We start from the raw sequence: 130701 nt of genomic DNA, 5'->3' as shown, positions 1-130701 counted from the left end.
CTCCCTTTCCCTCTGCTGCTCCTTTCTCTCTTTCCCCTTTCTCCCCCTCCCCTCCATCCTGCCTTCAAACCTAAATCAGGTTTGGCTCTCAGCTCTCGGAGCTGAAGATAAAGGGATTGTGTGACTTGAAGAACATGGGTAACAGCTAAGTGGTTTTTAGAAGACCGCGGGAAGAACCGAGTCCCCATTTGAGATAAGGAACTAGGGTAAATAAGAACAGACTGGAGCCTGGCTCTGCCACTTGCCTGCTGTGTGACTTCGGGCAAGCCACTTCACTTCTCTGTGCCAAGCATTGTTCTGAGTGCTGGGGTAGATACAAGGTCAACAGGGTGTCCCCCGTTGGCTCACAGCCTTCATCCCCATTTCCCAGACGAGGTCACCGAGGCCCAGAGAAGTGAAGTGAATTGCCCAAAGTCACACAGCTGACAAGTGGCGGGGCCCGGAATTAGAACCGACGACCTCTGACTCCCAGATCCATGCTCTTTCCACTAAGTGCTTGGGAGAGTACAATATAGCAATAAACAGACACATTGCCTGCCCACAACAAGCTCACAGTCTAAAGGGGGACATCAATATAATAATGAAAATAATAATTAATAATATAGTACAATGCACTGCGTGAGTGCTCAATAAATGCTATCACTTCTATTACTATTACACTACTACTATAACTATCATTACAATTACAATTTTTAGTAAATAATAATGTTGGTATTTGTTAAGCGCTTACTAGGTGCAGAGCACTGTTCTAAACGCTGAGGTAGACACAGGGGAATCAGGTTGTCCCACGTGGGGCTCACAGTCTTAATCCCCATTTTACAGATGAGGGAACTGAGGCACAGAGAAGTTAAGTGACTTGCCCACAGTCACACAGCTGACAAATGGCAGAGCTGGGATTCAAACTCATGACCCGACTCCAAAGCCCATGCTCTTTCCACTGAGCCACGCTGCTTCTCAATAAAAAAGATGATAAGAATAATGAGAAGAAGAAAGGCAGTACAGGTGTTGTTTAAGTCAAAGATTTTTTTTATGGTATTTATTAAGTGCTTACTATATGGCAGGCACTGTACTAAGCGTTGAGGTACGCACAGATTAGTCACGTTGGACACAGTCTCTGTCCCATACAGGGGGCTTAGCCTTAAACTCCATTTTGTAGATGAGGTACCCGAGGCTCACGGAAGTAAAGCGACTTGCCCAAGGTCGGCCAGCAGACGAGGGGCAGAGCCAGGATTAGAACATCCTTCTGACTGCAAGGCCTGTGCTCTCCCCACTAGGCCACGCTCCTTCTCATTTCCACGGCTGGTGGTGATATAGTATCCGTGATTGCGTGGTGGAGAGCAAAAGTCTTGCAGACTTGCACCCTGTGTCCATAACAACTCAGACACGCACCTTTTCTGGCTCTTTGTCATTCTGATGAGCACTGGTCAGACCCCAGTCGTGGCGAGGTACGCCCCACCTCCAGCAAGACACGTGCATGAATTTGTGTTTCCACTGAGCTATTCACACCCCCATGCAAAGAAAAGCCATGCATCATAGGAATGCTGGCAGACCCTGACGGACCTCAACTTATCGCCAGCCCCGTTGGTCCCTTCGCCAAACCAACGACTGTGAGAATTCTCAGGGATTGGTTAGTGCCACGAGCCATGGGGAAACTTGGAGCGGGGCAGTTCTGCTTCCGTGTCACAAACACATATGGAGGGGGAAGCCAGCTAAGTGGAGATGGGGTACTAGGCTTCTGGGAATCCGGGAGAACGGATGAGAAGCAGCGCGGCCCAGTGGAAAGAGCACGGGATTGGGAGTCGGAGGTCATGGGTTCGAATCCCAGCTCTGCCACTTGTCAGCTGTGTGACTGTGGGCGAGTCACTTCACTTCTCTGGGCCTCAGTTACCTCATCTGTAAAATGGGGATTAAGCCTGCGAGCCCCACGTGGGACAACCCGATGACCCTGTATTTACCCCAGCGCTTAGAACAGTGCTCTGCACATAGTAAGCGCTTGATAAATACCAACATTAATTAATTAATTAACGGGACTTCTAGGACAGGTTATCTCTAACACCTCAAGCCTAGCTCCGAGACCCTGCTTCTTACGCAGATCCCTGGATCCCCCGCTTCCCATCAGACATGCACCATTTCCCGAAACCCTAAGAGGGATCCCGGGTGGGAAGATGAGAATCCCTTTTCCAGAACATCTTCACCCTCCTGTCGCTGAAAATCATCAGGAATGGACTGACAGTTGAGAAAGTGAAGGATATAATGATGTTCCTATTAAGAACCAGAGGTGAATTTTCTTTCATATTTATTAAAAAACTTAGGGTGATTGTATCCCGTCCATAGAGGAGGATGTAAAGAGTGACCAGAGCAATGACTGTCTTGGCCGCTCTGACCTCAAGCATCACCCTGGAGGGAGCTGCCGGACCCGTGGAGGGGTCGGACCTGTCGGTGGCGCCTTTGCAGAATGAAAACCATGTAGCCACTGGCCACGCTCAAGAGCCCCCCGAAGAACAGATCACGGAAAGAGAACACGACCACATTAACCAGGGTTGAGACCGCTCTGATGCAGGCGGAGGCGCAGTATTTCAGGATGATGACGCTGTTTATGCTGGCGCCGTTCTGGGGCCCCGTAATAAATATCGGTGTAGAAATCTCAACCAGCAGATTGAGGGTCCAGGAGAAGAGGCAGGAGGGGAGGATGCACTTGGGTAATTGGGTTCTGACTCCTGCCCACCAGGAGGTTCCAGGGCTGATGACGACTGCCTGGAAGACGCTCAGGAGGCAGGTGGTGCAGATGGCCAAGCCCGGGACACTCAGATGTATAAGAGGGTTTTACATCCAATGTCATCCAGGAAATTATTCATCCCCCAAGCTGACAGGAGGTCGGGGACCCCCCTGCTTAAAAGGGCCATGGTATTGGCCAGGGCCAGGTGGGCGAGGATCAGGTCTGGGAGAATCACTTGGTGGTTGGTGAAGGCCATGTGTATATAAACTAGGAGGAGGAACACATTCCCCAAGACCCCAGTGATAATCTGTAACAGAAAGAAGATCCCATAGGCCAGTTCACTAGCATCCAGTCTCTCCACTCCTCAGAATCAGAAGTGACTTCCAGTAGCACAGTCTGGAGAATGAGAGAACCAGAAAGAAAGACAGACACCTAGATTGAATCAGAGAGTTACAGAGAGACAGAGGCAGAGACAGAAAGACAGAAAGACACAGAGAGAGCCAGAGAGATGGGGGCTGAGACAGAAAGATATGGAGAGATATGGAGAGAAAGAAGGAGGCATAGACAGAGAAGAAGAAGAAAGAAGAAGAGATGGAAAGACACTGAAAGAGACAGGGGGCAGAGACAGAGAGAGGGAGATGGAGAGATTGATTGATTTATAATAATGTCTATCTCCCCCTCTGGACTTCAAGCTCGTCGTGGGCAGGGAATGTGTCTGTTATATTTTTATATTGTACTCTCCCAAAAGATTTAGTACAGTGCTCTGCACATACTAAGTGCTCAATAAGTACCAGTGACGGCTTGAAAGGAAGCAGAAGAGGCAGAGAGAGATAAAGAGGGATCAACGGAGGAGATGGAAAGGCAGAGAGACATGTGAAGTCAGAGGGAGGTGGACAGAGGCAGAGGAGAGAGGGACAGAAGAAGATGATGTAGCGATAGAAAATCAGAGAGTCAGAGAAGCAGCATGGCCTAGTGGATGAAGCATGGCAAGGGAGTCAGAAAGCCCTGGGCTCTAATTCTGGCTCTGCCAGTCATCTGCCGTGTGACCTTGGGCAAGTCACTTAACTTCTCTGTGCCTCAGTTCCCTCATCTGTAAAATGAGGATTAGACTGTGAGCCCCAGGTGGATCATCAACTGCATTCACATTTATTAGCTCGTATCTAACCCAGTGCTTAGAAGGGTGCCTGGCACATAGTAAATGCTTAATAAATACCATAGAAATAAAAAAAATAAAAAGGAGAGTCAGAGCAAGAGAAGTAAAATGGAAGCAGTGTTGGAAAGACAAAAGAGATGGAGAAGCAGAGAGACAGGGTCAGAAAGAGACAGAGTGAGTTAGAGAGAGACAGGGTCATAGAAAGAGAAAGTGGCAAAGTCAGAGAGGTAGAGACAGAGAGAGATGGAGAGGTAGAGCGAGAGAGTGAGTCAGATAAAGTAGTCAGAGAAACACAGAGATAAAGAGACAAACAAGTGAAGAGGCAGTTTCAGAAATGATAGAAGAACAAAGTAGAGAGAGGAGAGTGAGAGAGGTAAAGAGAGAATGAGAGAGGCAGAGAGAGACCGAAAAACTGACTGACTCACTTACATGCCAAGTTAATTTCAGGACTGCTTTCCACGAAGGCCCCAGACAAACATATTTCCCCGTGGGCAGGTTAAACGAGCCACTCAGAAGGTTCCCAGATCCCACTTTGTCCCAATTCGTCTCCCAGGAAATGCGGGGAAACTTGCCTCTACTTCAGCAAGGAAGGGTTGGAATTCTCCAGGTTGGTCTCAGCAGACCAGGCAGGAATGCCAAGGGGTCCCGGGGAAAATTTAAAGAAGACGCGAGAACAGGTCTGGCAGGGCTCTCGGGATGTTGGATTCCGTGAAACCCAAAGTGACCACTGTGTGTACGAGTCGAGACAGAACTATTCTTCACTCCCCCTCTCGGGTCCCACGGTGGAGGAGAGGGAGGTGATGAGCTCTGGACACCAGGCAGAGAAACCAGATCAGAGAGAGCTAACTGCAAGGAGAACTGGACTATGTGTGAAAATTACAAATATACATTTCTTCTCATAGATACCTCAAAGGACATTTCAGATCACTATGTTTTCGCGTTAACATAAATGAGAACACAATGGTCAGAGGAAGTGCTGTACTAGGCGCTTGGGAGCATAAAGTTATTTAGAAGACATGATCTCTTCCCTCAAAGAGTTTATAGTTAAGCAGGAGGAACCTCAATTCCAAGTCTAGGTATATTTTGGATCAAAGTTTCATTTTGGGAAGCAGCATAGTCTGATGGAAAGAGCACAGCCTGGGAGTTAAAGGATGTGGGTTCTAATCCCAGCTTCACCATTTCCTTGCTGGGTGACCTTAGTCAAGTCGTTTAACTTCTCTGGACCTCAGTTTCCTCAGCTGTAAAATGGGGATTCAGTATCTGTTCTCTCCCCTAGTTAAACTGTAAGCCCCGTGCCAGACGGGGATGTGTCTGACCTAATTAACTTGTGCCTAACCCAGCACTTAGAACAGGGTTTGACACATAATAAGTGCTTAACCAATGCCATAAAAAAGATTATTTGGTTTATACTCTAGAGGCTGGGGCATAGTAACCAGAGAGCAAATATCATCATCATTATCTCTGTGATCCAAAGGGCCCAGGTTTGGGAGTCAGGAGACCCAGGTTCTAGTCCCAGCTTTGCCACATGTCTGCTGGGTGATCTTAGGCAAGTCACTCCACCTCCTTGGACCTCAACTTCCTCATCCCTAAAATGGGGGTAAAATATACTTATTCTTCCACCTGCTTACAAGCCATGTGGGCAAGGGCTGTGCCCAATCAGATTAACTTGCATTTACCCCAGAGCTTAGAACAGTGTGCTTAGCAAATATAACCAGAAAAATAATACCTAGAAATAGATAATAATCCCTTCCCATAATGAGAGACTGGAATCTAACCCAGTTGAAGCTAATCCTTTGCCTCAGGATCTGGTGGAGTCCGATGCCTCCCTAAAATTGGACTTTCCACAAGGATTTCTTCCAATCCCATCTTCTCTCTCTCCTCCTCCTCTGCAATTTCACATTTCCCCTTCCCTCCCTTTCCACATGCATATCCCACTGACAACTCAAGTTCACCAGGTCCAAAACGGAACTCCTCATCTCCCTTCCCATTGTCTCTGCTCTTAATTTTCCCATCACTCTTGGCAACACCATCCCATCCCACCCAAAACCTTGACATTGTCCTCGATTCCTTGCTCCCTTGGATTTTTCATATTCCTTCACATACCAGTGGCTGAACATCACCATCAGTGACATCTTCTTCGATACCAGTAACAGATTTGTGTGTGTGTATCAGAGATAGGCAGGGAGACCCGTGAAGGAACTGAAACAGTATCCTCCTCCTCACTGGCCTTCCTTCTTCCACCCTCTCCCCACTCCAGTCCATACTTAACTCTGTTGCTTGGGTCCTTTCTAAAATGTCATCTTGTCTTACCCGCAACCATTGTGCGTTCTGGCTGGAAGGGCCGCTCTGTAGACAGTGAGACTGTTAGGACAAGACTGAGGTAGCATTTATCAGCAGCTTTTCTCATCTCCTATTCCCTCTGGGAGTCATTAGTGTGTTTGTGTCACTGAGTGAATCGCTGAGAACTAATCCACTCTGGCACTGGGAAAGGGACATATCTGAAAATCGTCAAACTCCCCTCCCTACTGCCCACCATTCTGGGACAAAATGAGCCCAAATCTCTCCTCTTCATTACCTGATGCTAATTGACCATGGGAAACGTCAACATCCTTGCCGCATCTTGCAGCCCTTTCTCCCCCAACTCCTGTCTTTCTCTCTTCCTCTTTCTTCCACTCCCACCGCCCCACCCTCTCCCTGAATTAAGTTTCATCCTCAGCTCCCGGGGAGGGGATTGTGAATCTTGAGGAATATGGTTAATAGGTAAGTGATTTTTAGTAGATCTCTGGAGGAACTGGGGTTCCAGTTGAGAAAAGGAACTAGAGTAAATTAGGATATGCTGCATTTGGTGCCAGAATTTGGTTGATTTCCCTTTGAGCAGGTAATAAGTGAACTATACTTTATCTGCTTTCTTGAATGGCACTTTGATACTCATTCCAGGCCCACAGCACTTACTAAATTGCCTCATTCTATTTCACCAATCCATAATGGTTTTATTGTCTCCTGCTGTAGGGTGTAAATTCCTTGGGGAAAGGGATCATGTCTGCCCCCTCATAAGCGTTTAATACAGTGCTCTACATGCAGTAATCACTCAGTAAATACTATTAATTAAATTAATTCATTCAATAGTATTTATTGAGCGCTTACTATGTGCAGAGCACTGTACTAAGCGCTTGGGATAAACAAGTCGGCAACAGATAGAGACGGTCCCTGCCGTTTGACGGGCTTACGGTCTAATCGGGGGAGACGGACAGATAAGAACGATGGCAATGAATAGAGTCAAGAGGAAGAACATCTCGTAAAAACCGATGGCAACTAAATAGAATCGAGGCGATGTACAATTCATTAACAAAATAAATAGGGTAACGAAAATATATACAGTTGAGCGGACGAGTACGGTGCCGTGTGGATGGGAAGGGAGAGGTGGAGGAGCAGGGGGAAAAGGGGAAAATGAGGGTTTAGCCACGGAGAGGTAAAGGGGGGATGGCAGAGGGAGTAGAGGGAGAAGAGGAGCTCGGTCTGGGAAGGCCTCTCGGAGGAGGTGAGTTTTAAGTAGGGTTTTGAAGAGGGAAAGAGAATCAGTTTGGCGGAGGTGAGGAGGGAGGGCGTTCCGGGACCGCGGGAGGACGTGACCCGGGGGTCGATGGCAGGATGGGCGAGACCGAGTGCCGGTGAGGAGGCGGGCGGCGGAGGAGCGGAGCGTGCGGGGTGGGCGGTAGAAAGAGAGAAGGGAGGAGAGGTAGGAAGGGGCGAGGTGACGGAGAGCCTCGAAGCCTAGAGTGAGGAGTTTTTGTTTGGAGCGGAGGTCGATGGGCAACCACTGGAGTCGTTTAAGAAGGGGAGTGACACGCCCAGATCGTTTCTGCGGGAAGATGAGCCGGGCGGCGGAGTGAAGAATAGACCGGAGCGGGGCGAGAGAGGAGGAAGGGAGGTCAGAGAGAAGGCTGACACGGTAGTCTAGCCGGGATATAACGAGAGCCCGTAACAGTATCATGGGGGGCAGTGGGCTGGGAGGGCAGAAGCTCCTTATCTTTTATGACTGAGCTTAGTCTGAAAGCAAGACAGGAAAGATAGAAACTTTATTAAAGACGTTTATTTTCATTTCCTTCGGAATAAAACACTTGCAACTTTTCAATAGTAGTAATAATACTAGTGTTTGTCAAACATGCCAAGCACTGTACTAAGGACCGGGGCAGACGAAAGAAAATCAGGTCACACACTGTCCCTGTCCTGAACGAGGCTCACGATCTGAAGGAAAACAGGTGTCGATTCCCCATTTTACAGATGAAGAAACTGAGACACAGAAAAATTAAGTGATTTGCCCAAAATCACACAGCACTAAAATGGCAGAGTTGGGATTAGAACCAGGTCTCCTGCTGCCCAGGCTCTCTCCCCTAGGCCACACTGCTTCTCTAATTCATTCTTTCAATAGTATTTATTGAGTGCTTACTATGTGCAGAGCACTGTACTAAGAGCTTGCAGTGTACAATTCGGCAACATAATAGCAGTGGTAACAGCATAGCACTTAAGCACCCATGTGGTGCAGGGTATTGCAGTAGGCAAGTGGAAAGTACAAAATATAAAATGGACACATTCTCTGCCTCAACGACCTTCCTTTCTAATAGGAAAGATAATGAAATATTTACAGTTGGAGTGGAGTTCAGAGGAGGGTGCAAATGAGTTCATAGACCGTAAGCCCGTCAAAGGGCAAGGGACTGTCTCTGTCACCGATTTGTACATTCCAAACGCTTAGTACAGTGCTCTGCACATAGTAAGCGCTCAATAAATACTATTGAATAAGTACTACAGTTAGTTGAAAAGGTGTTAGGTGAAATGCTTCCACACTCTTCCCTCCCTCTTCAGTGATTTCTGGTGCATTTGCTCTACTACCTAGTTTATGTACATTTTCAGTTTATAGTGGAAGTCCCTTGTGGGCAAGGAATATGCCTCCTGTATCTGTTCTCCTTTCCCCAGCTACTTAGTACAGTGCATTTCACCCCGTGGGTGTTCAAAAAACACCATTGCTTCTATTACTGTTTCCTGCTCTCTCCCTAAATAGAATGAGGCAATTTAGTAAGTGCTGTGGGCCTGGAATGAGTATCAAAGTGCCATTCAGGAAAGCAGATAAAGAAAGAATAGTTCACTTATTACCTGCTCAAAGGGAAATAGCATTGAATTAGGAACTCCTTATGAGAAGGTAACATGTGTTTGGGCTCTGTGTACTCTCCAGAGTGCTTTAGTACAGTGTTTTGTGTTAAAAAAGGGTCACTGATTTTTCCCTATTTGATTCAGGATCTGCTGAACCAGGGCCTATTTCACCATACAACATCAATAAAGCCAAGAGGAGCCTTATGGAGTCTCATGCTCTCTTCATAATGTGTGAGGGTTATTCATTCAATCGTATTTATTGGGCGCTTACTGTGTGTAGAGCACTGTACTAAGTGCTTGGGAGAGGACAATATAATCAACAGACACATTCCCTGCCCACCAGGCTAACTTGCACACTGTAGCCCTCCTTTCAAAAATGACGTTTTAAATATTTCAGCCAAATTTTCCTTCCCTCGTCAATCACTGGAATGTACTGAGCATCTCCTGTATTCACAACACTGTACTAGGCACTTGGAAAAAATATGATAGAGTTTGTAAATCCTGATCCCTGCTCTCTAGTAGTTTATAATCTAATACTATTGATTGACCACCAACTATGTGCACAGCACAGTAGACTTAGTAGAACCAATCCTTACAACTAGGACTTTAAGTCTAGATGAGGATGACAGGAACAGAAATATTTTTACAGATAGGAGGAAAAGGGGAAAGGACATTTTTATGTGATCAAATGTTTTCATTTATCCATTCAATCATATTTATTAAGCACAGAGTAATAATAATAATAATAATGGTGTTTGTTAAGCACTTATGGGCCAAGCACTGTTCTAAGCACTGAGATAGATAAAAGGTAATCACGTTGTCCCACGTCGGGGGTCACAGTCTTAATCCCCATTTTACACACCAGGATCAGAACCCAGGTCCTTCTGACTCCCAGGCCCTTTTTCTATCCACTAGACCACGTGCTCAGAAGCTGGGGAATTGAGAAATTAATGAGTGGCTTTTTAGATGAGCTTTCTGATGGGGGAGAGAGTCCACAGAACAGAGGAGATAGGGCGTAGAACTAGAGGGAGAGTCAGTGTTTATCTCCAGAACCCTCCTGCGGCTGGGTCTTTGGTCTCGGCCCCAAGAGATTACTTGACTCTGATCCCAAGGCAGCTCTGTCTCCTAAACTCTCCCGTCAGGCTTCGCTGAGGTCACAGGAAGAGAGCTAGAAGCTTCCCGGCAAACCAGAGAGGCATCCAAGTTGGAAATGGGCTTCCTTTTCCCACAAAGTCTCACCCTCTGGTTACTATGAATCATCAGGAATGGGCTGATGACTGAGAAAGTGAGTGATAGATCGAGGATGCTATTCTCTTGCAGAGATTTATTTGTCACATTTAGGAAGATACGCACCACGATTATTTCTAGCCCATAAAGAAGAAGGTACAGAGCCATCAGGGAGATGATTCTCTTGGCTGCCTGGACCTCGGGCATCGCCTTGGGGGAGTGACCAGGTCCGTGGAGGTGTCGGACCTGCCGGTGGTGTCTGTGCAGGACAAACACCATGTAGCCACTTGCCACGCTCATGAGCCACATGAAGAACAGATCTCGGAGAGAGATTATGGCAGTGTTAAGGAGCGTGGTTTCTTCACTGATGCTGACTGAGGAACAGTATGTCAGCATAAAAGAATACTCAATCACCGTGATGTTCTGGGGGCCGATAATGTATATCAGGGCAGAAACGTCTATGAGGAGACTGAGGACCCAGAAGGAGAGGAAACAGGGGATGACGCACTTGGGTAATTTGGCTTTTACTCTGGACCACCGGGAGGTGCCAGGGCTGATGGTGATTGCCTGGAAGATACTAAGGAAGCAGGTGGTGCAGATGGAAAGACCCCTAGCCACTCGGTGGAAGTAGATGAGGATTTTACATCCAACATCATCTAAGAAATTCCTCAGCCCCCAAAGAGACAAGATGTCCGGGACGCCCCTGGTGAGGAGATTTATGACATTGGCCAAGGCCAGGTGGGTGAGGATCAGGTCGGAGGAACTGAGCCTGTGTTTAATGGAGACCAAGCAGATATAAAACAGGAGGAGGTGGATGTTCACTGCGAGCCCAATGCTGATCTGTAACAGGATCACCATCCCAAAGGAGATTTCAGTGGCATCCATTGTCTTGAAATTGCACCTAATATTAACGGAGACCTCCTGTGGGGAGAGAGAATCGGCAAAAGAGAGAGAGAGAGAGAGTGAAAAAGAGAGAAAGAGCAAGGGAAAGAGTGAGAGACAAGGAACAAATGAGAAAAAAAATGTGAGAAAAAGCAACAGAGAGGGAGAGACAGAAAGGGGGAGAGAGGGAGAAAAAGAGGGAGAGAGCATGAGATAGAACAGGAGAGAGCAAGAGAAAGAGAGAATGAGTATAAGAGAAAGGCAGAGCGAAAAAGAGGAGAGGGAAGAGAGAAAAAGAGAAGGGGAGTGAGAGTAGGCATTAAGTGTCTACTGAATTTCTAAGTGCCTGAGAAATATAACAGAAAGACACATTCCCTCTCCACAAAGAGCTTGCACGCTCATTCGCAACTGCGTGTAATACTCTCATATGAATGAAATACTCTCATATGTTTAATTACCGGTTCTGCTCCTCTTACAGAAAATGTTCTTCCATAATTCCATGAAAGCGGAGTGTTAAGTGAAAGAATACTAAATGAAGCCTAGTTTTCCATTTTAAATGAGAAGTGTGTTAATGCATTCCCAAGGCCAAAAATATTCAATCAACTATATTGTCAGGAGGGATAAGAGCCTCAACCTATTTAGTTACTGGATCCAACTGGTAATTAGTGCCTGGTTAGGGTGGTCTAATGAAAAGAGATATGGAGTCAGGAGATCCTTTTTTTAATGGTATTCATTAAGCCTTTATTATGTGCCAGGCACTGCAATAAAACTTCTGGGGTACTAAGCAGGCTGGACATAAGTCCCTGTACCACATGGAGCTCCCAGTCTCAGTCTCCATTTTACAGATGAGGTAACTGAGGCACAAAGAAAGTGACTGGCCCAAGGTCACAGAGCAGACAAGAGACACATTAGAATCCAGGTCCTTCTGAATCCCAGACCCATACTCTATCCACTTGGCCATGCAGCTTCCCAAGTGGAAAATTCTAGTCCCAGCTCTGCCACTTGCTTGATGGGTGACCTTGAGCAAGTTGCTTCCTTTTCTGTGCCTCAGTTTCCTCATCTGTAAAATAGAAATGAGTTCCCTGCTCTCCTTACCTCAGACTAGAAACTCTGGTTGGACAAGGATTGTATCCAGTCTCATTACATTCTGTCTCCCTGACACTCAGCACAGTACTTGGAGTACAGAAAGCACTCATTAAATTACATCAATTACCAACTAGCCATGTAAATTCATAGCAATAATAAATGGGCTTGGATTTTTTCTTAAAATGTATCCCCATGTAAATACCTAATTTTCACAAAGTTCCCTTTCACTTTCTACTCACCAAAAACAGCCTCTTGTACTAAGAACTTAAGACTATCATGGCGTAATGCCAAACAGAAAAAAACAAACAGCTGTCGATATAGATTTTTAATATCTTTATTCAGGTAGCACTGTCAATTAATCAGGATGAAATGACTAACTTATTGAATATATAAATAGAAATGTACACCTGTAATGATAATCATAGTAATGTTGGTATTTAAGCGCTTACTATGTGCAGAGCACCGTTCTAAGCGCTGGGGGAAACACGGGGGAATCAGGTTGTCCCACATGGGGCTCACAATCTTCATCCCCATTTTACAGATGAGGTAACTGAGGCCCAGAGAAGTTAAGTGACTTGCCCACAGTCACACAACTGACAAGTGGCAGAGCTGGGATTCGAATTCATGACCTCTGACTCCAAAGCCCATGCTCTTTCCACTGAGCCACGCTGCTTCTCTGTAAACATGCAGGGGATGCACTTCTTCACCTGGAATGATGATGGATTTATGAAGCACTTCGCGTAGGGCAGGGGTGTCACAGACATTAATATAAACTACAGATATGTACCTAAGTGCTGTGGTGCTGGGAAGGGGATTGAGGAAAGAGAGCCAGTCAGGGTGATGCAGAAGGGAGCGGGGGAGGATAAAAGGGGAGCGCTTCAGTTGGGGGCCGAATCAGGGAGGCGGTAATAGGTGGGTAGCCTGGGTGTCCGTGGATGTTTTAGCTGATATTGGATTCCTGAAAATCAGGAAAATACATCTTCCTCTTCTATTGTGCTCCCTTAAATGTTAAGCACGGTGCTCAGGACACAGTAGGTGCTCAATTATTACTATTAGGTTGCAAGCTCCTTGAGAGCAGAAATCATGTCTCCTATCATATTCTCTCAAGTACAGTGCTCTGCACATATTAGGCACTCAACAAATACTACTTATGGTTGACTGAATATAAATACCTTAGGCAGAGAGTGTGTCTTCTACCTCCATCTTCTCCCAAGCACTTAGCATCGTATTCTGCACGGAGCAGGCACTCTATAAATAATACTGATTAACTGAAATAGGAGGCTGAGGAGTTGGCGAGGAGCAGAAAATGTGAGGCCAAGGATTTAGATTTGATGAGTCTCAAGATCATCTACATTGCCGATCCTTAGGGAAACATCCCGATCCACTAATCGATCTATCAGTGGCGTAACAGTAATGATGGTACTTGTTAAGCTCTTATTACATGCCAGACACTGTACTAAGCACTGGGTGGGTACAAGCAAATTGGGTTGGACACAGTCGCTGTCCCACATGGGGCTCGCACTTTCAATCCCCATTTTATAGATAATAGAGGCCCAGAGAAGTGAAGTGACTAACCCGAGGTCACACAGCAGACAAGTGGCAGAATCAGAATTAGAACCCAAGACCTTCTGACTCCCAGGCCCACGCTCTTACCACTATGTCTACTGAACTTCTACCAAGTACACTGAAAAACTCAAAGGAAGAAATAGAGCCTGGACCATCAGCTTCAAGACAAACCATACACCCGCTTGTTTACTCTTGTTTCACCATTCTCCTTCTCCACCATCACCCACCTGACACCCTTTGCTCTTACCAAACACCCTAACCGTTCTTCTCTTTCTTACGTCTGTCCAACCGATCACTCCATTCCTCCTGCTTGGACCTCCACCTCCGCATCCCTCTCTTCTTCCAAAGCCTCCTTCAGCTACCTAGCCCCGGCTCCTACCCCAAAGCTCTAATCCAAAACCGCTCAATCCCTATGGAAAGCCGTGAAATCCTACTCACCGGTCTCCATCGTTCCTGCCGGCTGGGAGGGCAGCTCGCCGGCAAACACACTCTGACAGGATATAGGTGAGGCTACATTTATCAGCTTCCTGCCTGATCTAGCCCCTCCCTTAGGGAGTGATTAGTGCACGTGTGTGTTTGTGTTTGAATGAGTGACTTGCTGAGCACAAATCCAGTGTGATACTTGGACTGGGACGTATCTAGAAATATTCACACGTTAATCACCCTCCAATCTAAAAATCAACCGAAAGCTCTCCCTTCAATTACCTACTGCTAATTAGCTTGCTAGAGGGACCTTTAAGTATCTTCAACTGTCTTCACCTGTTTACTCCCCACTTTTCCCTTGGCTCTTCCCAAGCTAACCTTCTATCTAACCTTCTAGCTATACCTGATTCATTCAATCATATTTATTGAGTACTTACTGTGTGCAAAGCATTGTACTAAGCGCCGGTATCCCACCTCCTCCTTCTTGATTAATTCCCAAAGTCCTAAATCCTATGAACCCATTAGCCAACTCTAGCACTTATGAATTTATTTAAACTCAATTCTCACACATATATGTTTACAGTGCGTACTTAATTATTCATTTAGGTTATTCCTCTTACAATTCTAGTTCTGTTTGCTTCTCCTGGAAGAGTGTGAGCTTGTTGCGGGCAGAGATTGTGTCTCTTTATTATGTTGTACTTTCCTCAGGGCTTAGTACAGTTCCTTACACCCAGGGGGAGAGCAAACAATCCCAGTGCTACAGTAGTATTTTCCCAAGCACTTAGTACAATTTCTGGCACCTAATGGGAGCTCAACTGATGCCATTTTTACTGTACTCCTTTCCTAAGCACTTAATTCAGTGCAGAGCACCCAGTGGGAGCTCAATAAATACCATTACTAGTATTGTACTTTTCCTAAGCATTTGATACGGAAGAGAAGCAGCGTGGCTTAGTGGAAAGAGCATGGGCTTGGGAGTCAGAGGTCATGGGTTCTCTTCCCGGCTCCACCGCTTGTCACCTGTGTGATGTCGGGCAAGTCACTTAACTTCTCTGTGCCTCAGTTACCTCATCTGGAAAATGGGGATTAAGAATGTGAGCCCCACGTGGGACAACCTGATAACTACCCCAGGATTTAGAGCAGTGCTTGGCACATAGTAAACACTTAACAAATACTATTATTATTAATAAAGTGCACTGCTCAATAAATACCATTACTGTTGAACTTTCCCAAGTGTTTAGTACAGCACACTGCACGCAGTGAGTGTTCAAGAACTATAAATATACTAGCATTAGGTCTGGGTCTTATCCTCATCCTAGACAACCAGAAGTACAGGTGACCCGTCTAGAATTGTCTGAAGTCCCCTGACCAGGCTTGGCTTTGGTATCTCCATCTGTAAAATGGGGATAGGCTACCTGAAGAATCCATGACCTCTCACACCCAAAGAGAAAAACATGCCACGCAGACCCACGAGACGGTGGGAAAATCAGCCAACGGGATTTTCTGTCCCTCTGTCTCAGGGTTCAGACAGCAACAACCCTTTACAAGGCCAATAAATACGACTGAGTGAATAAATGATGGAGTGAAAAGGCCACCAGAGGAGAGAGGAAGTCTTAGGATGGTCTAGAGGAACGCACGTGGGCATGGGCATCAGGAGTTGTGAGTTCTCAACCCAGCTCTGCTGTGTGACCCCAGAGAAGTCGTTGGACCTGTCTGTGCCTCAGGATCCTCACCTGTTAAATGGCATCTGATCCTTGCTTTCCCTCTTTGTTCCACACTGAGACCCGTGAGGGACAGGGACTGTTTCCAAAATGAGCATCTTATATTGACCTCAGTGAATCGTGAATACTTAAATAGCAGGAAAAAAAATTATTTCAGACCATGAAGCAGGAGACCAGACAAAGTTTGCTGATCACTGAACTGGGTTTTGGGGTTGGAGGGCAGCACTTCCTCTGTCCAAAGGATTGGGGGATACTTCAGCATAGCAGGAGTAATGGCAAACGCCTAATCAACAAGACCGAATGTGTGTGTTCCACCCCCTCGAAGGGGCGAAAGTCACAGAGGCAACTATTTAATAATAATAATGATAATATAATAATAATAATGTTGGTATTTGTTAAGTGTTTACTGTGTGCCAAGCACTGTTCTAAGAGCTGGGGTAGATATAGGGTAATCAGGTTGGCCCACGTGAGGCTCTCAGTCTTAATCCCCATTTTTGCAGATGAGGTAACTGAGGCACTGAGAAGTTAAGTGACTTGCCCAAAGTCACACAGCTGACAGGTGGCAGAGCCAGGATTAGAACCCATGACCCCTGATTGCCAAGCCCGTGCTCTTTCCACTGAGTCACGCTCAGTGGTGAAAAGTTTTTAACGTGAAAAGTTTCAGTGGTGAGCGATCGAGAACAGTTCAGGCCTGGATTCCTCCTTTACTCCCTGTAATAAGAACACTGCTGACATTTGTTAAGCACTTATTCATTCAATCGTATTTACTGAGCACTTATTGTGTGCAGAGCACTGGACTAAGCGGGCTTGGGAGTCAGAGGTCGAGGGTTCTTAGAGAAGCAGCGTGGCTCAGTGGAAAGAGCACGGGCCCTGGAATCAGGACTCATGAGTTCGAATCCCAGCTCTGCCACTTGTCGGCTGTGTGACTGTGGGCAAGTCACTTAACTTCTCTGGGCCTCAGTTCCCTCATCTGTAAAATGGGGATTAAGACCGTGAGCCCCAGGTGGGACAACCTGATTCCCCTATGTCTACCCCAGCGCTTAGAACAGTGCTCGGCACATAGTAAGCGCTTAACAAATACCAACATTATCATTATTATTATTAATCCTGGCTCCGCCGCTTGTCAGCTGTATGACCTTGGGTAAGTCACTTCTCTGTGCCTCAGTTACCTCATCTGTAAAATGAGGGTGAAGACTGTGAGCCCTACGTGGGACAACCTAATGACCTTGTTTCTACCCCAACACTCAGAACAGTGCTCGGCACATAGTAAGCGCTTAACAACATTATTATTATTATTAGTCTGTAAACTCTTTCAGGACCAGTATCACGTCTCCTACTACTATTGAACTCTCCCAGGGGCTTGGTAGGTGTTCAATAAACATTTTTAAAATGAGTCTAATAACTCTATTGTACTCTCCTACTATAGTGCTCTGCACATGGTCTGCAATAATCTCCTTGAGGGCAGAGATTGTGTCTACTAAATCTTTTGTACGCTCCCAGGTGCTTAGTATAGAGTTCCGCACAGAGTGTGCACTCTATTAATGCCTGTTCTGCCTCTTAGACTGTGAAACCTATGTGGTTCAGGGACCGTGTTTGATGTAATTATTCATTCAATTCATTCAGTTGTATTTACTGAGCGCTTACGGTGCAGAGAACAGTGTACTGTGTATACTTAATGTTTACAGAGTACTGTTTCGTATCGATCTCAGTATCTGACACATAGAGAAGCAGCGTGGTACAGTGGAAAGAGCGCGGGCTTGGGAGTCAGAGTTCATGGGTTCGAATCCCGGCTCTGCCAGCAGTGTGACTTTGGGCAAATCACTTAACTTCTCTGTGCCTCAGTTACCTCATCTGTAAAATGGGGATTAAAACTGTGAGCCCCACGTGGGACAACCTGATTACCTTGTATCCCCCGGCGCTTAGAACAGTGCTTTGCACATAGTAAGCGCTTAACAAATACCACTATTTATTTCATTTATTTATAGTAAACGCTTAACAAGTAATGACTCCATCATCATCATCATCATTATTATCATTATTAGAGAAGCAACATGGCCTAGTGAATGGGAAGCAGCATGGCTCAGTGGAAAGAGCCTGGGCTTCCGAGTCGGAGGTCATGGGTTCGACTCCCGGCTCTGCCACCTGTCAGCTGTGTGACTGTGGGCAAGTCACTTACCTTCTCGGTGCCTCAATTACCTCATCTGTAAAACGGGAATTAACTGTGAGCCTCACGGGGGACAACCTGATTACCCTGTATCTCCCCCAGCGCTTAGAACAGTGCTCTGCACATAGTAAGTGCTTCACAAATACCAACATGATTATTATTATTCGTGAATAGAGCACGGGCCTGGAAGCCAGAAGGACCTGTGTTCTAATCCCAGCTCTGCCAACTGTCTGCCGTGTGACCTCGGGCAAGTCACTTCCCTTGGCCTCGGTCACCTCATCTGTAAAATAGGGATTAAGACTGTGACCCCTAAGTGGGACAGGGACTGCGTCCAACCTGATGAACTTGTATCTACCCCGGTGCTTAGTACAGTACCAGGCACACGGTAAGCACTTGACAGATACCAAATATTATTATTATTAGGAGCCAGAGGGAAGAGGACTGAAGTCAGACTGCACACGTGAGAAAGAAGAGGAGAGGAATCAGAGGGACGAGGAGAGGAGAATGAAAGTCAAGCCTCTGGCTTCTCTTGATTCCCAGCTGGGGAGTTACAGTAAGCTAAGGACAAGCCCCCAAATTTTGGAGGGACGGGAGCTCGGTTCCCGATCCTGGTCGGGACAGGGAGCGTTCTGGAAACTCAGCTGGGAGCTTGAAGCAGGCAGGACCGGGCTGATACTGAGGCCAGTGGGGGAGTAGCCCAAAGGGCCCGTTAGCCGAGGGACTGTCATAGCTTCCGCAAACTTGATTCTCGAGGGAGAAGAGCCCAGGAAGATGCCCAGTGAGGGGCAGTGAGGGGATCTGTTCCTGTCAGGGTCAGCAGGAGGAAGAGTAGTGTTATTTATTGAGCGGCCACTGTCCGCGGCGCAACGTGCTGAGCGTTTGGAAAGTGCAACCCAAAGAAGGGGCGTGTCCTCCGCCCATATGGAACTTGTATTCTAACGAAAGAGACGGACATGAAAATAACTTCGATTGTCTTGTCTTTTTGCTGTGGAGTCATCTCTGGCCCATAGTGACGCCATGGACGCATCTCTCCCAGACGAGTTCAATAATCAATAATCAGATGTACAGTCGAATGAACAAATGGGACTGTTGGACACTGTGACCGTAAGCTCGTCTCTAGACTGTGAGCTTACTGTGGGCAGGGAAAGTGTCTGCTTACTATTATATCGTACTTTCCCAAGAGTTTAGGACGGTGATCTGCACACAGCAAGCGCTCAGCGAATACAGTCGAATGACCTGATGGAATGAATATGCACAAGTACTGAGGATAGGTAGCAGTAAATAGAGAAAGTCCTTCTTTGAAGCCGCTGCTGACAGGAGGGGGGCAGGGGGTGGTGAAGAACAACCTGCCTTTCCGAGCTCCCTGTACCAGATTCTACGCCCTCTCGCTAAGCGGAGAGATGAGGATGAGACACGCAGACAGGGAGGAGGCTGATAATAATAATAATGTTGGTATTTGTTAAGCGCTTACTATGTGCAGAGCACGGTTCTAAGCGCTGGGGTAGACATAGGGGAATCAGGGGGGCTCACAGTCTTAACCCCCATTTTACAGATGAGGTAACTGAGGCCCAGAGAAGTTAAGCGACTTGCCCACAGTCACACAGCTGACAGGTGGCGGAGCTGGGATTGGAACCCATGACCTCTGACTCCAGAGCCCGTGCTCTTTCCACTGAGCCATGCTGCTTCCCTAGAGCATCTGTGGCCTCGCGTGGCCTTGGTGGTGAGATGCTAGACGCGCACTAGAGGCCCAGGCTGGGCAGCCAACAGTGCTGGGCTGTGAGTGGGAGCCGGGGTGTCACCGGGGCTGCGGGATACAGCACTGAGGCTGCCCTGTCCCTCCATGGGCATCTCTGAGGGTCAATTAGCAGCGAGGGGAGAAACTGAGGCTCCTCTTGGTATATCTAGCGATGTCCCAATCCGAGTGTCTGAGTGGATTAGTGCCCGGTGATTCGCTCATTCACAAATACACTCACACACTAATCACTCCCTAAGGGAGGGGAGAGATGAGGAAAGCGGCCTATAAACGCCGCTTCAACCTTGTCCTGCCAGAGTCTTATTATCCACGAGCTGCCCTCCCAGCCAGCACGAGCGATGGAGACAGGTGAGTAGGATAACCCCGGGCTTGGGAGTCAGAGGACGAGGGTTCTAATCCCGGCTCGGTGACCTGGCAGCTGTGTGACTTCGGACGAGTCACTTCACTTCTCTGTGTCTCAGTGACCTCATCTGTAAAATGGGATGAAGACGGTGAGCCCTACGTGGGACAACCCGATGACCTTGTATCTACCCCGGTGTTTAGAACAGTGCTTGGCACATAGTAAGTGCTTAAGAAATACCATGATTATTATTATTATCGTTTCGGGGGTCCCTTGCACTGAGGTAGGGATTTCGCACTCTTTCGACACGGACTCAAGTCCTTAGTCAGGGAAGAGGTTCACTGGCCGCAGGGATTCGCCGCTCTCCATCTGAGCACTCAGTGCATTCTCCTCCCTGCACGGCGGAGTTAGGCGGATGAATTAGTGCTATGGATGATTTACTTACTGGATGGTGAGATTGAATCGTGGTTCGCGATCCAATAATAATTATTATAGCTGATTATATTTATGGCATTTGTTAAGTGCTTACTATGTACCAGGCACTGACTGTAGAGAAGCAGTGTGCCTTAGTGAAAAGATCACGGGCTTGGGAGTCAGAGGACGTGGGTTCTAATCCCAGCTCTGCCACTTGTCTGCTGCCTTGGGCAAGCCACTAAGCTTCTCTGTGCCTCAGTTACCTCATCTGTAAAATGGGGATTAAGACTGTGAGCTCCACATGGACTACCTGACTACCTTGTACCTACCCCAATGCTTAGAACAGTGCTTGGCACATAGTAAGCACTTAATACCATAAAAATAATTATTATTGTTCCTAAGTGCTGGGGAGGATGCAAGCAAATTGAGTTGGACACAGTCCCTGTCCCACGTAAGGCTCACAGTCTCAATCCCCATTTTATCGATGAGGTCACTGAGACCCAGAGAAGTGAAGTGGCTTGCCCCAGGTCACACAGCAGACAAGTGGCAGAGCCGGGATTAGAGCCCATGACCTTCTGACTCCCGGCACCGTAATCTATCCACCACGCCACCTGCCATAAATGACCCCAAGGCTGTTCCATCTCCCTTTCTGAGCCCCAAGCCAATGGTTCCCAGAACTTCTAGGTAGAGCTGGAGGACAGTGATGGTGGTTTTGGAAGGACCGATCAAAAAGAGGAGAAATGTGTAAACCGTTAGTCTTTCTCCTTAAACATAACATCAAATCTCCGGTACAGTGAGTTTTCACTCTCTCTCCCTCTCTTTATCTCTCTCTTTCTCTCATTATCTCCATCCCAGGTTGATCTGCAGAATGTCCCCTGTGATTCCGAGCATTCAAGAGGAATGGACGCCACCGAGCTCTCCTTCGGAATCGTGATTCTGGTACAGATCACCACAGGGGTCTCGGTGAATGTCTTCCTCCTCCTGTTTTACACCCGTGTGGTCTGCACCACCCATAAGCCCAGCAATACTGACCTGATCCTCACCCAACTGGCCTTAGCCAACACCATCATCCTCCTCACCAGTGGAATCCCGGAGGCCATGTCAGCTTGGGGACAGAGAAATTTCCTGGACGACGTCGGATGTAAAATCCTCATGTACCTCTGTCGAGTGGGCCGGGGTCTTTCCATCTGCACCACCTGCCTCCTGAGCGTCTACCAGGCCGTCACCATCAGCCCCGGCACCTCCCGGTGGGCGGGGACCAAAGCCAAATTACCCAAGTGCGTCCTCTCCTTGTGTGTCCTCTCCTGGGTCCTTAACATGTTAGTAGATTTTAACACACTGAGGTATGTGACTGGTCCCCAGAACTCCAGCAGTGTTCGAATGATATTGGATCTCAAATATTGCTCAAAAGTCATTCTCAGTGCAGAAACTACCCTGGTGATTACAGTTATGCTGTCCTTATGGGAACTTTTCTTCGTGGGGCTTATGTGTTCGGCCAGCGGCTACATGGTGTTTGTCCTGCACAGACACAACCGGCGGGTCCGCTACCTCCATGGGCCTGGTCACTCACCCAAAGAGACACCCGAAGTCAAAGCCACCAAGAAAGTCGTGGTCCTGGCCACCCTTTACGTCCTCCTCTACGGGCGTCAGACGGTCATGCTGAGCGTCTTGTTAAACATGAAGGAGAAGTCTCCCCTGCTGGTGAACAGTCACATGGTCTTATCATTCACCTTTTCGGCCTTCGGTCCCTTCTTGATGATCCACAGCGACAAGAGGATCAGAACGTTCTGGAAAAGAGAATCTGATTTCCACATGGATCCCCTGTAGGGTCAGGGAAGCTGCCTGCTTTCCAACGGAATCCCTCTGGGATGAGGCGATGGGGTGATTCGGTCCTGATCTGGACCCACTTGGGGATTTCATAAGGGTGTGCCCAGTGACCAGTGGAAGGACCAATGATAGAGGCGGTGGATATACTGCACCTTCCAGAGACAACAACGATAAAAGCCCGGGCTTGGGAGTCAGAGGACGTGGGTTCTAATCCCAGCTCTGCCACTTATCTGCTGTGTGCCCTTGGGCAAGGCGCTTCACTTCTCTGTGCCTCAGTTACCTCATCTGTAAATTGGGGATTAAGACTGTGAGCCCCGCGTGGAACAACCTGATTACCTTGTATCCACCCTAGCGCTTAGAACGGTGCTCGGCACTTAGTAACCGCTTAACAAATACCATAATAATTATTATTAAATGCCACAATTGTCATTGCTATTATTATTACTGTTATTATTCATGAGCAAGCATGTGGACAGGGATGCCACTCATCAGAGTAAGCTCCTTGTGGGCAGGGTATGTCAATTCTTTATTCTGTAATTCCCGAATGTCTAGTCCAGTTCATCGCACCATGTGGATGCTCAATAAATGTAACTATTACTTTCATGAAGCAGACACAGGAATTTCACCTATAAGACCTATTTGGGCCAAGGTGACCACTGTGTAATGCCAACACCGTCAGCGAGTCAGTGAATCGTATTTATTGGGCACTTACTGCGTGCCGAGCACAGTACCAAGTGCTTGGGAAAGTACAACGATAAATTGGCACATTCCCTGCCCGCGGTGAGTTTACAAGCCTAGAGGGACAGACAGATATTAACATAAATAAGTAAATAAATTACAGATATGGACACAAGTGCTGTGGGGCTCGAAGAGGGGATGAATAAAGGGAGCAAGTCAGGGCATCGCAGAAGGGAGTGGGAGAAGAGGAAAGGAAGGCTTAGTCAGGGAAGAGGCCTTGAAGGGCTTTGAAGGGCAAGGAGAGTAATTGCCTGTCAGATAAAGATGATTCCCTCACTGGGAATCAAACTCGGGCTGCGGTGCTGAGAGCCCCGAATCGTAACCGCTTAGAACAGTGCTGGGCACATAGTAAACGCTTAACAAATCGCTTCTCGGCCTTTTGGCTAAGATCAAGTGTAGTATCTGTTCTTATCAGTTTAATATCTGATACGTCCTCTATCCGAGGACAATATATTGCGGTCCCGGAACGCCCTCCCTCCTCACCTCCGCCAAACTGATTCTCTTTCCCTCTTCAAAACCTTACTTAAAAATCACCTCCTCCGAGAGGCGTTCCCAGACTGAGCTCCTCTTCCCCCTCTACTCCCTCTGCCATCCCCCCTTTACCTCTCCGCAGCTAAAGCCTCACTTTCCCCTTTTCCCTCTGCTCCTCCACCTCTCCCTTCCCATCCCCACGGCACCGTACTCGTCCGCTCGACTGTATATATTTTCGTTACCCTATTTATTTTGTTAATGAATTGTACATCGCCTCGATTCTATTTAGTCGCCATCGGTTTTTACGAGATGTTCTTCCCCTCGACGCTGTTTAGTGCCATCGTTCTCGTCTGTCCGTCTCCCCCGATTAGACCGTAAGCCCGTCAAACGGCAGGGACCGTCTCTATCTGTTGCCGACTTGTTCATCCCAAGCGCTTAGTACAGTGCTCTGCACATAGTAAGCGCTCAATAAATACTATTGAATGAATGAATGAATGAACAAATCCTGTCGTTATTAACCACTACCGGAGCACCTTAGACCTGCAGAGTGTCGCCTCAGTAACTGCTTGTGGCAGAGCTAAGCTGTGGCTAGGAACTGGAAAGTCCCCTGCTGCAGGATACGGCGATGAAGCTTCCGCGTCTCTCCTTGGGCATCTCTGATGGTCAATTAGCAGCTGATAATTGTGAGGAGAGAGCTGGGCTCATCTTGTCCCAGCCTGGTGGACAGCAGGGAGGGGAGTCTGGGCATTTCCAGAGATGTCCCCGTCCGAGTGTCACAGCGGATTAGCGCTCTGAGAGTCATACACACACTCACTAAAAACTCCCTGAGGGAGGGAGGGAGATGAGGAAAGCAGTTGATAAATGCAGCCTCACCCTTGTCCTGCCAAAGTTTGACTTTCCGCAAACTGCCCTCGCAGCTATCTGGAGCGATAGAGATGGGTGAGTGAGATAAAAACCATCTTCTCTTTCCGTGCGGTTTCAGACTTTCCGTAGGAACTCTGAGGCTTCGGGTTGGGGCTTTGGGGTGGGAACCAGAGCTGGTCATCCCCAAAGATCCTTCTCCCAGCTGTCCCTCTATCAGCAGGATTCCCGGTCTCTCCATAGGAACTTTGTGGTTTCGGGTTGGAGCTCGGAACGGCCCTCAGATGGCATCCAGGTTCGAATCCCGGCTCGGCCACTTGCCAGCTGTGTGACTGTGGGCAAGTCACTTCACTTCTCGGTGCCTCAGTTACCTCATCTGTAAAATGGGGATGAAGACTGCGAGCCCCACGTGGGACAACCTGATTCCCCTGTGTCTACCCCAGCGCTTAGAACAGGCTCGGCACATAGGAAGCGCTTAACAAATACCAACATTATTATTATTATCCAGGTGGTTACTGGCAGGGAGGACCGGGGCAGAGAGAAGCGGCTACGCAGCACACTTCTCCCTGTGCCCCACGATTCCCTTTTTCTCATTCTGTAACCATGTCTCCCAAGTCAGTGGGGATTTAGTGACGATGGCTCTGGAAAATAATAATAATAGTTCTGGCATTTGTTAAGCGTTTACTGTTTGCCAGACACGGCACTAAACGCTGGGGTAGTTACAAGCAAATTGGGCTGGACACAAGTCCCTGTCCCATGTGGGGCTCACAGTCTCAATCCCCATTTTACAGTTGAGGTTACTGAGGCACAGAGAGGTACAGTGACTTGCCCAAGGTCACCCAGCAGACAAGTGGCGGAGCTGGGGATTAGAAGCCATGACCTTCTGACTCCCAGGCTTGTGCTCTCTCCACTAAGCCATGAGCCAATTCCAGTTCTAAAACTAAGCCCCCTTGCTTTTTATTGACTTTTTCGCCAGCTCGCCCCTCTAGTTTCCCCCCGTTCTCATCCCCTCTTTACCTCATCGATCCCTCCCTTCCTTTCTATAACGCTGCTCTTCTCCCCTCACAGATGCATTTCCACTCCATCCTCCCTTCCTGCCTCTTCCATTCATTCATTCAATCGATCACATTTATTGAGCACTTACTGTGGGCAAAGCACTCTACTAACTCCTTAGGAGAGTACAATAATAATATTGGCATTTGTTAAGCGCTTTCTATGGGCAGAGCACTGTTCCGAGCGCTGGGGGAGATCCGGGGTCATCAGGTTGTCCCACGTGAGGCTCCCAGTTAATCCCCATTTTACAGATGAGGTCACTGAGGCACAGAGAAGTGAAGTGACTTGCCCACAGTCACACAGCTGACGAGTGGCAGAGCCGGGATTCGAACCTCTGGCTTCTGACTCCCAAGCGCAGGCTCTTTCCATGGAGCCATGCTGCTTATAAAGATAAACAGTCTGTCAGTCTGCCTGCCTGATGGGGAGACCCTAGACCGTAAGCTCATTGTGGGCAGGGAACGTGTCTGTTTAATGCTATATTGTACTCTCCCAAGCGCTTAGTAGAGTGCTCTGCACACAGTGAGTGCTCAATAAATGTAACTGATTGAATAAACTGACACATTCCCTGCCCACATTGGAGTCTCACCATCAGACAGGCAGGCTCCCACCAGTGTCTGCATAAAGATGCCAGATCTTTAGAAAAACAGATTGGATTTTTAAAAAGGGGAGGCTCCGCACATAGTAAGCGCTCAATAAATATGATCGAATGAATGAATGTAGAGCAGGTGCAGTGCAGTACATGGGGACTAGGTGAACAGAGGTAGGTGAACTAGGAGTCAGAAGGTCATGGGTTTTAATCACGCCTCCGCCACATGCCTGCTGTGTGATCATGGGCAAATCACTTCACTTCTCTGTGCTTCAGTTACCTCATCTATAAAATGAGGATTGAGACTATGAGTCCCGCATGGGACAAGGACTTTGTCCAACTAGATTTGTTTCTATCTTAGTACAGGGCCTGGCACATAGTAAGTGCTTAACAAATACCATCATTATTATTATTATCCTTGCCTTTTGGAGGGCGAAAATCTACTCAGACTCAGGATGGTAAAGGCAACTATTTTGGCATTCAACCTGGAGCTGCTCCCTGTCCTGCAGTGGGACCTTGGGCCAGTCACGTCACCTCCTTGTCCTTCTATAAAATTGGGATAAGACTCCTGTCCTTCCTTCCTCTGTCCATATTAAGCCCACATGGGGCAGGGACTGTGTTAGATCTGATTATCTTGTGTCCATCTCAGTGCTAGGCAAGGTGTTTGGTACAAAATAAGTGCTAAATGAAGACCATTTTTAGCATTTTAGCAAGGTGGCAGAGACGAAGTAGACTGAGTGCCTCCCTTTGATCGAGGATGCTGCTGGTCGGGAAAGGACTACTGTGCTGACACTAGCTGTACAACTAGGGTTGGTCATGTTTGTTTTTTTTAATTTTTTAAGTTATCTGTTAAGTGCTTCTAATGTGCCAGGCATTGTACTAAGCAACGGGATAGATACAAGCTAAGCAGTTTGGAAATAGTCCCTGTCCCACATGGGATCCCCAGCCTTAAGCCCCATTTGACAGGTGAGGTAAATGAGGCACAGAGATGTTGAGTGACTTACCCAAGGTCACAGAGCAGACAAATGGCAGAGCCAGGATGAGAACTCAGATCCTTCTGAACCCCAGGCCTGTGCTCCGTCCACTAGGCCAAGCTGATTTTCTGTCATCCGAAGAGTTTGGGGAAAATCTCCTCAGCTGTGTCCAACGGACTCTAGTGTAAGCAGACATGAAGTCTGGGCTCTGAAGCCTCCCTGCAGTGACTGACCAACCCATCTCCTCAAAAACTGGCCGCAAACACCCCCAGGAATTCCCACTGGTGGGGTGGTGCAGGGGGAGAAGGGTTTTTAGATCTCAGGGGGAATGAGTGCTCAGTCCGCTCTCTCTGACCAGATGTCACGACCCAGTGTCCAGGATCTTCCGGGATCTCCTGGATGCAGCTGGGGGATTACGATGGGGAATACGTCAGGGCCGATCAGAAACAGATGGAATGAGTGAACTTTTATTCTATGCCCTTCGACATGCTATCAAATACGGGTTGTACCCGTTTATGTGTGTACGTATACATCTGTGTGTGTTCTCACACAGATAGATTTGTTGTAAAAATCGTGCTCTCTCCCACTTGCCAACTCTCACCTCTTTCTCTCTTCTCCCTTTCTGTCTGAGGTTGCTCTACAGAATGACCCCTCTGATTTCAACTGACAACCCAAGAAGATGTATTCCACAGAGATCACTTTCGGGATCGTGATTTTGTTGCAGTTCTGCATTGGTGTCGCAGTGAACAACTTCCTCCTCCTATTTTTCACCCGCGTGATCTCCGCCAGCCAAAAGCCCAGCTCCTCTGACCTGATCCTCGCCCACCTGGTCTTGGCTAACATCATCATCCTCCTTACCTGCGGGATCCTAGAGACCTTGTCGGCTTGGGGGCTGAGAAATTTCCTGGATGACGCGGGATGTAAAATCCTCATGTACCTGTATCGAGTGGGCCGGGGTCTTGCCATCTGCACCACCTGCCTCCTGAGCGTCTTCCAGGCCGTCACCCTCAGCCCCGGCACCTCCCGCTGGGCAAGAGTCAAATTCAAATTGCCCAGGAGCATCCTCCCCTCCTGCCTCGTCTCCTGGGTCATCAATTTGCTGATTGATTTTGATACAGTGATATACATGAGAGGTCCCCAGAACGGCAGCGGAGTCCGAATCATATTGGACCTCGAATACTGCTCAGAAGTTAATGACAGTGCAGAAGTGACCCTGGCCGTCACAATCTTGTACTCTCTCCGCGATCTGTTCTTCGTGGGGCTCATGTGCGTGGCCAGCGGCTACATGATCTTTCTCCTGCACAGGCACCACCAGCAGGTGCGATACCTCCACGCGCCCGGATGCTTCCCCAAGGCGATGCCCGAGGTCAGAGCGGCCAAGAGAGTCATCGCCCTGGTCACCCTCTACGTCCTCCTCTACGGACGACAGACCATCACTCTGTTTGTTTTAGTCAATGCGAAAGCCAAGTCTCCTCTGTTGGTGAAGAGTCACATGGTGTTTTCACTTACCTTCTCAGCCTTCAGTCCGTTCCTGATGATCCACAGCGACGGGAGAATGCGGACATTCGGTAAAAGGGGATCTTCTGTGTCTGCTTTGGATTCCTCCTAGGGTCCCATGGAGACGACTCATTCGCCCCCTTCGTTCCACAGGATTGGGTTGATTAGGCATCCCAGTTTGGACGTTACTGTTCAGATACTGGGGAAGCTGGTCTGCGTCCCCATAGACCTAAGTTAGGACTCCTTAAGTTAGATGCTGGGATTCATTCATCCCTTCCATTGAATTTATTGAGCACTTACTGTGTGTAGAGCACTGTACTAAGCGCTTGGAAAGTACAATTCAGCAACAAATAGAGACAATCCCTGCTCACAGAGCGTTCACAGTCTAGAAGAGTCGAGTGTTCAGTAGAGTGCTCTTCACACAGATGCTAAAAAAGAATACTGATTGATTGTTTAATCAAATGAATTTTTGTCTTCCCCCTTTCACAGTATAATCTGATACTTCTTTATAGCTGCTAAGGGCTTAGCTCCTCATTCAGTTGGTGCCACTGATGAAGATGAGGAGGAGAAGGAGGGTGACTGAAATGATGATGGTGATGATGTTGATGACAGAGAGGAAGATGCACAGCCAAATAAGTTGCTGATTGAGGAGTTAAAGACCCCAAAGATATCACTGGTCACTAGCACTTGGGGCTCCACATATACATAAATACATACAAAAATGAAATGTTGCCCACAGTGAGAAGCTTTAATTAAAAAAAAATCCAAAAAACAGAACTTGACTGAAGAAGATGGGGCATAGCAACCAGTGAAATAACAGTTGAGGTATCTTAAATACTTACTACGTGAAAAGCACTCTATTACGTTCTGGGATAGATACAGGATACAAGTTCAGACTGAGTTCCCTATCCCACATGGTGCTCAGAGCCCACTGTGGGCAGGGACTGTCTCAATTTATTGCTGAATTATACTTCCCAAGCGCTTGGTATGGTGCTCTCAACCCAGTATGCGCTCAATAAATACGACTGAATGAAGCGGAAGCGGGAAATGGTATTCAATCCCTATTTACAGATGAGGAAACTGAGGAGCAGTGAAGTAAAATGACTTGTCCGAGGGCACACAGCAAGCAAGTGGCAGAGTCGATACTCCCTTTATTCATCCCCACTCCCAGTCTTGTAGCACTTCTGTACATATTCATTTATATTAATGTCTGTCACTCCCTCTAGACTATAAGTTCATTGTGGGCAGGGACCGCGTCTGTTTATTGTTATACTGTTCTCTCCTAAGCACTTAGTACAGTGCTTTACACGCAGTAAGTGCTCAATAAATACGAATGAATGGACGAGTGGAACCCAAGTCCTCTGACTCCCAGGTTCAAAATAACTCCAACAGGTTATGTAAGAGACACGGAGTTAAGTCGTGGCAGAGATAGGCTGTGCGTGGGAGCCGGGATGTGCCCGGGGCTGCCGGCGACGACACTGAGACTGCCGTGACTCTCCAGGGGCATCTCCGATGGTCCGTTAGCAGCAGGTAATTGCAGGGAGAGATCTGGGCTCATCTTGGCTCTGATTGATAGGCAGCAGGAAGGGGACTCTGGGCATTTCCAGAGCGGCCCCGGTTCAATTGTCGGAGTGGATTAATGCTCTGCGATTCACTCACTCGTTCACACAAACACACAGACACACAAACACATGCACACACAAACTGAACACTCCCCGAGGGAGGGGAGAGATGAGGAAAGCGGTTCATAAATGCTGCTGCCTCAGCCTTGCCTGTCAGATTCTGCCCAGGAGCTGCCAACCCAGCCAGCACAAGTGATGGGGACAGGTGAGTAGGATAAAGCCGTCTCTCGGTCAGTGCAATTTCAGGCTTTCCTCAAGAACTCTGACTTCAAACTCTGCTCCGGTGAGATATCCAGGACTGGACACCCTTGAAAAGCCTTCTCCCAGGCTCCCACCTTCCAGTCCCCAGGACCTTTGGAACAGAGGCTCCTTGACATTAGATCGGATCCCCTCCTGGATGGGGTTTCCGAAAACAATCAGTTCTAATCTCGAGATGCAAGCAGTGTGGCCTAGTGGATAGAGCTCAGGCCTGGGTTTCAGAAGGACCTGGGTTCTAATCCCAGCTCCTCCACCTGTCTGATGTGTGACCTTGGGCAACTCACTTCACTTCTCTGTGCCTGAGTTCCCTCATCTGTAAAATGGGGATTAAAGCTGTAAGCCCAATGGGGGACAGGGACTGTGTCCGACCCGATTAACTTGGATCTACCCGGCGCTTACTGTGTATAAGCACTCAACAAATACCATAATGATCATTATTAGTATTGTTATTATTATTAGGAGATGAAGCGTTGCCATTCAGAAGGCCACTGCAAGCGCAAGATGGCTCCCAGATGGCTACCGGGTGTCGGCTGGGAGGGAGGACTGAAGCAGAGAGAGGTGGCTACGTAGCGTACGTGCTTCCTCCTTCTGCAACCATATTTCCTGGTGTAGCGGGGCTGCAGTGACCATGGCCTGGAAAAAAAAAACTGTTTCTGGCCCCTCTCAGCCGCCATTTCTCAAGTTCTTACCATGTGCCAGTCACTGATCTAAGCGCCGGGATAAATACAAGTTAATCAGGTTGGACGCATTCCCTGTCCCACAGAGGGCTCACAGTCTTAATCCCTATTTTACAGATGAAGGAACTGAGGTGCAGGGAAATTAAGTGACTTGTCCGAGGTCACACAGCAGACAGGTGGCAAAACCGGGATTAAAACCCAGGTCCTTCTGACTCCCAGGCCCGTGCTCTGGCCACTAGACAACGTCGCCTCCCCGCAGGACACCCCGACCCAGGAACGAACCCACCTTCCAAAGGAGCAGGATGGGTGGTGGGCAGAGATGGCAAGATCACAGAGATCTCTCCTTCAGTTCAGGTGACCACACTGGAGGTGGAGACGGCACGGGTCAGAGCAATAAAGGCCGGGGCCCTGCTCCTCCTGTCTGCTTCCACCCTCTCTCCTCCAGTACCTCCAGCCTCCAATTCCATGCCCTTCCATCCCCCAAACGCCCCTCTCTGCCCTCCGATCCCTCTCCCATTCTTCCCTCACTACTGTGCTTACTTTACAGATTTATCTGAGCCCCTTATTATCACTATCATCATTATTGATATTATTACATTTGTTAAGTACTTGCTATATTGCCATCACTCTTCTAAACTCTCGGGTGAATACAGATTCATCAGGTCGGACCCAGTCCCTGCCCCATTATGAGGCTCGTAATCTAAGGAGGAGAGAGAAAAGGTACTGAATCCCTATTTTACAGAGAAGGAAACTGAGGGAGAGGGAAGAGAAGTAACTTTCCCTAGGTCATACAGCTGGCATTGGCAGAGGTGAGAAACAGATCGCTGGTCGTCTGAATTCCAGGGTCAAGCTCTTTCCGCTAGGCCACACTTTCCCTTTTATTTAGAAGCAGCGCGGCTCAGTGGAAAGAGCCCGGGCTTTGGAGTCAGAGGTCCTGGGTTTGAATCCCGGCTCTGCCACTCGTCAGCTGTGTGACTGGGGGCGAGTCACTTCACTTCTCTGTGCCTCAGTTCCCTCATCTGTAAAATGGGGATGAAGACTGCGAGCCCCACGTGGGACAACCTGATTCCCCTGTGTCTACCCCAGCGCTTAGAACGGTGCTGTGCACATAGTAAGCGCTTAACAAATACCAACATTATTATTCCAGTCAGTGTGATAATTCCCTCTCTCAGACTTGTGACCTTCTCTCAGAATGCCATTCAGAGAGGGGAGATCCCAGCGGGGGCATCTTCACCAACGGGATGGTGGTAGGGGGTAGAGTTCCTGAAAAATTGAAGCCCCAACCATGGCCAAGGACAAAGCTGGCCTAGGGGGATTAACAATAATAATAATGGTGTTTTATTAAGCGCTTCCTATGTGCCAAGCCCTGTTTTAAGCACTGGGGTAGATACAGGTAATCAGGTTGTCCCACACTCTCAGTCTTCATCCCCATTTTCCGGATGAGGTAGCTGAGACACACAGAAGGTAAGTGGCTTGCCCAAGGTCTCACAGCTGGCAAGCGGCGGAGCCGGGATTAGAACCCACGACCTCTGACTCCCAAGCCCGGGCTCTTGCCGCTAAGCCACGCTGTGCTCAGTGTGCTTTCCGTGACCGGACATCACCCTGTCTCTGTTTCGCTGTCCACATCCCACATGACACAGAGTGTGGATGGAGCTAACTACAGTGTGACCTTGGGTAGGTCACTTTAATGATAATAATGTTGGTATTTGTTAAGCGCTTACTATGTGCAGAGCACTGTTCTAAGCGCTGGAGTAGACACAGGGGAATCAGGTTGTCCCACGTGGGGCTCAGTCTTAATCCCCATTTTACAGATGAGGTAACGGAGGTACAGAGAAGTGAAGTGACTTGCCCACAGTCACCCAGCTGACAGGTGGCGGAGCCGGGATTCGAACCCAGGACCTCGGACTCCAAAGCCCGTGCTCTTTCCACTGAGCCACGCTGCTTCTCTTCTCTAGGTCTCAGTTTCCTCTTCTGTAAAACGGGTGTGAAGACTGTGAGCCCCCCTGTGGGACAGAGACTGTGTCCAACCTGATTATCTTGTATCTACCCTGGAACTCAGAACAGTGCTTGACACATAGTAAGCGCTTAACAGATACATCATCATTAGTATTATTATTACTATTATTATTATTTCAGGCTGCAAGAAGAGATCCCAACCCTTCGCAGAGGAAGAATTGGATAGTTCCCCCCCGGTGGAAAGGGCTGTGCCCCGTCACTTGGGCTCAAACTTTGATCTCTTTCTTGTTCCACAGTGGATCTTCAGAGGGTAAAGCTGGGGCACCAGAATCAGGGGCGCACGTTCAAGAGGGAGCGAATCATCCCACTGCTCCTCCAAAGCTCTTTGAAGCTAGGACTGGAGATAATTGGAGCAATCAGTCCATCAATCAGATTTTTTGAGCGCTTACTATGTGCCGAGCACTGTAATAGGTGCTTGGAAGAGTACAAGGAAGCAGCGTGGCTCGGTGGAAAGGGCCTGGGCTTCGGAGTCAGGGATCACGGGTTGGACTCCCGGCTCTGCCACACGTCAGCTGTGTGACTGTGGGCGAGTCACTTCACTTCTCTGTGCCTCAGTTACCTCATCTGTAAAATGGAGATTAACTGTGAGCCTCACGTGGGACAACCTGATGACCCCGTATCTCCCCCAGCACTTAGAACAGTGCTCTGCACATAGTAAACGCTTAACAGATATCAACATTATTATTATTATTTACAACGCAATAGTGTTTGTAGACACAATCTCTCCCCACAAGGAGCTTAGGGTAAAAAGGTGGACACAGACAATAAAACAAATTACAGTTACGGAAATCAGTTGATAAATCGGTGGTATTTTTTGAGCACTTAGCTTGTGCAGAGCACTGTACTAAGCGCTTGGGAGGGTACAATGTCATAGAGTAGGTAGAAACGTTCTCTGCTCACAGGAATTTAGAGAGAGGAGAGGCGTGGCAGATTACAGAGATATGAATATAAGTGTTGTGGGGCTGAGGGTTGGGCGAATATCGAGTGCTTAAGGGGTACAGATGCGAGCGCATAGTCAAAGCAGAGAAGTAGCGTGGCTCAGTGGAAAGAGCACCCCCTTTGGAGTCAGAGATCATGAGTTCGAATCCCGGCTCTGCCACTTGTCAGCTGTGTGACTGGGGGCGAGTCACTTCACTTCTCTGTGCCCCAGTGACCTCATCTGTAAAATGGAGATTAAGACTGTGAGCCCCACGTGGGACAACCTGATTCCCCTGGGTCTACCCCAGCGCTTAGAACGGTGCTCTGCACATAGTAAGCGCTTAACAAATACCGACATTATTATTATTATCATCCCGCTTCAACATTTATTAGCTGTGTGACTTTAGGCAAGTCACTTAACTTCTCTGTGCTTCAGTTACCTCATCTGAAAAATGGGGATTAAGACTGTGAGCCCTACCTGGGACAACCTGATAAACTTGTAACTATCCCACTGCTTAGAACAGTGCTCAGCACGTAAGTAAGCACTTAAATACCACCATCATCATCATCATCATCATTATTATTATTAAAGTGGGAGATGGAATAGGGGAAATGCGGGCTTAGGAAAAGCCCCTAGGAGAAAATGTGATTTGAGAACGGCTTTGAATGTGGGGAGAGTGTCTCTCCTCCTTTTAATCTCACTCCCACAAGTCACTCCTCGTCACCCTTAAATCTCCCCGCTCCAGGTGTCTCTCTACAAGAGGTTGCGGTGTTTTTTCTTGAAATCTGAAGCCAATGGATGCCACTGAGTTCTCCTTCGGAATCATCATTCTGATACAGCTCAGCCTTGGTCTCCCGGTCAACGTCTTCCTCCTCTCGTTTTATGTTCACGTGGTCTCCACCAGCCACAAGCCCAGCTCCTCTGACCTGATCCTGGCCCACCTGGCCTTGGCCAACACCATCATCCTCCTCACCATTGGAATCCCCGAGGTCATGTCAGCCTGGGGGCTGAGAAATTTCCTGGACGACGTTGGATGTAAAGTCCTCATGTACCTCTACCGGGTGGGCCGGGGCCTCGCCATCTGCACCACCTGCCTCCTGAGCGTCTTCCAGGCCGTCACCCTCACCCCCGGCGGCTCCCGGTGGGCGGGAGTCAAAGCCAAATTACCGAAGTGGATTCTCCCCTCCTTCCTCCTCTCCTGGATCCTCAATATGCTCGTGGACTCGGATACGGCGATATACATGATAAGCCCCCAGAACAACGGCAGTTTTCAGATCATGCTGGATCTCAAGTATTGCTCAGATATCAGTGACAGTGAAGAAACCACCCTGGTAATTACGGTGGTCCTTTCCATGCGGGATCTCTTCTTCGTGGGGCTCATGAGCGCGGCCAGCAGCTACATGGTGTTTGTCCTGCACAGACACCACCGGCGGGTCCGACACCTCCAACAGCCCGGACGCTCCCCCAGGGCGACGCCCGAGGTCCGGGCGGCCAAGAGAGTCGTCGCCCTGGTCACCCTCTACGTCCTCCTCTACGGACGACAGACCATCATGCTGAGCGTTTTAGTCAACGTGAAGGAAAAATCTCCTCTGCTCGTCAAGAGTCACATGGTATTTCTACTCACTTTTTCTGCAGTGAGTCCGTTCCTGATGATTCACAGCGACAGGAGAATGAGGATATTTGTGAAAAGGCAATCTCCCGGGTCTGACCGGGAGCGCTTCTAAGGGCCCAGAGTAGACACCTGCCCTCCCCGAGCGTCCCACTGGGACAGGATGAACTCATTTGGACAGTATCATTCAGAGGTTACTCGCTACTCTCCTACTATAACCCAGCCAGTACACAACATTTCAGTCCTCTAATGCCAACCTTCTCCCTGGACCTCAATCTCATTTATCTCACAGCCAACCTCTCGCCGACATCCTGTCCCTGCTCTGGAATGCCCTCCCTCCACTTAACCAACAGACAATGACTCTCCCCCCGTTCAAAGCCTTACTGAAGGCAAATCTCCTTCAAGAGGCCTTCTCTGGCTAAGCCCTCCTTTCCTCTTCTCCCTCTCCCTTCTGTGTCGCCCTTTATTCATCCCCCATCCTAACCCCACTGCACTTGATATATTTATATCGATTTCTGTCTCCCCCTCTAGACTGTGATCTGCTCAATCAATACTTTTCAGTTGTGAATTCCCTGAGGGCAAGGATAGAGTCGACTAACTCTTTTGTATTCTCCCACACACTTAATAAAGTATTTAATACAGACAGTGGGTATTCAATAAATATGAATGATTGATAGACTGTAAGCTCACTGTGGGCAGGGAATGGGTCTGTTTATTGTTATACTGTACTCTCCTAAGCACCTAGTACAGTGCTCTGCACACAGTAAGCGCTCAGGAAATGTGATCGATTCGTATAAGCTGAGCGCTTACTGAGTGTAATGTACTAAGCACTGGAAGAGTACAGAAGAGATACCTCCTTTCCTCAAAGGTCTTAAAATTTCATGGAAGAGTCAGGCTCAGCAAAGTGATTTCCAGATTGTGGGAGCAGAAGCTGGACCCGACAGTAACATGAATATATCAGGATAAATCAATAATGGATCATCCCGGGCTGTGGGTGGGAGCTGGGAAGTCCGCAGGATACGGCACCGAAGCTGCCTTGTCTCTCCTTGGGCGTCTCTGATGGTCAATTAGCGGTAGGTAATTGTGGGGAGAGAGCTGGGCTCATCTTGTCCCTGACTGGTGGACAGCAGGGAGGGGAGTCTGGGCATTTCCAGAGATGTCCCCGTCCGAGTGTCACAGCGGATTAGTGCTCACACACACACACACACACACATACATACGAATCACTCCCTGAGGGAGGAGAAAGAGGAGGAAAGCAGCTGATAAATCCTGCCTCAGCCTTGTCCTGCCCAGAGTTCGACTACCTGCGAGCTGCCCTCCCAGCCAGCACGAGCGATGGAGACGGGTGAGTAGGATAGGCCCGCCTCTCCGTCAGCGTGGTTTCCAGATTTTCCATAGGAACTCTGCAGCTTCAGACCACAGTTACGGGGTGGGAGCCAATCAGTCAGTCAATCATAATCATTCAGTGCTTACTGGGTGCAGAGCACTGTACTAAGCTCTTGGGAGAGTAAAATATAACAATAAACGAATATTCAGGGCTGGTGATCCTTTAAGATCCTTCTCCCAGGGCTTCCACCTTCCCAATCCCGGGACCTATGGGGCAGAGGACCCTTAGCATTTTAATAACTCTGATATTTGTTAAGCTCTTTGGAATGGAGCACCCTTAGCATTTCAATTACTGCCGTGTTTCTTAAGCCCTTACTATGTGCCACACACTGTGACCTGGGGGAGATACAAGGTAATTGAGATGGACACAGTCCCTCTCCCACTTGAGGCTCACAATCTTAATCCCCATTTTACAGCCGAGGTAACTGAGGCACAGAGAAATGAATAGCCCGAGGTCACACAACAGACAAGTGGCAGAGCTCTGTCCATTTTGCCTCAGTGCTTCCGTGTTAGACTGGGTCCTTTCCTGCCCAAAGTCTCTGAGAATCATCAGTTTTAATCTTGATATGGAAAAGGCAAATGTTGCCTTCCCAGGGCTACTGAGAGCTCAGAATGGCTTCTAATAGCTCCCAGGTTTTGGGCTGGCAGGGAGGGCTGGGGTAGAGAGAAGGGGCTGAACATTCCACATGTCCCTGAGCCCCACGGGTCCCCCACCTTCCTTCTGCAGCTGTGTATCCTGGGCTAGCAGGGCTAGGCGCGGCTGCTTAACCTCTTGGTGCCAAAAGACCCAGATTTTTACATTTTTACCGACTCGCTGACTGCAGTGACCATGACCTGGAAGAAGCGGGTTCCTGCCCTCCCTGAGCCATCCTCCAGGAAACCAATGACCCAGAAACGACCTCACTTCCCGTAGGAATGGGATAGGAGCTGGGCAGAGATAGCAGGGCCACAGAGATCTCTGCTTCAGTCCAGGTGTCCACCTAGGAGGTGGAGACAGCACAGAACGGAGCAGAAACGGCTAATGACCTGTTGCTCCTATCTGTTTCCAACTGCCTCTCCTCCCCAACCTCCAGCCTCCTGCCCCGTCTCCCTTCCATCCCCCAAACATCTCCTTTCTGGCCTCCATCCTTTGCCTATTCCTTCCCTCTCTCTGATTCTTTCATCGCAGAATCAGCTCTCCCCGTCCACTTTCCCCTTCTTCACGGTGTGATAATCATCCATCTCAGACCTATAAGCTTGATTCGGAGCGCAGGGCAGAGAGGGGAGATTCTGGAAGGGATATCCTCACAAAAGGGATCAGTGCAGGGGGTGAAGGGACCCCTTCACAGAAGGGGCAGAGCTGGCCTGGGGGAACTGTGCATTTTCAGTCTGCTCTCTCAAACCTAACATTACTGTCCGGTGACGGGGAAGCAGCTTAGTGGAAAGAGCCCGGGCTTGGGAGTCAGAGATCGTGGATTCTAACCTCGGTTCTGCCGCTTGTCTGCTCTGTGACCTTGGACAAGTCACTTAACTCCTCTGGGCTTCAGTCACCTCATCTGTAAAATGGGGGATTGAGAGTGTGAGCCTCCCGGGGGACAACCTGATTGCCTTGTTTCTACCTCAGCGCTTGGCACATAGTAAGCACTTAACAAATACCATCATCATCATCATTATTATTATTCTCCATGCACATCCCCCAAGTGGACGGAGCCAACCGCAAGTTCCAAGGAGATGTCCCAGCTTCCTGAAGAGGAGGGACTGAAGGTGCCCGCGGGAAATAAGAGCTACATCCTGCAACCCCGGATCTGATATCAGCTGGATGGTCCGGAGTGGATCATCAGAGGGGAAGCTGATAATATCAGAATCAGAGATGGCTGTCCAAGAGGGAAATCATCCCACTGCTCTCCTAAGCTCTTTGGAGCCAAGCCTGGAGATAATCAATCAAGTATTCTATCAATGTTATTTATTGTGTGCTTACTGTAGGCAGAGTACTCATTCATTCAATCGTATTTTTTGAGCACTTACTGTGCAAAGCACTGTACTAAGCACTTGAAAGGATAAAATATAAAAACAGAGACCCGTTCCCTGCCCACAACGAGCTCGAGTCTACAGGGGGACAGAAATGAATGTATATAAATATAAATATATATTTACAGGTGTATATACAGATGTATACACTGAGTACTCTCTATATGAGAAGCATAAGTACACTGAGTACATGTGAAGCAGCATGGCTTAGTGGAAAGAGCACGGGCCTGGGAGGCAGAAGACTTGGGTTCTAATCCCACCTCCACCACTTATCTGTTGGGTGACCTTGGGCAAGCCACTTTACTTCTCTGTGCCTCAGTTACGTCATCTGTAAAATGGAGATTAAGACTGGGAGCTCCACGTAGGACATCCTGATTAGCGTGTATCTGCCCCAGGGGTTAGAACAGTGCTTGGCACGTAGTAAGCACTTAACAAATAATAATAATAATGTTGGGATTTGTTAAGCACTTACTACGTGCAGAGCGCTGTTCTGAGCGCTGGAGTAGATACAGGGGAACGAGGTTGTCCCACGTGAGGCTCACAGTCTTCATCCCCATTTTACAGATGAGGGAACTGAGGCACAGAGAAGTGAAATGACTTGCCCTCAGTCACACAGTGGACAAGGTGCGGAGTCAGGATACGAACCCATGACCTCTGACTCCCAAGCCAGGGCTCCTTCCGCTGAGCCATGCTGCTTCTCCACAGTTCTCCACAATAAATACCACAGTTATTATTACTGTAGGCAGAGTACTTATTCATTCCTTCAATTCAATCTTATTTTTTGAGCACTTACTGTGTGCAAAGCACTCTACTAAGTGCTTGGGGGAATACACTATAACAACAAACAGGCCCATTCTCTGCCCACAACAAGCTCAAGCCTAGAGGGGAAGACAGACATTAACATATATGTATGTACATATAAAAATTATAGGCATATACAGGAATGTACTCAGTGCTGTGGAGGGTACAATATAATAGAGTTGGTTGACATGATCATTGCTCAACAGAAGCTTACAGTCTAGAGTAGGAGGATAGGCAGTTATACAAATTATGATAGGACTGTAAGTCTAAAAGGCCCTGAGGGAGGAGTGAATATCAAATGTTTAAGAAGTCCTGGTCCAGGAGCATTGACAATGTAGAATGGAAGAGGGGATGGGATTGTTTGTCTGGGAAGACTTCTTGGAGGAGATGTGGTTTGAGTGTGGCTTTGCAGGTGGGGAGAGCTTCTCCCCTCCTTTCTGTCTCACTCTCGCAGTCTCTTCGCCCCCATCCTTAGATATCATCCATTACAGGTGTATCACTACAAGAGGCCTTTGTGGTATTTATTGAAATTTGAAGCCAATGGATGCCACTGAGCTCTCCTTTGGAATCGTGATTCTGACCCAGCTCAGCCTTGGTCTCTCAGTCAACCTCTTCCTCCTCCTGTTTTATATTCACGTGGTCTCCACCAGCCACAAGCCCAGCTCCTCTGACCTGATCCTGGCCCACCTGGCCTTGGCCAACACCATCATCCTCCTCACCATTGGAATCCCCGAGGTCATGTCAGCTTGGGGGCTGAGAAATTTCCTGGACGACGTTGGATGTAAAGCCCTCATGTACCTTTATCGGGTGGCCCGGGGCCTCGCCATCTGCACCACCTGCCTCCTGAGCGTCTTTCAGGCCGTCACCATCAGCCCCGGCACTTCCTGGTGGGCAGGAATCAAAGCTAAATTACCGAAGTGCATCTTCCCTTCCTTCCTCCTCTCCTGGGTCCTCAATTTGCTCATAGAATTGGATACGGCGATATACATGATAAGCCCCCAGACCAATGGCAGTTTTCAAATCATGTTGGATATCAAATATTGCTCAGAAATTGGTGTCAATGAAGAAACTACCCTAGTAATTACTGTGGTCCTTTTCCTGCGGGATCTGTTCTTCGTGGGACTCATGAGCTTGGCCAGCGGTTACATGGTGCTTGTCCTGCACAGACACCACCGGCAGGTCCAGCACCTCCACGGACCCGGACGCTCCCCCAGGGCGATGCCCGAGATCAGAGCGGCCAAGAGAGTCATCGCCCTGGTCACCCTCTATATCCTCCTCTACGGACGGCAGACCATCATGCTGAGTATCTTACTAAACATGAAAAAAAGCTCTCCTTTGCTTGTGAAGAGCCATCTGGTATTTCTACTCACCTTCTCTACCTTGAGTCCGTTCCTGATAATTCATGGTGACAGGAGGATAAGGACATTCTGGAAAAGGGAATCTTCTACGTCCAACCCAGATCACTTTTAAGGTCCCGGGGTATTCAGGTGCTTTCCCTCTGGGTCTGACTGGGATAGGGTGACCAAGCAGCTTGATTTTCACAGCATCATTCAGATTTGGAGAATCTTTTCTGAATCTCCCAAGGGTTAGGGGAGAACCAGTTGAAGCTGATGGTGACGTGGCTTCCCTTCTGCGCCATCAAGGCCGCGCCCCACACTGGGCCGTTTCTGCCCACTCTCAAGAAAGTTATGGGGTAGCTTTGAGTCCATGGGTATTGATGCCAGCTTCCAGTGGATATAGTCATCGCTGCCACTGCCCAGACCTGGCCAGAGTGACTCCATATACCTAGCTTGTGGTGGGAGCTCATGGTGCCCTCACCCAGAGCATTTTCCAGTACAGTGCTCTGCACACTGTAAGCGCTTAATAAATATGCGTTTGAATGAATGAATAATGCACTATACACTTGGAAAAGTCTTAAATGTAATGGGGGAGTCAGGCTGAGAAAACTGATTTCCAAATGGTGCGAGGAGAAGCTTGAACAAGGACAGAATAGGCAGTAATATAAATCTATCAGAATAAATAAATAATGGAACATACAAAGAAATATAAAGGTAGATAAGTGTTTAGGGCTTTGCTCTGCTCACCGCAAGTCTTCAGTAAATGTTATCCTTAATAAATGTTATCTGCCTGATTGATTAATGGATCCTGAGTGCTTTTCTTCTTAATTAGATTGAACATATTTACCCTTCCTTTTTATCTGCTAGAGGTCTAGCTCAGGTTTCTATTGGCACTGTCAGTAAAAATGAGGAACGCGAGGGCGGGTTGGATGATGATGGTGGTGATGGTCATGATTGCTGATCACTGTTGATGATGATATTGACAATGGAAGAGAGGAAAGGGCAGAGCCAAGAGATAGTGTAGAAGAAAGTGGCTGATTCTTAGCACTAGGCTGAAGGAGCGGCTAAAAACAAGTCATGAGTCAGTATCACTTGAGGAACACACACAGAGGAATAGGATGCTGCCTCGGTGTTTGACGGCCACAAATCCAACTTTTTAAAAATCTCAATTTCACATCCCTTCTTTCTTTCTCCATCCCTACACTGATCCTCAGGGACTTCAGTATCCGTGCTGAGGTTCCCGAAAACCACGCTGAGACTTGTCACTCCTCGACCCCACCAACCTCCTGCTTCACCCCACCTCCCCCACTCACCAACTTGAACACACCCTCCATTTCATCATCTCTAGTTACTGTACATCTCTACCCTCATTAACTCTGAAATTCCATTCTCCTCACATGAATTCTCTCCCATATGCTCCCTCTTCAGAAATCTGTCCTGTTACACCACAGAGACCTCCGATCTCTTGACCCAGTCCAATGTTCCAAAGTTATCAAGCTATGTTTGGTCTCCATACGTAGCATTCTATCTCTCGACATTCAAATCCTCACCCACAGACATCTTAAACGTAACGTGTCCAAAACGGAACTCCTCACCTTCCTACCTAACTCCTTTCTGCCCCTCGGTAGCCCCATAACTGTAGACAGCACCACTGTCTGCCTTCTCTTAATGCCCATGGCTTTTACACTGTCCTCGACTCATCTTTGTCATTTGCCTGCATTTTCAGTCACCAGACCCTGTCATTTTACTTTCGTGACATCTCTAAAATCTACCCCTTCCTCTCCATCCGAACTTCTACCCTAATTATACATAGTAAATGTTTAAAAACTACCACTATAGTTGTCGTTGTTATGGGTCCCGTCTGCCAATTCTATGGTATTACTCTTTCCAAAGCACTTACTAAAGTGCTCTTGACACAGTAAGCACACAATAAATAACACTGAATGAATGAATGGTTGATTGATTGATGTAAGAGGTTGGCAAGTATGAACCAATGAAATAATATTGAGAGACCCATCCTTGGCTCCTGGCGGAGCTGAGCTGTGGGTGGGAGCTGGGATGTCCCCGGGGCAGCAGGATATGACACTGAGGCCACCATGTCTCTCCATGGGCATCTCTCAGGGTCAATTAGAAGCAGGTAATGGCGGGGAGGGGTCTGGGCTCGTCTTGTCTCAGCTTGTTGGGCGACAGGGAGTGGGGTGTGAGTCTTTCCAGAGATGTCCCAGTGCAAGCGTCAGAGTGGATTAGTGAGTCTCTCACACACACACACACACTCACACACACACTAATCACTCGCTGAGGGAGGGGAGAGGTGAGGAAAACGGCTGATAAATGCCACCTTGGCCTGTCCTGCCCAGAGTCTGTCAACCAGCCACCCTCCCAGTCAGCACGAGCGATGGAAATGGGTGAGTAGGAGGAAGCCGCCTTTCTCTGTCAGTGCGGTTTTGAGCTTTCCCAGGGAACTCTGGGGCTTCGGACTCAAGCTCCGAGGTGGGGGCCGGGTCCGATCACCCCTAAAGAACCTTCTCCCAGGGCTCCTTCCTTCCTATTCCCAGGATCTCTGGAACAGGGGTTCTTCATCTTCAGACTGGATCCCCTCCCGCTCGTTGCCGCGGAAAAGAAACGGTTTTAATCTCATTATGTAGGAGATGAAGTGTCGCCATTCAGATGACCACTATGAACTCAGAATGGCTCCCAGCTGGGTCTCAGGTGTCGGCCGGCAGGGAGGCCTGGAGCAGAGAGAAGTGGCTACGCAGCTCACATCTCCCCACGATTCCCCCTCCCTCCTTTGGCATCCGAGACTGTAGTGACCACAACCCCGGAGGAGAGAATTCCTGTCGCCTTCCAGGACCACACTGACCCAAACAATCAATCAGTCGATCATATTTCTTGCACACTTACTATGTGCTGAGCACTGTACTAAGTGCTTGGGAGAGCACAATACAACAGCCAACTGTATTCATTGAGCGCTCACTGCGTTCGGAGCACTGTACTAAGCACTTGGGAGGGAACAATATAACAATACAACACACACGTCCCCTTCCCACTAAGAGCTTACAGTCTAGAGGGAGGGACAAACATTAATATGAATAACTCATTTATAATATATAATTTTAAGCTACGGTACTGCAACCATCTCCCCTCCCATAAAAGCAGGATGGGTAGAGGGTTGAGATGGCAGGACCACAGAGAGGACAGACAAGCGTGGTCGAGTGGAAAGACCACAGGCTCGGAAGTCAGAAGACGTGGATTCTAATTGCGCTTCCACCACTTCTCTGCCGTGTGACTTTGGGCAAGTCGCTTCACTTCTCTGTGCCTCAGTTACCTCATCTGTAAAATGGAGGTTAAGACCGTGAGCCCCACGTGGGACAACCTGATTACTTTGTATCTATTCCAGTACTTAGAATAGTGCTTGGCACATAGTAAGTGCTTAACAAATACCATCATTATTATTATTAAGTGGAGGCAGCACAGAGCAGAGCAGTAAAGACCAGTGCTCCTCCTGGCTACTTCCATACCTCTCCCTCTACTGACCTCCAGCCTCCCACACCAACTCCCAAACGTGGCCTCTCTGCCCTACCTCCCTGCTCTATTCCTTCCCTCACTGCTGTTCTCACCCCACAGAATCAGCTGACCCCATCCCCTTTGTCGTTCGTCCCAATCAATGTGGTAACCCTCCATCTCAGACTTGTGCCCTTCTCTCCGCCTGCGGTGCAGAGCGAGGAGACCCCAGGACGTGGGCAGAGGTGTGGAGTTCCCACAGAACTGAAGCCCCAACCGTGGCCAGGGTCAGGACTGGCCTGGGGGGACCAAGCACGGTCAGTGAGGTGACCTCTGTCCAGTGGCCCTGGTCTCCATCTCACTGTCCACATTCCTCAAGCACACTTCCCCCCTTCAAAGCCCTTCAGAAAGCTCACTTCCTCCAGGAGGCCTTCCAGGACTAAGCCCCCCTTTTCCTCTGCTCCTCCTCCCTTCCTCATTGCCTGGACTCTCTCCCTCTTCTCCATCCCCCGCCCCACAGCACTTGTGTCTATAGGTCCATATTTATTATTCTATTCATTTTATTAACGATGTGTGTACATCTATAATTCTATGTATTTACAGTGATGTTATTGATGCCCGTCTAGTTGTTTTGATATCCGTCTCCCCCCTTCTAGACTGTGAGCCCATTGTTGGGCAGGGATTGTCCCAATTTGTTGCCGAATTGTATTTTCCAAGCGCTTAGTACAGTGCTCCGCACACATTAAGCCGAGGTCACACAGCAGACACGTGGCGAAGCCGGTGTTAGAACCCATGACCTTCCGACCCCCGGGCCTGTGCTCTCTCCACTAGGCCATGCTGCAGGAAAGTTAAGGGGAGGATAGGGTTTAAGGTAAGCATTTAGAACAGTGTTCTGCACGCAGTAAGCGCTTAACAAATACCAACATTATTATTATTATTATAAGGAGTTATGGCCAGAATGAGCTTCCCCTTTTCCCTCTGCTCCCTCTGCTCCCCCTCCACTTTCTCTGCTCCCTCCCCCTTCCCCCCTTCACCTCCCCTCAGCTAAGCCCCCTTTCCCTCCGCTCCTCCCCCTCTCCCTTCCCCTCTGAAATTGTGCTCATTTGTATATATTATTTATTACCCTATTTATTTTGTTAATGAGGTGTCCATCCCCTTCATTCTATTTATCGTGACTGTGTTGTCTTGTTTTTGTCCTTCTGTCTCCCCCGATTAGACTGTGAGCCCGTCACTGGGCAGGGATGGTCTCTATCGGTTGCCGAATTGTCCGTTCCAAGCGCTTAGTACAGTGCTCTGCACATAGTAATTGCTCAATAAATACTGTTGAATGAATAAGCACTTAATAAATACGATTAAATGAATGAATGAAGACACAGAGTGTGGACAGAGACAACCTCAGGCTGTTAGGGAGATGTCCCAACTCCCCAAAGAGGGGGAATGTAGGTTCCCACAGGCAGGAAGCCCTGGGCTTATACCGTGGACTCAGATCATCAGAATCATTTTTAATCGTTTTTATTGAGTGCTTACTGCGCGCAGAGCACTGTGCTAAGGGCTTGGAAAGCACAATTCAGCAACAAAGAGAGACAATCCCTGCCCACAGCGGGCTCACAATCTAGAAGGGGGGAGGCAGACATCAGAACAAGTAAACAGTCATCAATAGCATCAATAGAAATGCGTACAATTAGAGATATACACACATCAAAACAAGTAAAATGGACGTTATTATAAATCATATATAATATCTAAAAACATAAAATATATAAATATAAATAAATAAAATTATAGCTATGCACAAATGCTGTGGGGTGGGGGGGTAGAGCAAAGGGAGCGAGTCAGGGCGAGGTGGGGCGGGAGGGAGAGCTGAGAAAAAGAGGGGCTTAGTCTGGGAAAGGCCTCCTGGAGGAGGTGAGCTTTCAGTAGGGCTTTGAAGGGGGGAAGTGTGATCAGAAGGGAAATGTGGGGCAACAGAGTCAGGGATGCAAGTCCAAGAGAGAAATAATCCTAAGGCTTTGGAGCCAGGGCCGGAGATGAGAACCGAACACTTACTGTGTGCAGAGCACTGAACTAGGCTTTTGGGAGAGTACAATACGATTGAGATCCCTGCCGACAAAGGAGCTTATAGTCCGGAGGGGGAAACAGGCAGTAAAATAGAATACAAATGGGGAAACGGCAGAGAAGTGTGTACATAAGTACCGTGGGGCCGAGGGTGAGGTGAATATCAAATGCTTAATAATAATAATAATGGCATTTGTTAAGCACTTACTATGTTCCAAGCACCGTTCTAAGTGCTGGGGTAGGTACAAGGTCATCAGATCGTCTCACGTGGGGCTCACAGTCTTAATCCCCATTTTACAGATGAGATAACTGAGGTTTAGAGAAGTGAAATGACTTGCCCGAGGTCACACAACAGACAAGTAGTCGAGCCTGGAATAGAACCCACCCCCTTCTGATTCTCATGTTCTAGCCACGTCACCATGTTGCTTTTCACCAAGGGCTGCGGAGCTAAGTGCATACGTGATGTAGGAAGGGATAAGGGAGGGAGGGCTTTTTTCTGTGAAGATCTCTTGAAGAAGATATGGTTTTAGCATGTCTTTGAATATGGGGAGAGTTTATCTCTTTTTTCATCTCATTCTTACAGCTTCTTCAACCCACTCTTAAATCTCCTCCACTCCAGGCCGTTGTGGGTTTTATTGAAATTTTAAGACAATGAATGGGTCTGAGATTTCCTTCGGGATCGTGATTCTGGTACAGTTCAGCCTTGGGCTCTTAGTGAATGCCTTCCTCCTCCTGTTTTATATCCACAAGGTCCGCATCAGCCACAGGCCCATGTCCTCCGACCTGATCCTCAGCCACCTGACCTTAGCCAACACCATTATCCTCATCACCATTGGAATCCCAGAGACCTTGTCAGCTTGGGGGCTGAGAAATTTCCTGGACGACGTCGGATGTAAGATCCTCATGTACCTCTACCGAGTGGGGAGGGGCCTGGCCATCTGCACCACCTGCCTCCTGAGCGTCTTCCAGGCCGTCACCGTCAGCCCCGGCACCTCCCGGTGGGCGGGAGTCAAAGCCAAATTCCCCAAGTGCATCCTCCCTTTCTGTGCCCTCTCCTGGATCCTCAATATGCTCATAGATTTGGATATACCGATATACATGAGAAGCCCCCAGAATGGCAGCGGCGATGTTCGAACCATATTGGATCTCAAATACTGCTTCGAAGTCATCGAAAGTGCAGAAACCACCTTGGCCATTACAATCGTGCTCTCTCTTCGTGATCTGCTCTTCGTGGGGTTCATGAGCGTGGCCAGTGGCTACATGGTATTTGTTCTGCACAGGCACCACCGGCAGGTCCGCCACCTCCACGGGCCCGGACGCGTCCCCAGGGCGACGCCTGAGGTCCGAGCGGCCAAAAGGGTGGTTGCCCTGGTCACCCTCTATGTCCTCCTCTATGCACGACAGACCATCACGCTGAGCATTTTAGTCAATATGAAAGAAAAGTCCCCTCTGCTCGTCAAGGGCCACCTGGTATTTCTACTCACCTTCTCCACAGTCAGTCCATTCCTGATCATTCACAGCGACAGGAGAATAAGGACATTCGGGAAAAGGGAATCACCTGCATCCAACCCCCATCCTTTCTAGGATTCTAAGGTAGTGGTCTGCCCTTCCCTTGGGTCTCACTGGGAACAGCGTGGCTGAGGAGATAGAGCCCAGGCCCGGGAGGCAGAAGGACATGGGTTCTAATCCCACTCTACCCCATGGCTGCTGTGTGACCTTGGGCAAGTCACTTCACTCCTCGGAGCCTCAGTTACCTCATCTGAAAGGTGGGGATTAAGAGTGTGAGCTCCATGTGGGACAGCGACTGTGTCCAACCTGATTAACTTGTACCTACCCCAGTGCTTAGAACGGTGCTTGTCACAGAGTAAGTACTAACAAGTACCCTGATTATTACTATTACAGGGGGTGAATGGATCATAGCATGCTTGGTTGTGGGTATCACTGAGTCCGTGCGTTTACCGGTTTAATAAATAGCGATGGTTAAATAAGTGACTGGTCTGAACTTTTTTGCTCCTCTTTCCGGCCAAATTCTGCACCCGCCTACCCGGTCAGTGCATGGATCTCTGTGGTTGACAGCTCCCAGGGTCCCCAGCACGGAGAAATCCTCCGGGACCAGAAACACAGGCCTGGGAGTCAGAAGTTCATGGGCTCTAATCCCGACTCCACCACTGGTCTGCTGTGTGACTTCGGGCAAGTCACTTCGCTCCTCCGGGCCTCAGTTCCCTCCTCTATAAAATGGGATTAAGACTGCGAGCCCTATGTGGGAACAGGTGACAGAAGGCAGATGACATGAGAAGAAACTGTGAAGAGTCTACCTGATCAGCAAGTCTATGTGTGAGATGCCAAGATCCAGCTTATCACCCCTAACCTCATTTTCATTTGCTCAAAAGTATTTATTGAGCACTTATTACGTGCAAGGTTCTGTACCATTTTAAAAAAAATTACCCGGGTGAGAATCAGACACACGTTCTGGGCTCGCTACCTAAGAATAAAGATCAGTAGTAGTGTCATTATTATTAAGGACTCGGGACTGAGGCTTATCATTCATTCTTGATGCGAGACTCCATCCCACCGTGGCCCACGGCAAAATGGTATGCTGAAGCAGCGTAGCCTAGTGGCAAGAGCACGGGCTTGGGATTCGGAGGTCGGGAATGTGCCTATTTATTGTTATATTGTCCACTCCCAAATACTTAGTACAGTGCTCTGCACACAGTAAGCGCTCAATAAATACCACTGACTGGCTGACTGACGTTTCTCTTCCTCACAAACAGAAACTCCTACCCATTGGATTGAGGGCGAAAAGAGGGATGATGCTTGTCCCTTGGAGAGGGGACCCTCTCCCCCATTGCTGCAGTTGTTTCTGGAGTGGATAGGGAAGAGTGGGGGAGGATGTATGGGGAAGGGGCAACCCATCTCCCCCTCCCAGCTTTCCCTCTCTCTAGCCGAGCAGAGTGATGAGGACAAGGCAAGCCGACTGGGAAGGGGCTGACGGGGGCTGGAGCATAGAATAATCATAATAATAATGGTATTTGTGTAGCGCTTGCTATGTGCCAGGCACTGTACTATTATTACTATTACAATGGTTTTTGGTTAAGCGCTTACTCTGTGCCCAGCACTGTTCTAAGCACGGGGGTAGATACAAGGTCATCAGGTTATCCCACTTGGGGCTCACAGTCTTCAACCCCATTCTACAGATGAGGGAACTGAGGCACAGAGAATATAAGCGACTTGCGCAAAGTCACACGGCTAAGTGGAGGATCTGGGATTAGGACCCATGCCCTCTCACTCCCGAGCCCGTGCTCTTTCCACTGAGCTGCGCTGCTTCTCTAGCCCCGAAGCATCTGCGGCCACGTGGGACCCTGAGGGCGAGGGTGTCAAACACCCACTAGGGATTCAGGGATTCAGGCTGAGGGTAGGAGCTGGGATGTCCCCAGGGCGACAAGACACGGCACCGATGCTACCATGTCTCTCCATGGGCATCTCTGCTAGGTAAATTTGCGGAGGGTAATTGTGGGGAGCGTTCTGGCCTCATCTTGACCCAGATCGGTGTTTAGCAGGGGCATTTCCAGAGATGTCCCATCACCAGTGTCAAAGCAAATTAGTGCTCTGCGAGTCACCCATTCACACACACACACTAATCACTCCCTGAGGGAGGAGAGAGAGGAGGAAAACAGTGGATAAATGCTGCCTCAGCCTTGACCCATCGGAGTCTGACCTCCCTGCCAGCATGAGCGATGGAGACGGGTGAGTAGGGTAAAGTCATCTCTCTGTCAGTGTGATTTCTGGGCTTTCTCTGCAGTTTCGGAGTGGACCTCAGAATAATAATAATGGTATTTGTTAAACCCTTGCCGTGTGCCAAGCACCTAAGCGCCGGGTGGGGTGGGGGGGAAACAAGGTAATCAGGTTGTCGCACGCGGGGCTCGCAGTCTTCATCCCCATTTTCCAGATGAGGTAAGTGAGGCACAGAGAAGCTAAGTGACTTACCCAAAGTCACACAGCTAACAAGTGGTAGAGCCGAGATTAGGACCCAAGACCTCTGACTCCCAAGCCTGGGCTCTTTCCACCGAGCCACGCTGCTTCTCCAATGGCTCCTGAATGATGACTGGATGACTATGCCCCACGGTTCCTCCTTCTTCTTAACTTCTCTGTGCCTCAGTTACCTCATCTGGAAAATGGGGATTCAATGTGAGCCTCACGTGGGACAACCTGATTACCCTGTCTCTACCCCAGCGCTCAGAACAGTGCTCCGCACATAGTAAGCGCTTAACAAATACCAACATTATTATTATTCTTCCTTCGGCCTTGTTTCCTGAGGCGAGGCAGCAGTCATATGGCTCTCGGTCATATCTTCTGCATCACCCATCCGATCTCCCGCAGGGGCGGGACAGAGACAGCAGGACCACAGAGATCTCTGCTGGGGGCCACACTAGGGATAGAAGCAGCAGAGAACAGAGCAGCAGAGGTCAGAGCCCTGTTCTTCCTGGCTATAGCCACCATCCTGTCAAATCTCCTCTCAAGTTTCCCACCCCTTCTCCCTCTACGTTCCTTCCCCCTTTCTGTCCTCTTCCCTATTTCCCCTCTACCCCTTCTATTACTGGCCGGCTTTTAACAGAGTCAGCCGACTCCATCGTCTCCCCCCTACGTCCCTTTCGGTGTGATAATCTCCCATCTCAGACGTATGCCCTTCTCTCAAGCATGGTGTGGAGAGGGAAGACTTCAGCTTGGGGCAATTTCACGGTTAGGGCAGTGCGGAGGGTGAATGAAGGGTCTTTAGACTGCAAGCTCATTGTGGACAGTGAATGTGTCTGTTTATTGTTATATTGTACTCTCCCAAGCACTTAGTACAGTGCTCTGCACACAGTAAGCCCTCGATAAATAACTGAATAATAATGATAATGGTACTATGTGCCAGGCACTGTACTAAGCCCAGGGGAGGATGCGAGCAAATCAGGCTGGACACAAGTCCCTGTCCCACGTGGGGCTCACAGTCTCAATCCCTATTTTAAAGATGAGGTAACTGAGGCGTAAAGAAGTGAAGTGACCTGTCCAAGGTCACACAGCAGACAAGGGGAAGAGCCGAGATTACAACCCGTGACCTTCTGACTCCCAGGCCAGTGCTCTATCCACTATGACATGAATGAATGAATGGATAAAGCCTATTAAATGCTTACTAATACCAAGTGCGGTGTTAAAAGGTGGAGAAAATACACACTAATCAGAACCGACATTATCTAGCAAGGGAAACCTGGAGGAGAGTGGGGGAACTGGATTAAATCTCAACCTGCTGCTGTTCTTGTCCCTAAAGGACCCCCGATCTCTGATTTTCTAGACAGTAATTTGGAAAAGATCCTTTCCCTTATCAGATCTGCTGGCATCACACCAACAATGCTTGGGCGATGGACAGACCTGAGAAGCAGCGTGTCCCTGTGAATAGAGCACGGGCCTGGGAGTCACAAGGACCTGGGTTCTAATCCCCGCTGTGCCGCTTTGCCTCTGACCTTAGGCAAGTCCCTTCACTTCTCCGTGTCTCAGTTACCTCACCTCTAAAATGGGGATTAAGACTGTGAGCCCCTTGTGGGACGTGGACTGTGTCCATTGTGATTACTCTGTGTGTATCCTAAGCCCATCATTGGGCAGGGATCGTCTCTGTCTGTTGCCGAATCGTATATTCCAAGCGCTTAGTACAGTGCTCTGCCCATAGTAAGCGGTCAATAAATACTTCTGAATGAATGAAGGAATGAATGTATCCTAGCACTTAAAACGGAGCCTGGCACATAGTAAGCGCTTAACAAATACCATTTAAAAACAAAACCGAGGGCTGAGTAATGAAAGGGTCGGTGGGACTGTCGATAAGGGAGGCAGACAATTCTGAAGAGTGAAAAGTGCTCTCTCCCTTTTTCCCTCTCTTTTTCCTCTACCTCTTTTTTACTTTCTCTTCCTCTCCTCTCCTCCTCGTCCTCTTTTCTCCCATTTCCCCTCTCTCCCTCCTTCTTTACTCTTCCACTTTCCTTCCCTGTCTCTCCCTCTTCTCGTTTCCCCTTTCTTTCTCTCTCCCTCTCCCACTTTGTGTTCTTTTCAGCCTTTCCCTGTGCCTCTCCCTTCCCTTTCCCTGCTCTACATTGCCTTGCAGGATTCTCTTCTGATGTGAACTAAAAACCCGAGGCAATGGACGGCACTGAGCTGTCCTTTGGGATCGTGATTCTGGTACAGATCAGCATCGGGGTCTCAGTGAACGTCTTCCTCCTCCTGTTTTATGCCCACGTGGTCTCTGCCAGCCACAAGCTCAGCTCCTCTGACCTGATCCTCGCCCACCTGGCTTTGGCCAACACCATCATCCTCCTCACCAATGGAATCCCCGAGTCCTTGTCTGCTTGGGGGTGGAGAAACTTCCTGGATGCTATTGGCTGTAAAATCCTCTTATACGTCTACCGAGTGGGCCGGGGTCTCGCCATCTGCACCACCTGCCTCCTGAGCGTCTTCCAGGCCGTCACCGTCAGCCCCGGCACCTCCCGGTGGGCGGGGGTCAAAGCCAAATTACCCAAGTGGATCCTCCCCTCCTGCCTCCTCTCCTGGGTCATCAATATGTTAGTGGATGTTAATGCACTAATATACATGACCGGCCCCAGAAACAGCAGCAGCGTTCAGGTGATACTGGATCTCCAATACTGCTCATCGCTCACTGGCAGTGCAGAAAGTGCCCTGGCCATTGCATTTGTGATTTCCTTCCGGGACCTGTTCTTCGTGGGGCTCATGAGCGTGGCCAGTGGCTATATGGTTTTTGTCCTAGGCAGACACCACCGGCAGGTCCGACACCTCCACGGGCCCGGCCGCTCCCCCGGGACGATGCCCGAGGTCCGGGCGGCCAAGAGGGTCATCGTCCTGGTCATCCTCTACGTCCTCCTCTATGGGCGACATGCCATCACACTAAGCGTTATCCTCAACAGGAAGGAGAATTCCCCTCTGCTGGTAAGTAGCCACATGGTGCTGGGATTCGCCTTCTCGGTCATCAGTCCGTTCCTGATTATTCTCAGTGACAGGAGGATGAGGACATTCTGGAAAAGGAAATCTCCAGTGTCAGAAGAGGATCCCTCCTAGGTTACAAATATGCCTTCTACTTGGTCCTTTAACCCAATTTTGCCAGCAACCAGCTGATGTTCTTTGGGATGAGAAAGCTCAATATAGATATTCACTAGTTTCCAGAAGCCGCCAAATACTTGCCAAATACTCCACGCCGCTCACCTCCTGAACACAGTATTCCGGCTTGGAGCCTGAATCTGGAAATAATGGGGTGGGAAATTGTGCTGGTCACTCAATCGCTCACAGAGGAGGGGGAGAAGCAGCATGGCCTAATGGACAGATCTTGGGCCCAGGAGTCAGAAGGATCTGAGTTCTAATCCAGCTCCACCACTTGTCTGCTGTGTAGAGAGGTAAGAGGGGGCAAAGTGATTGAGTGAATGTAGGAGAATTAGGGAACGGGGATTGGGAAATGTAATACAGCGTGGCTCAGTGGGAAGGGCCTGGGCTTCGGAGTCAGAGGTCATGAGTTCGACTGCCGGCTCTGCCACTTGTCAGCTGTGTGACTGTGGGCAAGTCACTTAACTTCTCTGTGCCTCAGTTACCTCATCTGTAAAATGGGGATTAACTGTGAGCCTCACGTGGGACAACCTGATTCGCCTGTATCTACCCCAGCGCTTAGAACAGTGCTCTGCACATAGTAAGCGCTTAACAAATACCGACATTATTATTCACCGCTACTGCTATCATCAACACATCTGTGTATATGTTTCTTTAATTATGACATTCAAATATTTTTTCCAATTACTTTATTTACAAATATTTTTCTACCTATTCCTCCCCACCCCCATTAAAGTATGAGCTCGTCTTGGCCAGATAATGCGTCACTTGCTTGTTTTGTTCAGTTCTGCACACAGTCAGTGCTTGATAAATAAGATTGATTTCCAAGAATTCAGTAGAGTGCATTGCACCCCGCGGGTGCTCAATAAATGCTACTTTATCGTGGAAAGTACGAGGTAATGATATCAAAATCATACCATGTCACACACAGGGCGCACAACTCAAGAGGGGGGCTGAAAGTGATCTTATTCCCTTCATTTTATAGAGGAGGAGACTGAGGCCCAGAAAGGTTTAGTGACTTATCCAAGGTCACCCAGTAGGCCAGGGGTGGGATGGAGACTTAAACCCGATTCTCCTGAGTCTCAGTTTAGAGCCCTTTCCCCTGGCCTCACACCGTCACTCATAATAATTATAGTGGTATTATGGTATTTGCTAAGAAATTACTATGAATTTACTTACTATATTATTTATTTACTTAGTAAGAAATTACTAAGAATTTTATATTAAGAAATTATCTGTTGCCGACTTGTTCCTTCTAAGCGCTTAGTACAGTGCTCTGCACATAGTAAGCGCTCAATAAATACTATCGAATTGAATGAATATGTACCAGGCAGGTACTACCTGCTGGGCTTCTGGTGACTGGAATGCCCTCCATCCTCATATCCGACAGACAGTTACTCTCCCCACCTTCAAAGCCTTTTTGAAGTGCTCTGCACATAGTAAGCGCTCAATAAATACTATTGAATGCAAAAAATACTATTGAATATTGAAGGCACAGCTCCTCCAAGAAGTCTTCCCTGATTAAGCCCTCCTTTGCTCTTCGCCCACTCCCTTCTGCATCACACTGCCCTGCTCCCTTTATTCATCCCCCCTCCCAGGCCCACAGCACTTGTATACCTGCGATTAATATTATAAATTATACTGCAATTAATTTATTTATATTAATGTCTGTCTCCTCCTCTAGGCTGTAGGCTCACTGGGGGCAGGAAATGTGACCGTTTACTGCAGCGTGGCTTAGTGGAAAGAGCACAGGCTTGGGAGTCAGAGAGCATGGGTTCCAATCTCAGCTCTGCCACTTGTCAGCTGTGTGACTTTGGGCAAGACGCTGAACTTCTCTGTGCCTCAGTTTCCTCATCTGTAAGATGGGGATGAAGACTGTGAGCCCCACCTGGCACAACCTGATAGTCTTGTATCTCCCCCAGCGTTTAGAACAGGGCTTGGCACATTGCAAGCGCTAAGCAAATACCATCATCATTATTATTATTACTGTTATACTCTCCCAAGCGCTTAGTACGGTGCCCTGCATACTACAGTAAGCGCTCAATAAATACAACTGAATGAATAAATAAATGCAAAGTGAATTTGCCAGGAATCCCCAGTCGGTGAGGATGCGGGCTTTCAGGAAAAGCGTTCCTCAGCCACTCAAGCTCCCCTTCAGAGGAACCCTGAATGCCTCTTCCAGGATCAATCTTATTTATTGAGTGATTCCTGAGTGCAGAGCACCGTACTAAGCTCTTGAGAGAGTGCAATACAACAGAGTTGGTAAACGTGTTCCCTGCCCACAGTGAGCTTATAGACTAGAGGAGGGTAGAAGATAAATAGCAAAGAACATAAAACCAACCAAACCCTTCCCGATCCAGATCATCTGCAGTTCAATTTTCGTTCCATTCCTCTTTCCACATCCCTTCTCTCCACCCACTGGGGCAAAGGAGCATCTGTGACCATGTGTGACCCTGGGGGGGGTGAGGGTGTCAGACACGCACTAGAGAAAAGGCTTGGCTCCCGACAGAGCCGGACTGTGGGTGGGAGCTGGGATGTCCCCAGAGCCGCAGGATACGGCACTGAAGCTGCCCTGTCTCTCCTTGAGCGTCTCTGATGGTCAATTAGCGGCGGGTAATTGTGGGGAGAGAGCTGGGCTCATCTTGTCCCCGATTTGTGACCAGCAGGGAGGGCAGTCTGGGCATTTCCAGAGATGTCCCAGTTCCGGTATCAAACTGGATCAGTGCTCAGCGAGTCACTCATTCACCATCCTACCCCCCACCAACATACGCAACACACACACTAATGGCTCCCTGAGGGAGGGGAGAGACAAGGAAAGCAGCTGATAAAATGTTGCCTCAGTCTTGTCCTGCCAGAGTGTGACTACCCACGAGCTGCCCTCCTAGCCAGGATGAACGATGAAAACGGATGAGTAGGATTAAGCCGTTCCTGTCAGCGGGATTTTCAGGCTTTCCGTGGGAACTCTGCGGCTCCAGAATCTGAGGCGGGGAAGGCGGGGATCGGTCACCCCTGCAGAGCCTTCTCCCACTTTCCCAATCCCAAGACCTTTGGAGCAGAGGTCCCTCGGCATTAGACTGGATCCTCTCCCGGTCGAGGTCTTAGAAATGAATCGATTCTAATCTCTATATGTAGGGGACAGAAGAGATGCAGCATGGCTTAGTGGATAGAGCACAGAAGGACCTGGTCCTAACTCGCTTCTCTGGGCCTCAATTACCTCATCTGTAAAATGGGGATTAGAACTGTGAGCCCCATGTGGGACATTGACTCTGCTTGTATCCAACCGAGGAATTAGTACGGTGCCCGGCACAGAGTAATGCCTAACAAATACCGAAAATATCGTTATTACAAGGTGTTGCCGTCCGGATGGCCACTATGAGCTCAGCATGGCTCCCAGATGGCACCCGACTGTAAACCGGCAGGAATGGCTAGGGCAGAGAGAGGTGTCTATACAGTGCACTGCTCTGTGCCCCACAGTTCCCCCTCTTTCTTTCTGCAGCCAGGTGTCACGACCGGGGCCCCAGAGAGGCTCCTTCTGCCCTTCAAGAACCCACTGACCCAGCAATAATGCCATGATCCAATAGGAGCAGAACGGTCACTTGTGGATCCCGGCTTCAGTCCCGTCGCATTTATTAGAGGCGGAGGCAGCCCGAAAGAGAGAGCATCAGGGGTAAGTGCCCTTTCCACCTCCTTTCTTTTCTTCCTTTTCTTCCCTTCTTTCATTCCCCTCCCATCCTCTCTTCTATAGCTCTCCAATCCCTTTGTTCGCTGTTCTTCTTAAATCACAGAGGAGCAATGTGGCCTAGGGGATAGAGCACAGGCCTGGGAATCAGAAGATCATGGGTTCTAATCCTGGCTCCTGGGAGTCAGAAGATTATGAGAAGCAGTGAGGCTTAGTGGCAACAGCACGGGTCTGGGAGTCAGAGGATGGGGGTTCTAATCCCGCTCTGCCAGTTGTGGGCTATGTGACCTTGTGCCTCAATTACTTCATCTGGAAAATGGGAATTAAGATTGTGAGCCCCACATGGGACAACCTGATGACCTTGTATCTACTCCAGTGCTTAGAACAGTGCTGGGCACATAGTAAGCACTTAACAAATGCCATTATTATTATGGGTACTAATTCTGACCATCACTTGTCTGCTGTGGGACCTTGAGCAAGTCACTTAACTCAGCCTCAGTTACCTCATCTGTAAAACGGGGATTAAGAGTGTGAGCCCTGGGACTGTGTCCAACCTCATTAGCTTGAATCTACCCCAGCGCTTTATACAGTGCCTGGCACATAATAAACGCTTAACTAATACCATTAAAAAAAAAAAAGAAAAAAGCTAAAGGTGCCAGCAGATGGGAAGAGCTCTAATAATAATAATAATAATGTTGGTATTTGTTAAGCGCTTACTATGTGCCGAGCACTGTTCTAAGCACTGGGGTAGACATAGGGGAATCAGGTTGTCCCACGTGGGGCTCACAGTCTTAATCCCCATTTTACAGATGAGGGAACTGAGGCCCAGAGAAGTTAAGTGACTTGCCCACAGTCACACAGCCGACAAGTGGCAGAGCTGGGATTCGAACTCATGAGCCCTGACTCCAAAGCCCGTGCTCTTTCCACTGAGCCACGCTGCTTAGAAGCCATGCTGCTTCTCTATGTATAATTTAGCTTAGTTATCAATCCCTTTTCTGCCAGAGGGGAAACTCAGGGCCTCCAAAGTTGGGAATGGATGTCAAGGAGGGAAACTATCCCAGTTTCTCCTCTAATAAGCTTAGGAGCCCTGAGATATGGTCCAGCACTTAGCAGAGTGCCTGGCACATAGTAAGCACTTAATAAATGCCATTATTAATATGGTCTTTTGGTCAAGAACCATCTATCGATCAACCCATCCACTTATGGAACATCTAATATGTGCTGAGCACTGAACTAAGCAATTGGGTGCGTACCAGAGTTAGAGGATTCAATTATGGACCTCGTTTATCTCGTATCTACTCCAGCACTTAGAACAGAGGACAGGAGGCGGAAGGGAATGGTAAGATGTTAATGCAGATGAATAAATGCCTACTTAGTGCAGTATGAACAGAAGTGTGACAGGTAATTGTGAATGACCCAGGGAGAAGAAAAATTAAGGAGAAAGGAGATGTGAACTCAGAAGGGCTTTAAAGATGGGGAGAACTGTGGGCTGGCAGATTTAAAGGGAAAAGGATTTCCAGGCAGGGAGGACATGAGCTGGTTGAAAATAGGGTACAATGAGTAGGTTAACTTCAGAGGAATGAAAAGTCCCAGTTCATATGTAGTGAGAGGAGAGGATAAGAGGGGACGACTTTAAATCCTATGGTCAGGAGTTTCTATTTAATACAAAGAATAAAAAAAAATAATCAGAAGTTTCTGAGGAATGGGAAAAAAACGCACAGAAAAATGTTAGAGAAAAATGTAAGAGAAAAATGATACAGGCAGCAGAGCAGAGCCATCCAAACTGCTTCCTCGCTGGCACAATCTCTCATCATATCCCGACTGGATTACTGCATCAGCCTCCTTTCTGATCTCCTATCCTTCTGCCTCTCCCCCCTTCAGTCTATACTTTATTCTGCTGTCCAGATTATCTTTCTACAGAAACGCTCTGGGCATGTCACCCCCCTCCTCGAAAATCTCCAGTGGTTATCCACCTTCGCATGAAGCAAACACTCCTCTCTGAAGGTGCTCAATAAATGCCGATTAAGCTCTAAGCAAATAATCACTAGCCCTTTCTGAAGGAATTAAGGTGAAATAACGATGGATATGACAGAACTGTTCAGAAAGACGGCGATTTTTATTCTTTAATTTTTAACCTGTGGTCAGTACGTGGCCCTCATCTCTGTAACGTACACCTGTCTATTTATTCGATCGTATTTATTGAGCACTTACTGTGTGCAGAGCACTGTATTAAGCACGTAGAAATATAGATGTGAGAAGCAGCATGGCCCTAATGGAAACAACACGGGCCAGGAAATCAGAGCACGTGGGTTCTAATCCCGGCTCCACCACATGTCTGCTGGGTAACCTCGGGCAAGTCACTTCACCTCTCTGTGCCTCAGATACCTCATCTGTAAAGTGGAGATTAAGACTGTGTATCCCATGTGGGACAGGGACTGTGTCTGACCTGATAACTCGGTATCTACCCCAGTGCTTAGAATAGTGGTTGGCACACAGTAAGCACTTAACAAATACCACAATTATTATTGTTATTATATATATAATGATCAAATGAACTTCCTCTTGCTTTCTGCCTTCCCTTCCTCATTTCCCCAGCTCCAGTTACCTCTGCAGGAGCTCCCGTCTACTCCCGGAAATTCAAGACCATGGAATCCATTGAGATCTCTTTGGGAACTGTGATTGTGTTACAGTTCAGCGTCGGACTCTCGGTCAATATCTTCCTCCTCCTCTTTTATGCCCGGGTGGTCTCCGCCAGCCAAAAGCCCAGCTCCTCCGACCTGATCCTCGCCCACCTGACCTTGGCCAACACCATCATCCTCTTCACCAATGGAATCCCCGAGGCCTTGTCGGCTTGGGGGCTGAGAGATTTCCTGGACGACGTCGGCTGTAAAATCCTCATGTACTTCGGGCGAGTGGTCCAGGGACTTATCGTCTGCACCACCTGCCTCCTGAGCGTCTTCCAGGCCCTCACCCTCAGCCCCGGCACCTCCCGCTGGGCGGGAGTCAAAGCCAAATTCCCCAAGTGCATCTTCCCCTCTTTCGTCATCTTCTGGATCCTCAATCTGCTGATAGATATCAACACCTTGGTATACATGAGAGGTCCCCAGAAGAACAACAGCGCTGGAATTGTCCTGGATCTGAAATATTGCTCAAAAGTCATTGCCAGTGCAGAAATCACCCTGATCATTGCCGTCATGCTCTCCTTCAGAGAAATATTCTTCGTGGGGCTCATGAGCGTGGCCAGCGGCTATATGGTGTTCGTCCTGCACAGACACCACGGGCAAGTCCAGCACCTCCACGGGCCCGGACGTTCCCCCAGGGAGACGCCCGAGGTCCGAGCGGCCAAGAGAGTCGTCGCCATGGCCACCCTCTATGTCCTCCTCTACGCCAGACAGACCATCATGCTGACCGTCATTCTAAACCTCAAAGAGAAGTCTCCGCGGCTGGTGAATGGCCACATGGTCTTTTCGATCACCTTCTCTACTATCAGTCCGTTCCTGATGATCCAAAGCGACAGGAGGATGAGGTTCTGGAAAAGGGAATCTACTGACTCTGACGCCGATCCCTCACAGGCTTCCAGGGAAGCCTCCCTCACCCTCCAGCGAGGTCCCACTGGGATGGGGTGACCGGACATTCCGATTTGGGAAGCGCCAGACCTGGGATGGGGAAGGGGTTCTGAGTCCCTACAGGCCTAATCGGTCAGTCAATCGTATTTATTGAGCGCTTACTGTGTGCAGAGCCCTGAACTAAGCACTTGGAAAGTACAATTCAGCAATAAGGAGAGACTTTAACGACTGAGCTATCACAAGTTCCATCTGGAGGTATATTGTTCCATCTGGAGTTGCACAGTTTTTTTTCCTCTTACCTTGATCCCTCCAAAACCCCGCCTCTGCCATAACGTCGGTCAGGGAATATTATTTACTGAGCGCCTATGTGTAGAGCACTGTACTAAGCACCTGGAAGAATACAATATACCAATATAACAGACACACATTCCCTTCCCACAGTGAGTTTACAGTCTATGGAGGAAGATAGACATTAATATAAGCCTCTTGTGGGCAGGGATCGTCTGTCTCTGTTGTTGAATTGTATGTTCATTTATTCATTCAGTTGTATTTATTGAGTGCTTAACCTTCCAGAACCTTCTAGCTCTCCTGCCCGCCCACCTCCGCCCCCGCAACCATCTGCCCTTATTAGATCACTTATAGAGTACAATATCCCCTCTGCTCGCAGCCGTCTCCATAATCCCCATCGCCCCAATTCGCTCCCTTTGCTCTACCCCGCCCCCTCCCCGCCCCACAGCACTTGTTAAATAGGTACATATTTATAATTCTATTTATTTTTATTAATGAAGTGTATAGATCTATCATTCTCTTTATTTATATTGATGCTATTGATGCCTGTTTACTTGTTTTGGTGTCTGTCACCCCCCTTCTAGGCTGTGAGCCCGCTGTGGGCAGGGATTGTCTACTTGCTGCTGAATTGTACTTCCGAAGCACTCAGTACAGTGCTCTGCACACAGTAAGCGCTCAATAAATACGATTGAATGACTGGATGAATAATCTTTAAACTCAAGGACCCTACATTCAGTTCCCGTTATCCTCCCTCAGGAGAGCCGGTCCTGGCCCGAGCCCCAGAGGGCTGGGATCCAATGAGGTCTGGACTTCCTTCTATCTATAATAATAATAATGATAATAATAATACTTCTGGTATTTCTTAAGCGCTTACTGTGTGCCAGTCACTGGGCTAAGCGCTGCGGAGGATACAAGTAAATCACGGCCTCGTGGCAAGAGCACCGGCTTGGGAGTCAGAGGATGTGGGTTCTAATTCCACTTTGGCCACTTGTCATCTGTGTGTCTTTGGGCAAGCCACTTAACTTCTCTCTGCCTCAGTTATCTCTAAAATGGGGATTGAAACTGTGAGCCCCACTTGGAGCAGGGACTGTATCCAACCCCATTTTCTTATATTGATCCCGGTACTTAGTTCAGTGCCTGACACATAATAAGCACTTAACAAATACCAGAATTATTATTATTACTTCTGAACAGAGCCCGTATGCCCTATTACCTATCAATCAATCAATGAGAGGTATCTATTACCGTGTCCTGGGGAGAAGTAGTGTGGCTTAGTGGAAAGAGCCCCGGTTTGGGAGTCAGAGGTCCTGAGTTTGCATCAGCTGTGTGACTTTGGGCAAGTCACTTAACTTCTCTGGGCCTCCGTTACCTCATCTATAAAATGGGGATTAAGACTGTGAGCACCACGTGGGACAACCTGACAATTTAAAAACAGTGCTTGGCACATAGTAAGAGCTTAACAAATGCCATCGTTATGATTACTTAGACTGTGAGCCCCCTGCGGGACAGGGACTGTGTCAGGCCTGTGTACCTACCCATGTGCTTAGAACAGTATTTGACACCTAATAAGCACTTAATAAATGCCATCCTCCTAGTCTTGATTTGGCAGAGGGTCAAATCGGGATAACCTGGAGGGGACAAAGCGTGGAAGGACTGTTGTGGGCGTCTCTGTGGGTGTTGTCCCATGTGGAACAACCTGATCACCTTGTGTGTCCCCCCCACCCCCAGCGCTTAGAACAGTGCTTTGCACACAGTAAGCGCTTAACAAAACAAATACCAACATTGTTAACCGAAAGGTTGGTGGTTCGGGCCCACGCAGGGACGGTTTTATTGCCTCCACAAACGTCCCGAACCCACCTGAATCCCCATCAGTTGCATTTATTGATGGTTTACCGTGTGCCGGACGCTGTCCTAAACGCTTGGCTTCCGCTCTCCCTTGCCATCCTCTGCCCCCATGCTTGTATTCTTGGACAATTTCAAGAGGGAGACGGGTCGGGGTGGTGGGGATGGATGAGAATGGAGAAGGGAAATTAAAAGCAGCCCTGTCCATCCCTCGATTCCCTGGGCATCCCCGAAATGAGGGGGAAAAAACGGGTTTCAAACTCGCAGGAAAAAAAGAGGCAGGCCCCAGTGAGATTCGAACTCACGACCCCTGGTTTACAAGACCAGTGCTCTAACCCCTGAGCTACGGAGCCGATCCTGCCTCATTTTTCAAGTCACTTCTAGACTATTAAGGTAATCCTTCGGTAATTGTCGCTCTGAGGATGACAGCATCCACTCCAGAGTTGAGTTATTCCGGTCTCTCGGGAAACAAAGCAAAATGGTTCGGATAAAATGGCTCCATCTCCATCTCTTGGATTCCACCTCCTCGGGTTTTCAAAGGGTCTCTTTTCCTCTCCCCCCTATCGATCTTCAAATCAGTCAATCAGTAGTACTTCTTCATTCGTATTTACGTTCCAAAGGCTTAGTAAGCACTCAATAAATACTAGTGAATTTATTGAGCGCCTGCTGTGGGCAGAGCACCGTGGGGCAGTAGAAACATAATAATAAACGGACACATTTCCTGCCCACAACGAGTTTACGGTCTAGAGGAGGAGGCAGGCAACTGCCGTCTCCTTGGGCAAGCCACTTCACTTCTCTGGCAAGAGCCCGGGCTTGGAAGTCAGAGGTCAAGGGTTCAAATCCCGGCTCTGCCACGTGTCAGCTGTGTGACTGTGGGCAAGTCACTTCACTTCTCTGGGCCTCAGTGACCTCATCTGTAAAATGGGGATTAACTGTGAGCCTCACGTGCGACAACCTGGTTACCCTGTATCTCTCCCAGCGCTTAGAACAGGGCCCTGCACGTAGTAAGCGCTTAACAAATACCAACATTCTTCTCTGTGCCTCAGTTCCCTCATCGGGAAAACAGGGATTGAGACTGTGAGCCCCACGTGGAACAGGGACTGTGTCCAATCCGATTTGCTTGTATCCACCCCAGCGCTTAGAATAGTGCTTGGCACGTAGTAAGCGCTTAACAAATGCCACAGTTATTATTATTATCATATAAATGTAAATAAATAAGTTATTGAGCACGGTCTGTGTGCAGGAGGCTCAATTAAGCTCTTGAAAAATGCAAAACCATTATTAGTGAACAGGGTCATTGTCCTCAAGGATTTTGCAATCAAGCAGGACATATCAATCAATTAACCGATGGTATCTATCGACGGAGAAGCAGCATGGCTTAGCGGCAGAGCACGGGCTTGGGAGTCAGAGGTCTGGGTTCTAATCCCAAATCCGCTGCTTGTCAGTCGTGTGACTCTGGGCAAGTCACTTAACTTGCCTCAGTTCCCTCATCTGGAAAATGGGGATGAAGGCTATGAGCCCCACGTGGGACAACCTGATTACCTTGTATCTACCCCAGTGCTTAGAACAGTGCGTGGCACATAGTAAGCGCTTAACAAATATCATTATTATTATTATTATTATTATTATTATTATTAAACTGCTGATAGGAGGAAGCAAAAGACTATCAAGCCTTCCCAGACTGAGCCCCCCTTTTTCTCTGCTCCTCCTCCCCTCCCCATCGCCCCGACTCCCTCCCTCTGCTCTACCCCCTTCCCACAGTACTTGTGTATATTTGTACACATTGATTATTCTATTTATTTTATTAATGATGTATATAAATCTATAATTCTGTTTATCTATTTTGGGGGGATTGAGGCCTGTCTACTTGTTTTGTTGTCTGTCTCCTCCCCTTCTAGACTGCGAGCCCGTTGTTGGGCAGGAATTGTCTCTCTCGGTTGCCGAATTGTACACTGCAAGCGCTTAGTACAGTGCTCTGCCCATAGTAAGCGCTCAATAAATACGACTGCCTGAATAAAAATAGGGGTGGAGGGCGGAAAATAAGCGTCCCGGTGGAGGGCCGTGATCGTATAGTGGTCAGTACTCTGCGTTGTGGCCGCAGCAACCTCGGTTCAAATCCGAGTCACGGCAAGGGGACACTTCCTTTTTTCTTATCTTTTATCCCCAAGAATAATAATAATGATGGTTATTTGTTAAGCTCTTACTATGTGCCAAGCACTGTTCTAAGCGCTGGAGGAGATACAAGGTAATGACGTTGTCCCACGTGGGGCTCACAGCCGTCATCCCCATTTTACAGATGAGGTAACGAGGCCCAGAGGAGTTAAGTGACTTGTCCAAGGTCACACAATTGAATTGTTATGTGCGCTCTCCCAAGCCCTCAGTACAGTGCTCTGCACACAGCAAGGCTTCAGTAAATAGTAACGCTTACTACAGTGCCTGCCTCACAGTAAGCGCTTAGCAAATACCATCATTATTATTACTAATCAATGGATTGATTAAGATTTGTTGCTGAATTGTGCTTTTCAAGAGTTTACTACAGTGCTCTGCGCAGAGTAAGGGCTCAATAAATACGATTGGGTGAATCGGCTCCCATTCCAACCACGCCTTTCTGGGACCTTCAGCCGGCCAATTTTTCCAAAAGAATTGGAGAATGCGGGCATCGATCCCGCTACCTCTCGCATGCTAAGCGAGCGCTCTACCATCTGAGCTAATTCCCCAGCGCGTTCCCCTTTTTTTTTTAAGCTTCTACATTTAAGTATTTAAGTACAAAAGGGGCTTGGGCGTCAGAGATCATGGGTTCGAATCCCGCCTCCTCCACTTGTCAGCTGTGTGACTGTGGGCAAGTCACTTCGCTTCTCTGTGCCTCAGTTACCTCATCAAGAAAATGGGGATTAACCGTGAGCCTCACGTGATTACCTGATTCCCCTGTATCTCCCCCAGCGCTTAGAACAGTGCTCTGCACATAGTAAGCGCTTAACAAATAGCAGCATTATTATGATTATTATTAAAAGCATTTCCACAACCCCTTTTCTTTTTTTCCTCCTTCCTTCATTCGTCTAATCATATTTATGGAGCGCTTACTATGTGCAGAGCACTGTCCTAAGCGCCTAAAATGTACAATTGAGCAACAGCAGAGACAATCCCTGCCTAACAACGGGCTCACAGTCTAAAACGGGGAGACAAGACAACTAAAGAAAACAAGTAGGCAGGCATCGATAGCAACAAAATAGATAAATTCATTCGTTCAGTCCTATTTATTGAGCGCTTACTGTGTGCAGAACACTGGACTGAGCGCTTGGAATGGACAATTGGGCAACAGATAAAGACAATCCCTGCCCAACAACGGGCTCACAGTCTAAAACATAGAATCCTATGATATTTTATTTTATTACACATCGGTCATAAAAAAGTGTCAGTCCTCCCCCGCCTTAGATTGAAAGTTTCCTGTGGGGAGGAATCCTGCCTTCATTCATCCGATCGTATTTATTGAGCGCTTACCGTGTGCGGAGCACTGTACTAAGCGCTTGGGGTAATAGAATATTAACAATAAACAGGCACATTCCCTGCCCACAAGAAGTTTACAGTCTAGATCTTGCCTATTTATTGAGCCCTTACTGTACTAAGCGCTTGGGAGAGTACAACCTGAGCTCTATAATAATAATAATGATGATATTTGTGCGAAGCGCTGTTCTAAGCGCTGGGCACTGTTCTAAACGTTCCTCAGCACACAGTAGGCGCTCCACTAATTCTATTTTACTCTACCAAATGCTTAATACAGTGCTTGGCACTAAGTACGTGCTCATCAATATGACTGATTGATTGATCGGAAGAGCAGAGAGACACAGGAGGATATTTAAAGCCTGACAACTTGCAGGCCCTTGGAGGGCTAGGGAGGGCCCGAAGTGGCTGTAATGGACTTTCCAAGCGCTTAGTACGGTGCTCTTCAGACAATAAGCGCTAAATAAAGACGATTGAAGGAATGAATGACCCAAAGCCTCAGTTTACCTCATCTGGAGGTTAAGAGTGTGAGTCCCATGTGGGACAGGGATTGGGTCCAACCTGATTAGCTCGTATCTACCCCAGCCCTTAGAACAGTGTCTGGCATATAGTAAACGTTTAACAAATAAAATACTACTGCTAATAAAAATAATTATGGTATTTGTTGAGCACTTACTGTGTGTCGAGCACTGGTCTGAGCGCTGGGGAGAAGCAGCGTGACTTCGTGGCAAGAAGACGGGCTTGAAAGGCAGAAGTCATGGGATCTAATCCCGACTTCACCACTTATCAGCTGCGTGACTTTGGGCAAGGCACTTCACTTCTCTGTGCCTCAGTGAACCCTTCTGGAAAATGGGGATTAAGACAGCGAGCTCCACGTGGGACAACCTGATTACCTTGCATCGATCCCAGCGCTTAGAAAAGTGCTTGGCACAGAACCCGCGTTTAACAGATACCATCATCATTATTATTAGCGTGAGATCGTGGCAAGAGGACGGATTTGGGAGTCAGAGGTCATGGGTTCTAATCCCGCTCCGCCACTGATCAGCTGTGGGACTTTGGGCAAGTCAGTTGACTTCTCTGTGCCTCAGTGACCTCATCTGGAAAATGGGGTTTAAGACTGTGAGCCCCACGTGAGACAACCTGATTAGCTTGTATCTCCCCCAGCGCTTAGAAAAGTGCTTGGCACATAATAAGCGCTTAACAAATACCAACATTATTGTTATTATTATTATTCTCTGTGCCTTAGTGACCCCATCTGTAAAATGGGGATGAAGACTGTGAGCCCTATGTGGGACAACCTGATTACCTTGTATCTACTCCAGCGCTTAGAACAGTGCTTGGCACATAATAAGCGCTTAACAAATACCATCATTATTATTATGATTATTGAAGCAGCGTGGCTCAGTGGAAAGAGCACGGGCTTTGGAGTCAGAGGTTCGAATCCCGGCTCTGCCACTTGTCAGCTGGGTGACTGTGGGCAAGTCACTTCACTTCTCGGTGCCTCAGTGACCTCATCTGTAAAATGGGGATGAAGACTGTGAGCCCCACGTGGGACGACCTGATTCCCCTGTGTCTCCCCCAGCGCTTAGAACAGTGCTTCTGCACATAGTAAGCGCTTAACAAATACCAACATTATTATACCCTCCCAAGCGTTTAGTACAGTGCTCTGCACAGAGTAAGCGCTTAACAAATACCAACATTATACCCTCCCAAGCGTTTAGTACAGTGCTCTGCACAGAGTAAGCGCTTAACAAATACCAACATCATTATTATACCCTCCCAAGCGTTTAGTACGGTGCTCTGCACAGAGTAAGCGCTTAACAAATACCAACATCATTATTATACCCTCCCAAGCGTTTAAGTAAGTAAGTAAGCGCTCAATAAATAGGATTGACAGAAGGACTAAAAATAGAGGCCTAACAAAGACTGTCAGCGTCCCGGTGGAGGGTCGTGATCGTATAGTGGTTAGTACTCTGCGTTGTGGCCGCAGCAACCTCGGTTCGAATCCGAGTCACGGCAGGGGGACCCTTTTTTTTTTTTGTCCTTTATCCCCAGAAAAATAATAATAATAATAATAATGGTATTTGTTAAGCGCTTACTATGGGCCGAGCAATGCTCTAAGCGCTGGTAGATACAAGGTTATCAGGTTGTCCCACGTGGGGCCTCACGGTCTTCATCCCCATTTTACAGACGAGGGAACTGAGGCCCAGAGAAGTTAAGCGACTTGCACAAGGTCACGCAGCAGACAAGTGGCGGCGGCGGAATTAATAAGAAGGTTGGTATTTCTTAAGCGCTTACTAGGTGCAAAGCACTGTTGTAAGCGCCGGGGGGATACAAGGTGATCAGGTGGTCCCACTTAGGGCTCCCAGTCTTCATCCCCATTTTACAGAGGAGGTAAGTGAGGCATAGAGAGGTGAAGTGACTTACCCAAAGTCACTCAGCTGGCAAGCGGTGAAATCGGGATTAGAATCCATGGCCTCCTTTCTGGGAAACTGTACTGGACCAGAGTCTGAGCTTCATGTCTCCCCACTTCGAGACTGTGAGCCCGTTGTTGCGTAGGGATCGTCTCTGTTGCCGAATTGTACCTTCCAAGCGCTTAGTCCAGTGCTCTGCACACAGTAAGCGCTCAATAAATACGACTGACTGAATGAAAGAAGCCCATCTCGGTTCCTTCTGCCCCTGGAGCGGGTATGAAATTAGGTTGGAAACCCCATATCTAGACTGCTGTGAATTGTACTTTCCAAGCGCTTAGTACAGTGCTCTGCACACCGTAAGCGCTCAATAAATACGATTGAATGAATGGACAGTAAGCTCGCTGTGGACAAGGAACGTGTCCACCAACTCCTGTTGTACTGTACTCTCCCAAGAGCTTAGTACAGTGCTCTGCATGCGCTAAGCGCTCTAGAACCTGTAATTTATTTATATTAATGTCTCTCTCTCCTGCTCTAGACTGTGAGCTCGTTGTGGGGAGGGAATGTATCTGTTCACTGTTGTACCGAACTCTCCCAAGCGCTTACTACAGTGCTCTGCATACGGTAAGCGCTCAGTAACGTTGATATATCTGTAATTGATTTATTTATATAAATATCTGTCTCCTCCCCCTACACTGGAAGCTCTTCGTGGGCAGGGAATGTGCCTGAATGTGAGCCCGACATTGGGCAGGGATGGTCTCTGTTGCCGAATTGTACATTCCAAATGCTTAGTACACTCTTCTGCACGTGGTAAGCGTTCAGTAAATACTACCGAATGAATGAATATCGTTGTATTGTATCCTCCCAAGCGATTAGTACAGTGCTCGTCACACAATAAGCCCTCAATATGCCTGTTTACTTGTTTTGGTGTCTGTCTCTCCCCCCTCTAGATTATAAACCCGGTGTGGGCAGGGATTGTCTCTCTCTCTATTGCTGAATTGTACTTTCCCAGCGCTTAGTACAGTGCTCTTCACGCAGTAAGCACTCAATAAATACGATTGACTGACTGACTGAATGAATTAAAAAATACTATTGAATGAATGAACACTATTGATTAATTGGCTCTGACTCCCTCCACGCTTTCCAGGGACTTTCATCTAGCCAAAAAATAGGGATTTTAAGAAAATTGGAGAATGCGGGCATCGATCCCGCTACCTCTCGCATGCTAAGCGAGCGCTCTACCATCTGAGCTAATTCCCCACCACCTTTATAATCTTAGGGGAGCACTCACACAACACGATTCCACGTCTCCTGAATTTGCCAATTTTGTTGTTAATTATCTACTTCATTCATTCCCTCATTTAATTGTATTTGTTGAGCGCTTACTATGTGCGGGGCAGTGAACCAAGCACTTGGAAAGCACAATTCAGCCATAAAGAGACACCATCCCTACCCAACAACAGGCTCACAGTCTAGAAGAGGGGAGACAGACAACAAAACAAGTAGGCAGGCATCAGTAGCCTCAAAATAGATAAATAGAATAATAGATCTATACATATCATTAATAAAATCAATAGAATAATAAATATGGACATAAATATGGACATAAATACACAAGTGCTGTGGGGCGGGGAGGCGGGTAGAGCAGAGGGAGGGATTAGGGGTGATGGAGAGGGGAGGAGGAGCAGAGGGAGAGGGAGGGCTCAGTCTGGGGAGGCCTCTTGGAGGAGGTGAGCTCTCAGTAGGGCTTTGAAGGGGGGAAGAGCGATTGTTTGGCAGATTTGAGGAGGTAGGACGTGGGCCAGGGGTCAGCGGGGAGACAGGCGAGCCGGAGGCCCAGTGAGGAGTTAAGCGGCAGCAGAGGAGCGGAGTGTGCGGGCTGGGAGGGAAAAGGAGAGAAGCCAGGTGAGGTGGGGGGTCCAAAGCTCAATAAATACGATCGAATAAATGAACGGAGGCTGAGGAGGGTATAAATAAGTTCATCAAAGATGGGGAAGAGTTTCCAAGAGGAGGTGGATATGTAGGCGAAATTTGCAAACAGGGTGGAGCTGTGATCCGATGGATTTAATTTATGTAATTATGACTGCGGTATTGGGCCTTGGGCTCCAAAGGTAAGGACACATTTCTGGGACCACTCAGTCCATCCGCTCTCCCTCCCACTGAGCGGAGTCATGAGGATGAGATAGACAGGGAGGGGGCCGATGGGGTCTGGAGCATCGGTGACCATGTGTGACCCTGGATGTGCCAGTGCCAGACGCACACCAGAGACCCAGGCTTGTCCTCCCGGCAGAGCTGGGCTGAGGGTGGAAGCTGGAATGTCCCTGGGACTATAGGATATGGCACTGAGAATTCCCTGTCTCTCCATGGGCATCTCTGATGGGTCAATTACCAGCGGAGTGAGATCTAGGAGGGGAGTCTGGGCATTTCCAGAAACGCCCCAGTTTGAGCGTCAGAGCGGATTAGTGCTCTGCCAGTCACTCACACACACTAATCGCTCCCTGAGGGAGGAGAGAGAAGAGGAAGTGGCTGATAAATGCTGCCTCGGCCTTGTCCCGCCAGAGTGTGAGTGATCCCAGGCTGCCCTCCTACCAGGATAAGCGATGGAAAAGGGTGAGTGGGATCAAATCCATTTTCTTTCAGAGTTTTCCAGGCTTTTCCCAGGAACTCTGCAGCTCGGACTGGTCTTGGGGACGGAAGCCAGGGCTGGTCACCCCTGAAGAGCCATCTCCCAGGGCTTCCATCTTCCCAATCCCAGGACTTTGGAGCAGGCCCTTCGGCATTAATAATAATAACGGTATTTGTTAAGCTCTTACTATATTCTAAGCTCTGGGGGAGTAACAAGGTCATCAGCTTGTCCCAGCTGGGGCTGACAGTTTAAATCTCCATTTTACAGATGAGGTCACTGAGGCACAGAGAAGCGAAGTGACTTGCCCAGGGTTGCACAGCAGACGGGTGGCAGAGCGGGGATTAGAAGCCGGGTCCTTCTGACTCCCGGGCCCGTGTTCTATCCACTAAGCCACGTTGCTTCTCATTATAATGGATCTATCCTGTCTGAGGTCTCAGAAAAGAATCGGTTTTAATCTCGTAATTTAGGAGACAAAGTGTTGTCACTCAGATGACCACTATAAGGTCAGTCGGCTCCCAAATAGCACTCGGGTTTCGACTAGCAGGGAGGACTGGGGCAGAGAGAGGCGGCTGCCAAGCACACATCTCCCTGGGATGGGAGAGAAATAATAATGTTGGTATCTGTTAAGCGCTTACTATGTGCAGAGCACTGTTCCAAGCGCTGGGGGAGATACAGGGTCATCAGGTCGTCCCACGTGAGGCACACAGTTAATCCCCATTTTACAGATGAGGTAACCGAGGCACGGAGAAGTTAAGTGACTTGCCCACAGTCACACAGCTGACAAGTGGCAGAGCAGGAAGTCGAACCCATGACCTCGGCCACCGAAGCCCAGGCTCTTTCCACTGAGCCACGCAGCTCCCCCTAATATAACACTATATTAGTACGATATAACAATATAACAAAGTCGGTAGATGCATTCCCTGCCCACAAGGAGTTTACAGTAAACTCTGCATCACTAAATAAAATTACCGATATGTGCACAAGTCCTGTGGGGCTGAGATGGAGGTGCTGAATAAAGGGAGCAAAATAAAGGGATTTTCAATTCCCGACTCAAGCTGCCCCACATCTACCAGAAAAGATCTCTTAACCAGTCTGATGCAACTTTGGTGTGGTCTCCACCAGTGAGGCGGTGTCTACACTTGCCCGACCATCACCTACGCATTCATTCCTTCTGCCGGTATCTCTGAGGTGGCCAATACATGACTCCATCTTCCCCCAAGCAGCAGTAGAAGCCTCGTCTTGTCTTACGCTGCCTAGTTGTTTCCGCCCCATAGCCACTCCATGGACACATCCCTCCCAGAATGACCCACTCCATCTGCAGTCATTCTGGTAGTGGATCCATTGAGTTTCCTCGGTCAGAATCCGGAAGTGGCTCACCATTGCCTCCTTTCACGGAGTAAACTCGAGTCTCCGCCCTCGACTCTCTCCCGTGCCGCAGCTGCCCGGCACGGGGGAGTTTTGACTTGTAGCCGCTGGCCTTCCTCTCGCTAGCCGCTGGCCAAGCTAGGAATGGAACGGGTCTGCCTCTGCTTGACTCTCCCTCCTGTCGCCGAGACAGGTAGAGGCCCAAGACAGGCAGAGGACCGGAAACTCTCCGGGTGCCATCCTGAGAGGGGGAAGAGCAGAAGTAGAAATGTCGTTCTCGGCTATCAGCCCCTCCTCCTGCCCTGGAACCTCATGCTTCCCCAGAGAAGCGGCACGGCCTAGTGGATAGAGCACGGGCCTAGGAGTCAGAAGGACCTGGATTCTAATCCTGGCTCTGGTCTGCTGTGTGATCTTGGACCTGGAATAAAGTGCCATTACTACTTCCTGCTCTCTCTTTCTGTCTTTCTTCCACTTTCCTCTCTTCCCCGCTCCCAGGTTGCTCCGCAGGAGACCGTCTAACCTAGAATCGGAGGCAATGGACGGCACTGAGCTCTCCTTTGGGATCGTGATTCTGGTACAGATCAGCATCGGGATCTCGGTGAACGTCTTGCTCCTCCTGTTTTACGCCCACGTCGTCTCCGCCAGCCACAAGCCCAGCTCCCCAGACCTGATCCTCGCCCACCTAACCTTGGCCAACACCATCATCCTCCTCACTAGTGGAATCCCCGAGACCATGTCAGCTTGGGGGCTGAGAAATTTCCTGGATACCGTCGGCTGTAAAATCCTCATGTACCTCTACCGAGTGGGCCGGGGTCTCGCCATCTGCACCACCTGCCTCCTGAGCGTCTTCCAGGCCGTCACCGTCAGCCCCGGCACCTCCCGCTGGGCGGGGGTCAAAGCCAAACTGCCCAAGTGTGTCGTCCCTTTCTGTCTCCTCTCCTGGATCCTCAATCTGGTCATAGATGTAACCACGCCTCTGTACACCACCGGCCTCCAGAACACCAGCACTGTTCACGTCATATTGGATCTCAAATATTGCTCACGAATCAGTACCAGAGCGGACATCAACCTGATCATTTCAGTGGCGCTTTCCCTCCGGGATCTGTTCTTCATGGTGCTCATGAGCACGGCCAGTGGCTACATGGTGCTTGTCCTGCAAAGACACCACCGGCGGGTCCAGCACCTCCACGGCCCCGGACGCTCCCCCAGGGCGAGGCCTGAGGTCAGAGCGGCCAAGAGGGTCATCGCCCTGGTCACCCTTTACATCCTCCATTATGGACGACAGAGAATCATGCTGAGCATTTTAGTAAACGTGAAAGAGAACTCTCCTTTGCTGATGAACAGTCACATGCTGCTGGGCTACACCTTCTCATCCATCACTCCGTTCTTGATCATTACGAGCGATAAGAGGATGAGAACGTTCTGGGAAAAGGAATCTTCTGATTCCAGCATGGACTCCCAGAGCGGAGCGGGGAAGCCATCCACCTTCCCACTGAGTCCGCCTGGGATTAGGTGATGGGGCATCTCGGTCTAGAAGGAAACTTCCTGTTTTGCGGGGGGGAGAGCAATCACTTCCACACCAGGATTCATTCATTCATTCATGAACTGGGATTAATTGAGCGCTTACTGTGTGCCGAGCACTGTACTAAGCGCTTGGGAAGACGATCCCTGCCCAAAATGGGCTCACAGTCTAGAAGGGGGGAGACAGACAGCAAAACAAGTAAACAGGCATCAATAGCATCAGTATAAATAAAAAGAATTATAGATCTATACCACATCATTAATCAAATAAAATAGATCTCAAGGTGGGGGCTGATGTGAGTGGGGTGCTAAGGGGGTGGGAGGGGCAGACCCTGGGAGGTTGACAGCGGAAACAGAGGCAGAGCAGGGGATGGGAGAGAGAGCTCCTCTCTTCGCCGGTCCTGCGTGTGGAACCTGAGAGCTGAAAGAGCTAATTTTCAGGCTGATCTGTCTCCCCAAGGCCAACCCCCAGATCGGCTAATCACGTTTCTTGAGTACTTATTGGGTACAGAGCACTGTACTAAGCACTTGGGAGAGGACGCTATGACAGAATCGGTAGACACGTTTTCTACCCGCAACAAACTCAGTTTAGAGTACAAAAGAATCAGAAGACACCAACCCTGCTCTCGAGAACCTTACAGTCAAGTAGGGGAGACTGATATCCATCAATAATAATCCATCAATCTCCTAAACATTTAGAAGAGTACAAGGGACATAACCCGAGGAAGATAAAACTCTCAGGGAACATACAATTTAGCAGAGAAAACAGACACTAAAATAAATCAGAAAAAAGGAAATTAAGAGAGGATTCACACTGATACATAGGAGTTATAAGGTGGGGTGCTTTGGTGGCTTGGCAAGCCTAAAGTGGCATCTGGGGATTCAAGGTAGGATGACTTAAAAACTGCTCAGGGAAGGCTTCCTGGAGGAGATGTAATCTCAGGAAAGTTTGGAAGATGGGGAAATATCATCATTCCAATAATGAAAAAGGTCCTGCTGGGATTCGAACCCAGGATCTCCTGTTTACTAGACAGGCGCTTTAACCAACTAAGCCACAGAACCCTTCTGCTTCTTTGAAGTTTGAAATCCTGCCACGGTGAATTTTCCTCGTGGGGACGCGAGGGTAGAGGGGAGGATAAAATCGGTTTGCTGATGAGACAAGGTGATGAAAACCGTTGGAAATGCCGGTGAATGAAGCAATTTGTCAGAAAATAAAATACCATTACCAGGAGTGGGGTTCGAACCCACGCGGGCATACGCCCATTGGATCTTAAGTCCAACGCCTTAACCACTCGGCCATCCTGGTGGGGTGGAAGGGTGGTCTCGCAATGGTTGTCTATCGATGGGGAGGGGGAGGAAAAAATCCTTTTTCCCATCTCCCTGATGGTTGGGATTCCATTTCTTTGTTCTTCTCCCGAGCATCTGCTTTCTGGTTGCTAGGGAAAACGACCCGAGCTTTCATTCCCACCCCGTAAGCCGGGAAAACGAGAGAGCCACAGCCTGAGAGAAACCGATGGGAAAGCCGAGAGCCCGACCTGCTTGTCAGGTAGATACCCCAGCGGTTAGTGCAGTGCTTAGCACACGATAAACCCTTAACGAAGGCCTCGATGACAATTCTTCGGGGAACTGTCTTCCTGTTCCCCCTCTTTTGTCTCCCTCTCTCCTCGCTTGTCCCTGTTCCTCCCTCCTCCTCTCTATTTGCCATCGATCATTTATCGTCCTTCTTCCTCTCCCCTCCACCCACACCCCTTCCCCTTCTTCAGAATGTCTTGCTTGGGAGAACCGCCTCTCCAACGCCCTGGTTTTCGACGCGGACTCTCCCGGACCATTTTAAACCTTCTTCTTGCTTTTCCTCCTTCCCCTCTTCATCTTTTCCTCCTCCTTTTCCCCTTCTCTCCTCCTTTTCTTCCTCCCCTTTCTCCTTTCCCCTTTTCTTCTCCTTTTCCTCGTTCCCTTTCTCTTCCTTCCCCATCTCTTTTTCTTCCCCCCTTTCTTCTTCCTTTCCCCTTCTCGTTTTCCCCTTTTCTTCCTCCCCTTTCTCTTCCTTTCCCCTTTCCCTTTTCTCCTTTTTCTTCTCCCTTCTCTTCCTCTCCCCTTCTCTTTTTTCTTCTCCCCTTCCTCTTCCATTCCCCCTTTCTTCTCATTTTCCTCTTTTCCTTTCCCTTTGTTCTCCCCTTTCTCCTCCTTTCCTCTTCTCTGCTTTTCCTCCTCCCCTTTCTCTTCTTTCTCCCCATTCTCTTTTTCTCCTTTTCCTCCTCCCCTTTCTCCTCCAGTGCCTGGCCCACAGTAAATGCTTATCAAATACCACAGTAGTTATTATTCTCCTCCTTTCCCCCTTCTCGTCTCTTTTTCCTCCTCTCCCTCCTCCCCATCACCTTTTCTCCTCCTCCTCCTCCCTCATCGACTCTGAGGTAATCCCGAAATCCATGGGGACACGCCGAGCAGAGCAGAAACAAAAATCTGTGGTGGGAAGAAAGGAAAAATAATTATCAGAAGAGGGGATGTAGCTCAGTGGTAGAGCGCATGCTTCGCATGTATGAGGTCTCGGGTTCAATCCCCGGCATCTCCAATTCTCGGTCCCTTTTTTTTCCACCATCCCTCGGCAAGATCTTCAACATTATCTTTATAATATTCAGGGTAAGCATCTTCATCATGATTTACAATATCAGCTGCTGCGTTTATTGAGCGCCTGTTGGGTGAGGGGCAGTGCTCTGCACACAGTAAGTGCTCAGTAAATACGATTGAATGAATAGTTTATCATTTCTATGTGTATTTTCCGCACCCACACATTCAAGCACTAATTTACATCCACACCCCCTGCTTCTTGCCTGGGAGTTATTTTAACATCTGCCTCTCCCTGTAGATTGAAAATTACTTGAGGACCGGGATCATGTCTACTATATCTATCGTTCTTTTTCAAACACTTAAAAGAGTCCTGCTCCCAGTAGGGGCTCGGTAAACATTATTGATCGATAATGCTGTCCCATTAGATCAAATAAGCCCTCTAAAGGCAGGGGGTCATGTCGATTTTTTTTATGGTGTTTGTTAAGCACTTACTATGTGCCAGGCACTGTACTAAGCGCTGGGATCAATACAAGAAAATCAGATCGGACACAGTCCGTCCCACATGGGACTCACGGTCTTCATCCCCATTTTACAGATGAGGGAACCGAGGCACAAAGAAGTGACTTGACTTTCCCAAGATTACACAGCGGACACGTGGCACGGCCAGGATTAAAACCCACATCCTTCTGACTCCCAGGCCCAAGTTCTATCCACTAATAGTAATGGTACTTGTTATACACTATGTACCGAGTACTGTTCTAAGCACCGGGGTGGACACAAGTCAATCAAGTTGAACGCTGTCCCACGCGAGGCTCACAGTCTCAATCCCCATTTTACAGATGAGGGAACTGAGGCACAGAAAAGTGACATCACTTGCCCAGTCACACAGTAGACATGTGCAAGATCCAGGATTAGAACCCAGGTCCTTCTCACTTCCAAGCTCGTTTACTTTGTGTCAAGCACCATTCCAAGCGTGAGGTAGATACTGATTACGATAACAACGATGCTATTTGTTAAGCACTTACTATGCGCCGAGCACTGTTCTAAGTGCTGGGGGAGATATAAGGTAATCGGGTTGTTCCACGTGGGGGTCAGTCTTACTCCCCATTTTACAGACGAGGTAACTGAGACACACAGAAGTGGCTTGCCCGGGGTCACATAGCAGACACGTCCTCTGACTCCCAAGCCCGGGCTCTCTCCACTAAGCCAGATCAGGCCGGATAACAGTCCCCGTCCCACACGGGGATCCCAGTTTAAGTGAGAGGGAGAATCACGATCGGCTTCAAGGGTCTTTTCTGTCTGGCCCCTCCTGATCTACCTGCTTTTGTCGCTCTCACTGTCCTCCCAGTTTGGAATCCTCTCCCTCCCCACCCCAGGCGGTCCACAGCGCTCCCCATATTCAATTCCCTCCCGAAATCCCACCTCCCTCAAGCTTTCCTTGATTAATCTCCAAGCATCCTAGACAACAACTTATCCCACCTAGCACTCCCCAGCACTGACCCGCTTTGGCGTTCCTGGCTATGTGTCTGATCGATCCACTTATTTTGACCTCTCTAGGAACCAGTGGTTAGTACAAAGTGCTATCGATAGATACAATTGACCGACAAATGGCTTAATCAATCGACTGATTGTTCAATCCGTTCTGACCACTCTAGAGACAAATGGCTAGTACAAAACCCTTAGTACACTGCTCTGCAGACCGTAAGCACTCAATAAATGACTGACAGATGGTTGAATCAGTCGAGTCCTCGATCTTATTTTGACTTCTCTAAAGGGACAATGGTTTCACGTACTTCTCTCCCACCTGAGCTCCCCGTGGACAGGGAACGTGTCGTTTCTTTATCCCGTCCTTCCTAGGCGCCCGGTACAGCGTACCGCCCGGGCCAGGCGCTCCACGAACGTGCCCACAGCTACCGCTAGACAGACGGAGGAAAGGCCAGGACAAGAAACCCACCCAGAGGGAAGGAGACGGGGAGATGGGGAGGGACCAGGAGGGCAGAAAGCGACGCGACACTGAGTGAAAAATGTGCTTTAATGGTGTTAACTATCACACGACGGTTCTGCCTCGGTCCGACAAACTTGGGCAAGGGGGGGATGGGGATGGTTTGCAGCTCCCAACACGAAAACACCTGGTGAGATCTCTCCCGAGGCCTCGGACGGACACGGGGGACGGTCCCCCGGGCCCCGCCGCGGGGGCTTGACGGGGCAGGCCGCGGTCCGGCGCGGGGCGCGGGCCACTCGCCCCGGGCCCTGCCGGGGCACCGGGTCAGAGCCCCGGCCTCCCCCCGCCGGGGTGAACCCGGTCCTGGGGGCCTCCCGGCTCCGCCCGGCCCGTCCTGGGCCGCTGCGTCCCCTTTCCGTCCGGAGGGCTCCCCGGGGCGGGGGCCCGGGGTCCGGCCTGCCCGGCGTGGGCCTTCTGGTGCCGGCTGAGGTTGGAGGGGTACCTGAAGTTCTTCCCGCACTGGGCGCACGTGAAGGGCTTCCCCCCGCTGTGCAGCACCTGGTGCTGGCTGAGGCTGCGGGGCGACTTGAAGGCCTTGGCACAGAGCGGGCACTGGTAGGGGCCGGGCGCGCCCCCTCCCCGGGGGCCTCCGGCGTGCGTCCTCCGGTGGTGGCAGAGGGACGTCTGGTAGCTGAAGGTCTTCCCGCAGTCCGGGCAGGCGTGGGGCTTCTGGCCCGTGTGGGTGGTCCGGTGGTCGGCGAAGGACGACTGGCGGCGGAAGGCCTTGCCGCAGTCCGGGCAGGCGTGCGGCTTGTCCGGCGAGTGGACGCTCCAGTGGCGGTGGAGGCTGGACACGTAGCCGAAGGCCTTGCCGCACTGGCCGCAGGAGTAGGGCCGGGCGCCGCTGTGGATGGCCCGGTGCTTGCGCAGGCTGGACCGGTCCCCGAAGGCCTTGCCGCAGTCCGGGCACGGGTAGGGCCGCTCGCCCGTGTGGACGCGCCGGTGGCAGGTGAGGTGGGAGCTCTGGCTGAAGGCCCGGCCGCAGTCGCTGCAGGAGTAGGGCCGCTCGCCCGTGTGCACCCGCCGGTGGCACGTCAGGATGGAGATCTGCCGGAACACGCGCCCGCAGTCCGGGCACGGGTAGGGCTTCTCGCCCGTGTGCACGCGCCGGTGGATGCTCAGGCTGGAGCGGAAGCTGAAGCGCCGGCCGCAGTCCGGGCACGGGTAGGGCCGCTCGCCCGTGTGGACGCGCCGGTGACTGCTCAGGCTCGAGTGGAAGCTGAACCTCCGGCCGCACTCGCCGCACTGGTAACGCTTCTCCCGCGGGCGGGCCCGGCCGGCGGCGGGCGCCTCCTCGCCGGGCGCCTCGGCGGCGGCCGGTGGGCGCGGCGGCTCCGGCGGGGGCGGCCCGGCGGCGGCCCGCCCGGAGTCCCCCGCCCACGGGACGCCTCCTCCCTTGTCCCGGGACGCCTCCCACGCGGAGCCCGCGGCCCCCCGGCCCGCGGAGCCGGCCGGGGCGGTCCCGGGCCTCTCCGTCTCCTCGGGGGACGGCTCTTCCGTCTCTGGAGTGGGAGAAGAGGATAATAACAACAACAATCATAATAACCATCCGTTTATTGTTCTATTCGAAGTCACGAGGTGATAATGGTACCGAGCGCCCACTGGACGCGACGAACTGGACTACATGAAGGACGAGACCCATTCCCCGCCCACAGGGGGCTTGCATTCTAACTGGGGAGGCCAACGGGAAATTCTCTTCAGAGGGTATTCGTTCAGTCGTATTTATTGGGCGCTTACCACGTGCAGAGCGCCGCGCTAAGCGCTCAGCTGGGTGTCGCTTCCCTCCTGACTTGTTCGGCCCCACTCACCTAAGCAGGGGATCCGGGGAGCCTCTCCGTCCTCGGAAGCCCCCAGCTCCCTCCCCTGCTCCAGCCAGGAGATCACCTCCGGCTTGGGAAACGCAAGTCCTGTTCGCGGGGAAGGAGATGGGAGTGGTATTAGTTCTCTACCGAGCACCCACCGAACAGAGAAGGGGTATGGCGACAGGGAATCACCCCAAGTCCTTCCTCCTTCCATTTGAGTGGAAGATTCTTGCAGGCGGGGAAGCTCCCTGGATTTCCGCTACGGAACTGGTGAGATCATCTCCACTGCCGGTCCCCTGGGCGGTTCTGGCCCGAGGATCTAACAGTAGCAATTAAAGTAATAAAAATCCCGTTGTTCGGTGCTTATCGTTCATGGATTCATTCAGTCATACGTATCGAGCGCTTACTGGGCACAAAGCACCGTACCAAGCACTTGGGAGAGGACCACAGAGCAACGGATAGACGCCTTCCCTGCCCACGACGAGCTTCGGTCCAGCGTGGCAAGCCCCGTCCTTAGCTCGGGGCAAGAATCAAGACCCTGTGCCCGGACAGTCTGTCCGCCATGAGCTCCCCGTCGAAGAGGGGGAACGGGGTTCTTCTTGCCATTTTACAGATGAGGAAACAAAGGCCCGGAAGGGTGATGTGCCTTGCCATGAGGTTACCCGGCAGGCCCCGGGACTCGAACCGGGGACCTCCCGCTTCTCCACCCCGTGACGTCTCCGCCAGGGTGGCGTGGACCGTATCTGCCCGGAAGGCAGGTCTTCCCGTTCCACCTCTGCCCGCTGCCCCGCCTCGGTTTCCCCACCGGCCGCCCCTCGGCACTCTCTGGGTCTGGGGGTGGGCTGTCGCCGCCCTCTGGGGGCAACGCTCACCTAGCGAGACCACGTTCTCGTAGTTGTCCAGCGTCACCTCCCGGTAGAAAGCCCGTTGGTCGGCGTCCAGGCTCCTCCACTCCTCCCGGCTCAGGGGGACGGCTACGTCCGCGAAGAGCACGGCCGCCTGAAACCACACAGCCCGGGCCGCTGCAGCCTCGGCCCCGCCCGGGGGTCCTGGCGGGGGGCCGGACGGCACCCGGAGGAGGGGGTGGGTGCCGTTCCTCAGGGAGGGGTGGGCCGCGGGGGCCCGAGACTTACCTGGGCCCTGTTCACCGAGGGCACCGGTCCCGCCGCCGCAGTCCAGTCTTCCGGGGGAGGGGCCGGGCTCCGGGGACGAGGACCACCTGGAGGAGGAGAAAGGAGGTGAGGGCGGCCCGGCGGAACCCCGACAGCCGGGCCGCTGCATCCCCTCGTGCCCGGGGTGAATCGGCTCCTCCCCCGAAAGGGGTTCGTCGTGGATGACCTCGCTTCCTCTCGCCTGGGGTCTTGGACCCATCCGGGGCGGTGCCGAGCAAAGGGGGCGGGGGCGGAGACCCCGATTCCGCGGAGGATACTCGAGAACGGGGAGGGAGATTCAACGACGAACGGGGCGGGGAACGTTTCCCGCTCTCCCGGGAGCCGTCCCCTGTCGACTCTCCCCCGTCCCCCCACGCCGAGTGCCCCCCGAGAATCGCCGGGCCTGGGGGCCGCTCTCACCGCTGTCCTGCAGGCGGGGAGGATCCGGGGGCTCCTCGGGCTGCGGCCGGAGGCCTACGCGTCTCTGTGATGCCACGGGGGGGTCCTCCTCCTCCTCTGAGGGCACTTCCGGTCCGGAGGCCCAGACCGGGACCTGGGGACCATCCAGGGAACGGGGAGGAAATGGGGGCGGGAATTCATTCACTCGATCGCATTTACCGAGCGCTTACTGTGCGCGGAGCACTGTACCAAGAGCTGGGGAGAGTACGGTATAACAATGAACAGACCCATTCCCGGCCCACAAGAAGCTTAAAGTCTAGAGGGAGAGACAGGCATTAATACACATAAATTACAGATGCGGACGTCGGGGCCGAGGGGTGGGGAGGGGGGCGGATGAATGAAGGGAGCAAGTCAGGGCGACGGGGAAGGGAGAGGGTGAAGAGGAAAGGAGGGCGCAGTCAGGGAAGTCCCCTGGGAGGAGATGGGTCTTCAATAAGGGTTTGAAGGGGGCGAGAGTAACTGTCTGACGGATTTGAGGAGGGAGGGCGATCCGGGCCAGAGGCGGGACGTGGGCGAGAGGTCGGTGGCCAGAAAGACGAGAGCGAGGTACAGTGGGAAGGTCGGCGTGAGTTTAGAGGACGCCCAGAAGTCCATCCGTCTCGAGGATCCAGGGCTACCCCAGCCCCGGGACGCCGCCCCCAGCCCGAGGGACACAGGGACCCCCCCGATCCTGACAAATGAAGCCCCGTCCAGCCCCAGGGAAGCGGCCGGCCCGGGTAGGGGGTGCCCAGACCCTCGTCCCGTTCCCGAGAACCTCGTGGGGGGATCGGGGACGGATGCGACCTGCGGGTTGGGTCCAGTGCGGAGTTTCGAACTGCCCCCTCACCAGCCCCTCCGCTTCTCACCGGCTCTCCCGGCCCGTCCTGCTCCCGCTCCAGCTCCTCCACCAGGGCCGCGGCCTCCTCCCCGCTCTCGGGGCGCTGGATCCGCACCCAGGCCTGGGTGTCGGCGGGCAAGGCGGCGAGGAACTGCTCCAGCACCAGCAGGTCGAGGATCTGCTCCTTGGAGCGCCGGTCGGGCCTCAGCCACAGATGGCACAGCTCCCGCAGGCGGCCCAGGGCCTCGCGGGGGCCGGACGCCTCCTGATACCGGAACCGCCGGAAGCGCTGGGCGCGGGTCACCCAGGGCAGCGTCACCATCGATTCTGCAGCGTCTGCCATCTCTGAACCGGAATTATAATAACGTTGGTATTTTTTTAAGCGCTTACTATGCGCAGAGCACTGTTCTAAGCGCTGAGGTAGATAGAGGGTAATCAGATTGTCCCACGTGAGGCTCACAGTCTTCATCCCCATTTGACAGATGAGGTCACTGAGGGTCAGAGAAGTGAAGTGACTCGCCCATAGTCAGTCACACGGCTGACAAGCGGCAGAGCCGGCATTCGAACCCATGACCTCTGACTCCCAAGCCCGGGCTCTTTTCCACAGAGCCACGCTGCTTCCCAAGCACACAGTCTCTCTCTCAAATAAGGCTCACAGTCTCAATCTCCATTTTCCAGATGAAGGGACTGAGGCACAGAGCAGATAATTGATTTGCCTAAGGTCACACAGCAGACAAGTGGCGGAGGCAAAATTAGAACTCATTGCTTAAGCGTAGCCTAATGGCAAGAGCACAGGCTTGGGAGTCCGAGGACATGAGTTCTAATCCCGGCTCTGCCACTTGTCTGCTGTGTGCCCTTAGGCACGTCACTTCACTTCTCTGGGCCTCAGTGCTGGCAATGATAGCTAATGCTATTATTATTATTACTATTGTTGTTAACAGTACTTGGCACAGAGTAAGCCCTTAACCAATACCATTATTATTATTATTATTAATAGTGCTTGGCACAGAGTGAGTGCTTAACCAATACCATTATTATTACTAATAACAGTGCTTGGCACAGAGTAAGCCCTTAACCAATACCATTATCATTACTATTAACAGTGCTTGGCACAGACTAAGTGCTTATCCAATGCCATTATTATTATTAACAGTGCTTGGTATAGAGTAAGTACTTAACCAATACCATTATTATTATTAACAGTGCTTGGCACATAATAAGTGCTTATCCAACGCCATCATTATTATTATTAACAGTGAATGACACAGAGTAAGCGCTTAACTAATACCATTATCATTACTATTAACAGTGCTTGGCACAGAGTGAGCCCTTAACCAATACCATTATTATTATTAACAGTGCTTGGTACAGAGTAAGCCCTTAACCGATACCATTATTATTGTTATTATTATTAACAGTGCTTTGCCACAGAGTAAGCCCTTAACCAATACCATTATTATTAGTAGTAGTAGTAGTAACAGTGCTTGGCACAGAGTAAGCCCTTAACCAATACCATTAATAATGTTGGTATTGGTTAAGTGCTTACTATGTGCAGCTGGGGTAGATACAGGGTCATCAGGTTGTCCCACGTGAGGCTCACAGTTAATCCCCATTTTACAGATGAGGTAACTGAGGCACAGAGAAGTGAAGTGACTTGCCCACAGTCACACAGCTGACAAGTTATTATTATTAGTAACAGTGCTTGACCCAGAGTAAGTCCTTAACCAATTCCATTATTATTAACAGTGTTTGGCACAGAGTAAGCCCTTAACCAATATCATTATTATTATTAACGGTGCTTAGCACAGAGTAAGCCCTTAACCAATATCATTATTATTATTAACAGTGCTTGGCACAGAGTAAGACCTTAACCAATATCATTATGATTATTAACAGTGCTTAGCACAGAGTAAGCCCTTAACCAATATCATTACGATTATTATTAACAGTGCTTGGCACAGAGTAAGCCCTTAATCAATACATTATGATTATTATTATTAACAGTGCTTGACACAGAGTAAGCCCTTAACCAATACCATTATTATTACTGACAGTGCTTGGCACAGAGTGAGCCCTTAACTATTACATTATTATTATTATTATTATTAACAGTGCTTAGCAGAGAGTAAGCCCTTAACCAATATCATTATGATTATTATTATTATTATTAACAGTGCTTGGCAGAGTAAGCCCTTAACCAATATCAGATTATTATTATTAACAGTGCTTGGCACAGAGTAAGCCCTTAATCAATACATTATTATTATTATTGTTATTAACAGTGCTTGACACAGAGTAAGCCCTTAACCAATACCATTATTATTATTGACAGTGCTTGGCACAGAGTGAGCCCTTAACCAACACATTATTATTATTATTATTAACAGTGCTTAGCACAGAGTAACCCCTTAACCAATATCATTATTATTATTATTAACAGGGCTTGGCACAGAGTGAGCCCTTAATCAGTACATTATTATTATTATGAACAGTGCTTGGCACAGAGTAAGCCCTTAACCAATATCATATTATTATTATTATTAACAGTGCTTGGCCCAGAGTAAGCCCTTAATCAGTACATTATTATTATTATTATGAACAGTGCTTGGCACAGAGTAAGCCCTTAACCAATACCATTATTATTATTGACAGTGCTTGTCACAGAGTGAGTCCTTAACCAATACATTATTATTATTATTATTAACAGTGCTTGGCAGAGAGTAAGCCCTTAACCAATGCCATTATTATTATTATTGTTACTAACAGTGCTTGGCACAGAGTGCGCCCTTAACAACCACCATCACTATTACCCTAATGAATGTTATTTGGCAGACAGGAGTCATCGGTGGCCGAACGGTACTTTCCAAGCGCTTAGCAGAGGGCGGCGCACAGGGGAGGGGCTCAAGCAGTGAATGAGAGCCAAGGCGCTGGAGTGCGCCTGCGCAGTGTCTCCTCCCTCCTCCCCCTCCCGCCGAGGGCAGGGCGGCTCCCAGGATGCCCCGCGGCGGCGCTTCGGCCCCCTCCTCCCTCCCTCCCTCCCCCCCCCCCGCAGGGCCGGGGCCCTCCCAGGAGCCCCCGCGGCGCCGCGGCCTCCCTCCCCCCGGACGGGACTCACCCCCCGGGGCGGGCGGCGGGACGAGGGCCCCGGCGAGCTCCCCTCCGAGCCTCCCCGCACCCGGGAGAGGCGGGCGGGACCCCGACAACGGCCGAAAGCGGGGGCCGTCCCCCCGCGGAGGGGCACTTCCGGCATCGCTCTGGGCGGCCGCATCTCGGTGGTCGCCGGCTGCCGCGCCGACCCCTCTCCCCGGCACTTCCTGTGCCTCTCTAGGACGGCGGAGGCCCCTTCGTCTCGGTGGTCGCCTCGGTCTCATTCATTCATTCATTCATTCATTCATTCCATAGTATTTATTGAGCGCAGACTAGGTGCCGGGCACTGGACTAAGCGCTTGCAGTGGACAATTCGGCAACATCCCTGCCCCACGACGGGCTCACAGTCTAACGGTGGAAAGAGCCCGGGTTGGGGAGTCAGAGGTCATGGGTTCGAATCCCGCCTCTGCCACTCGTCTGCTGTGTGACTGTGGGCAAGTCACTTCACATCTCTGGGCCTCAGTGACCTCATCTGGAAAATGGGGATTAACTGAGAGCCTCACGTGGGACCACTTGATGACCTTGTATCTCCCCCAGCGCTTAGAACAGGGCTCTGCACATAGTAACTGCTTAACAAATATAAACATTATTATCATTAATCGGTCTCCACCCTTTCGTTTGTGGTACTTGTTAGATAAGAATGATGGCATTTCTTAAGCGCTTATAATTATTAACATCATCATTCATTATAATTAATAATCTATCATTATTATAATGGCATTTGTTAAGCGCTTACTAGGTGCCAAGCACTCTTCTAATCGCTGGGAAGATACAGGGTGATCAGGTTGTCCCACTTGGGGCTCACAATCTTCATACAGTGCTTGGCACGTAGTAAGCGCTTAACAAATATCATTACAATACTTATTAATATAATGATTAGTTACACTATTAATCATATTTATTATTATTATGGCATTCGTTAAGCGCTATGTGCCCAACACTCTTCTAATCGCTGGGGAAGATACAACGTGATCAGGTTGTCCCACGTGGGGCTCGCAGTCTTAATACAGTGCTTAGCACATAGTAAGCGCTTAACAAATGCCATTATAATAATTATAAACCTATTAATTATACTATTAATAATATTAATGATTACTGTGGCATTTAAGTGCTTACTAGGTGCCAAGCACCGTTCTAATCACGGAGGTAGATACAAGTTGATCAGGTTGTCCCACGTGGGGCTCACAGTCCTAACGCAGTGCTTGGCTAGACCACGAATCCCCATTTTACAGATGAGGTGACTGAGGATCGCAGGCGAGGGAGAAGAGGAGAAAGAAAAAAAGATCAACCACGAAGGGACTCGAACCCTCAATCTTCTGATCCGGAATCAGACGCCTTATCCATTAGGCCACGCGGTCAGATAAGAACGTTTTTGGGGATTGTTGCTTTTGCCCCCGTTTCATCACTTCGTTGCCTAGGAAACCGTTCTTCTTTCTTTTTAAAGCCGGGTCCCTACCAAGAGCGTTCCAGCTCGTTGTGGGCAGGGAATTTATCTGTTGTATTCCTCTTTTGGACTTTCCCTAGCGCTTAGTACAGTGCCCTGCACACGGGAAATAAATACGAGCGGATGAATGAAGAGGGAGATGTAGTGGCTTATAGCCGAGTTGCCTAGGAGGCCGCTCTGCATCTCTTTTAGGGAAAAAAAAAAAATACTTCGAAGTCCTTCGAGCCGGAATCGAACCAGCGACCTAAGGATGACCGAAAGGCAACCACTACAGTCCTCCGCTCTACCAGCTGAGCTATCGAAGGCTCCCGCTTGTGTTTTTTTTAGTTCTACCTCCTGCAGTCGTGTTTTCACGGGGCCTGGTGCTTTTCCCCAAATGTATGAGTTTATTCATCAATCGACCGATTCGTGAACCAGTTTATCAGTCAATCGTGTTTATTCATCAACCGGCCACTTCATTAACCAATTTCTCGATCAATCGTGTTTATTCATCAACCGGCCACTTCATTAACCAATATTTCTCGATCAATCGTGTTTATTGAGTACAAAACGCTTGGGAGAAAGCAACAGATTTGGTAGACATGACCCCAACACCCCGACTACCAGCTCTTATCCGCCTGAACCCTTCCAAGTTGCATATAGTCAGTATTCAATCCATGCCATTGATTGATTGATTGATCGATGGGATCGATTGAGCAACCACTGGGTACTAAGATCGGGGGGGGGGAAACAGTAAGAGTTAGAAGTGGCTTATAAATTTGCGAGCTATCCGTCTCTTTCCTTGGAACCAAATACGAGTGTCAAACCTCAAGATGGTGGCTCAGTAGAAAGAGCACGGGCTTGGGAGTCAGGGGTCATAAGTTCGAATCCCGGCTCTGCCACTTGGCAGCTGTGTGGCTGTGGGCAAGTCACTTAACTTCTCTGGGCCTCAGTTCCCTCATCTGTAAAAGGGGGATTAACTGTGAGCCTCACGTGGGACAACCCGATTCCCCTGTGTCTACCCCAGCGCTTAGAACAGTGCTCGGCACATAGTAAGCGCTTAACAAATACCAACATTATTATTATTATTATTAAGATGGTAATAATAATAATGGTATTCGCTAAGCGCTCAGTGTGTGCTGCGCACTGTTCTAAGCGCTGAGAAGATACAAGGTAATTAGGTTGCCCCATGTGAGGCTCAGAGTCTTAATCCCCATTTTACAGATGAGATCACTGAGGCACAGAGAAGTGAAGTGACTTGCCCGAGGTCACACAGCAGACAAGTGGCGGAGGCGGAATTCGAACCCAGGTCCTCCGACTCCCAAGCCCCCGCTCTTTCCACCAAGCCACGCTGGCACAAATGAACATAAAAATTAGCAGTTTAAAACAACTTTGTAAAGTTTACTGCAGGCTTCCCTCTTTATATAGAAAGAGGTAATAGTGTCTTTTTTTTTTTTGGTTAAAAAAAGGTAATACCCAAATTAATTTGAAATCCTAAGCAGAGTTTGGAACTGTAGAAGTGCACAGTTGATAGCCAGGTTTGAACAGTACAAGATCAAATGAACAAAAAAAAAAATCAATTTACAAAATATAGTATGACAAGAAGGAGGAAGAGGAAGAGGGGAAGCAGGAGGATTTATTTAGAGCTCATTTGGTACGTTGCATTATATTTACTGCGCACTTGGGAACTGCAGAAAAAAGAACTGCCACATTCCCTGCCCACCCAGTTTCCACTCTAACGAGATGCAGCTTAGCCTAGTGGATAGAGCACTAGAGCAAAGGCCTGGAAGTCAGAAGGACCTGGATTCTAATTCTGCCTCCGCCACTTGTCTGCTGTGTGACCTCGGGCAAATCACTTCACTTCTCTGGGCCTAAATTCCCTCATCTGCAAAATGGGCATCAAGGCTGTGAGCATGTACTGTGCCCAACCCGATTAGCTTGTGTCTCCCCCAACGCTTAGGACAGTGCCGGGCGCATAGTAAGTCCGTAACAAATGTCAGGAGAAAAAAAAAGGGGAGATTCAGACTGGGCTTCTGACTCTGGCTCTGCGGGGGGAATGTCACACTGTGCCCGGGGAGGAAGGGAGTAGCCCAAACCCTGGTCACACTCCACACTAGCCAATCATCAATCTTATTTATTGAGCGTTTACTGTGTGCAGAGCGCTGTACTAAGGGCTTGAGAGAGTACAATGAAACAATATAACAGACACATCAGGGCCCACAACGAGCTTACAGTCTTCCCAGTGGCAATGAGGGTGCAGATTCCGCAGTCCCAGGGGTGACCAGGACACCCCCAGATCTATCCAGTCCAGGCCCAGACAGAACAGGGCTGGAGAAGGGGGGCTTCAGAGGCAGGGAGTACCGGTAGGCTGTGGGGGAAGATCACCTCCTGTTCCCCTTCTCCTGTGGTGCCCCCCAAAAAGAGCACCAGTCGTCTCCACCCTACAGTGGCCCTGACTTGACACGAGTGAACTTGGAGAGGAACCCCGATATCGGGTTCCCAATCTCCAGGTCCCAGGGAGACACTACGAGGGGGCAGGCAGATCCAGATGGGAATCAGCAGATTCCCTTTGCCGGAACATCCTGATCCTCTGGTCCCTGTGGATCACCAGGAAGGGACTGACGGCTGAGAAGGTGAAGGACAGCACCATGTGGCTTTTCACCAGGAGGGGAGACTTGTCTTTCAGGTTGAGTAAAATGCTCAACGTGATGGTCTGTCTCCCGTAGAGGAGGACGTAGAGGGTGACCAGGGCGATGACTCTCTTGGCCGCTCGGACCTCGGGCATCACCCTGGGGGAGCGACCGGGCCCGTGGAGGTGGCGGACCTGCCGGTGGTGTCTGTGTAGGACAAACACCATGTAGCCGCTGGCCAAGCTCATGAGCCCCACGAAGGACACGTCACGGAGCGACACCAGAACTGTTAATGCCCAAGTAGTTTCTGGACTGCCAAAGACATGTGAGCAATATTTGTGATCCATCACGTTCTGTGAATGGCTCCTGTTCTGAGGGCCCGTCATCTGTATCGCTACACTACACTCTACCAACATATTAAGGACCCAGGAGAGGAGGCAGAAAGGGACGATGCATCTGTGTAATTTGGCTTTGACCCCCGCCCACCGGGAGGTGCCGGGGCTGACGGTGACGGCCTGGAAGACGCTCAGGAGGCAGGTGGTGCAGATGGCCAGGCCCCGGGCCACTCGGTAGAGGTATGAGAGGATTTTACAGCCAACATCGCCCAAGAAATTTCTCAGCCCCCAAGCTGACAAGGTCTCAGCGATTCCACTGGTGAGGAGGATGATGGTGTTGGCCAGGGCCAGCTGGGTGAGGATCAGCTCAGAGGAGCTGGTTCTCCGGCTGGTGGAGACCAGCCGGGCGTAAAACAGGAGGAGGAAGACGTTCACTGATACGCCGATGCTGACATGTAACAGAGTTACGATCCCAAAGGGGAGCTCGGTGCTGTCCATTCTCTTAAATTTCCATTAAAAGCAGGGGAGGACTCCTGCAGAATAATGTGGGAGATGAAAAGGAGGAATAACAGAGAGAGAAAGAGGTAAAGAGGGAATAGTAATAATAATAATGATTATTATGGCTTGTGTTAAGCCCTATGTGCCAGGCACTCTACTAAGCACTGGGGTGGATACAAGGAAATGAGGTTGGACAGTCCTTGTCCGATATGGGCCTTACAGTCTTAAATCCCATAAGAGGGAAGGAGGAGGAAAATAATAATAATAATACTAGTATTTGGTAATAGTAATGATGGCATTTGTTAAGCCCTTACTATGTGCCAGACACTGTTCTAAGCACTGGACAGCGCTTAGGACAGTGCTAATCTGGTAGGACACAGTCCCCATCCCACATCCATTCAATCTTATTTATTGCGCACTTACTGTGTGCAGACCACTATCCTGCCTGGGGTTCGCAGCCTCAATCCCCGCTTTACAGATGAGGTAACTGAGGCAGAGGGAAGTTAAATGACTTGCCCAAGGTCACACAGCAGACAGCAGAACCCGTGACCTTCTGACTCCCGGGCCCATGCTTCATCCGCTATGCCACACTGCTTCAAGAGAGCAAGACCCGGAGTGTGGATCTTAATATGCCTGCACTAATCTACAGTTCTGTCGGTGGATCAAAGAATAGAAAATGCACATGTTCTGCCCCTTCTGAGGTGCAGCCTGAAGCTGCAGGGTTCCTATGGAAAGGCCCGAATCCACAATGACAGAAGTTCAGTGGAAAGAGCCCGAGCTTGGGAGTCAGAGGTCATGGGTTCTAATCTCGACTCCGCCATTTGTCAGCATGTGACTGTGGGCAAATCGCTTCACTTCTCTGTGCCTCAATTACCTCATCTGAAAAATGGGGATTAACTGTGAGCCTCACGTGGGACAACCTGATGACGCCGTATCTCCCCCAGCGCTTAGAACAGTGCTCCGCACATAGTAAGCGCTTAACAAATACCAATTATTATTATTTATCCTACTTACCCGTCTCCATCTCTCGGGCTGGCTGGGAGGGTAGTTTGTGGACAGTCAGACTGGCGGGACAAGGCTGAGGATGCATTTATCTGCCGCTTTCCTCCTCTCTCCCCTCCCTCAGGTAGTGATTAGCGTGTGTGTGTGTCTGTGAGTGACTCTCAGAGCATTTATCTGCTCTGACATTCAGATTCTCTGGAAATGCCCAGTCTCCTCTCCCTACTGCCCACCAATCTGGGGCAAGAGGAGCCCAGATCTCTCCCCTGAATTACCTGCTGCTAATTGACCGTCAGAGATGCCCGTGGCGAGACAGGGCAGGGTGAGTGCCGGATCCTGCAGCCCCTGGGGACACCCCAGCTCCCAACCAAAGTTCGTCACTGCCGGTAGCCAAGATGGGCCTCTAGTGTGTGTCTGACACACCTTCTCCCAAACCCTCTCCTTCTTCAAACATTCTCCTCCCTTTAGGCAATAGCAATATCCTCTGCATCTCACAATCCCAGAATTTAGATATCGTCTCTTTTATTCAACCCAGTGAGCCCCCAAATCCTGTTAGTTTTACAATTGTCATGCGTTCTAATCTCGGCTCCACCACTTGTCTGCTGTACGACCTTGGGCAAGGCACTTCACTTCTCTGTGCCCCAGTTACCTATGTGGAAAATGGGGATTAAGACTGGAAGCCCCATGTGGGACAACCCGATTACCTTGAATCTACCCCAGCACTTAGAACAGTGCTTGGCACATAGTAAGCGCTTAACAAATACCATCATTATTATCATTTTGTGGTACAGGGACCGTGTTCAACTTGATTTAGCTTATACCTACCCAAGCTCTTAATATGGTGCCTGGAACATAGTAAGGACTTAACAAATATCATTAAAAAGCAAAACAACAACAAAAAAGAGCTGGTTGAATGATGCTTTCAGGTTGCCTGCATTACCCCAACCTAGAACATTTCTAGGCAACAACAGAAACTGCTTGGTAACAAATAACCAATCCAGAGAAGGACGGAGGTGAGGGTAGACTGAAAGATGAAGGAAAAAGAATATATAAATGGGCAAGTTATGGGTCAGGGACAGTGTCCAAACTGATAACTTGGTATCTATCCCAGCGCTTAGAACAGTGCTGGGCACATAGTAAGCACTTAACAATCATAAATAATAATAATCATAATCTGATTCTCAATCAATCATATCTATTGTTACTGAGTGAAGAGCACTGTACTAAATGCTTGGGAGAGTGAAATACAACAATAAACAAGACGCATTCCCTACCCACAACGAGCTTACGGTCTAGTTAGAGGTTCAGAAAATTTATTCCTTCGATAGTATTTATTGAGCACTTACTATGTGCAGAGCACTGTACTAAGCGCTTGGAATGAACAAGTCGGCAAATGGAAGCTGGATATTCAAAAAAGGAACTGCAGAGACTAAATCCAAGTTTCTCTTCATCCTCAGTCAAAAGTTCAGAGTACGGAAACTGAATACTGAGGAAGGGGCTGTAGAGAAAATATCTAAATACTCCGTAATCCACAGCAGGTGATCAGAGTACTGAAGTAGAATGCAGAGAAAAGTACTTGGTGGGGGGGGGGGGTGGAAGATGGGTGGGACACGGAGCCTCTCGGGATAGTATGGGACTGCTCCTTTCCCTTAGGACAGGAGGTCATAACCCCAGAGTTAGGGACATTTACGTCCAGGGACATGGAGGCTCCATTTACAATTCTTTTATGCTTACTGTTTGCAGAGGGAGAATACTGCATTTCAGTGCCTGTGATTTATTAAATGTTTTCATATAGAACTACCTTGTTCTTTTCTTCATTAAGTGGGAAGGTGGGCAGGATTAAGCTCCTCAAAGTTAGGCTAGCCAGACCAGGAAAGGCTTAAAGTCTCTCCACTTTAAAATGCTCAGGATCTGGGAATTTCCTGGGAGAGTAGAATCCTGCCCTGACCCATTCACTAACTTGGAGGAGGCTAATTAAGGCAAAGGGTGGTGACAGCGGAAAGAGGCAACTCCTGGGTAGGGGTGGGAGAGGTGTGGAGTCCGGGAACTTGCCAGAATCACTAAACCCTTTTCTCCTGTAGTGACCACAGGGTAGCAGGGGACCTCTAAGGTGGCCATAAGCCGTAACACAGACAGGAAAGCCAGAATCTAAGAAGCTCTAGGAAGAGTGAAAAGGGACCACCTGAGATTACGTACTTTTTAGGAGGCAGGATGAGTTTGTGCGGTTTGATGGGAAAGAGGTAGAATGCACAGTATCTGAGGTTTCTAAAGGGGAAGAATTCTCCCTAGTTCTGGCTTTGTCTCGGATTAAGAGCTTGGCTTGGTTTTATAGACTGTAAACTCATTAGAGGCAGGGAATGTAGGAATGAATTCCGTTTACTACCTTACTCTGATACTAAACTAACAGCATGGCCTAGTGGATAGAGCACAGGCCTGGGGGTCAAGAAGGACCTGTTCTAATCCTAGCTCTCCCACTTGTCTGTTGTGTGACCTGGCACAAGTCACTTCACTTCTTGGTGCCTCGGTCACCTCACCTGTAATATGGGGATTGAAACCGGGGGCCCCATGTGAAGCAGCGTGGCTTAGTGTCAAGAGCTCGGGCTTGGGAGTCAGAGGATGTGGGTTCTAATCCCTGATCTGTCACTCGTCTTCTGTGTGATCACACCTGTGTGACCTTGGACAAGCCACTTCACTTCTCTGGGCTTCAGTTACCTCATCTGTAAAATGGGGATTAAAACTCTGAGCCCCACGTGGGACAACCTGATTACCCTGTTTCTACCCCAGCGCTTAGAACAGTGCTTGACACATAGCAAGTGCTTAACAAATACCATCATTGTGATTATTTATTTCCCCTTTTTTCGCAAGTTCCTGGCTTGTAGTGAGTATTTCACAAATAACGCAGGTATTATTATTACTCCATTGGCTGATTCCCCTCTCCCGAGCAGGGACACTCACGTGGCTGAAGAAAGGAGGTCATTGCCTCATGACTGAACCTTTTCCTGGACACTGGAGCAGAGGGGATGGTGAATTTCAGACTTGGCCCTCCCTGTTAACTTCCAGTGGTTGGCCTGTCTACAGTCCCTGTTCTCAGCTGCCTGAGAAAGTCTAACTGTGTAGTTAGTTCTTGCTTGTCACTCGGACACCTTAGCCTCCTGGAGAGGGAGGGATCTCACCGAGATTTATGACACAGGAGCATCTGTGGCCATGTGTGACCCCACTAGACTGTAAGCTGGCCGTGGGCAGGAAATGTGTCTGCTTGTTGTCGTATTGTACTCTCCTAAGCGCTTAGTACAGCGCTCTGCACATAGTAAGCGCTTGATAAATGCAGTTGAATAAATGAATGAATGAAAGGGGGTGAGAGAGTAAGACTCACATTAGAGAGCCAATCTTGGCTCCTGGCAGAGCTGGGCTGTGGGTGAGATCTGGGATATGCCCGGGGCAAAGGGTTATGGCACTGAGGCTGCCATGTCTCTCCATGGGCATCTCTGATGGTCAATTAGCATCAATAATTGTGGGGAGAGACCAGGGCCCATCTTATCCCTGATCGGTGGGCAGGAGGGAGCAGAATCTGGGCATTTCCAGAGATGTCCCCATTCCAGTGTCAGAGCAGGTTAGTGCTCAGCTAACTCATTCACGCACACAGACCCGCACACACACACTAATCACTCCCTGAGGGAGGAGAGAGATGAGGAAAGCGGCTGATAAATGGCGCCTCAGCCTTGTCCTGCCGGAGTCTTACTGTCCGCGAGCTGCCCTTCCAGCTGCGTGAGCGATGAGACAGGTGAGTAGGACAAAGCCATCTCTGTCAGCACGATCTCTGGCTTTCCATAGGAGCTCTATGGCTTAGGACTTGACCCCCTTGGTGGGAGCCAGGGCTGGTCACCCCTGAAAAGCCTTCTCCCAGAGCTCCCACCTTCCCAATCCCAGGACCTTTGGAGCAGAGGCCCCTCGGCATTAGACAGGATGCCCTCCTGTCTGAGGTCTCGGAAAGAATCGGTTTTAATCTCCGTATGGAACAGGGAAAGTTCTGCCATCTGCAAAGACACTGAGAGGTCGGAACCATTGCCAGAGGCTCCAAGATTTCAGCTGGCCGGGAGGACTGGGTCAGAGAGAGGCGACACCACTGACCCAGTGATGATCCCCCCCCCCCATCCCAATGGGCAGGGACAGCAGAGCCACAGACATCTCCTTAAACCCTTTGGAGCGGGAAGCAGAAGTAAGCAGAACAGGAAAAGCAACGATCCCGATCTTCCTGACTTTATAATAATGTTGGTATTTCTGAAGTGCTTACTATGTGCCAAGCACTGTTCTAAGCTCTGGGGGAGATACAAGGTCATCAGGTTGCCCCACGAGGGACTCACAGTCTTAATCCCTTTTACAGATGAGGTAACTGAGCTACAGAGACGTTATGTGACTTGCCCACGGTCACACAGCAGACGAGCGGCGGAGCCGGGATTAGAACCCATGATCTCTGATTCCCAAGCCCGTGCCGTCTTCAGTCTCCCTGTCTCCCTCCCCATTCATCCTCTGTTCCTTCCCTCACCCTTTGTCTTTAATCACAGATCCAGCTGACCCCTTTCCCTTATCATCGTTGGAAATGTGATAGTCTGGCATCTCGGATCTGCGCCCTTCTCTCAGAACAGGGTGTGGAGGGGTATCCTCGCTGATGGGGTGGTGGAAGGGATTTGGGGTTATAATAATGATGGCTATTTGTTAAGCGCTTACTATGTGCCAAGCACTGCTCTAAGCCCCGGGGTAGATACAAGGTGATCAGGTTGTCCCAAGTGACGCTCACAGTCTTAAATCCTCATTTTACAGATGAGGTAACGGAGGCACAGAGAAGTTAAGTGACTTGCCCAGGGACACACAGCAGACAAGTGGCAGAGCCTGGATTAGAACCCACGACCTTTGACTCCCAAGGCTGTGCTCTTGCCACTAGGCCACACTGTGTCTCATGTTCCCTCTCTCTCTCCCTCCTTCTTCCTCTTCTTCTCTTCCTTCCATTGTCTGTCTCCCTTACCTTCTTTCTCCTTTTCTTCCTTTTCTTTTCTACCTCTGTGTCTTTCTCTTTTCCCTGTTCCTCTAATATCTTCTCTTACTCTCTCATCCCCCACTTACTCCATCTCTCACTCGCTGTCCCTTTCTGTCTCTTTCCACTCTTCCGTCTCTCTTTTTCTCTCTCCTCCCTCCCCTTTTCTCCTCTTCTCTCTCTCTCCCTTTTTTTTCCTCTCTCTCTTCTTTTGCTTACTGTACAAGAGTCCCCCCTCTGCTTTTAATGGAAATCTAAGACGATGGACGCCACTGAGCTCACCTTTGGGATCGTGATTCTGTTACAGTTCAGCACTGGGCTCTCGGTGAACATCTTCCTTCTCCTGTTTTATGCCCGCATGGTCTCCGCCAGCCTTAAGTCCAGCTCCTCTGACTGGATTTTCGCCCACCTGGCTTTAGCCAACACCACCATCCTCCTCACCATTGGAATCCCCGAGGTCATGTCAGCTTGGGGGCTGAGAAATTTTCTGGATGACACTGACTGTAAAATCCTCATGTACCTGTACCGGGTGGCCCGGGGCCTCGTCATCTGCACCACCTGCCTCCTGAGCGTCTTCCAGGCCGTCACCCTCAGCCCCGGCACCTCCCGGTGGGCAGGGGTCAAAGCCAGATTTCCCAAATACATCATCCCCTCCTGTCTCCTGTCTTGGATGCTCAATCTGATGATAGACTACAATATGCTGGTGCATATGACAGGGCCCCAGAACAGCAGCAGTGTTCAAATCAAACTGGACCTGACTTATTGTTCAGAGGTCATTGACAGTGAAGAGTCTACCCTGGTAATTACACTGGTGGTCTCTTTCCGCGATCTGTTCTTCGTGGGGCTGATGAGCTTGGCCAGTGGCTACATGGTGTTCATCCTGCACAAGCACCACCGGCAGGTCCGCCACCTTCACGGGCCCGGATGCTCCCCCAGGGCGACGGCCGAGGTCCGAGCGGCCAAGAGAGTGGTCGCCCTGGTCACCCTCTATGTCCTCTTCTACGGGCGTCAGTCCATCATGCTGAGCGTCATAATGAACAAGAGAGGAAATTCTCCTCTGCTCGTGAAGAGCCACCTGGTATTTATACTCAGCTTCTCAGCCATCAGCCCGTTCCTGATCATCCACAGTGACAGGAGAATGAGAATATTCTGGAAAAGGGAATCTCCCTTTTCCCTCTCCAATCTGTCGTAGGCTACCACGAAAAAGCCTTCTCTTCTTCTAAATCCCAGATGGCCTCATTTGAGTAGGATAGGACCAATAATAATAATAATGGTATTTTTAAGTGCTTGTATGTCCAGTTATTTTGTGTCCAGCACTGTTCTAAAAGCTGGGGTAGATACCAGCTAGTCGGGTTGGACATAATCTCTGGCCTACATGGGGCTCTCAGTTTTCACCCCCATTTTACAGATGAGGCGACTGTTTAGTGTTATAATATACTCTCCCAAGTGCTTAGTAAAGTGCTCTGCACATAGTGAGCGCTCAATAAATACGACTGACTGCCTAACCAAAAAGAAAAAAAAAAGAAAAATCAGAAGGACGGTCAAGAGAGGCCCTCCTGTAGTAGACTCCCTTGCAGGACACGATCCCTGGCACCCCTGCAGCATGTGGGGGGGGGGGGGTGGCATGGCGGCAAAGGGAGGCTGGGGGCAAGGGAATGGTCTTGCTCATGGTCACGGTCATGGTTCCCATCGTGATCTCCGGTCCTGCTTCAGGAGAGCGTGTCCCTGCTCTCATCCTGGCTGAGGAGTCTACTGCAGGGAAGCATCATGGCATAGTAGCTAGAGCATGGGTCTGGGAGTCAGAAGGTCATGGATTCCAATCCCGGCTCCGCCACTTGTCTGCTGCGTGACCTTGGGTAAGTCGCTTCACTCCTCGGGGGCCTCAGTGACCTCATCTGGAAAATGGGGATTGAGACTGTGAGCCCCAGGTGGGACAGGGACTGTGTCCAACCTGATTTGCTTGTATCCACCTCAGCTTTCAGTACAGCAACTGGCACATAATAAGCGCTTAACAAAGGCCATTAGTATTATTAATACAGGGCTCTGGGCGGCAAACACTCACACACTAGTAATTATTGAGTACTGATTTCGTGCAGCTCACTGTACCGAGTAAATGGGAGAGCCCATGATCCCTGTCCTCAAAGATTTTACAATCTAGGAGGTGGGACAACCTTCTCACTGGGCCTCCATCTCGTCTGTCTGGCCACCGACCCCTCACCACGTCCTGCCTCCGGCCCAGAACGCCCACCCTCCTCAAATCCCACAGACAATTCCTCTTCCCCCCCTTCAAAGCCTTATTGAATGCCCATCTCCTCCAAGAGGCCTTCCCTAATTAAGCCCCCCTTTTCTCTTCTCCCACTCCCTTATGCGTCACCCTGACTTGCTCCCTTTGTTCTTCCCCCCTTTCAGCCCTTCGCCATTTACGTCCATCTCTGTCATTTATTTATTTCTTGTAACGTCTGCCTCTCCCACCCCAGACTGTACGCTAGTTGTGGGCAGGGAATGTGTTCATTTTTTGCTGTACTCTCCCAATCACTTAGTCCAGTGCTCTGCAGCTACTAAGCACTCATAAATGCGTTTGAAAGAATGAAATAATGAAATGAAATGAAATAAAGATGGGACAGCTGCAAAATAAAAGGCGCTGAACATGATGAGGGTATTTGTTAAGCACTTACTATGCGTCAAGAACTGTTCTAAGCACTGGGATAGATATAAGTTAATCAGGGTCCTTGTCCCACATAGAACTCACGGTCTTACTCCCCATTTTAGCGATGAGGTAACTGAGGCACAGAGAAATGAAGTGACTTGCCCAAAGTCACACAGCTGACAAATGGAGCCGGGATTAGTACTCATGATCTCTAACTCCCAAATCCGTGCTCTTTCTACTAAGCCATTCATTCATTCAATCGCATTTATTGAGCGCTTATAGTGTGCAGAGCACTGTACTAAGCGCTTGGAATGTACGATTCGGCAACAGATAGAGACAATCCCTAACCACAACGGGCTTACAGTCTAAAAGGGCAGACAGCAAAACAAAACAAGTAGGCAGGCATCAGTACCATCGAAATAGATAAATAGAATCATAGATATAGACACAAGGTCACGTGTGGCAGCCGCGCTGCTTCTACATATTCATTGTCAATCATCACCTGAATTTCTCCCACTTTTACCAGAACACAACTGGAAACATGAAATCCTGTAGGGAATGAATAAATAAAAGTCACATACACTCACGCACACACACAAAAACACACACTCACACAGATCCACACTCCGGAATGCACAAGGGCTAATGAGGATGAAAATATGACGTGACACACCCTCCATCCCACTGCCCGGACATCTCTCCTCCCTTACACCCGGAAGACCCCACTCCAAATTAATCTCCCCACCTTATCTACTTCAGCACTTCTACGTCACCTAACTTAAATGATATTTATTGAGCCCCTACTCTATGCTATGCACTAAGCACTGGGGTGGATACAACCTGATCGGGTTGGACACAGTCCACGTCTCACATGGACCTCACAGGCTTCATCTCTATTTTACAGATGAGGTCACTGAAGCTGAAACAAGTGAAGTGACTTGCCTAAGGTCACACAGCAGACAACTGATGGAGCTGGGATTAGAAAACAGAGCTTTCGGACTCCCAGGACCATGCTTTATCTACTAGGCCTCATTGGCTCCTGGCAGACTGGGTGGTGGGTGAGAGCTGGGGGGTCCCTGGAGCTGCAGGATACTCTCCATGTCTCTCCATGGTTATCTCTGATGGTCAGTTGGCAGCAGGTAATTGCGGGGAGAGATGTGAGCTCGTCTTGTCCCAGATGGGTGGGCAGCAGGGAGGGGAATCTTGACATTTCCAGAGATGTGCCTGTCCGAATGTCAGAGCGGATTATGTGCTCTGAGAGTCACTCACATACTCACACTCTAATCGCTCCCTGAGGGAGGGGAGAGATGAAAGCTGCTGATAAATGGGACCTCAACCTCGTCCTGCCAGAGTCTCACTGTCTGCGAGCTGCCCACCCAGCCAGGGAGAGCGATGGACATGGGTGAGTAGGATGAAGCTCTCTCTCTGTCAGCACGGTTTCTGGTTTGGTTTCCCAAGAACTCAGGGGCTTTAGACTGGAGCTCCACCTTTGCTCTTTGTCAAACAATCAGTGTTATTTATTGAGTGCTTACTATAATAATAATAATGAAAATGATGATGACGGTATTTGTTAAGCGCTTATTATGGGCCAAGCACTCTTCCAAGCGCTGGGGTAGATACAAGGTAATCGGGTTGTCCCCTGTGGAGCTCACAGTCTTAATCCCCATTGTACAGATGAAGGCACTGAGGCACAGAGAAGTGAAATGCCTTGCCCAAGGTCACACAGCGGCCAGGTGGCAGAGTAGGGATTTGAACGCCTGATCTGTGATTCCCAAGTCCGAGCTCTTTCCACTAAGCCACACTGCTTCCGTGGCAGGGCAGAGCACTGTATTAAACACCTGGGTGAGTAAACTAGAACAGGTAGGTCTTCTGTTCACAAGGAGTTTACAGTGTGGAAAGGGAGGCAGACATTAAAATAAATTACAGCTCTGTGGATTTATGGGTGGGGTCACTATCAAGTGCTTAAAGGGGGTACAGATCCAAGTGGAAGGGTGAAGCAGAATGGAGAGGGAGAGATTAGGGTTTAATCGGGGAGGGCCTCTTGGAAGAGATGTGATTTGAATAAGACTTTCAAGGTGGGGAGAGTGAGGGTCTATCAGATATAAAATAGTAATAATAATGATGGTATTTGTTAGGCGCTTACTGTGTGCCAAGCCCTCTTCTAAGAGCCGGGATAGGTGTAGGGTTATCAGGTTGTCCCACGAGGGGCTCACAGTCCTCATCCCCACTTTACAGGTGAGGTAACTGAGGCACAGAGAAGTGAAGTGACTTGCCCAAAGTCACACAGCTGACAAGTGGAGAGAGTTCCAGGCCAGAAGATGTGGGCAAGGGGTAGGTGGTGAGATAGACGAGATTAAGGTACAGTGAGCAGGTTGGCTTTAGAAGAGCAAAGGGTGCGGGCTGGGTCTTAGTAGGAAACCAGAAAGGTGAGCAGATACAGGGCTTTAAAACCAACGAGAAACAGTGTGATGCGGAGGTGGGTGGGCAATCATTGGAGGTTCTTGAGGAGTGGGGAGATGTGGACGAAATATCTTTTTTAGGAAAACGGGCTGGACAACGGAGTAATCGATGGTTTGGACAGGGGAGAGATAGGAGGCAGGGAGGTCTTTGAGGAAGGTGATGCAGTAGTCAAGGCTGGATAGAATAAGAGATTGGGCCAGAGTGGTAACAGTTTGGATGGAGAGGAAAGGGTGGATTTTAGCGATGTTGTGAAGGTAGAACCGATAGGATTTGGTGACAGATGGAATATGTGTGTTGGATGAGAGAGATGAGTTGAGGACAATGCCGAGGTCAGGGAGGATAGTGGTGTTGTCTACAGAGATGTGAAAGACAGGGGGAGGACAGGGGGTGGTATGATGAAGAGTTTTATTTTGGCCGTGTTAAATTTGGGGTGTCGGCGGGACATTCAAGTAGAGGTAGCCAGAAGGCAGGAGGAAAGGGAGACCGAAGAGGTCAGAACCATCGTCTGTGGTAGTTACTGAGTGCTTACTGTGTGCAGAACACTGAACTAAGTGCTTGAGCACTGGAGACGGGCCTGGGAGTCAGAAGGACTTGGGTTCTAATCCCGAATCCACCACTTGTCTGCAGTGTGATCTTGGGCAAGTCATTTTACTTCTCTGTGCCTCAGTTACCTCATCTGAAAAATGGAGATTAAAACTGTGCGCCTCATGTGGGACAGGGTTGCTTGTACCCACCTCAGGATTTAGTACAATGCCCGGCACGAAGTTCTTAAATACCACAATTATTATCATTATTATTATGTGCTTATTAAGGTCTCAACTTTAGTTCCCTCTCCCCACTCTATCACATTCCTCTCTCTCCTTCTCCTCTTCTCCCCTCTTCCTTCCCTCCCTAACCCTTGTTTTTAAGTCACCTTGTTTTTCTTGCTGATTTGTACTTTCCAAGCGCTTAGTACAGTGTTCTGCACAAAGTAAGCACTCAATAAATACAAATGAATGAACGAATGAAGACGCAGAATTAGTTGACTTTGTCCCCTTTCCCCGTCATCCAAGGCAGTGTCTGTCAGAGCACAGTTCAGATAAGATTGACTCCCAGATCGGTGGGCAGCAGGGAGGGGAATCTGGGCATTTCCAGAGATGTCCCAAATCCCTCTGTCAGAGCAGATTAGGGTTCAAGTGATTCATTTATTCACCTTCCCCTCAAATCCTCCCCCGACAACACGTACACACTAATCACTCCCCGAGGGAGGGGAAAGAGGAGGAAAACGGCTGCTAAATGCTGCCTCGGCCTCGTCTTGCCCAGAATCTGACTGCCCAACAGCCGCCTTTCCAGCCGGCACCAGCGATGGACATGGGTGATCCCAGCTCTGCCACTTGGCAGCTGTGTGACTGTGGGCAAGTCACTTAACTTCTCTGTGCCTCAGTTACCTCATCTAGAAAATGGGGATTAAAACTGTGAGCCCCACGTGGGACAACCTGATCACCCTGTATCTACCCCAGCGCTTAGAACAGTGCTCTGCACCTGGTAAGCGCTTAACAAATACCAACATTATTATTATAAAGCTCTCTCTCTCTCTCTCTCTCTCTCTCTCTCTCTCTCTCTGACAGCACGGTTTCCCGGAGGAAACCCAGAAGGATCAAGTTTCAGGTCCGGACCAGGAAGGTCCTGAGTTTTAATCCAGGCTCCGCTCTATGCCTATGGTGAGATCTTGGGTAAATCACTCTGCTCCTCCGTTCTCCCTTCTGTAAAATGGGGATTGGTAATAATAGTGATGCTGGTATTTGTTGAGCGCTTATTATGGGCCAAGCACCGTACTAAACGCTGGGGTGGATACAAGATAATCAGGTTGAACAGAGTCCCTGTACCACTTGAGGCTCACAGTCTTGATCCCCACTGTACAGATGATGGAATTGAGGCACGGATAAATTCAGTGATTTGCCCGAGGTCACACGGCAGGCAAGTGGCAGAGGCCGGATTAGAACGCGTGACCTTCCGAACATCTCCGCTTAATTTCCACTAAACCACTGAAGCCACTGCCTCAGTGGTTCCTCTTTCCCCATCTTAATTTCCTGAACTGTAACACAAAGGCATCGGAAGCGACAGGACCATCAGACACAATATCAACTGGACTGATTGAGGGCTTACTGTGTACAGCGCTTGGCACATGGCAAGGGCATAACAGATACCATGAAAGTATTATTATTACAGGGATCTCGGACACATTTTGAATTGCACTACCAAGTGCTTAAATGCACTTGGTATTGCTTGGTATTGCACTTGGTATTGCACTTGGTAAATGCTTTAAGTGCTTAAAGTGCTATAAATGCAATAAATATCATTGAACGAATGAATTCCCCGCCCACAACTAGATAACGGCAGAGACAGACACAATGCCTGAATTTTTGTTCTTTTTTGTTTTGTTGTTTTGTTTTGAATTTTTGTTTTGTTCTATCGGCAGGTGATCTTCTGCCCGGGCTGTTTCGGTCGTTTTTGGGGATAACGGCGATAACAGCAGGCCTTTCCTGCCTTTATCCTGGCTTGTTTTCCATTACATTGAGCTTCTTTCCGCGTAATGACACTAATTATCGTTCTGCTCTTAGAAGACACCTCGCCCGGACCGCTGTGGATGGGTCAACACTTAAGGTCTTCGCTTGGAGCCTTTCCCCCTGACTCACCTGCGATAAAGCCTCAGGGCATTACAATCACGAGGTGCAAAACTGCACACTTAATTAATTTAATTTTTGGTATCTGTTAGGCGCTTACTATGTGCAGTGCACTGTTCTAAGCACTGGGGTAGATACAGGGTAATCAGGTTGTCCCACGTGAGGCTCACAGTTAATCCCCATTTGACAGTTGAGGAAACTGAGGCACAGAGAGGTTAAGTGGCTTGCCCACAGTCACACAGCTGACAAGTGGCAGAGCTGGGATTCGAACTCATGACCTTTGACTCCCAAGCCCGTGCTCTTTCCACTGAGCCAAGCTGCTTCTCTAGGGCACACACACAAACCCCCCCCCCACACACACACACGGGGGGGGGGGGGGGAAATGTACGTATGAAAGTAAGTACATGTACCAATAAAGGTGCTCTCTGTCTCTTTCTCCAACTCACATTTCTCTGCTGGAAGCTCCTCTTGGTTTCTCTGAAAACGGCAGAGAATGAACGCCAGTGAACTCTCTTTTGGGGTCATGGTTTTGCTGCATAACAGCATCGGGATCTCGGTGAATGGCTTCCTCCTCCTCTTTTACATCCGGGTGGTCTCCACCAGCCACAAGCACAGCTCTTCCGACTTGATCCTCGCCCAGCTGGCCTTGGCCAACATCATCATCCTCCTCACTCTTGGTATCCCAGAAACCCTGTATGCTTGGGGGTGGAGAAATTTCCTTACCATCTCTGGCTGTAAAATCCTCATGTACCTGTATCGGGTGGGCCGGGGCCTTGCCATCTGCACCACCTGCCTCCTGAGCGTCTTCCAGGCCGTCACCCTCAGCCCCGGCACCTCCCGCTGGGCAAGGGTCAAAGCTAAATTACACGAGTCTGTCGTGCCCTCCTGTGCCCTCTCTTGGGTGCTCAGTCTGCTGGTAGAATGTAACGTAGCGATCCAGATGACTGGTCCTCTGAACAACAGCAGCGCTCACATCATGCTGGATCACAAATACTGTTCACAAATCAGTGACACTGCAGAAACCGCTATGGCTTTGACTGCCCTGGTCACTCTCCGCGACGTGTTTTTCGTTGGGCTCATGAGTTTGGCCAGTGGCTACATGGTGTTCATCCTGCACAAGCACCACCTCCAGGTCCGACACCTTCACGGGCCCGGACGCTCCCCCAGGGAGATGCCCGAGGTCCGAGCCGCCAAGAGAGTGGTCGCCCTGGTCACCCTCTACGTCCTCCTTTATGGACGCCAGACCCTCATGCTGAACGTCATCATCAACATGAAAGTCAAGTCTCGTCAGCTGGTGAATGGCCACATGCTACTGTCCTTCACCTTCTCCGTTCTCAGCCCGTTCCCCGTTATCATTGGGGACCGCAGGATGAGACCATTCTGGATAAAGGACCCTCCTGTTTCCAGTGCGGATTCCTCGTAGAGCTCCAGGGAAACGGCTGACGGGAATGATGGACACGGGTGGGAATAAGGGTAGAAAACCAGTTTTGCCTGGCGGAGGAGATGGCAGAGTTAGGGCAGGAAAGGATAAATCTAACGTGAACCACATGGGCCTGGTATTTAGACTTCCACCAGCAGCGTTCAGCGACTCGAACACACGAGCGAAGGAGACAGACAGTGGTGGGCATCCGGGGTGTGGGTTAGCGGTGCGACAGCGACAAAGGGACAGAAGAGTGAGTTGAGGTGAGTAGAGAGGGTGGAGTTGAGGGCATCAATCTGGTCATCAAGGGTGGGTAGAGTGGCTAGGGAGGCAAGGTGGGGTGTGATGGGCTGAAAGAGATGGATAGGGTCGAGAGAGCAGAGGTCTCTCAAGGGGAATAATACCGATTTACGGGGAGAGGGAGGGAGGGAGAGAGGAGGCAGATGAGAAGGTTATGATCAGAGAGAGGGATTTCAGATTTTGTGAGGGTGGAGATAGTACAGCGGGAAGAGATGAGGAGATCGAGGATGTGACCAAGTTGGTGAGTGGGCGAGGTGGTGTGGTGGGCGAGGTGGTGGTGGGCGAGGTGGTTTCGCTCCTGTAGTGCCCACTTGCTCATGTAACTCAGTCTCATCTCTCTCACCACCACCCTCTCTCCCACTTCATGCCTCTGCCCTGGAATGCCTCCTTTTTCATAGTCGACAATGGCTCTCCCCACCTTTGAAACTTTATTGAAGGCACATCTCCTCCAAGAAGCCTTCCCCGACTAAGCGCTCATTTTCTCTCTTCCCACTCCCTTCTCGTTGCCCTGACTTGTTCTCTTTATTCACTACCTCCTTTCCCCTCAACCCCGCACCACTCTTATACATATCTGTGTATTATTTGTTCATTTTCAGGCCTATCTCCCCCTCGAGAGTGTAAACCCATTGTGGGCAGGGCCCGTATCTTTTATATTTTTGTGTTGTATTCTCCTAATCGATTAGTACAGTGCTCTGCACACAAAAAGTGTTCAATAAATATGATTGATCATGTCTGATACTTTCAATTCTCTGAATAAAATAGGTGAGCAGGTCATTAGGGGCAAAGGTTGGGGGAGGCAGGGGGTTGATGAGGTAGTTAAACACCTAAGACAACTGGTGAAGACAATGGGCATGGGTGCCAATAAAGATGGAGAAATGATTTTGCCGATCGGAGGAGAGAGCAGACTTAAATTACACGACGATGAACTTGAGGTGGGCAAGATTGGCCTGGGATCCAGATTTCCACCAGCAAAGCTCCTCAGCTTGTGGACAGGAGCAAAGAAAACGGACTGTGGAGGTAATCCAGGGCTGCGTGTTTTTTTGAGGGGTTTTTTTTTTTTGGTATTTGTTAAATTCTGACTGTGTGTCAGGCACTGTCCTAAGTGCTGGTATACACACAACAGTCCATTTCCCACATGGTGTTAATCCCTATTTTACAGATGAGGTAACCGAGGCCCAGAGAAGTGAGGTGACCTGCCCCAAAGTCACACAGCTGAAAAGTGAGGGACCTGGATTAGAACCCACGATCTCTGACTCCAAAGCCCGCGCTCTTTCCCGAACCACGCTATTTCAAAATAATGGCACTTGTTAAGTGCAAATTATGCGCCAGGCACTGTTCTAAGGGCTGGGTAAAATACAGGGTAATCTGACACTTTTAACCCCCACTTTACAGATGAGATAACTGAGGCACAGAGAAGTGAAGTGACTCGCCCAAGGTCACACAGCTGACAAGTGGCAGAGCTGGGCTTAGAGCCCATGTCCTGTGACTCCCAAGCCCGGGCTCTTTCCACTAAGCCACGCGGCTGCGAGTCGATACCCAAGCTCGGCTCCTGGCAGAGCTGGGCACTGGGTGGGAGCCGGGATGTCTCTGGGACTGCAGGATACGACGCTGATGCCACCAGGTCTCTCCACGGGCATCTCTGATGGGGTCGATTAGCCACAGGTAATTGCGGGCGGAGATCTGGGCTCATCTTGTCCCAGATCGGTGGGCAGCAGGGAGGGGAATCGGGGCATTTCCAGAGATGTCCCAACTCCCTCTGTCTGAGCAGATTAGGGTTCAGTGATTCCCTTATTCACCTTTCCCTCAAATGCTCCCTCGACAACACGTACACACTAATCACTCCCCGAGGGAGGGGAAAGAGGAGGAAAGCGGTTGCTAAATGCTGCCTCGGCCTCGTCTTGCCCAGAATCTGACTGCCCAACAGCCGCCTTTCCAGACGGCACCAGCGATGGAGACGGGTGAGTAGGATAAAGCGCTCTCTCTCTCTCTGACAGCGCGGTTTCCCGGAGGAAACCCAGAAAGATCAAGTTTCGGGTCCCGACCAGGAAGGACCTGAGTTGTAATCCAGGCTCCGCTCTATGCCTACTGTGTGATCTTGGGTAAGTCACTTAACTTCTCTGCTCCTCCGTTCCCCCTTCTGTAAAATGGGGATGAGTACTAATTAATAGTAATTCTGGTATTTGTTGAGCGCTTACTATGGGTCAGGCACCGTACTGAGCGCTGGGGTGGATACAAGATAATCAGGTTGAACAGAGTCCCTGTCCCACTTGAGGCTCGCAGTCTTGCTCCCCACTGTACAGATGATGGAACTGAGGCACGGATAAATTCAGTGACTTGCCCGAGGTCACACGGCAGGCAAGTGGCAGAGGCCGGATTAGAACGCGTGACCTTCCGAACATCTCCGCTTAATTTCCACTAAACCACTGAGGCCACTGCCTCAGTGCTACCTCTTTCCCCTTCTTAATTTCCCGAACTGTAACACAAGGGCATCGGAAGCGACAGGACCATCGGACACATTATCAATTGGACTGACTGAGGGCTTACTGTGTACAGCGCTTGGCACATGGCAAGGGCATAACAGATACCATGATAGCATTATTATTGCAAAGCCCCGAACTAAATTATCGGACACATTTTGAAATGCACTTTCCAAACGCTTAATACAAGGCTCTGCACACAGTAAGTGTTCCGTAAGTACGACTGAACGAAAGAATTCACTGCCCACAACTAGATAACGGTCTAGAGACAGACACAATGCCTGAATTTTGTTCTCGCTTTAATCCGCTGGCATAATCTGGGCAGGTGATCTTCCGCCCGGGCTCTTTGGGTCGTTTTTTGGGGATAACGGTGAGAACAGCAGGCTTTTGCCCTCCCCCCTTTATCCTTGCTTGTTTTCCATTACATCGAGCTTCTTTCCGCGTAATGACACTGATTATCGTTCTGCTCTTAGAAGACACCTCGCCCGGACCGCTGCGGGTGGGTCAACATTTAAGACCTTCGCTTGGAGCCTTTCCCCCGACTCACCTGCGATAAAGCCTCAGGGCATTACATTTAACACGCTGTTTACATGAGGTGCAAACTGCACACTTCAGCAGGGCACACACACATTCACACACACACACACACACAGAGGGGGGAAATGTACGTATAAAAGTAAGTACATGTACCAATAGAGGTGCTCTCTGTCTCTTACCTCCATCTCACTTTTCTCTGCAGGAAGCTCCTCTTGGTTTCTCTGAAAACGGCAGAGAATGAACGCCAGTGAACTCTCTTTTGGGGTCATGGTTTTGCTGCATATCAGCATCGGGGTCTCGGTGAATGGCTTCCTCCTCCTGTTTTATATCCGGGTGGTCTCCACCAGCCACAAGCCCAGCTCTTCCGACTTGATCCTCGCCCAGCTGGCCTTGGCCAACATCCTCCTCCTCCTCACTCTTGGTATCCCAGAAGCCCTGTATGCTTGGGGGTGGAGAAATTTCCTTACCATCTCTGGCTGTAAAATCCTCATGTACCTGTATCGGGTGGGCCGGGGCCTTGCCATCTGCACCACCTGCCTCCTGAGCGTCTTCCAGGCCGTCACCCTCAGCCCCGGCACCTCCCGCTGGGCAAGGGTCAAAGCTAAATTACACGAGTCTGTCGTGCCCTCCTGTGCCCTCTCTTGGGTGCTCAGTCTGCTGGTGGAGTGTAACGTAGCGATCCAGGTGACAGGTCCTCAGAACAACAGCAGCGCTCACATCATGCTGGATCACAAATACTGCTCACAAGTCAGTGACACTGCAGAAACCGCTATGGTTATCACGGCCTTGCACATTCTCCGCGATGTGTTTTTCGTGGGGTTCATGAGCTTGACCAGTGGCTACATGGTGTTCGTCCTGCACAAGCACCACCACCGGGTCCGACACCTTCACGGGCCCGGACGCTCCCCCAGGGAGATGCCCGAGGTCCGAGCGGCCAAGAGAGTGGTCGCCCTGGTCACCCTCTACGTCCTCCTTTATGGACGCCAGACCATCATGCTGAGCGTCATCATCAACATGAAAGTCAAGTCTCGTCAGCTGGTGAATGGCCACATGCTACTGTCCTTCACCTTCTCCGTTCTCAGCCCGTTCCCCGTTATCATTGGGGACCGCAGGATGAGACCATTCTGGATGAAGGACCCTCCTGTTTCCAGTGCGGATTCCTCGTAGAGCTCCAGGGAAACGGCTGACGGGAATGATGGACACGGGTGGGAATAAGGGTAGAAAACCAGTTTTGCCTGGCGGAGGAGATGGCAGAGTTAAGGCAGGAAAGGATAAATCTACGCGAACCAGGTGGGCCTGGTATTTAGACTTCCACCAGCAGCGTTCACCGACTCGAACACACGAGCGAAAGAGGCGGACAGTGGCGGGCATCCGGGGTGTGGGTTAGCGGTGCGACAGCGACAAAGGGACAGAAGAGTGAGTTGAGGTGAGTAGAGAGGGTGGAGTTGAGGGCATCAATCTGGTCATCAAGGGTGGGTAGAGTGGCTAGGGAGGCAAGGTGTGATGGGCTGAAAGAGATGGATAGGGTCGAGAGAGCAGAGGTCTCTGAAGGGGAATAATTAAGTAGATTTACTGGGAGAGAGAGGGAGGGAGAGAGGAGGCAGATGAGAAGGTTATGATCAGAGAGAGGGATTTCAGATTTTGTGAGGGTGGAGATAGTACAGCGGGAAGAGATGAGGAGATCGAGGATGTGACCAAGTTGGTGAGTGGGCGAGGTGGTGTGGTGGGCGAGGTGGTGGTGGGCGAGGTGGTTTCGCTCCTGTAGTGCCCACTTGCTCATGTAACTCAGTCTCATCTCTCTCACCACCACCCTCTCTCCCACTTCATGCCTCTGCCCTGGAATGCCTCCTTTTTCATAGTCGACAATGGCTCTCCCCACCTTTGAAACTTTATTGAAGGCACATCTCCTCCAAGAAGCCTTCCCCGACTAAGCGCTCATTTTCTCTCTTCCCACTCCCTTCTCGTTGCCCTGACTTGTTCTCTTTATTCACCACCTCCTTTCCCCTCAACCCCGCACCACTCTTATACATATCTGTGTATTATTTGTTCATTTTCAGGCCTATCTCCCCCTCGAGAGTGTAAACCCATTGTGGGCAGGGCCCGTATCTTTTATATTTTTGTGTTGTATTCTCCTAATCGATTAGTACAGTGCTCTGCACACAAAAAGTGTTCAATAAATATGATTGATCATGTCTGATACTTTCAATTCTCTGAATAAAATAGGTGAGCAGGTCATTAGGGGCAAAGGTTGGGGGAGGCAGGGGGTTGATGAGGTAGTTAAACACCTAAGACAACTGGTGAAGACAATGGGCATGGGTGCCAATAAAGATGGAGAAATGATTTTGCCGATCGGAGGAGAGAGCAGACTTAAATTACACGACGATGAACTTGAGGTGGGCAAGATTGGCCTGGGATCCAGATTTCCACCAGCAAAGCTCCTCAGCTTGTGGACAGGAGCAAAGAAAACGGACTGTGGAGGTAATCCAGGGCTGCGTGTTTTTTTGAGGGGTTTTTTTTTTTTGGTATTTGTTAAATTCTGACTGTGTGTCAGGCACTGTCCTAAGTGCTGGTATACACACAACAGTCCATTTCCCACATGGTGTTAATCCCTGTTATACAGATGAGGTAACCGAGGCCCAGAGAAGTGAGGTGACCTGCCCCAAAGTCACACAGCTGAAAAGTGAGGGACCTGGATTAGAACCCACGATCTCTGACTCCAAAGCCCGCGCTCTTTCCCGAACCACGCTATTTCAAAATAATGGCACTTGTTAAGTGCAAATTATGCGCCAGGCACTGTTCTAAGGGCTGGGTAAAATACAGGGTAATCTGACACTTTTAACCCCCACTTTACAGATGAGATAACTGAGGCACAGAGAAGTGAAGTGACTCGCCCAAGGTCACACAGCTGACAAGTGGCAGAGCTGGGCTTAGAGCCCATGTCCTGTGACTCCCAAGCCCGGGCTCTTTCCACTAAGCCACGCGGCTGCGAGTCGATACCCAAGCTCGGCTCCTGGCAGAGCTGGGCACTGGGTGGGAGCCGGGATGTCTCTGGGACTGCAGGATACGACGCTGATGCCACCAGGTCTCTCCACGGGCATCTCTGATGGGGTCGATTAGCCACAGGTAATTGCGGGCGGAGATCTGGGCTCATCTTGTCCCAGATCGGTGGGCAGCAGGGAGGGGAATCGGGGCATTTCCAGAGATGTCCCAACTCCCTCTGTCTGAGCAGATTAGGGTTCAGTGATTCCCTTATTCACCTTTCCCTCAAATGCTCCCTCGACAACACGTACACACTAATCACTCCCCGAGGGAGGGGAAAGAGGAGGAAAGCGGTTGCTAAATGCTGCCTCGGCCTCGTCTTGCCCAGAATCTGACTGCCCAACAGCCGCCTTTCCAGACGGCACCAGCGATGGAGACGGGTGAGTAGGATAAAGCGCTCTCTCTCTCTCTGACAGCGCGGTTTCCCGGAGGAAACCCAGAAAGATCAAGTTTCGGGTCCCGACCAGGAAGGACCTGAGTTGTAATCCAGGCTCCGCTCTATGCCTACTGTGTGATCTTGGGTAAGTCACTTAACTTCTCTGCTCCTCCGTTCCCCCTTCTGTAAAATGGGGATGAGTACTAATTAATAGTAATTCTGGTATTTGTTGAGCGCTTACTATGGGTCAGGCACCGTACTGAGCGCTGGGGTGGATACAAGATAATCAGGTTGAACAGAGTCCCTGTCCCACTTGAGGCTCGCAGTCTTGCTCCCCACTGTACAGATGATGGAACTGAGGCACGGATAAATTCAGTGACTTGCCCGAGGTCACACGGCAGGCAAGTGGCAGAGGCCGGATTAGAACGCGTGACCTTCCGAACATCTCCGCTTAATTTCCACTAAACCACTGAGGCCACTGCCTCAGTGCTACCTCTTTCCCCTTCTTAATTTCCCGAACTGTAACACAAGGGCATCGGAAGCGACAGGACCATCGGACACATTATCAATTGGACTGACTGAGGGTTTACTGTGTACAGCGCTTGGCACATGGCAAGGGCATAACAGATACCATGATAGCATTATTATTGCAAAGCCCCGAACTAAATTCTCGGACACATTTTGAAATGCACTTTCCAAACGCTTAATACAAGGCTCTGCACACAGTAAGTGTTCCGTAAGTACGACTGAACGAAAGAATTCACTGCCCACAACTAGATAACGGCCTAGAGACAGACACAATGCCTGAATTTTGTTCTCGCTTTAATCGGCTGGCATAATCTGGGCAGGTGATCTTCCGCCCGGGCTCTTTCGGTCGTTTTTTGGGGATAACGGCGAGAACAGCAGGCTTTTCCCCTTCCCCCTTTATCCTTGCTTGTTTTCCATTACATCGAGCTTCTTTCCACGTAATGACACTGATTATCGTTCTGCTCTTAGAAGACACCTCGCCCGGACCGCTGCGGGTGGGTCAACATTTAAGACCTTCGCTTGGAGCCTTTCCCCCGACTCACCTGCGATAAAGCCTCAGGGCATTACATTTAACACGCTGTTTACATGAGGTGCAAACTGCACACTTCAGCAGGGCACACACACATTCACACACACACACACACAGAGGGGGGAAATGTACGTATAAAAGTAAGTACATGTACCAATAGAGGTGCTCTCTGTCTCTTACCTCCATCTCACTTTTCTCTGCAGGAAGCTCCTCTTGGTTTCTCTGAAAACGGCAGAGAATGAACGCCAGTGAACTCTCTTTTGGGGTCATGGTTTTGCTGCATCTCAGCATCGGGGTCTCGGTGAATGGCTTCCTCCTCCTCTTTTATATCCGGGTGGTCTCCACCAGCCACAAGCCCAGCTCTTCCGACTTGATCCTCGCCCAGCTGGCCTTGGCCAACATCCTCCTCCTCCTCACTCTTGGTATCCCAGAAGCCCTGTACGCTTGGGGATGGAGAAATTTCCTTACCATCTCTGGCTGTAAAATCCTCATGTACCTGTATCGGGTGGGCCGGGGCCTTGCCATCTGCACCACCTGCCTCCTGAGCGTCTTCCAGGCCGTCACCCTCAGCCCCGGCACCTCCCGCTGGGCAAGGGTCAAAGCTAAATTACACGAGTCTGTCGTGCCCTCCTGTGCCCTCTCTTGGGTGCTCAGTCTGCTGGTAGAATGTAACGTAGCGATCCAGATGACTGGTCCTCTGAACAACAGCAGCGCTCACATCATGCTGGATCACAAATACTGTTCACAAATCAGTGACACTGCAGAAACCGCTATGGCTTTGACTGCCCTGGTCACTCTCCGCGACGTGTTTTTCGTGGGGCTCATGAGCTTGACCAGTGGCTACATGGTGTTCGTCCTGCACAGACACCACCACCAGGTCCGACACCTCCAGGGACACGACCGCTCCCCCAGGGAGATGCCCGAGGTCCGAGCCGCCAAGAGAGTGGTCGCCCTGGTCACCCTCTACGTCCTCCTTTATGGACGCCAGACCCTCATGCTGAGCGTCATCATCAACATGAAAGTCAAGTCTCGTCAGCTGGTGAATGGCCACATGCTACTGTCCTTCACCTTCTCCGTTCTCAGCCCGTTCCCCGTTATCATTGGGGACCGCAGGATGAGACCATTCTGGATGAAGGACCCTCCTGTTTCCAGTGCGGATTCCTCGTAGAGCTCCAGGGAAACGGCTGACGGGAATGATGGACACGGGTGGGAATAAGGGTAGAAAACCAGTTTTGCCTGGCGGAGGAGATGGCAGAGTTAGGGCAGGAAAGGATAAATCTACGCGAACCAGGTGGGCCTGGTATTTAGACTTCCACCAGCAGCGTTCACCGACTCGAACACACGAGCGAAAGAGGCGGACAGTGGCGGGCATCCGGGGTGTGGGTTAGCGGTGCGACAGCGACAAAGGGACAGAAGAGTGAGTTGAGGTGAGTAGAGAGGGTGGAGTTGAGGGCATCAATCTGGTCATCAAGGGTGGGTAGAGTGGCTAGGGAGGCAAGGTGTGATGGGCTGAAAGAGATGGATAGGGTCGAGAGAGCAGAGGTCTCTGAAGGGGAATAATTAAGTAGATTTACTGGGAGAGGGAGGGAGGGAGAGAGGAGGCAGATGAGAAGGTTATGATCAGAGAGAGGGATTTCAGATTTTGTGAGGGTGGAGATAGTACAGCGGGAAGAGATGAGGAGATCGAGGATGTGACCAAGTTGGTGAGTGGGCGAGGTGGTGTGGTGGGCGAGGTGGTGGTGGGCGAGGTGGTTTCGCTCCTGTAGTGCCCACTTGCTCATGTAACTCAGTCTCATCTGTCTCACCACCACCCTCTCTCCCACTTCATGCCTCTGCCCTGGAATGCCTCCTTTTTCATAGTCGACAATGGCTCTCCCCACCTTTGAAACTTTATTGAAGGCACATCTCCTCCAAGAAGCCTTCCCCGACTAAGCGCTCATTTTCTCTCTTCCCACTCCCTTCTCGTTGCCCTGACTTGTTCTCTTTATTCACCACCTCCTTTCCCCTCAACCCCGCACCACTCTTATACATATCTGTGTATTATTTGTTCATTTTCAGGCCTATCTCCCCCTCGAGAGTGTAAACCCATTGTGGGCAGGGCCCGTATCTTTTATATTTTTGTGTTGTATTCTCCTAATCGATTAGTACAGTGCTCTGCACACAAAAAGTGTTCAATAAATATGATTGATCATGTCTGATACTTTCAATTCTCTGAATAAAATAGGTGAGCAGGTCATTAGGGGCAAAGGTTGGGGGAGGCAGGGGGTTGATGAGGTAGTTAAACACCTAAGACAACTGGTGAAGACAATGGGCATGGGTGCCAATAAAGATGGAGAAATGATTTTGCCGATCGGAGGAGAGAGCAGACTTAAATTACACGACGATGAACTTGAGGTGGGCAAGATTGGCCTGGGATCCAGATTTCCACCAGCAAAGCTCCTCAGCTTGTGGACAGGAGCAAAGAAAACGGACTGTGGAGGTAATCCAGGGCTGCGTGTTTTTTTGAGGGGTTTTTTTTTTTTGGTATTTGTTAAATTCTGACTGTGTGTCAGGCACTGTCCTAAGTGCTGGTATACACACAACAGTCCATTTCCCACATGGTGTTAATCCCTGTTATACAGATGAGGTAACCGAGGCCCAGAGAAGTGAGGTGACCTGCCCCAAAGTCACACAGCTGAAAAGTGAGGGACCTGGATTAGAACCCACGATCTCTGACTCCAAAGCCCGCGCTCTTTACCGGACCACGCTACTTCAAAATAATGGCACTTGTTAAGCGCTTACTATGTGCCAGGCACTGTTCTGAGCGCTGGGTAAGGTACGGGGTAATCAGGTTGTCCCACGTGGGACTGACACTTTTAACCCCCACTTTACAGATGAGATAAGTGAGGCACAGAGAAGTGAAGTGACTCGCCCAAGGTCACACAGCTGACAAGTGGCAGAGCTGGGCTTAGAGCCCATGTCCTGTGACTCCCAAGCCCGGGCTCTTTCCACTAAGCCACGCGGCTGCGAGTCGATACCCAAGCTCGGCTCCTGGCAGAGCTGGGCACTGGGTGGGAGCCGGGATGTCTCTGGGACTGCAGGATACGACGCTGATGCCACCAGGTCTCTCCACGGGCATCTCTGATGGGGTCGATTAGCCACAGGTAATTGCGGGCGGAGATCTGGGCTCATCTTGTCCCAGATCGGTGGGCAGCAGGGAGGGGAATCGGGGCATTTCCAGAGATGTCCCAACTCCCTCTGTCTGAGCAGATTAGGGTTCAGTGATTCCCTTATTCACCTTTCCCTCAAATGCTCCCTCGACAACACGTACACACTAATCACTCCCCGAGGGAGGGGAAAGAGGAGGAAAGCGGTTGCTAAATGCTGCCTCGGCCTCGTCTTGCCCAGAATCTGACTGCCCAACAGCCGCCTTTCCAGCCGGCACCAGCGATGGAGACGGGTGAGTAGGATAAAGCGCTCTCTCTCTCTCTGACAGCGCGGTTTCCCGGAGGAAACCCAGAAAGATCAAGTTTCGGGTCTCGACCAGGAAGGACCTGAGTTGTAATCCAGGCTCCGCTCTATGCCTACTGTGTGATCTTGGGTAAGTCACTTAACTTCTCTGCTCCTCCGTTCTGTAAAATGGGGATGAGTACTAATTAATAGTAATTCTGGTATTTGTTGAGCGCTTACTATGGGTCAGGCACCGTACTGAGCGCTGGGGTGGATACAAGATAATCAGGTTGAACAGAGTCCCTGTCCCACTTGAGGCTCGCAGTCTTGCTCCCCACTGTACAGATGATGGAACTGAGGCACGGATAAATTCAGTGACTTGCCCGAGGTCACACGGCAGGCAAGTGGCAGAGGCCGGATTAGAACGCGTGACCTTCCGAACATCTCCGCTTAATTTCCACTAAACCACTGAGGTCACTGCCTCAGTGCTACCTCTTTCCCCTTCTTAATTTCCCGAACTGTAACACAAGGGCATCGGAAGCGACAGGACCATCGGACACATTATCAATTGGACTGACTGAGGGCTTACTGTGTACAGCGCTTGGCACATGGCAAGGGCATAACAGATACCATGATAGCATTATTATTGCAAAGCCCCGAACTAAGTTCTGGGACACATTTTGAAATGCACTTTCGAAACGCTTAATACAAGGCTCTGCACACAGTAAGTGTTCCGTAAGTACGACTGAACGAAAGAATTCACTGCCCACAACTAGATAACGGTCTAGAGACAGACACAATGCCTGAATTTTGTTCTCGCTTTAATCCGCTGGCATAATCTGGGCAGGTGATCTTCCGCCCGGGCTCTTTCGGTCGTTTATTGGGATAACGGTGAGAACAGCAGGCTTTTGCCCTCCCCCCTTTATCCTTGCTTGTTTTCCATTACATCGAGCTTCTTTCCGCGTAATGACACTGATTATCGTTCTGCTCTTAGAAGACACCTCGCCCGGACCGCTGCGGGTGGGTCAACATTTAAGACCTTCGCTTGGAGCCTTTCCCCCGACTCACCTGCGATAAAGCCTCAGGGCATTACATTTAACACGCTGTTTACATGAGGTGCAAACTGCACACTTCAGCAGGGCACACACACATTCACACACACACACACACACAGAGGGGGGAAATGTACGTATAAAAGTAAGTACATGTACCAATAGAGGTGCTCTCTGTCTCTTACCTCCATCTCACTTTTCTCTGCAGGAAGCTCCTCTTGGTTTCTCTGAAAACGGCAGAGAATGAACGCCAGTGAACTCTCTTTTGGGGTCATGGTTTTGCTGCATATCAGCATCGGGGTCTCGGTGAATGGCTTCCTCCTCCTCTTTTATATCCGGGTGGTCTCCACCAGCCACAAGCCCAGCTCTTCCGACTTGATCCTCGCCCAGCTGGCCTTGGCCAACATCCTCCTCCTCCTCACTCTTGGTATCCCAGAAGCCCTGTATGCTTGGGGGTGGAGAAATTTCCTTACCATCTCTGGCTGTAAAATCCTCATGTACCTGTATCGGGTGGGCCGGGGCCTTGCCATCTGCACCACCTGCCTCCTGAGCGTCTTCCAGGCCGTCACCCTCAGCCCCGGCACCTCCCGCTGGGCAAGGGTCAAAGCTAAATTACACGAGTCTGTCGTGCCCTCCTGTGCCCTCTCTTGGGTGCTCAGTCTGCTGGTAGAATGTAACGTAGCGATCCAGGTGACCGGTCCTCAGAACAACAGCAGCGCTCACATCATGCTGGATCACAAATATTGCTCACAAATCAGTGACACTGCAGAAACCGCTATGGTTATCACGGCCGTGCTCACTCTCCGCGACGTGTTTTTCGTGGGGCTCATGAGTTTGGCCAGTGGCTACATGGTGTTCGTCCTGCACAGACACCACCACCGGGTCCGACACCTCCACGGACACGACCGTTCACCCAGGGAGATGCCCGAGGTCCGAGCGGCCAAGAGAGTGGTCGCCCTGGTCACCCTCTACGTCCTCCTTTATGGACGCCAGACCCTCATGCTGAACGTCATCATCAACATGAAAGTCAAGTCTCGTCAGCTGGTGAATGGCCACATGCTACTGTCCTTCACCTTCTCCGTTCTCAGCCCGTTCCCCGTTATCATTGGGGACCATAGGATGAGACCATTCTGGGAAAAGAACCCTCCTGCTTCCGGTGCGGATTCCTCGTAGAGTTCCAGGAAAACTGCTTCATCTCCCAAGGGTTCCACAGGGTTGTGGTGACCAGATGGCCCGATTTGGGCACCACTGATCCAGATTTAAGGTTCAGCACCACATCAGGGAAGGAGGAGCGACTGTGGTTGCTATACAGTCCATCAGAGGTATTTATTTGAGCAATCACTTTGTGCAGAACATTGTCCTAAGCGCTTGGGAGAGTACTATACACGTTATGAATTTATTTACCTTGTCTATTTATATTGATGCTATTGATGCCTGTTTACTTGTTTTGATTTCTGTCTTCCCCCTTGTAGACTGTGAGCCCGTTGTGGGCAGCGATGGTCTCAAGTTTTTGCTGAATTGTACTTTCGAAGCGCTTAGTACAGTGCTCTGCACACATTAAGCGCTCAAAATACAACGGGGTTGGTAGACACCCTCCCTGGCCACAATGAGCTTACAATCCAAAGCACCTGATTTCTGAGTCCTGAAGTAGCGTATTTTAGGGTATAGAGCACGAGCTTGGGAGTCAGAGGTCGTGGGTTCTAATCCTGCCTCTGCCACTTGTCAGCCGTTTGACTTTGGGCCAATCGCTTAATTTATCTGGGCCTCAGTTACCTCATCTGTAAAATGGGAATGAAGACCGTGAATCCCACTTGGGACAACCCGATTACCTTCTATCTACGCCAGCGCTTAAAACAGTAAGCCCATAACAAATACCGTTATTATTATTATTATTGATTGTAGTTCTCCCATTAGTCTGGGAGAAGGAGGGAGGGAGAAAGAAAAGGAGGGTGACAGTCGGTTCATTCATTCAATCAATCGTATTTGCACTTACTATGTGCAGAGCACTGTACTAATTCTAAACCGGTCCAGCGCTACTCCCCCTCTAGACTATAATCTCTTTATGGGCAGGGAACGTGTCTACCACCTCTGTTGATTTTACTCTCGCAAGCGTTTAGTACAGTGCTCTGCATACAGTAAGCGCTCAATAAATACTCTGCTACCGGCAGAAAGTGCAGCAGGGGAGAAAAGCAAAATGGAACCACTAAAAGACTCGAGCCCTCAATCTTCTGAGTCGGAATCAGACGCCTTTTCCATTAGGCAGGCGGTCTCCAAACGAAGGACTTCCTCAAAAGTATTCCTGAAAGATAATAATAATAATGATGGTATTTGTTAAGCGCTTACTATTTGCACTGTTCTAAACAAGGTAATCAGGTTGTCCCACGTGGGGCTCGCAGTCTTAATCCCCATTATACAGATGAGGTAACCGAGGCACAGAGAAGTAAAGTGACTAGCATCACTATATGAGTTCCTGAGTTTTTCTTTAGGTCACCGACCTGGCCACTTGGGGTAATTGATTTTTCGCCGGCTAAAAGCACCATGTAACTTCTCCAGCCCCATCGCTGGGAACTAACCGAGATACAAAATAATAAGCAAATTAAAGAAAACTAAACTCCTTCGAGCCGGAATCGAACCAGCGACCTAAGGATGACCGAGACGTAACCACTACAGTCCTCCGCTCTACCAGCTGAGCTATCGAAGGCTTACGGAGAAATGCTTTAGTTGGGATGACCTGGATGACCTTGGGGCCGGATCGGCTTTTTGGGTCGGACAGCTCTGACCCAGGTTCCAGGGGGACGGCGGCACCGGAGCCTCTCCCGCTGTATTCATTCCATCCTATTTATTGAGCGCTTACTGTGTGCGGGGCACTGTACTGTGTGACTGTGGGCAAGTCACTTCACTTCTCGGTGCCTCAGTTCCCTCATCTGTAAAATGGGGATTAAGACTGTGAGCCCCATGTGGGACAACCTGATTCCCCTGTGTCTACCCCGGCGCTTAGAACAGTGCTCGGCACATAGTAAGCGCTTAACAAATACCAACATTATTATTATTATTACTGAGCGCTTGGAAAATAAAATTCAGCAATAGAGAGAGATAATCTCCGCCCACCACGGGGCTGACAGTCTAGAAGTCGTGTGAGCCCCCCGTGGGACAACCCGATTAACTGGTATCTCCCCCAGCGCTTAGAACAGTGGTTGCCACATAGTAAGCGCTTAACAAATACCGTCATCATTATTATCATTCCTATTAGAATTACTACTACTATTGAGGCAGACATCAAAGCAAGGAAACAGGATCAATAGCATCAATAGAAAGACTTAGAATTATAGATCTAGGCACACCCAAGCATGTAAAGAGGGATTGATTATAAAGAAATAGAATGAGAACTAGGTACACCCAAGTGCTGTGGGGCGGGGTGGGGGGCGGGGAGAGAGGAAAAGGAAGGATTAGGGGGATGGGATGGGGATGGGATGGGGATGCCCCTCCACTTGTTTGGTTTTGATGTCTGTCCCTTCTAGAGTGCGGGCCCGCTGCTGGGGAGGGATTGTCTCTCTTTTAGGGTTGAATTGGTCTCTCCGAGCGCTTAGTGCAGTGCTCTGCACACAGTGAGGGCTCAGTGAATACGATGGAAGGGATGACTGAATGAGGAAATGATTGAATGAGGCAGGGAGGGAGGGAAGGAATGAATGGGGCGGGAGGCCGAGCCGGTCCTGGCCTGTGGCCACCAAACACTCCCTTAGCAGGGCGGGCCAGTGGCGCAATGGATAACGCGTCTGACTACGGATCAGAAGATTCCAGGTTCGACTCCTGGCTGGCTCGGATTCCCCACCTCTTTTTTTCCCCCTCCCTCCCCAATCGTTCGCATCGTTCCTTCATTCCTTCCTATTGATTGAGCGCTCAACGTGTGCGCTGGACTAGGCGCTTGGAAAATTCAATTCCGCAACAAATAAGAGACAATCCCTCCCCATCACGGGCTCACGGTCCTTCCATCCTATGTAATAATCATAATAATGGTATTTTTTAAGCGCTTACTATGTGCCGGTCGCTGTTCTAAGCGCCGGGGTAGATACGAGGTCATTCGGTTGTCCCACGTGGGGCTCACAGTTTTGGACTCTCTCCAACGCGGTTTGCTTGAACCCACCCAGTGCTTAGTATGATGCCAGGCACATAGTAAGCTCTTAGCAAATGCCATCATTATTATTACTATTTTAAATATATAATTACTAATAATAATGATGGCATTTGTTAAGCGCTTACTATGTGCAAAGCACTGTTCTAAGCGCTGGAGAGGAGGCAAGGTGATCAGGTTGTCCCACGTGGGGCTCACAGTCTTCATCCCCATTTTACAGATGAGGTCACTGAGGCACAGAGAAGTTAAGTTAAGAGAAGCACTGTGGCTCAGTGGAAAGAGCACGGGCTTTGGAGTCAGAGATCATGAGTTCGAATCCCGGCTCGGCCACTTGCCAGCTGTGTGACTGTGGGCGAGTCACTTCACTTCTCGGTGCCTCAGTTACCTCATCTGTAAAATGGGGATGAAGACTGTGAGCCCCACGTGGGACAACCTGATTCCCCTCTGTCTACCCCAGCGCTTAGAACAGTGCTCGGCACATAGTAAGCGCTTAACAAATACCGACATTATTATTAAGTTACTTGCCCAAAGTCACACAGCTGACAAGCGAATTTGAACCCATGACATGTGACTCCCAAGCGCTTAACAAATACCGACATTATTATTAAGTTACTTGCCCAAAGTCACACAGCTGACAAGCGAATTTGAACCCATGACATGTGACTCCCAAGCCCGTGCTCTTTCCACTGAATCACACCTACTCATTCAATTGTATTTACTGAGCTTTTGCAGTGTGCAGAGCCCTGGACTAAGCGCTTGGAAAGTACAAGTCAGCAACAGCAACGACGGGCTACAACCTACCCAACGACGGGCTCACGGTCTAGAAGGGGGAGACAGCAAAACAAAACGAGGAGACAGGCATCAATACCATCAAAATAGATGACTAGATTAATAGACATAGACACATCATTAATAAATGAATAATGAGGGAAGAGGGAAGAGCAGAGAGAGGGAATAGGGGCAATGAGGAGGAGGGGCAGAAGGGAAGGGAGGGCTCAGTCTGGGAAGGGCTTCTGGAGGAGGTGAGCTCTCATCCCACCTCTTCCTTGCAGGTATGTTTCACTCTGGCCTTTCTGCAGGAAATTCACGGTAAAGTAATTTCCAGGGAAAAGGAGAGGGGGAAGAGGGGGAAAAGGGCGAGGCTGACCCAGGACCTTCGCTCAGAGGGTGGGAGTTCAAGGCTCGGTTTGTGTTTCAAGATTCCTCCCATACCCGCAAATCCTATTAGCGTGGAAACTCTCCGTAGGCAGGAAATATGTCATTTCTTTGCCTTGTGCTTTCCAAGCGCTTAGTACAGTGCATTGCACCCTGTGGATGCTCAATAAATCTACTATTTCTGCTGTGTCCAATCTTACTATTTTCTCTACTCAAGTGATTAGCCTGTTGCTTGATAAGTATCACCAGCATTAATTATATTAATGTTATGATAGTAAACATAATAACAATTTACTAGAGGTAAATAGTATTTTTTATTGAGCACTAACTAATACTAGTACTAGAGAAGAGCATGGAGTAGTAGATAGAACATGGGCCTGGGAGTCAGAAAGTCATGGGTTCCAATTCTGGTCCCCCCACTCATCTGCTGCGTGACCTTTGGACTGGAGAGAATCGAAATTTTGATTGTGTAGATCTGGGAATAAAATAGATTCCGGACCCACATTTATCCTTTTTCCCAATGTATAGTTTGCAATTCCTCCTCATCCCCCCCCCCAAAAGTGTTGGCTTCAAATGCTGCTTAAGTTGCCTACACTGTTACTTAATAAAAAACATTCTTAGCAGAGGAAGGTTTCGATCCTTCGACCTCTGGGTTATGGGCCCAGCACGCTTCCGCTGCGCCACTCTGCTTCCCTATAACTACGAAAAATCTGACACCAAGCTAAGCCTTTCTTAGACTACTTGGGGCTCTTTTCACTTTGTTTATAATTAATCGATCCATCATCAGTCTTTGAGGCTTGTGATTTCATTCCCCCAAGCAATTTTCCTCTCCCAGAGGTGAGGGTCGAATTTTGGCATCGTTTTTGACCCTTGGGCCGGTCTTTCCCCCTGCCTCAGGAACCGTGTCTCATTACAGATGAGAAAACTGAGGCACAGAGAAGTTAAGTGACTTGCCCAAAGTCACACAGCAGGCAGGAGAAAGAGAGGGATTAGAACCCAGCTATTACTACTACTAACACTGCCTGTAAATATTTAGTTTCTACCTCCCCTTATTGGATTGTAGCAGGAATGGGTTCACTTTGTGTAGATTTTAAGAAGTGGGTCTCAAGAAACAAGAGACACGGGGGCAAAAGAGAAAACGGTGCAAGGCGCAGAAATGATTTCACATTGGCCTTTTCAGGCACACATGCACTCAAATGTCAAACACCGTCCGAGGCATCTTCTTCTACTACGAAAAATATCACATTTGCCTTGGATTTGATCCAGGGTCTGTCTCATGCAATAACAACAAAAAAGAATACAAACAACAGTATTATTAACAAGATAGGAAAGCGTTGAGAGAGGTTCTGCCTGGAAGAGGGAATATAAAGAATGTTGAAGAAAAGGAAAACTAAAAAAACAATTCTGGCAATGGATATTGAAAATCACAGTTAGTTTCTTAGGAAAAATAGATGCTTATCTGGGTTCCATAGTGTAGTGGTTATCACGTCTGCTTTACACGCAGAAGGTCCTGGGTTCGAGCCCCAGTGGAACCAATACCTCAATTTTCTTTTTCCAACTATTCAAGGGCAAAGGTCCAAACTCCACCAAATCTGGTCAGCCGTCCCGAAACCAAAAGGAGGAGACTGAAGGGGTAATGCATTAGACAACCTAGTAGTAAATGGTATTTATTGCGTTCCCAATGAGTGCAAGGCACTGTACTGAGCGCTTGGAAAGGTTCCACACTCAGGAGTGATATTATTCCGGCTCACTAGAAATTTACACTCTAATAAGGGGAGATAGAAATTGAATATTTACAAGTAGCATTAGTGGTAGCTGTAGTACCTGAGTTCTAATGCCAACTTTCTCCTGAAGCTAGGTGACTTTGGACAAGTCACTTAACTTCAAGGTGCCTATCTGTAATATCCTTTTTTTTTTTACCAAAAAAAATCCATTTTTCCCATCTGTAAAATGGGAATTTAATATCAGAGCTCCATTCTGCTGTGAGCCCAAGGGGGAACAGGGACTCTAACCAACTTATCAGAATTCTATCCCAGCATTTAGTAGTTTTTGGCATACAGAAAGCACTTAAAAATACCACAATTACCATCATCATCATCATCATCATCAACATTATTATTATTGTTAGCACTGTCATTATTAGTAGTGGCAGCAATAAAACGAGTACTTGTAGAAGAAATAATAATATTGACTGAAGTAGCGTGGCTTAATGGAAAGAGCACGGGTCTGGGAATCACGAAGACCTGGGTTCTAATTCCAGAGTCGCCTCTTGTCTGCTGTGTGACCTTGGGCAAGTTACTTCACTTTTCTGGTCTTTAGTTACCTCATCTGTAAAATGGGGATAAAGACTGTGAACCCTAAGTGGGACAAGGACTGTGTCCAACTTGATTAAGTTCACTTCTCGGGGCTCTGTTCCCTCATCTGGAAAATGGGGATGAAGACTGGGAGCCCCACATGGGACAACCTAATTACCTTGTATCTACCCCAGCGCTTAAAACAGTGCTTGGCACATAGTAAGCGTTTAAGAAATACTATCGTTATTAGTAGTAGTAGCATTTATTGTGGCTCCGCTGAGTGCAGTGCACTTAACTACAGAAGTACAAAACAAAGCGGCAATGTTCCCTGCCCACAAATATGGAAGAAAAGCTTCCAAATATTTCATTCAAACGTATTTATGGAGTACTTACTGTGTGTGGAATTCTGTATTAAACGCTAAAAGAAAGAAATAAAGGGTTAGTAGCAGAGGAAGGTTTCGATCCTTCGACCTCTGGGTTATGGGCCCAGCACGCTTCCGCTGCGCCACTCTGCTGATAAAGTAGTCTTAAAAAAATCGGTACTAGACTGTACAGTTAAATATCTGCATGTATTTCCCCCTCCCCTTTCTTCCTTTTACATGTAATTTGTTTTAGTGTCCCTCTCTTATCCATTCTTTCATTCAATCGTATTTCTTGAGCTCTTTCTGTGCGCAGAGCACTGGACTAAGCGCTTGGAAAGTACAATTCAGCAACAAATAGAGACCCTCCCCGCCCAACAAAGGGCTCACAGTCTAGAAGAGAGAGACAGACAGCAAAACAAAGAAACAGGCATCTATAGCATCAATAGAAAGAATTAAAATTATAGATCTATACACATCACTAATAAAATAAGTAGAATAATGAATATGTACATATATAACCAAGTGCTGAGGGGTGGGGAGGGGGACGCCAGAGCCCGGGCTTGGAAGTCAGAGGTCTTAGGTTCAAATTCTGGCTTTGCCACTTGTCCGCTGTGTGACTTTGGTCACGTCACTTAGCTTCTCTGTGCATCAGTTACCTCATCTGTAAAATGGGGATCAGGCCTGTGAGCCCCACGTGGGACAACCTGATGACCTTGGATCTCCCCCAGCGCTTAGAACAGTGCTTGGCCCATAGTAAGCGCTTGACAAATACCATCATTATCAGCAATTTGAGAGTGAGGAACACATTTCAACGAATTAAACATTAGAGTGAACACTTACGGGGAAGGGTTCCATAGTGTAGTGGTGATCACGTCTGCTTTACACGCAGAAGGCCCTGGGTTCAAGCCCCAGTGGAACCACCCTCTTTTCCATCCATCCACGAAAACATTCAAACTCCACTAAAGTTGCTCAGTTCTCCCAGAAACACGAACAGTTTAGAAGAGATAAACAGGATTCGTTGACCCCTGGCCCACATCCTGCCTCTGACCTGCGATGCCCTCCCTCCTCACAGCCACCAAACTCGCTCTCTTCCCCCCTTCCAAGCCCTACTGAGAGCTCACCTCCTCCAGGAGGCCTTCCCAGACTGAGCCTTCCCTTTCCCTCTGCTCTTCCTCCCCTCCCCATCTCCTCGACTCCCTCCCTCGGCTCTTCCCCCTTCCCCTCCCCACAGCACTTGTGTATATTTGTACACATTATTTATTCTATTTATTTCCTTAATGATGTGCATAGATCTATAATTCTATTTATTTTTACTGATGCTATTCATGCCTGTTGACTTGTTTTGCTGTCTGTCTCCGCCCCGTCTAGACTGTGAGCCCTTTGTTGGGCAGGGATGGTCTCTATTTGTTGCTGAATTGTACTTTCCAAGCGCTTAGTCCGGTGCTCTGCGCACAGTACGCACTCAAAAAATACCACCGAAGGAAAGAATGAATGAAGAAATGAATACTTCTGTGATCGATCTGAAGAATATAGATGAAAATTAACAACAGCTCCCCTGGTAGCTCGCCGTGATCGTATAGTGGTTAGTACTCTGCGTTGTGGCCGCAGCAACCTCGGTTCGAATCCGAGTCACGGCAGAGAGGGGCAGTTATTTTTTACCCCTACTCTTTCCAAGTTCCCCAGAAGGCCAAATTTTTTAAATGATAACGATGGCATTGTTAAGCTCTTACTTCGTGCCAAACACTGTTCTAAGCGCTAGGGGAGATACAGGATCATCAGGTTGTCCCACGTGGGGCTCACAGGCTTTATTCTCATTTTACAGAAGAGGTAACTGAGGCCCAGAGAAGTTGAGGATGATGATGATGGTAGTTGTTCGGCGCTTACTGTGTGTCAAGCACTGTTCTAAGCGCTGGGGGAGATCCAAGGTCAACAGGTTGTCCCACGTGGGGCTCACAGTCTTAATCCCCGTTTTACAGATGAGGGAACTGAGGCACAGAGAAGTTAAGGGACTTGCCCACTGTTTACTGTGATTACTGTTGATGACAGTGATTATGGCATTTAATACAAGCTTACTATGTGCTAAACCCCTGTATAAGCCCAAGAACTTAAAGTTGGACGCAGTGGACCCACGAGGGCACTGTATTGGACTCTCCCAAGTGCGTAGTACAGTGCACTGCACACAGTAAGGGCTCAATAATACGATTGCATGAGTAAATAAATAAGGGGCTCACAGTCTAAGAGGGGAGGAGAGTAGGGATTTCATCCGCATTGGTTAGGGCAAGTCACTTGACTTCTCTGCCTCAGTTTACACTTCTGTAAAATGGTGCTAACCTCCTCACTGTGCTTCCTTCTTGCCTATCCCGCAGTCGACCCCTGGCCCACGTCCTACCTCTGACCTGGAACGCCCTCCCTCGTCACCTCCTCCAAACTAACTCTCTTCCCCCCTTCAAAGCCCTACTGAGAGCTCACCTCCTCCAGGAGGCCTTCCCAGACTGAGCCCTCCCTTTCCCTCCACCCCTCCTCCCCTCCCCCCTCCCCTACTCTGTGTCTCAGTTACCTCATCTGTAAAATGGCGATGAAGACTGTGAGCCTCACATGGGACAACCTGATTGCCCCGTATCTATCCCAGAGCTTAGAACAGTGTTCTGCACATAGTAAGCGCTTAACAAATACCAACATTAATGCTATTATTATTAACTTCTCTGGGCCTCAGTTACCTCATCTATAAATGGGGATGAAGACTGTGAGCTCCATGAGGGACAACCCGATCACCTTGTATCCCCCCAGCGCTTAGAATAGTGCTTTGCACATATTAAGCGCGTAACAAATATCAACATTATTATTATTATCCTCTCCAGCGCTTAGAACAGTGCTTTGCGCATAGTAGGAGCTTAACAAATGCCATCATTATTAATAATGATGGCATTTGCTAAGTGCTTACTATGTGCCTGGCACCGTGCTAAGCACTGGGTGGGTTCAAGCAAACCGCGTTGGAGAGAGTCCAAAACTGTGAGCCCCACGTGGGACAACCGAATGACCTCGTATCTACCCCGGCGCTTAGAACAGCGACCGGCACATAGTAAGCGCTTAAAAAATACCATTATTATGATTATTACATAGGATGGAAGGACCGTGAGCCCGTGATGGGGAGGGATTGTCTCTTATTTGTTGCGGAATTGAATTTTCCAAGCGCCTAGTCCAGTGCACACGTTGAGCGCTCAATCAATAGGAGGGAATGAAGGAACGATGCGAACGATTGGGGAGGGAGGGGGAAAAAAAGAGGTGGGGAATCCGAGCCAGCCAGGAGTCGAACCTGGAATCTTCTGATCCGTAGTCAGACGCGTTATCCATTGCGCCACTGGCCCGCCCTGCTAAGGGAGTGTTTGGTGGCCACAGGCCAGGACCGGCTCGGCCTCCCGCCCCATTCATTCCTTCCCTCTCTCCCTCCCTCCATCATTGAGTCATCCCTTCCATCGTATTCATTGAGTGGATTTATTGAGCGCTTAGCGTGTGCAAAGCAGTAACAGTAACACTCTACTTACAACTACTTTGACGGCCGTCTCCGCTTTTAGAGTGTGCATTCCTTAACTTGCCATCTCTGCTATCTTTAATTTCATTTGGTGCCCCTCTAGACTGTAAATTCCTTCTAGAAATAATGATAATGATATAATAAGTTGATATATAATAATAATACATTTAAGCACTTACCCAGTGATTAAAGCACAGGCTTAAATT

At 49.4% G+C, this 130701-nt stretch overlaps 10 protein-coding genes, 17 non-coding genes and 9 pseudogenes across 27 annotated transcripts; 21 read left to right on the top strand and 15 right to left on the bottom strand.

The window, feature by feature from the left end:
* ORNANAV1R-PS3032 (vomeronasal 1 receptor ornAnaV1R-ps3032 pseudogene) lies at positions 2142-3068 on the bottom strand (annotated as a pseudogene).
* Positions 10140-11126, bottom strand: ORNANAV1R3022 (vomeronasal 1 receptor ornAnaV1R3022). Its single transcript, NM_001253414.2, has one exon. It carries the CDS (start codon positions 11124-11126, stop codon positions 10140-10142), a length of 987 nt encoding a protein of 328 aa, NP_001240343.2.
* Positions 11127-21487: 10361 nt separating this feature from the next.
* On the top strand, positions 21488-22414 carry ORNANAV1R3021 (vomeronasal 1 receptor ornAnaV1R3021). The gene has a single exon (NM_001253413.2). The coding sequence runs from the start codon at positions 21488-21490 to the stop codon at positions 22412-22414; it is 927 nt and encodes a 308-aa protein (NP_001240342.2).
* A 1101-nt stretch (positions 22415-23515) lies between these two features.
* On the top strand, positions 23516-23625 carry LOC114807762 (annotated as a pseudogene).
* Positions 23626-27776: 4151 nt separating this feature from the next.
* ORNANAV1R3020 (vomeronasal 1 receptor ornAnaV1R3020) lies at positions 27777-28706 on the top strand. The gene has a single exon (NM_001253412.2). The coding sequence runs from the start codon at positions 27777-27779 to the stop codon at positions 28704-28706; it is 930 nt and encodes a 309-aa protein (NP_001240341.1).
* Positions 28707-34880: 6174 nt separating this feature from the next.
* On the top strand, positions 34881-35810 carry ORNANAV1R3187 (vomeronasal 1 receptor ornAnaV1R3187). Its single transcript, NM_001253579.2, has one exon. It carries the CDS (start codon positions 34881-34883, stop codon positions 35808-35810), a length of 930 nt encoding a protein of 309 aa, NP_001240508.2.
* On the top strand, positions 40332-40553 carry ORNANAV1R-PS3624 (vomeronasal 1 receptor ornAnaV1R-ps3624 pseudogene; annotated as a pseudogene).
* On the top strand, positions 40430-41359 carry LOC114807581 (olfactory receptor class A-like protein 1). The gene has a single exon (XM_029053728.1). The coding sequence runs from the start codon at positions 40430-40432 to the stop codon at positions 41357-41359; it is 930 nt and encodes a 309-aa protein (XP_028909561.1).
* A 6273-nt stretch (positions 41360-47632) lies between these two features.
* ORNANAV1R-PS3008 (vomeronasal 1 receptor ornAnaV1R-ps3008 pseudogene) lies at positions 47633-48366 on the top strand (annotated as a pseudogene).
* ORNANAV1R-PS3009 (vomeronasal 1 receptor ornAnaV1R-ps3009 pseudogene) lies at positions 53052-53877 on the top strand (annotated as a pseudogene).
* Positions 60241-61221, top strand: ORNANAV1R3001 (vomeronasal 1 receptor ornAnaV1R3001). The gene has a single exon (NM_001253393.2). The coding sequence runs from the start codon at positions 60241-60243 to the stop codon at positions 61219-61221; it is 981 nt and encodes a 326-aa protein (NP_001240322.2).
* Positions 61222-63571: 2350 nt separating this feature from the next.
* Positions 63572-63644, bottom strand: TRNAT-UGU. Its single transcript has one exon. It is a non-coding gene; the product is annotated as a tRNA-Thr (tRNA).
* A 1705-nt stretch (positions 63645-65349) lies between these two features.
* Positions 65350-65421, top strand: TRNAH-GUG. Its single transcript has one exon. It is a non-coding gene; the product is annotated as a tRNA-His (tRNA).
* A 514-nt stretch (positions 65422-65935) lies between these two features.
* Positions 65936-66008, bottom strand: TRNAA-AGC. Its single transcript has one exon. It is a non-coding gene; the product is annotated as a tRNA-Ala (tRNA).
* Positions 66009-70387: 4379 nt separating this feature from the next.
* On the bottom strand, positions 70388-70460 carry TRNAA-AGC. Its single transcript has one exon. It is a non-coding gene; the product is annotated as a tRNA-Ala (tRNA).
* Positions 74195-74707, top strand: ORNANAV1R-PS3010 (vomeronasal 1 receptor ornAnaV1R-ps3010 pseudogene; annotated as a pseudogene).
* Positions 75701-75774, bottom strand: TRNAT-AGU. The gene has a single exon. It is a non-coding gene; the product is annotated as a tRNA-Thr (tRNA).
* Positions 75775-75935: 161 nt separating this feature from the next.
* On the bottom strand, positions 75936-76018 carry TRNAL-UAA. Its single transcript has one exon. It is a non-coding gene; the product is annotated as a tRNA-Leu (tRNA).
* A 1191-nt stretch (positions 76019-77209) lies between these two features.
* TRNAA-CGC lies at positions 77210-77281 on the top strand. The gene has a single exon. It is a non-coding gene; the product is annotated as a tRNA-Ala (tRNA).
* A 2010-nt stretch (positions 77282-79291) lies between these two features.
* LOC103164687 (zinc finger protein 397-like) lies at positions 79292-86748 on the bottom strand. Its single transcript, XM_029053793.1, has 7 exons — positions 86624-86748; positions 83537-83853; positions 82653-82785; positions 82215-82300; positions 81954-82080; positions 81088-81186; positions 79292-80781 (listed from the first exon to the last, which is right to left on the bottom strand). Exons 2-7 carry the CDS (start codon positions 83849-83851, stop codon positions 79544-79546), a joined length of 1998 nt encoding a protein of 665 aa, XP_028909626.1. The 5' UTR covers positions 83852-83853; positions 86624-86748; the 3' UTR covers positions 79292-79543.
* A 1192-nt stretch (positions 86749-87940) lies between these two features.
* Positions 87941-88013, bottom strand: TRNAR-CCG. Its single transcript has one exon. It is a non-coding gene; the product is annotated as a tRNA-Arg (tRNA).
* Positions 88014-88315: 302 nt separating this feature from the next.
* TRNAY-GUA lies at positions 88316-88404 on the bottom strand. The gene is given in 2 exon segments: positions 88316-88351; positions 88368-88404. It is a non-coding gene; the product is annotated as a tRNA-Tyr (tRNA).
* Positions 88405-90602: 2198 nt separating this feature from the next.
* Positions 90603-91541, bottom strand: ORNANAV1R3002 (vomeronasal 1 receptor ornAnaV1R3002). The gene has a single exon (NM_001253394.2). The coding sequence runs from the start codon at positions 91539-91541 to the stop codon at positions 90603-90605; it is 939 nt and encodes a 312-aa protein (NP_001240323.2).
* ORNANAV1R-PS3908 (vomeronasal 1 receptor ornAnaV1R-ps3908 pseudogene) lies at positions 98106-98846 on the top strand (annotated as a pseudogene).
* LOC114807584 (vomeronasal type-1 receptor 3-like) lies at positions 105833-106762 on the top strand. The gene has a single exon (XM_029053731.1). It carries the CDS (start codon positions 105833-105835, stop codon positions 106760-106762), a length of 930 nt encoding a protein of 309 aa, XP_028909564.1.
* ORNANAV1R-PS3012 (vomeronasal 1 receptor ornAnaV1R-ps3012 pseudogene) lies at positions 110443-111240 on the top strand (annotated as a pseudogene).
* ORNANAV1R3003 (vomeronasal 1 receptor ornAnaV1R3003) lies at positions 114784-115713 on the top strand. The gene has a single exon (NM_001253395.1). The coding sequence runs from the start codon at positions 114784-114786 to the stop codon at positions 115711-115713; it is 930 nt and encodes a 309-aa protein (NP_001240324.1).
* ORNANAV1R-PS3013 (vomeronasal 1 receptor ornAnaV1R-ps3013 pseudogene) lies at positions 119776-120271 on the top strand (annotated as a pseudogene).
* Positions 121639-121727, bottom strand: TRNAY-GUA. The gene is given in 2 exon segments: positions 121639-121674; positions 121691-121727. It is a non-coding gene; the product is annotated as a tRNA-Tyr (tRNA).
* A 1045-nt stretch (positions 121728-122772) lies between these two features.
* Positions 122773-122845, top strand: TRNAR-ACG. The gene has a single exon. It is a non-coding gene; the product is annotated as a tRNA-Arg (tRNA).
* A 2083-nt stretch (positions 122846-124928) lies between these two features.
* On the bottom strand, positions 124929-125000 carry TRNAM-CAU. Its single transcript has one exon. It is a non-coding gene; the product is annotated as a tRNA-Met (tRNA).
* A 772-nt stretch (positions 125001-125772) lies between these two features.
* Positions 125773-125845, top strand: TRNAV-UAC. Its single transcript has one exon. It is a non-coding gene; the product is annotated as a tRNA-Val (tRNA).
* Positions 125846-127047: 1202 nt separating this feature from the next.
* On the bottom strand, positions 127048-127119 carry TRNAM-CAU. Its single transcript has one exon. It is a non-coding gene; the product is annotated as a tRNA-Met (tRNA).
* A 694-nt stretch (positions 127120-127813) lies between these two features.
* On the top strand, positions 127814-127886 carry TRNAV-UAC. Its single transcript has one exon. It is a non-coding gene; the product is annotated as a tRNA-Val (tRNA).
* A 645-nt stretch (positions 127887-128531) lies between these two features.
* TRNAH-GUG lies at positions 128532-128603 on the top strand. The gene has a single exon. It is a non-coding gene; the product is annotated as a tRNA-His (tRNA).
* A 1655-nt stretch (positions 128604-130258) lies between these two features.
* On the bottom strand, positions 130259-130331 carry TRNAR-ACG. The gene has a single exon. It is a non-coding gene; the product is annotated as a tRNA-Arg (tRNA).
* Between the last annotated feature and the right edge of the window lie 370 nt (positions 130332-130701).

Source organism: Ornithorhynchus anatinus, chromosome X3 (assembly GCF_004115215.2).
Source record: "Ornithorhynchus anatinus isolate Pmale09 chromosome X3, mOrnAna1.pri.v4, whole genome shotgun sequence".
NCBI lineage: Eukaryota > Metazoa > Chordata > Mammalia > Monotremata > Ornithorhynchidae > Ornithorhynchus > Ornithorhynchus anatinus.
The sequence above is the reverse complement of the archived record's forward strand: the minus strand, read 5'-3'. Positions and strand labels throughout refer to the sequence as shown.

Excerpts from the sequence above, each read along its gene's own strand:
- ORNANAV1R3187 (NM_001253579.2), top strand. The coding sequence starts at position 34,881 with ATGGATGCCACTGAGTTCTCCTTCGGAATCATCATTCTGATACAGCTC.
- LOC103164687 (XM_029053793.1), bottom strand. The coding sequence starts at position 83,851 with ATGGCAGACGCTGCAGAATCGATGGTGACGCTGCCCTGGGTGACCCGC. Across the intron at positions 82,786-83,536 it reads AGGACGGGCCGGGAGAGCCG|GTCCCGGTCTGGGCCTCCGG; the intron begins GTGAGAAGCGGA and ends GATGGTCCCCAG. Across the intron at positions 81,187-81,953 it reads CGAGAACGTGGTCTCGCTAG|GACTTGCGTTTCCCAAGCCG; the intron begins GTGAGCGTTGCC and ends CCCCGCGAACAG.
- ORNANAV1R3022 (NM_001253414.2), bottom strand. The coding sequence starts at position 11,126 with ATGGATGCCACTGAAATCTCCTTTGGGATGGTGATCCTGTTACAGATC.
- ORNANAV1R3001 (NM_001253393.2), top strand. The coding sequence starts at position 60,241 with ATGGAATCCATTGAGATCTCTTTGGGAACTGTGATTGTGTTACAGTTC.
- ORNANAV1R3003 (NM_001253395.1), top strand. The coding sequence starts at position 114,784 with ATGAACGCCAGTGAACTCTCTTTTGGGGTCATGGTTTTGCTGCATCTC.
- ORNANAV1R3020 (NM_001253412.2), top strand. The coding sequence starts at position 27,777 with ATGTATTCCACAGAGATCACTTTCGGGATCGTGATTTTGTTGCAGTTC.
- ORNANAV1R3002 (NM_001253394.2), bottom strand. The coding sequence starts at position 91,541 with ATGGACAGCACCGAGCTCCCCTTTGGGATCGTAACTCTGTTACATGTC.
- LOC114807581 (XM_029053728.1), top strand. The coding sequence starts at position 40,430 with ATGGATGCCACTGAGCTCTCCTTTGGAATCGTGATTCTGACCCAGCTC.
- LOC114807584 (XM_029053731.1), top strand. The coding sequence starts at position 105,833 with ATGAACGCCAGTGAACTCTCTTTTGGGGTCATGGTTTTGCTGCATAAC.
- ORNANAV1R3021 (NM_001253413.2), top strand. The coding sequence starts at position 21,488 with ATGGACGCCACCGAGCTCTCCTTCGGAATCGTGATTCTGGTACAGATC.